At 43.0% G+C, this 144,179-nt stretch overlaps 2 protein-coding genes across 2 annotated transcripts; both read right to left on the bottom strand.

Annotated features, from left to right (window-relative positions):
- Positions 1 to 33,603: 33,603 nt before the first annotated feature.
- Positions 33,604 to 60,671, bottom strand: EDEM1 (ER degradation enhancing alpha-mannosidase like protein 1). Its single transcript, XM_043442383.1, has 12 exons — positions 60,019 to 60,671; positions 54,570 to 54,642; positions 51,342 to 51,445; positions 49,997 to 50,168; positions 48,782 to 48,965; positions 47,529 to 47,703; positions 45,464 to 45,584; positions 44,840 to 45,010; positions 42,764 to 42,837; positions 41,812 to 41,908; positions 39,494 to 39,697; positions 33,604 to 37,369 (listed from the first exon to the last, which is right to left on the bottom strand). The coding sequence occupies exons 1-12, from the start codon at positions 60,528 to 60,530 to the stop codon at positions 37,280 to 37,282; spliced, it is 1,977 nt and encodes a 658-aa protein (XP_043298318.1). The 5' UTR covers positions 60,531 to 60,671; the 3' UTR covers positions 33,604 to 37,279.
- Positions 60,672 to 68,641: 7,970 nt separating this feature from the next.
- On the bottom strand, positions 68,642 to 122,086 carry ARL8B (ADP ribosylation factor like GTPase 8B). Its single transcript, XM_043442382.1, has 7 exons — positions 121,741 to 122,086; positions 85,741 to 85,821; positions 84,332 to 84,405; positions 83,637 to 83,730; positions 76,018 to 76,085; positions 75,649 to 75,719; positions 68,642 to 70,735 (listed from the first exon to the last, which is right to left on the bottom strand). The coding sequence occupies exons 1-7, from the start codon at positions 121,861 to 121,863 to the stop codon at positions 70,686 to 70,688; spliced, it is 561 nt and encodes a 186-aa protein (XP_043298317.1). The 5' UTR covers positions 121,864 to 122,086; the 3' UTR covers positions 68,642 to 70,685.
- Positions 122,087 to 144,179: the final 22,093 nt, after the last annotated feature.

The raw sequence follows: 144,179 nt of genomic DNA, 5'->3' as shown, positions 1-144,179 counted from the left end.
CCATGGGCTGCCCACTCAGTAAACAAACCCAAACAGAGAGGGCTAAGGGGTCTCCTTCAACCTGCAGTTTAGACCAGTGGTTGGGGACTATCCTAAGCGGTCTAGTGGTTAAGACTGTGCTTCCAGTGCAGGGGGTGTGCGTTCAATCCCTGGTCATGGAACTAGAATTTCACACAGCAAGTGGCATGGCCAAAATATTTTTTTAATTAAAATAAAAGCACAAGAAACTGGCGGTAGGTCATGGCTGAGTCTCACAGCAGAAGATTCACTGGAGTCCACAACACACATCAGCCCCTCCCTCTGGCAGGGCCCCCATCTCCTTTTCCCACTGGATTCTAGTCCCTGTAAGCCTTGTTGGGCTTCCCGGAGAGAAAGATTGAGGCTTGAAACCGGGATCTGTGCTTCAGTTATTCTTAGAAGATCACCTTTATCAAGGACTTAGACACACCAACATTGTTGCAAAAATGAATCCCTTTTGATTTTTCACAGCAAACTTCTGAGGTGAGAACCCTTGTTGTTGCAATGTAACAGGTGTGGAAACTGTGGCCTCAATGTGTATGTTTATTTGCCTGAGATCACACAGGCAGAAGTGAGGTCACACAACTTCAAGCAAAGCATCGAGCTCCAAAGCCCGTGTTCTTGGTCCCTACACTTCACTGACTTCCTTAAAAAGCTTACAAAAGTCTGTACAAAGACTAACCGGTACACATCCTTCCAGGCACAGCTCAAGCTTCCTTTTCTGTGATGTCTTTTCTATTGACCCACCTGCATGACTCCACACAGAGTATGGATTAGCAGGGATTTCTATTTGTACTGAATTTTCACTTTCTAACCATCTTCTCTGTTTCCCAACTAAACTGTGAACTCCTTGAGGGTCAAAACACTTCCCTGCACTTCATATGTTTGTCCAAAAAGCATAGAGTTTCTCCAGCGTGGCATCTCAGAGTCACCCAGGGGCCTTGTTCAAATATAGACGACTGACCCCTAGCCCTGGACTACTGCAACATTCTCTCCAGGAAGAGTCCCAGCATCTTTGTAAGTTCTCCTGAGGCAAAGCCAGGCATGGAAACCACTTAACTACGGTATCTGAAACAGGTTTACAGATTACAGTTTTCTCAGGGTGTATACCCAGTAGTGGGATGGCTGGGTCATAAGGTAGCTCTATTTTTCGTTTTTTAAGGCATCTCCATATTGTCATACTGTTCTCCAGAGTGGCTGTATCAATTTACATTCTCAACAGCGTGTATGTGGAATGTTAAAAAAAAAAAAGTACGGATCAACCTGTTTGCAGGGTAGACATAGAGACTTGGACGTAGAGAATGGACATGTGAACACAGGAGGGGAAGGAGAGGATGGGATGAACTGGGAGACTGGGATTGACATATATGTACTGCCATATGTCAAATAGATAGCTACTGAGGCATGCTGTACAGAACTTGGAGCTCAGCCTGATGCTCTGTGACGACCTGGAGGAGAGGGATGGGGGTGGGAGGGAGGTCCAGGAGGGAAGGGATATATGTGCACACATGGCCGATTCGCCTCCTTGTATAGTAGAAACAAAAGAGACCCAGGACAGTACTAGCCCTTGAGTTAAGAGGCAGAGCCTGGCCTGACAGAAGGTCACACTCACACACACATCCCAGGCAAAGCTAAACTGTGCTGAGTGCTGTCACAGAATTGTGTGCACGATGGTCTCTAAAGAAGAGGAAATTGGGAAGGCTGCTCCAAGGAGGTTACCCTGGTGGAAGGATGAATACCTATTATAAAGAGTGGGACTGGGGATGAGTTTGGGAAAACACCCAAGAATATGTATGAAAACAAAAAGAGGCAGTCAAAAATATCTGGGATTTTAAAAAAACCCAAATAACCCTTAAATGCCATTCATAGGGAACTAGTTATAAACAATAAAATAAGCTACATGGTGGAATACTACACAGATGGAAAAATGAATGCAATAGAATTAGATATGCTAATCTAAGACAATCTCCAAGAAACAGTATTTAAAAAAAAAAAAAGCAAAGTACAGAGCCCTGTGAATTGTATAATCCCATTAGTGCTGAAGAAAAAAATCAGGCATGGGAGGTGCGAAGACTGTGCATACACACACATTCACAAAAGCTTTGCCTAAGTAAGAATACTTCTGGAAATAAAAATGAAGTACACTGGAAAGAGTGATTGAGGATAGGAGGCAAAAGAAAGAATGTCTTACAATGTGTTCTTTTCATACCGAGATGCTAATGTGTGTATATTAATTCTTTGTTTAAAAAATGGGTTAAGTATTTTTAATTAATTTTTATTGGAGTATAGTTGATTTACAATGTTGTGCTAGTTTCTGTTGTACAACAAAGTAAATCAGAGCTATACATATACACATGCCCACTCTTTTTAGGTTCTTTTCCCACAGAGCTCAGTACAGAGTAATTGAGTAGAGTCCCCTGTGCTATACAGTATGATCTTATTAATTATCTATTTTAATATAGCAGTGTGTCTATATCAATCCCAAGCTCCCAATTTATCCCTCCTGCCTTCTTCCCTTTTGGTAACCATAAATTTGTTTTCTACATCTGTGACTTGATTTCAAAGTATTTTAAATGTATGCTGTTGGAGATCAAATAAAGGGAAAACAAACGCCATGTAACAAATTGTTCCTTCCTCTTAGAAAGTGTCCCATCACTAGGGGGCCCAAATAGAACCTTGTCAGCTGCCAGGCCAGAGGATGCAGGCAAGGGAATGAGATGGATTCAAGGATTGATGTTAGCTGGATGAGATGCCCTTCTGGGTACCAAAGCGCCCGGAGGCTCCCAGACTCCACATGTGAACATCTGCAGGCAGAGCTTGTATCACCGAATTCAATGAAAGGAGCCCATCATTTAGTACTCCATGAAGTCAGAGTCCAAAACTTATTAAAACGTCTACATTCTGAAAGTCTGCAAATAAATAATGAAGCTGCACTTAACCAAGATTTAAATAAAGTTAAATTTGTGTCAGCAAACACACTATGGATCGGAATCACTACTTTCAACACAGTCAGGCAGCATCTACTACAAATATTTTTTCTCGCATAGGCTGCTCCTTGGTTCTGTTGGAAATGGCTTGCCCATTGCCCCTGACCATCTCCTTCCAGCCCAGGGAGCAGTCATATTCTTCTTATGCTCACCTCCAGAGCAGCACAGCCTTTGTGATATGATCATTTAACTTTCTCAGGAAATTTCCTTCAAGCTCCTCATTATTGGAAAAGAATTTTCTCCACTGCCTGCAACCCACTGGTGGGTGTAATTCAAGGCATTATGCCTCACCACCAGGAGGGTGAATGAGGGCGGGAACGTTAATCAAATTTGGAAACGATAAAGAAACTGTGGGTTCCGAGTGAACTGGTATGTGATTAGCAGCCCACATGATCAGATTTAAAATATGAACACCAGAGCGCCCTGTGGCTAACCTGCAAGGTTAAAGTACCAATCCCAGCACCCCATCCCCAGCCCTGGGCTGTGGCAACAAATACTATCTCCAAAGGCATTATGTCAGTGTCATTGATTTACTGGTTGTATTTCTTGTCTATCATGAACTTCGGTTTTTCAGAAAACTATAAATTGATGAATGTGGGATCATTGACTCAATGGTCATGAATTTGAGCAAACTCCAGGAGATCGTGAAGGACAGGGAAGCCTGGTGTGCTGCAGTCCATGGAGTCCCAAAAAGTCAGACATGACTTAGCAGCTGAACAACAACAACGTGGAAAGTCCCTAATGTGGCACCAAGGGCTTGGGGGTTTCATGAGTACATTTCATGATCAATGAATGTTTCTTGAGTGACTACCATATACAACAGACATTCAGGGACACGTAGTTGACATTTCATCAAAATAAGTCATTGTTCTATGTGATATTTCTCCAACTATGGGCTTCTCACACTTTTTACCCTAGTGGAAATATTCTCCTATCTTTCAAGATTCTCCTCCTCCTTCAAGGCACAGCTGAATCCTGCCTCTTTCAACAGTATCCCTGATTCCCTGATATCTTTCTCCTTTGAGATCTCACAGTGCTTTGTATGCTCTTGAGAGTATATTCCATGAATGTCATGATATAATAGTTCCCTGTATTTATTCCTTTTTCTCCTTCCCAGAGGGGAGGATCCTGATTGCTTGATCAGGATCTCTGCCTATGCAGTGCCCAGCAAAGAGCCTTAGAAACAGCAAGCTCTCAAAATTTTTCAAGTAAAGAAGAGAAATTATCGGACTTCCTTGGTGGTCCAGTGGTTAAGAATCCGTTCGTCAAGGTAGGAGACAAAGGTTCGATCCCTGGTCCAGGAAGATCCCACGTGCTGCGGGGCAACTAAGCCCACGTGTTGCAACTACTGAGCCTGCACTCTGGAGCCCGTGCTCTGCAACAACAGATGCCACTCCTATGAGAAGCCCATGCACCACAGCGATGAGTAGCCCCTGCTCACTTCCCCACTAGACAAAGCCCTTCCACAGCAACAAAAATAAGTTAAAAAAAAAAAAATTAACTGTCAGAAAACTAAAAAAAAAAAAGAAAGAAATTACCATGAGATTTTTGTAGAGAACTTAATAGTGGCCCCCAAAATATATGTCTGCCTAGAACCTGGGAATGTGCTTATTTGAGAGAAGGGTCTTTGCGATTAAGTGAAGGATCTCAAGGCAAAATCACCTTGGATTAACTACATGAGCCCTAATCCAATGACACAAATTCTTCTGACAGGCAGAAATGAAGGCTGAGATGCAGAAAAGGAGGAGGCCCTATGAAGGCCCAAAAGAACACAAAGGCAGGAGCTGGAGTGATACCTAGACAAACCAAAGAATGCTTGGAGTCACCAAAGCTGAATGAGGCCAGCAAGAATCCTTTCCAAGAACTATTTGGAAAGAACGTGACCCTGCCAACACCTTGACCTCTAACTTCAGTCTTAAAAAAAACTGAGAGAATACATTTCTGTTGTTTTAAGACTTCAAGTTTCTGGTAATTTGCTACAATAACAATAGGAAGTGAACACAGAGTTTCTGGCTTTAAAGCAAATAGTTGGAGGGGAAACACTGGCAGATTTTGTAGAAGGATATCCAAACATAAAAAGACAACAGTAAAATCCAGTGTTACTAGGTGCTATGTGAGTTGCACAGATTTCAGATACAGGTATTCATTCATTCTGTAAAAATCAGTTAATCGCCTCTTAGGCTCCAGGCTCTGGGAACACAACAGTGAACAAGGTGGGGCTGCTCCCAGCCTCACAGAGACTGGGAAGAAACTGCAAAGCCCAACAGCCCCGCCAAGCCCAGGTGGGTGATAGAAAGCAATTCAGAGGATTCTGATAAAATGATAACAAAAAAACTCACTCAGTTTCCCACTTATGATAAAACAAGGAAACAGACAAATACTTCTTTACTTAAAAAAAAAAAATAGCAGCACGACCATGATGATAAATTACAGCAACACTCAGGTTTCATTTGGTGACATAGTTGGGGGAAGTGGGGATTGCAGCAAACCAGAGACATACCCCCACTAAAGGACAACTTCCTCTCCAGTCCCAGCTACTGTCATATGGAAATGGCAGCACAGTATTAGGCTTCCTATTTTTAAGAGAAATCAGAAATCTAGGTTTTTGACTGCCTTGTCCTTTGAATGAAGGCTCAAACATTTAAAAAATGACAAAACTGGAAAATAGACTAGTGCACAGAATCAAGCCATTATGCCTCTAGCACCTTTGGCTCAGATATTAAATGAGTTCAAAAGAAGACTAGCTCTCTCTGAATTGTACCAAAGAATACACAGAACCTGGTAGACCTGACATGAACCCTGAGAAGTAGGAATGTTCTTGACAAAGAGAGGAAGAATATTCCAGTCTGGGGGAGTTTCTCATTGAATGTGAACCTATAATCAAAGATCACCAAGGTATTTCCAACCCCCAGCTGGGTCATAAAGATAGGAATGCATGGGAATGTTGCCAGATAAAGAAGACACAGATGAATAAAAGGTTTAAAAAAAAAAAAAAAAAGCTGGTAAAGAGAAATAAAGGAGCCTTCCTCTTTAAACTCTGTGCTTATGTAAATCAGGTGGAATAGAAGAGGTTCCTGAATCTTTTCATGCTCACACATATTCAGAAGAAAAAAAAATTTCTGCTGATCATTTTATGGGAATTCTAAAATTCAGAGACATCTTGGAGAGAGAAGGAAAAAGAGGAAAGTAGTTGACAAAGCTAAAGATCATGTGTATGTTCGTTTATTTATAGTGTGGAGCATCCGCTAAGAGCCAGGAGTTATTTTAGGAGCTGAGGATGGAGCCCTGAATAAAGTAGGCAAACCCCCATCTTAAGGGAGACTCTGAGTCTCCCTTCCAGTGAAGGAAAACAGGTATCAAATAAGCATATAAATACATAATGTGTCAGTTGTGCCAGCCATGGGACTCTCTGGGGAAGAGTTTCAGACAGAGGGAACAGCAAGTACAAAGGTCCTGGGGTGAGACCTACAGCAGCATGTTTGAGGAATCATGTAGGAGGCAGAATTCTCCTCCCTTCCCTGATTACTCCCATGACTGTGCACTGGGATGGCCAAAAAGTTCATTTGGGTTTTTCCATAACATCTTCCTAAAAAAGCCAAATTAAATTTATGGCCAGCCCAATATGTTAAAGTAATTCTGCCACTGACATTAAGATTACTAATCAAAAAAAATTACTAATCAAATTTGGCCTTCACTGAGGATTATCCAAGTGGACCTAACCTAGTCATACGAATATTCCGGGAGCAGAGAGTTTTCTCTGGCTGGATGCGGGAGGGGGAGTCAGAGAGATTCAAAGCATGACAAGGGTCCAAGGCACCCTTGCTGGCTTGGAGATGGAGGAAAGCATGTGGCAAGGAATCTGGGTGGCCTCCGGGAGCTAAGACTGGCTCTCCCTTGACAGCCAGCAAGGAAGCTGGGACCTCAGTCCTCTAACCACAAGGAACTGAATCCTGCCAGTAAGTGGAATGAATTCTGGAGTAAACCTTTCCCCAGAGCCCCCAGACAGAAGTCCAGCACACAAGCTGACTTTAGCCTAAGCTGAAAATGTGGTTGAGCCCACCTGTAGTTCTGATCTACGAAAACATGAGCTAACAACACAGGGCATCGGTGTTGGGGGGTTGAGGTGCTACCATTGTAATCACTGATGATACTTCAACAGAAATCCAACAGAAACAACAAGGGCAGGAGTGGAGTTACCAAACAAGACTGTTGAGAAGATCAAGTCTGAGAGAGAGCTGGAGGCTAGAAAATCCAAAGCTTTGTGGGCCTTGGTCAGTCCACTACATTTCAGGCAAATAAGATAGGGCACAGCTTGGAGGGTTTAAGCAGAGGAAACATGACCTTGACTTGATCCTGAGAGTTCAGTACTGCTTGATGAACAGATACCCAGAGAAAGAACTCCACTGATAGAGTTCCCGAGGAGCTCCAGAGGCACTGGTACATACTTGATTATAAAATATTCAGAAGAAGCTAGCAAAACAAATGGAGAATAGGCGGAGAGTTTGGAAGATGAAGCATATCAAAAACAGCATGTAAGATATGCCAGCAACTGAGAAGAGTGAATCCATCAAGAGAGATTACATGAGGCAGCCTGAAATGCAACCATGCTTCCCACTTTCCTCAGTTCCCACATGCACTGGAGAAAATGCTTTTGGTCCACACATTTCTCTAACAGACATATCTGTGCTGTATAGATTCAGCCTCAGGAATATCTCAAGTTTGCCCCTATGCCTCTCTGGTAAATGATTAATGTATGATTAAACCTGATGATTAGCCATGGCCAGGAATTGGAGAGCGAATAGTCAGAGACTCGGGGGAGGGCACCTTTTATTAGCAGTCGAGTGCTTGACGGCAACTGCCTCCCAGAGGGAACTGGGGGATTGGAAAGATGACTAAGGAGCCCCGTGGTGGGAAAAATTAAACCATAGACCCATGAGATAATAACAGCAATAGAGAAACAGGGAAAGCTTCCCACGCACACGTACCAAGTCAGAAATACCTCAGGTATAATTAAACCCTTCTCCAGAATTTAGCACCTTTTTGTTAGAAGAATCTTTCTTGCAGTCCTCAGCATTCTGTTGCCTGGGCAGAAACCCTATCTCTTGACATTTGAGAGGTTTCTGTACCCTTTTTCAAATAACAGCACTGGCGAGCATGCTTTTGAAAATATGGTTTGTAGCCATGGATGACTTTACCATTGAGTGTGTATACTCCCATCCCATCTGACCCCAGGCACAATCTGTTCATTCCCTCTATCTGCCTTATCTACTTTTGCATCCCCATTTCACCACAATCCTGGGACTGATCAGGTCTTCGGGACCTGATTGTACAGGGTGCTGTGAGATCTTCATGTCTCATGGAGCTGGGGGAGGATACCTTTGTGTTTCCACTGTCAGGACTGGCAACTTGTCCTCAACCCTGGCTCCTGGGAAGCGTGGTTTCTTAAAGCAGGCTTAGCTTCCTCAATTTGGGGATGGCGACTTATGCTGTCTTGACTCATGTCTGATCAGTTTTATCCCCACTGCCAATTTACCCTGCATTTCTATTCTTGCCTGTATTTGCTTTCTCCTGGCTACCTGCTCTCCCTGTTCAAGATCCATGTGTCAGCTACAAACTGGCACTTGCCAAGAGCATTTGCCAGTGACTGAGCAACAACAAGGGCATTTGCCATCTGCCTCTGAGGAAACCGAACCCTGGGCTGCTGCAGCTGCTGACCTTCAACACCCACTGAGGGGAATTCAGGGTAGACAGTGAGGCACTCTGCTCCAGGAAACTGGTGGAGCAGACATATTCCCAGGAACTGATTTCATGATCCCAATCCTTGCATCTCTTCATAACTAGAAAAGCACTAAGCCCCTTTATGGTAACATCAACTCCCCATGATTAGCAGAAAAACTTTTGCAAAGTAAATGCTTGATTGCATTGAACTCCACCCTCACCAAATTCTTTTTTCTTTTTTACTTGAAGGATAATTGCTTTACAGTATCTTGTGGTTGCCTGTCATACATCAACAAGAATCAGCCATAGGTAAACCCATGTCGCCTCCCTCTTGAACCTCCCTCCCATCTCTCTCCCCATCCCACCCTCTGGATAGTCACAGAGCCCCTGTTTGAGTTCCTGAGTCACAGAACAAATTCCCACATACTGACCTTTGCCACTACCTCTTTGGAGCAGTTTACTGGAGCTATCTGAGGTGCTGTCTCCCGGGCTGTGGTGTTCATTTTGCCCTAAATAAAACTGAACTCACAACTCTCACATTATGCATCTCTTTAGTTGACACACATTGGGTCAGAGCCTAATGCTATTGGAACCAACTATAACTGGGAATTCTCTAAATTACAAAAACTCAACATTCAATCACAAAGGGGGACCGTGATGATTTGGAAGATAACACCTATAAAGCATCATGCAGGGAGTTGGCACATGATACTGGCTGAACAAACATGAGCTGTGTTTAGCAGGAAAGCTGGTAAAGAGGGGAAAAACATAAGGATGAAACTCAGAGACAGTGTTCCGGGAGGACAGGAACCTCAGGCTGTGCAAATAGAATTTCAGAATCCTACTTACATGCATGGGGCTGTCCTGGTGGTTCCGTGGTAAAGAATCTGTCTGCAGTGCAGGAGATGCCGGTTCGATCCCTGGGTTGGGAAGATCCCCTGGAGGAGGACATGGCAACCCACTCCAGTATTCTTGCCTGGAAAATCCCACAAACAGAGGAGTCTGGTGGGCTATAGTCCACTGGATCACTAAAGAGTTGGACAAGACTTAATGACTAAAAAAGAACTGACATACAGAAGGCCATGTGTAGTAGACCCAGTTTCATGAGCATGGGTTCAGTCCTATAGCCACGGAAACAGAGACTGTGGCACTTGGGAGTTTACTGAAAGCTGTACGAGGGTGGGCATTCTCAGTTTGAAAATTCTAGGGATGCAAAGCTCACTTGAATCCTGTTTTAGCTTTCTGTGTCACAGTGATGACAGTTACAATGTCTTCATTCAATGACTACATATTGAGTGTGCCCATGTGGTAGATGCAGAAGGCAGTAGGGAGATAAACAGTTACTATGCACCCATCATAATGAAGTCACTACAGCCAAAAGCATGGTGTGAGTAACTGGAAGGTGTCTTTCAGATACAGTAATCCCATAAGGTCTTCTTGAGAAGGCAGCTTGTGAATGGAGATTTGAGACAAATGAGAATTTATCAAGTAACAACAGGACTTCCCTGGTGGTCCAGTGGCTAAGACTCTGTGCTGCCAATGAAGCGGGTTCAGGTTTGATCCCTGGTCAGGAAACTAGACCTCATATGCCACAAGTAAAGGTCCCACATGCTGCCACAAAGACTGAAGGTCCCATATGCCACAATTAAGACACAGTACAGTCAAATAAATATTTGTTTAAAAAAAAAAAAAAGCAATGGATGGGAGTAAGGGAGAAGGAGGATCTCAGATGGGAAAAATGGTAGTAATCTTTTACTGTGTTCTGAGTTGCTATATGCCAGCCCCAGACACCTCACCACATGTGACCCCGAAACTCAGAGAGAAAGGCACATTTTTCTCGCTAGGAAATAACTGAGGCTCCAAGAGCTGCAGTCCATCACCCAAGGAAAGTGGCAGCATTGACTAATATTGCATCACATTAGCATCTAGCTCTGATGCACAGCCTGGTTTTGGAAACCCTGGTCCAGAGCAAGGCATGGACCAGACTAGTAAGAACAGAAAGATGTGGCTTCCAGGCCAGGGGGAAGGCCAGAGACCACCATGATTGATTTCAAATAATTGTCTTAGAGAGAAGTAATGATAGACATCATGTTCCAAGTGATGGTTTTGTGCCAGATACCATGCTAAACCTTCCACAAGCACCATTCATGGTCTCCTCCCAACACCCCCTAAGAGGAAGCCTAAGAGGAAGCACTGTAATCCCTGCTATGTGGATGAAGAAAGGGAGGTGACACCCACCTCCCTAACTTCTCCCCTTCTCCCTCCTCACCATGTCCCACACAGACCCAAGCAGAAGCTAGGATTTCAACCTGGAAAAAGGGACTGCAGAGATGAGGGATATGGTGGAACTTTCAACCATGTCATATGAGCACTGAATTAAAACTAGGTTAACCTGGAGAAGAAGATGTTTTTCTGAAACTCTCTTGTTTTTTCAATGATCCAATGGACGTTGGAAATTTGATCTCTGGTTCTTCTGCCTTTTTTAAATACAGCTTGAACATCTGGAAGTTCACGGTTCACGTATTGCTGAAGCCTGGCTTGGAGAATTTTGAGCATTACTTTACCAGCGTGTGAGATGAGTGCAATTGTGTGGTAGTGTGAGCATTCTTTAGCACTGCCTTTCTTTGGTTTGGAATGAAAACTGACCTTCTCCAGTCCTGTGGCCACTGCTGAGTTTTCCAAATTTGCTGGCATATTGAGTGCAGCACTTTCACAGCGTCATCTTTTACGATTTGAAATAGCTCAACTGGAATTCCACCACCTCCACTACCTTTGCTTGTAGTGATGCTTCCTAAAGCCCACTTGACTTCGCATTCCAGGATGTCTGGCTCTAGGTGAGCCAGATGTTCACACCATCATGGTTATCTGGGTCATGAAGATCTTTTTTGTATAGTTCCTCTGTGTATTCTTGCCACCTCTTCTTAATGTCTTCTGCCAAAGCCTTTGACTCTGTGGATCACAACAAACTGTGGAAAATTATTAAAGAGATGGGAATATGGACCACCTGACCTGCCTCCTGAGAAATCTGTATGCAGGTCAAGAAGCAACAGTTAGAACTGGACAGGGAACAACAGACTGGTTCCAAATCAGGAAAGGGGTATGCCAAGGCTGCATATTATCACCCTGCTTATTTAACTTATATGCAGAGTACATCATGAGAAAGCTGGGCTGGATGAAGCACAAGCTGGAATCAAGATTGCCAGGAGAAATATCAATAACCTCAGATATGCAGATGACACCACCCTTATGGCAGAAAGTGAAGAACTAAAGAGCCTCTTGATGAAAGTGAAAGAGGAGAGTGAAAAAGTTGGCTTAAAACTCAACATTCAGAAAACTAAGATCATGGCATCTGGTCCCATCACTTCATGGAAAGTAGATGGGGAAACAATGGAAACAGTGACAGGCTTTATTTTGGGGGGCTCCAAAATCACTGCAGATGGTGACTGCAGTCATGAAATTAAAAGATGCTTGCTCCTTGGAAGAAAAGTTATGACCAACCTAGATAACATTTTAAAAAGCAGAGACATTACTTTGCTGACAAAGGTCCATCTAGTCAAAGCTATGGTCTTTCCAGTAGTCATGAATGGATGTGAGATTTGGACTAGAAATAAAGCTGAGCGCCAAAGAATTGATGCTTTTGAACTGTGGTGTTGGAGAAGATTCTTGAGAGTTGCTTGGACAGCAAGAGATTCAAACAGTCCATCCTAAAGGAGATCAGTCCTGGGTGTTCATTGGAAGGACTGATATTGCAGCTGAAACTCCAGTACTTTGGCCACCTGATGCGAAGAGCTGACTCATTTGAAAAGACCCTGATGCTGGGAAAGATTGAGGTCAGGAGGAGAAGAGGATGACAGGATGAGATGGTTGGATGGCATCACCCACTCAATGGACATGAGTTTGAGTAAGTTCCAAGAGTTGGTGATGGACAGGGAAGCCTGGCATGTTGCAGTCCATGGGGTCACAAAGAGTCGGACATGACTGAGTGACTGAACTGAACTGAACCTGGAGAAAAGAAGAATGTAAGAGACACCCACATCATGTATACAAAAGTCTTTCTTTTATGGAAGCTGAACTATATTTGTTGACCCCAGAATGCAGAACTCAAGACATTGGGTGCACTGAAGCTTCTAGTACACCTTCCTGCTCCCCTTACCAGACCCCTCATCTCAAGCCCAGGTGGGTGGACTATTGGCTGCCAGGTTCTCACGGTGGCACCCTTCTGGGGACAATACGCACTGCCGATGGTCCCCAAAGCCATGAGTATATGCTCTGTCCCAGTCACACTATTTGGACCCAAGGTTTTTTTTATTTTTCATTGGAGGATAATCACTTTACAATTTTGTATTGGTTTCTGCCATACATCAACATCAATCAGCCATAGGTATACATATGTCCCCACCCTCTTGAAGCTCACTCCCACCTCCCACCCCATCTCACCCCTCTAGGTCATCACAGAGCACCAATTTGAGCTACCTGCCTCATTCAGCAAATTCCCACTGCCTGTTTTACATACGCTAGTGAGTATGTTTCCATGCTCCTCTCTTCATTCATCCCAGCCTCTCCTCCCCCCACTGTGTCCACAGTGTGTTCTCTAGGTCTACATCTTCTTTCTTGTCCAGCTGGACACCAGTTTTCACACACACAATGACCATCGAAAATCCAGGGCCCCCCCACCCCCCGTACAGTTCTAAATCAGAACTAAAAGTGTCAAAGACTGCAACTTAGAGATAAAACAAATGCCCTAATATCCTGATTTTCTCCAGCAGATAGACACAAAAACCTAAAAAGGACATACCAAATATAACACCTGGGAAATGATGGATCTGGAGTTTCTCCCTGTTGGTAATTTTTACATCCCTGAGGCTTTCCTTCACTTGGATAATTTACAGGTCAATGGTTTCCTTTCTCTTCACACACCTCATGTTTGCCTCCTCACTTTAATCAGGGAAAGATGGAGGCAAAAGCAAAGATGTCTGAGCAAAAAGCAGTGGTGAAAAGCACTAGACCAAGATCAAACATTTATGCTGCGGCAAACTAGCTAACTGATTGTGATATCAAAGGATAATAAATCATTTTTAAAAAGGGAGAAAAAGCAATCAATGTGAACAGTATAATTTGCCTTTCACCAGGCGCTGATTTCTTTTTTCTGGTATTCATCTAACAATGATCGTTTCTGACTTTCTTTTGTCTCATTTAAAAATACATTTCATGTCCCTCCCCCCAGGCAGTCAGATGTGCAGTGTTTTAAACAAGGTATTGTGAAGGAGACATCGAATTTCATATTTTGTACCCTGTGAAAAGGAACACATGTAGTTCTCTGTAGCCCCTGTCTCTTTTTCAGTGGTTCCTGCTGTTGTTACGTGATTGAGAAATTGATTGAACTTGGAGACCAGAGCACTTCAAAGAACAACCATGTTCAAATTACAGATTTCAGCAAATGAGACTTATGCAAAATTAACAGTAGTCAAATAGCCAGTATTTCTCATCTGTAGCTCCCCCTACCCCCTCTACCAAGCCCAAGTGGGCAGCAGGTAATAAATGTAGTTAACAAAAGAAATGTAGAGAACAGGTAATGTAGATTACAAAAGAAAAATGATAATGAATAATCTGACATCTCTGCCATTAATGTTTTCTAAAAATCTGCTCTTTCAGTATTTTAAACAGTACCACCCATCTCGTTGCATTTTTTAAAATTTTTATCACTTCAATTATAAATTCTTCAACAAGGTCATACTTGGAAAATAAATTGCCTGAAGGGCAATTTCCAGTGAAAATGACCTGATTCTTACAGAAAGCGTATTGCATGTGGAATTTGGGTTTTCTGATTTTTTTAATGTATTTATAAAAGCTGTATCAAGATTTAATTCACATACCACACAATTCATCCATTTTAAGTGTACAATTCAATGGTTTTTACTATATTCAGAGTTAATTTATTATTACTATTTTTTTTTTAGTAACCTGTCTTGAGTAATTCTGTTGTTTTTAAATTGGTCTTTTTGGAGAGACTACCCTAAAGAATTTTTAACCTCATGAACTCTGAACTCAAAGAATCAAATACTGTTTTTCTCCTGCCTTGTGGCTTCTTTGTAAATTGTTATTATTACTTTCAGAAGAATTCATTCCACCAGCTGAAGCCCTCTATGCCTAATGTCAGTACAGAAGTAGTTTAATTAGATTATGAAGAGAAGAAGACATCTTCACTCTGAAAAGCATAGTTGGGCTTTGCTACCAGAAAATAAAACCTTTGTTTCCCTCAGCTTCCCTTACACACATTTCTGAGCCCAGCTCACTGCAGGCTGACCTTTGTGACTTCACATTTGCTCAAGGCAGGTGATTTACCAGCAGTAGCACCAACATAAATGAATAAAGGAAAAATCTGTATAAAATATCAATGAACCAAGGTTCACTTTACACACTGTGCTATTATGTGTGTGTGTTTGTGTTTTGCATACACACATCACACACACATGCAGTCATTCAAAGCATGGCTCATAGGTCTGACTGTGTTATGGTTTCCTTTTATAAGAGAGAGAATTAAACTCGAACACTTACTGTTCATTCAATTCCTATACATCATTCCTTCTCACTCTAGGCTTTCTGCACCTCTTAGAGAGGTGGGGCCCATGAACCTGCATTTTACACAAACTTTCCAGGTGACTCTGATGGCCCAACATTGAGAAAGCGAGGCTCCTCTGCCACATGCTGAAGACAAGATATTCAAAGCAAGCAGTGAATGGCTTCATGGCTGATACTCAGGGAGACTGATGCACTGGAGTTGAATCCCAAACTGCTATTGTCTGAATGTTTGTTTCCTACCAAAACTCATATGTTGAAACCCTAACTCTGAAGGCAATGGTATTAGGAGCTGGGGTCTTTGTTGTCAGTTAGGACATGAGGGTGGGGCCCTCGTGAATGGGATTAGTGCCCTTATAAGAGAACCCAGAGAGGGCCCTCACTGCTTCCACCATGTGAGAATGCAGCGAGAAGACACCACCTATGGACCAGGAAAAAAACTCCCACCAGAACCCAACCACACTGGTACCTGATCTCAGATTTCCAGCTGCCAGACCTGTGAGAAATAAGTTTCTGTTGTTTATATGCCATCCAGCTGTGGTAATTTGTGATAGCAACCCCCAAAGACTAAGACACTAACACAACTTCAGGAAATTCAGAGCACCAGCAGGTAACAGGGACACCTGGAAGCTGTCACCCCTCTTTTAGGCTGGCCCTCTGCCACTGGACTTCTAAGAGAGATGAAGAAGTGCATTTGTCAAAGACGACCTGTGACTCTCCAACGTGGAAACCAGGCAGGCTTGCACGTTCTTCAACCACAGAGCAGAGTTGATGCTGATGGCTTTGGAGGCTGGGTCATCACAGGTGAGGGAGCTTCTGCCCCAGGTCTAATGACCCCGAGGTTCCCATGCTTTGAGGAAGCCACACCAGTTCCAGGCACCACACATGTGCAGGAATGAGCCTTCAGCAGAGTCCAGGCCCTGCATTTCCATCACCACCAACCTTTGATTCCTCCCAACTGAGATTCCAACATCCTGGAACACCAACGTGCCATAGAAAGGAGACTATACCTTGTCTACTTTCCTGACCCACAGAATCCATGGGTATAAATCACTATATGTAACAGCAATTTATTACACTTCAGAGGGCCCAGAGCAAAGGAATGGAATACCAAATGACTTACGAACATGATGAGAGCCAACAAATTCTATCAAAGCCTGGAGAACAGGGTGTTGTCAGCCAGGCCAAGCACACTGTCCTAAAATCACCAGATTCGGGCTGCTTTCCTCTCTGGTCTAAACAGTACTTCAAGCCCGTGGGATCACTCCCAGACAGAAACTGCAGCACAGAAAGAATCAGCAAGCAGCAATAATGGCTTTAATCTCTCGTGTTGGCTGCCAGAAGCCCTGTGAGGGTATATCTGGATATGCCCTGCTCCATGGGGAGAGTATGATTTCCTCAGTGGTCTGAACATCAGCAGAACCCAGGGCTTGCTGAACCCACACAGCAAAGAATGGGACCGGAATTCTTGCAGGCACAACTGGGCTCCAAGGAAAAGGGTAACCTGATGCCCTTTACTGTTTTCCCCTGAGAAGAAATTGTGAGGCTGTGGTGCTACCCAGTCACTGCTCTCTGGGGCCTCTTTGGGGGATATAAAACACAAGCTTCTTCCTAATATGTATAGTAACACACTACAATAGTCCTACCAATGAATATTCAAGGTTGATTCCTTTAGGATTGACTACCATCATTTGTGCTTCCCTGGTGGCTCAGAGGGTAAAGTGTCTGCCTGTAAGGCAGGAGACCTGGGTTTGATCCCTGGATCAGGAAGATCCCCTGGAGAAGGAAATGGCAACCCACTCCAGTACTCTTGCCTGGAAAATCCCATGGACTGAGAAGCCTGGTAGACTACAGTCCATGGGATAGCAAAGAGTCGGACATGACTGAGCAATTTCACTTTCACTTTCTTTTTCACCATCATTTAACCCCTGCCAGATGGACTGGGGTAAACCATTCCTCCTTAACAGCCCCCAAAATAGCAAGACTGTTCCCCTCTTTCAAGAAGTAAACAGCTCTGAACAATTATCTACCACTGTTCTGAGAACTGAGTATTGATCTTGCTCCATCTCAGATAAAATACCTGTCCCTAATCTTCCGTGGTGGCTCAGTGCTGAAGAATCAGCCTGCCGATGCAGGAGACTCAAGTTTGATCCCTGGGTTGGGGAGATCTCCAGAAGGAAATGGCAACGCACTCCAGTTATTCTTCCCAGGAAAACCCCGTGGACATAGGAGCCTGGCGAGCTGTCGTCCACAGGGTTGCAAAGGGGTCGGACACAATTTAGCAGCTAAACAACAGCAACAATCTAAGGACAGCAACTACGTTTTCTGAGTTTCTGATCTATTCTCTCCCCTGCAGAATCTGTTGGAATCATAGGGAAAGAATTCTGGGGTAGATTACTGATGTCTGAAAGGGATGGGAGAACAAAAACATAGACCATAGATTTGCTGTCCTGTGTCTAAACTGAAATGAGATAGAAGGCACTATTTTAAAACAGGATTACTACAAAAATCGCCACAAAAGTCAGTCATCAATGAGAAGGGAAAATGTAAACAAATGCTGTTTTTTTAAAATATTGTTCTTTTTACACCACCAATACTCAAGGAAAGAAAAAAAAATGTGCAAACTGAGTCCACTTTAGTACGCTCCCAGATCCTGCTACTGATTCTAGTGGGATTAGAGTTAATAAACCTCTGAGATGGAAGATTGAGTTGAAGTTGCTGGCAATCCCACTTCATTTCATTACAGATAATATGTACTCCCCAAAAGTAACTTTATTATTCTTCTGACATCTTTCATCTAATTCAGTTAGATGGGCAGTTCTAGCCATGAGACATGTATGCTGCATGCCAATATATTCTGAAGCTGGGCAACCCCCTCAGTGCTGGTTGTGCATGAAACAGGATCTGACTTGGCTCTGTTCTGTTTTAGGGGCAACTGCAGGTCAAGAACAACCTAGAGTTGCTGACCTCAGCCCCTGAGCACTGAAGTCTCCAGAATGAGCAACAAACTGGCCGTGCTTTAGGCAAGGAAGTTTAGGAGACCTGGATGTTGTGTATGCATGCTTCCTCACTCGTGAGTGTGTGCATGCTGTCGCCCAGTCGTGTCCAGCTCTTTGTGACCTATGGACTGTAGCCCACCAGGTTCTTCTGTCCATGGGATTCTCCAGGCAAGAATACTGGAGTGGATTGCCATTTCCCTCTCCAAGAGATCCTCCTGACCCAGGGGTTGAACCTGGGTCTCTTGCACTGCAAGCAGATTCATTATCACCTGAGCTACCAGGGAAGCTCTTGACCTGGATGTTAGATGAGAGCTTTCCAGCAACATTTTCTGTGGCAATGACGTTCTATAATCTGCCTATCAAATAGGATATCCCTATATGCTCATGGAGCACTCATTGTGTGGCTAATGCCACTGAAAAATATTAATACATTAAAATTTTATTAATATAAATTTAAGTAGCCACAGGGTGAGTTTGGTCTAGTGATTTAATTTCTCCAGCCCTCAGTTTTACAGACCTCCCAAATCCATCCACATCTCTTTGTCTCTCTGCCAGCCCTCTCCTCCTCTAATGCAAACTATTCTGGCTGTTCCTACCCAGGATAGACACCACGGCCTTCTTACCGAGTCCAAGCTCGCTCTGCTTGCTGTTCAACAGGCCAGTGAATCTGAGAGACGAGGGTTGAGGCAAGGAACACGACTTTATTCAGAAAGCAAGCTGACCAAGAAGATGGCAGGCTAGTGTCAGAAAATAATCATTGGAATCTGGATGCCAGATTCTTTTACAAATCAGAGATGGGGGAGGGATGGGGGAGTGGAGAGAAAGCAAAGTAAAAAGGCCATCAGTCTTGCAAACATCTCCTAGAATGGCAAGCCTCAGGCAGGAGATGTGTTAATTTCTTCCTTCCTGCCATCCACAGGTGGACAGGGTTCTGAACAAAGGCACTTTAGTTTAACAGTCAGGCAAAGGGGCAGGATTCTCTGAGGCAAACCATTCTGTATGATCATAACAACAAAAGCAACGAAAAGCAAGTCAAAGAAACTGTTTCAACATAGAGTCAGAATTGGTTTCCTCCCTGCCACAACAGCCTCCTAATTAACCTCCTTGCTGAGTGTGGATGGTGAGCACTAATAAAAATAAAAATTGAACTAAAAAATATCTGTCAATGGCTTCTCAATGCTTTCCAAATGAAGCACAGTCATCAAACTGGCCAGTTGATAAAGTCCTGTGTGGTTTGCTCTGTCTTACTTTCCCAGCCAAAATCTCATGTTGAGGCCCTTTTCATCTGGGTTTCAGCCAATCTGACCTGTCCTTGTCCCTTAAAACTCTATGCTCCTGCCTGCCCCAGAGCTTTTGTACATTCTTCCTTTCCCATTCCTTGCCCTCCCTCACCTTCCCCCTCGCTCTCTGTCATATTCACCCTTGCACATCCTTTAAAACTCAATTCAAGCAGTACTTCTCCAGGAAAGCCTCCAAGACTTTGGTTTCAGCCATGCCCAGACTTCTGGGATCTTAGTTCCTCTACGAGGGATCAAACCCAGGCTCTTGGCAGTGATAGCGCAGAGTCCTAACCACTAGACCACCATGGAGATCCCCAAGATAGACTTTTTTAAACTTCTGAAAAGAACCCAAGCAACACATACTCAGCAAGGTGATAGCAGGAGACACCGCTGCACCCGCCCAGCCCAGCTCTCCCCTCCTTGGGAGGGCCCCCCTTCCCTGCCGCCCTGCCCCTCCCCACCACCTCACCCCTGAGAGTGTCGACTGCTAGAGACACACCGCTGCCCTTTGTCAGATAATTGCCCTCAGGTGGTAGGAATTAGCTAATAAAGGAGGCCCTCAGAAAAGAGGCTGCTATCTACATAATAAGCTCTAGAGATCATGAATACTTCATGGAAACAAAACCACCAACAGGGCAAAATAGTTCTTGGAGGCAAAAAAGAAAATCTTATTTTTATGCATAAAACACAACTATATCTACAGTACATAAACAGGTATCTAGTCTATCTGTGGCATTAAAATTTCATTGTCGGGGGTTGGAGAGGATTAGGGGAAAATGTCTAAGAGGCACCTTGTGCGCATGTGTGTGCCCAGTCCTGTCTTACTCTTTGTGACCCAATGGACTGTAGCCGGGCCAGGCTTCTCTGTCCATGGGATTCTCCCTGGGGCTGGGGGTGTGGGGGGGGGGGGGGGGGGGGGGACAATAATGCAAAAAAAAAAGAAGTTGAAGAATGCTACCCTCGATGGATGCTAACTATTGTGGTGATGATGTTTACTTGCTAATTCATGTCTGACTCTGCAACCCCATGGACTGCAGACCACCAGGCTCCTGTCCATGGGATTTCCCAGGCAAGAATACTGGAGTGGGTTGTCATTTCCTTCTCCAGGTGATCTTCCTGACCCAGGGATTGAACCTGCATCTTCTACATTGCATGTGGCTTCTTTACAACTGAGCTACCTGGGAAGCCAACTATGGTACCTGTGGCTTCCACATGGCCTCTTCTGTGGCTCTGGCAGATTCCAGTCTAAGGACTGGTCAGTCCAGACTGCTTCTCCAACACCCCCACAGGGGAAGGCAATGCTTCCAGCCTCCTCTTGTTAGCAGCTCATTTACACTTGGACAAGCCTGGTGATTCTTCTCCCCCACCTCCCTCACCCATGCTTTGCATATTATTAAAATCAAATCATCTCAATGTCTGGACTGAGAAACTTTTACTTTTTTCCTCATTGAAATCTATTTTGAAACTGATGGATGTGTGAAGAACATATGCAATGTAGATCAGCCTCAGAATGACTGATTTTTCATAATTCTGAGAAAAAGAGAAATTATTGCCCTTAGAAGGTGTCATCTATCTGCATACAATTTGGGTTAGAAAGAAAACGTCCTTATCAGGACGTTATTATATAGCTCTCAACCGAGCACCAGAAAACAGTGTAATTTGAGACAATGAATATCATCAATGCCATGAATTCCACGTAATTGTATTTCATTGAGAAAAAGAATGTGTCTCCTTGTGCGTCTTCGGGTGGGGGGAGGCGGGGAAGAGAAGGACTGCGCTGTACCATCTGGACTGTCAGAATAGAGATGAAAAATAACACAGCCGCTCACCCGGCCACTGGGAATGCAGTCACATGTTCAGAAATGCAAAATATGAACACAATTAAGCTAAGGTAAAAAGAAATCAGTCTGACAGCTAATTTTTCTCTTCAATCCAGCCTGCCCTGATTGAGCTCCTACTATGGGCCAAGGGTTGTGGCAGCTGCCCGGCAAATTCACTGCCCTCGTTGAATTCCTTCCTCCAGTCCTTGTAACAGAAGTCGAGACTCAACGAGCCTGCAAGTAAGTGACAGAGCCAGGATTTGGACCCTGTCTCCCAAGTTTGATATTATGACTCAAGGGACTGGAAGAGGTTCTAGATGAATTAGTAAAGAACTGGCTCATCGAGCTGAAAAGTCTAAGGGTAAATGCTTCGGGCATGGCGGGATCTAACAACAATGATCAGGCTCAAACGACGGGATCAGGATACTCGCTGCCTCTCAGCTCCACTTCCTCTGTGTGGGCTTTTTTTCTCAGGATAGTTCATCCTATGTTGCAGCCTCTGAAAGTCCCAAGCCTAAAATCCTCACAGCTCAGTAACTTCAGCCATTATTAAAAGTGGTTTTTACATTTCTTTCTCTCTGCACTGCTGCTGCTAAGTCACTTCAGTCGTGTCCGACTCTGTGCGACCCCATAGACGGCAGCCCACCAGGCTCCCCCGTCCCTGGGATTCTCCAGGCAAGAACACTGCAGTGGGCTGCCATTTCCTTCTCCAGTGCATGAAAGGAAAAGTGAAAGTGAAGTCACTCAGTCGTGTCTGACTCTTCTCGACCCCACAGACTGCAGCCTACCAGGCTCCTCCGTCCATGGGATTTTCCAGGCAAGAGTACTGGAGTGAGTGCCATTGCCTTCTCCTCTCTCTGCACTAGTTTCTAGGAAAAGCCTCAAGACTCAGTCTCAGCACAGCTTGGAACCCGTTGCTGAAGCGTTCGCCATTGGGGGCAGGAGCAGGCACATGAATGCTGATTGGCCAGACTTTGGTCATGTGCCCATCCAACCCCCAAACTGTAGGTGAAGAAAGTCGAATCTTTTAAAATGTGTAGCAATGAAGATCATGGTGTCCTTCCCAGAACAAGGATTAAGAGGGCAGCAACGCACAGTCCTCACCTCCCCCACCCAAAATTCTATCCTCTTACCCTACCCTTAAAGCTCCTACCATGCGCTAACACTGTAGTGTAAACTGGCTTATTTCTGCAAAGGCACATTCTTATCAGCATATCCTGGGTACCCAGAGGAGCACCTGGTACAGAGGAGCTGTGGAATATTTGCTCAGTAAAAGAATGAGTGAATCAGAAACACCAAACCTGCCTCTCAACTAAAAGGGCTTATGTGATGGGGCCTCTTCGAGGGGAGGCTAAATGATCAGGACACCCACTAAGTGCTTAACAAATGCTCAGCACCTGTGCATCCAGGCAAGCAGAGGACAAGCCCCCACTCCCATGCCTCCAGCAGGCAGCAGACGATGCGAGCACCTGCCCCAGTGGGTTGGGAGGAAGCCCCACTGGTCCCCCTCCTGCCACTCTCTACACAATCCCTGAGGCTTCATCATTGACCGGAGACATACTGTTACTTGGACATTTTTGACCGATGTATCAATATGTTCTTAGACAGTGATACAATTAAAATCACTGTGCAAAGTTGTTAGAGCTTAAAACTGATCAAGCATTCATTATATGAAACTTATGATTGTCATTATCGTTCACATTTTGCTCTGTTATGCTTTTGTTACAACCTTGCATATATTATACACATGTTTATTGCTATAAAATTTTCAAAAATGACACATCACAAAATTTCTCATTTCTAAAGGAGCCCCCCCCCCACCCCACATGAAGATCCACTTTATCGACTACCAGCTAAAATAAATGAAAATATTCTAGAGGAAATAATACTCACAGAACTTTAAAAAAAAGTGCTGCCTATAAGTGTAGCCTGCTCTTCCACAGACTGGAAAGCACAGTGAAACATGGTATATTTGTAATAGCCTGTTCTGCACACAGGTGCCTGCTATATAGCCTATCACCCTCTAACAAAACCCTGGATGCTTTAGTAAGACAATGTTCCAAATAAACGCATTAGATGCAAAAAAGTTGTTGATATTTATTCCAATGCATTGTTTCCATATTCACTGACATAACAAATCACCAGCCACAGGCATGGTAAAAAAAAAAAAAAAAAGCCACAGTTTTGGTAAAAAATCCCCCGGTCAGCAACTTGTAAAAGCACAGACTGCAGAACCCACCCCCAGGAGACCCTATTCCATAAATCCTTGGGGAGGCCCAAGAATTAGCACTTTCTGTAAGTTCCCAGGTGCTGCTGCTTCTTCAGGAACCAGTTTGAGAACTGAGCTTTTCTGCAGCAAAATTTTAATACTAACATTAATAGTATTTCCAGTGTTTGGTCAGCAGCTACCGAGTGCCCCAGGGGGTTCATGGGGCGGTACAGCAGGGAGTTGGCTAGAGAAGACAAATTTGCTCATTTTAATCAGTCCCTAAAAGGAAGCCTAAGATGCAGGAGAAGCTCCCTCACAGAGATACCCACCCCCCGCAAGCAGAGATGCCCACCCCAGCAGCAGACTTCTAGACTCATTCTCAAACTGTGGTCCTCTGACCACTGACCTCATAACCCCCTGGAGATGACTGTCTCAAAGTAGCTTCTGAATCAGGAATATGTTTAGGAATCATACCAGGAGATATTTTTAAGGTGCACAGAAAGAGATTTACTGTGAGGGATTGGCCTCACCTGGTTATGGAAGCTGAGACATCACAGGACCTGTCGGCCACAAGACAGAGGTGCGGGAGGCCAGTGGGGTAGCTCCAGTCCAAGTTCTAAGGCCCGAGAACCAGGGCAGCCAGTGGTGTACGTCCCTGAAGATGACTTATAAAACCCTAGAAATAGCAGCGCTTAGGTCCAAGGCAGAGGAAGATGGATGACTTTACCCTGCAGAGAGCAAATTTGCAGTCTCTCTGCCCTTTGATGCTAATCGGGCCTGCTGTGGAGTGGATGACGTCTGCCCATATTGGTGAGGGTGACCTGGATGCCTCAGCCAGGAACCAGGGCTGCAGATGACAGGAGGACCCATGGTCCAGCCATGTTCTCCTGAGTGACATCCCCACGGCGGCCTGGCCCGGCATCTCCAAGTTGAACAGGTTCTTATTTAAATAGGAGACCCACTGCGTCAAGGACTGCTGGGTGGTACTTGAATGCAACTAGTCAGTAACAAGAATTTCCCTGAGTTCTCTTAGAATCAAGCCCTACAACTGTAGAAACAGCTGATACACGCAAGAGCGGAAGAAAGGAAAGGATTTGTTAAGCAGAGGCATCCACAGCATGCCAGGCCCTTTACACACACAATTGCTTTAATCCCTGCCAGACCCTATGAGATGTGTATAATCAGCCCCCTTTTACAGATCTGAAGATACTAAGGGTCAGAGACGTTTATAGCTAGCCCAGCTAATAAGCCAGAATCAAACCCACCATATTGATTCCAAATGCTGCCCTCTGTCTGCCATGTGGGATAATGGAGAGAAGGCAGGGCAGTAACAAGCAGGAGGCTCAAGGACTCAGAAGCTTCTAGCATCCAGAGTGAAGACTGTTGGGGAGAGACCGTGAAGAGGGACAGACCGAGGAAGCGGTGGTCTGGGAAACTCCCCGGACACTGAGAAAGCCCCCTCCCAAGCTTTCCGCAGAACAACGTACCTGCCCAATTTCACATTAAGCTGGAAGCAACTTCACGAGATGAAAGTCAGACCACCCACCTGAACCCTGAGGAAGGCCTGGTGTGGAAGTTTGCACCGTTCCGCGGTTCTTACTTCCCCTTGCTCTGAAGTGTCATCCCCTGACTCTGACTCATGGTGTGTCCCCAGTTTCACTGCCTGGAAAACAGCAACCCCAAGACAGGTAGCCCTGTGAGTCTTAACTGAATGATATATGTGAAAAAGCTTGATCCTGAGAGGAAGTCCTACAGAGATGCCCAGTGTCCTCATTGTCATTCATATGTCAATGAGCAGCGCATCCCAAGAATTTGATATAAGATTCCCAAGGACCATGAAATTACATTTTTGCACACTGTGTTTAAAACATGCCAAACACTTTTTTCTTTTTTTTTTTCTGTACTACTGGTGGCTAAGACTCTTTTTTATTTTCCAAGACACCATAAGGAAAAGTGAAGCAAGAGTGGTCTCTTGTGGAAGTAAACAGTATGTACAACAATTTATAGAACATGAATCACAGGGGGTGGTGTTTTAGAAGTGCATTGGTGGGAAATGGCCAGTTTTCAGAGCGGGTGGTTTTTGAAGGTGCAGGCCTGAAACCTGAGGCTACTTGACATTCTTTCCTTGGGGCCATGAAAATTTGGTTCCTCCTGTTGGCCGCCAGCCTTCCCCCCTCCGCCCTCTCCATCAGCCAGGTGAATCTGAAGCAGGTGTTCCAGAGATAGGCTCTGAGATTCAGCCTTCCAGTGAGTTTCACTGGCTTTGTGTGGGGCATACAACTGCATTTTCTTCAAACATCACTGTCGAAGTGGGGCCACGGTACTAAAGGCTTTCCTTCCTGGATACCCACTCAAAACCAGGCTGCACAACACGGATGGACCTAGAAATTGTCATACTGAGTGATGTAAGTCAGACAGAGGAAGTGAAATATTATATACCACTTGTATACAGAATCTAAAAAACAAAATGATACAAATAAACTTACAAAACAGAGACAGGCAGAGAATGAACCTATGGTTACTAGGGAGAAGGGTGGAGCCGGGAGAGAGAGTTTGGGATTGTCATGTACACTCATGTTTTTAACATGGACAGGAGCCTGCTGCATAGCAGAGGGGCTCAGCTCCCTGTTCTGTGATGACCTGGATGTGTGGGATGCGGGGGGAGAGGGTCAAGAGCGAGGGAATGTGTGTGTACTGAAAGCTGATTCACTTCGTTGCACCGCAGAAACACAACACTGTAAATCAATGAGCTCCAATAAAATAAATAAACACATTACACACATACCTCATATAGTTTTTCTTTAAATGATCATCAACAAGGACCTACTGTATAGCACAGGGAACTCTGTTCAATAGCATGTACAACCTAAATGGGAAAAGAATTTGAAAAACAATGGCGACATGTATAACTGAATTATTTTGTTGTAAACCTGAAATGGACACTACACTGTAAATCAGCTATATTCTAATATAAAATCAAAAGTTTTTTTAAAAAAAAACCTGGGCTGCAAGCCATTAACAGCCCCCTCGTCTTGGTTTGTATCCAGAAAAGACAAGGAAGGACTAAGGCTGGCATGGGAGGAACAAAACTCAGAGGCTGGGAGGAGCCCCAAAATACTTGGGAGATTTCTCCACAAAGGATGCACGTTGTTTTATGTCCCCCTATTTTGAAGAACATTTTGCCATTTTTTTAGGCTGTGCCAGAACTGGATGATGACTTGTGTTTCAAGATTTGGGAAGCCAATTTCACATACAATGAGTTTATCTATTACGAAATCCGACATGAACACTGAGATCATCTAAAATATGTCGACCATACAAAGAATAAAAGGTGGGCATTCGTGCAGCCAAGAACGAGCCCAAACTAAGAACGAACATTGCCAGGACCCCCACGTGCCTCTCCAAGCACACCCACTGCAGGGATGAGCCCCAGGCTAACTTTTACAACAATCTTCTTACTTTTCTTTGTAGCTCTCACATGTGTTTGTATTTCTAAGCATACATTTATCTTGAGTTGGCCTTGAACCGCATATAAATGGGCCTGTCGTGCCTCGCTTCTCTGCTCTATAATATTCTATTGTACAAATCGACTCCTTTTGATGAACGTTTGGGTTATTTTCCATGTTTTCCATTTTAGCACACAAAACTGCTGAGAACAGTCTCACTGTTGTTGTTTAGTCATCAAGTCTTATCTGACTCTTTCGTGGCCCCATGGACTATAGCCCACCAGGCCCCTCTGTCCATGGGGTTTCCCAGGAAAGATAGTGCAGTGGGTTCCCATTTCTTTCTCTGGGGATCTTCCCGACCTAGGGATGGAACGTGCATCTCCTGCACTGGCAGGCAGGTTCTTCACCACTGAGCCAGCAGGGAAGCCCAAGAGTGCCATACATCGCCTGATTCCCACAGGCAAGGGATCCTCCGGACTGGAAGTTGGGCACACGTTTTCTGTAAGTGGGAAGATAGCAAATATTTGGAACTTTACAAGCCAGACAGTCCCTGTCTCTCCCAGCTGTCCAACTCTGCCATTGTATCATAAAAGCACCCATGGCCAGATGTCAACAAATAACATGACTGTGCTGCAAAACTTGAAACAACAGCAGACGGCAGGCTGGGTGTGGGCTATAGTCCCATAGTTTGCTGACTTCTGCTAAGGATGGCCTGCTGAGGAGCGGAAACACTGGGGCCGTCCCATCCACAGCTCCATGGCAACCAGAGAGCACACGCCGCACATCCTGGGCCAAGGGCGTGGGCACCCACGCACGCTGCTGGGCCAAGGGCGTGGGCACCCACCCGACTCTGCCGCCTGAGGCCAACGCTTTTGCAAGTTTGCATTCCCACCAGCGGAGAAAGATGCCCCCTGCACTCACATTCCCACCATCCTTGGTATCAGCCATTTTTGGTGAATTTACAGGTAATACGGTAGTTTGGGTTTGCATTTCACTAGTGAGTGGCTGAGTCCTAATTTCATGCACTTCTGTTCTGCCAGCCACCTTACTCCTCCGTAAACTGAAGGTAAGTCCTTTTTCCTTGGGCACTTGAGTGACGGAAGTCCTGTGCTGCTCTATCTCCCCTCGTCCCTGTGCCCAAACCAGGCTTACACACTGCAGAGGCAACGATGTCGATAATTCAAATGGCGTCTTAGAAGTTTGAAGCTTTCCTACTGAGGAGAGACAGGTGACCAGGACTGGTGGTTGAGGAACTTCCGTGGTGGTTCAGTGGCTAAGGCTCCCGGCTCCCAGTGCAGGGGGCTTGGGTTTGCTCTCTGGTCAGAGAACCAGATCCTGCCCGCTGCAACTAAGACCTGGCACAGCCAAATAAATTAATTAAAAAAAAAATACAGGTGGTTGAGGCTGAGGCCATTTAGTGGGGGGAAGGGACCAAGACAGATCATATTAGAACCCTGAAACCTACTACTGAAGAAGGCAGCATAAGCAGCTGTCTAAGTGGTTTCCAGGGGACCCTGGATCCTATAAAACTGGCCTGGCTGTGGGACGTGGAAAGTTAGGGTATATGTGCAAGTGGAGAGAGTCCCTATTACCACGCCTCCTTCACCAAAGCTACAAGTTCTGGGTTGTTTGTCTGTATGTGGGTTCATCTGTTTATAAGTTCAATCACTGTATCATATATTATTTTAAAAGAATTTATAAGCTCATGTAAAAGACTATAGACCATTATTCAATATTCGTCAATTTACAGAAAGCCAATCTGAGAAACATCCCCCCAGTGGATACACAGTCATCCCTTGGTATCTGCAGGAGATTGGTTATACAAAACCTGAGGATGCTGAAGTCCCTTCTATAACTATTCATAATGAAGTTGTCCCTCCATATCCGTGGATGCAGAACACCAACTGGTATGATGTAGCTAGGGTTTAAGATCTTGGTGCTGAGACCACCCGCTGGCTGGGTGACCTTGGGCTGATGTTCCACCTCTCTGAAACTATTTCCTAATGTGAAGAATGGGAGCAATGACGGGCCTTCCCTCATTGGCTGAGTCTCAGTGTTAAATGAGATAATACATGGGAAAAGCCAGCTACGTTTCAGGGAAAAAACAAAAGCAGTAAAGGCAGGCTGGTACTGTCTTAGTAGTTTTTTTTAAATGCAATCAGAAATATAGTGGAATATCCCTTAAATAAATCCATGTAAACTCTTCTGCCTCAGGACCACTTGTCTTCTATTGAAGTAGACTTGGCTTGGTTTGATAAGGAGAGGCCAAGAGCCCAGCGACTTGCCCTCTTTGCTCTGGCTGCCAGAAGTTGAGATTCCATAACCAGAGAGTAGAGGGGATGTGTTGAGGGTACTCACATGAATGTAAGCCACAAAATGTGCACATTAAAGTGAAAGTGAAAGTCATTCAGTCATGTCTGACTCTTTGAGACCCCACGGACTATGTAGTCCATGGAATTTTCCAGGCCAGGATCCTGGAGTGGGTAGCCATTCCCTTCTCTAGCGGATCTTCCCGACCCAGGAATCAAACTGGGGTCTTCTACATTGCAGGCGGATTCTTTAACAGCTGAGCTACCAAGCCCCATGCACATTATTAATGTAAGTGTAAATACCAACAGTAGTCAAAGAATATGTAACCAAAATATGTATGAATGAGATGAATCAGGTGACTTTAATTAAAACATTATTTTATGGATTTTGTTATTTATTAGTTTATAATAGTTGTGATTTGCTGTGATGTCTTTCCTCATCCTAAATACATATTCACCTTTAGATTCACTTTTATAATTTTATGTTCTTCTTCTTAAAGGGGTGCCTCTAGAACTTGGATCAAGCCCTGCAGGACATGGAAAAGTTGACAGTGTCCTTCCTACTAGAAGATTCTCCAAGGGACACAGCTGTAGGGAAAGCTCTCAAGCTCTGGTCCCTACATTGGCAGCATCAGTCTTACCTGGAAACTTGTCAGCAATGGAGATTCTCAGGTCTCACCCCAGGCCTACTGAATTCTACACTGAGGTGCAGCCCAGTGACCTGTGTTTTCATAGACACTCCAGGTTAACTGGAGGCACTCTGAAGCCTGCAACCCATTTACTCCAAGGGAATCAATTTCCAGATCCTCAAGGTAAAAACACACATTTGTACTTTTACCTAACATGGATCAGCTTGAGACCTGACCTATTATCTACCAACTCTCAACACCCGCAGTTCCGTCTTCTACCTTATCAGAGGGCAGGCCTCTCACAAACCCAGAATCCACTACTCTGGATGCACAGCCCTTGTGTGTTTTTATTCTGGGGCACCAAAGGGTCCCTTTCTTGGGCTTCCCTGATAGCTCAGTTGCTAAAGTTATCTGCCTGCGATGCAGGAGACCCTGGTTCGATTCCTAGGTCAGGAAGATCTGCTGGAGAAGGGATAGGCTACCCACTCCAGTATTCTTGGGCATTCCTGGTGGCTCAGCTGGCAAAGAATCCCCCTGCCATGCAGGAGACCTGGGTTCGATCCCTGGGTTGGGAAGATCCTCTGGAGAAGGGAAAGGCTACCCAACCCACTCCGGTATTCTGGCCTAGAGAATTCCATGAACTGTATAGTCCATGGGGGTAAGAAAGAGTCGGACATGACTGAGTGACTTTCACTTCAAAGGGTCCAGGTGAAATATTTTTCGTGTAGCAACCTGCCTTTTCCCCTCCTCCTTGTTGGCAAACAATGCCTTGCTCCAGAGGTTGTCTCCATGCATTTCATTCCTGCAGCAAACTAGAGCACAATCTCCTGCCAGCATTTCTCCACCTCAGAACCCGGAGGGGAGACGACTATTACTGGACATGCATTACCACATCTATTAGGACTGAAAAATGAAGTCAGACTTTTCCGGTGAGCAAATAAGCCACAGTGCCAATTAGCTTGAAAACAAGGATCGACTTAGCCAATTAGATTAAATGATGCATATATTTTCCTAAATTGGATGTGTTAAGCCTGCAGCTTCAAGGTTCTGATGCAAACATATTTAAGGCAGGTCATAAGATAAAGGCACTTATTCTTAAAAATGTATTATCAGAGGTATGTTGCATTGAATATTATTTCTAAATTTCCCAGCACTCCTGAGTATTTCAGGTTATACTAAGTGCCTCTAAATTGAAAAATAACAGATACAAAGAATAATCATTTGATAAATCTTGGAAGACCTTTCTGAAATACATACCACAAAGTGCAAAAGTAAATGACTCTTAGCAACTGAACAAAGCTTTTTGCAAGTCAGTGGTTTCCAATTCTCTGCTTACAACAAAACTAAAAGAGAGCCCAATTAATTTGTCCACAAATGGGCTCTTAAAGATAAGCCCTCATCATAAAGTATTGGGTAATTTTTGGGCAATATTGCTAAGTTCAAATAATTAAGATATCTATATCCACAGATATTTATATGTAATAGCTATAAAATTTCTTTGTATTCCTATCCACTTATTTCTGTGAAGGAGGTTACATCTATGAAAATAAGGAAAACAATGATAATTGATACTGAAATTCATCTCATTCTGTGGTGATGTTCCAGTGGTGTTCATCCAGATACATGCAATTCAACTAGAGAAGGGAAAAAAAAAAAAAAATTGTTATGTAATCAAAGGAAATTCTTTCAACAAAATACTACCTTTTCAATAATTATCAAAACACATATTTATGCCATTCATATAGTAATTGTAAAGTTAGCTCAATCCTGAAAAAAAATTTTTTTTAATACTTAAGAGCTTTATGATCACAGAAGATATGCTGAACCTTCTATTTAGCAAACTATATTTTGTGGCACACTTTGTGTGCACAGAAAAACTTATAAAGGACTGAAATATGTTCAATGAGCATAAAATTCTGTGGTGGAAAAGGAATAAAGAAGAACATGTTTGAATGTACTTTTATTTTTATTTATTTTCAAATATTTTGGCCACACAGCACAGCAAGTGGGATCTTAGTTCCCTGACCAGGGATCGAACCTGCATCCCCTGCAGTAGAATGGTAGGTAACAAACTTCAATGGTTTTTAGATTTAAATAAATATATTTAAAAGAATAACTTTCAGTGTTGTTTTAAAACATCCCTAAAAAATCAGTTTACGGTGGCTCAGATAGGCTTTCCAAGGACAGAAGCCAGATCTTGGCTTCCATTTGGTCTTCTCGCTAAGCAGGTGTCAAGCTTTGCAAACAAGCAGGAAGTTTCCTTCAAGAATTTGACCAGCCTGCCATGGAAGCTGCCCTTAGCCCTGCTCCACTCACAGCCGGGTTTCCTCACTGTTTCCCGTGATGCAAGAAACCCTAGCCTTGGAAAGGTGGGTACTTGAGGAACACCAAGCTCTTCCAGGAGGGCATTTCTGTCATGTGGAAGCAGTACAGACCCCGAAGTGGCCACACCACCTCCTCACACATCCCCTGCTCAGGCACAGAGGTTGTTCTGAGCTGTAAGGAAAGACCCTCCAGAGGAAAATGAGGAAAACATACTCCTCCCTGGGATCCCTGTTTAAAGGCTGGAGGACTGATCCTTGGTACCAAGCCTGACTTGGTCACGATTACAATGAACATGCACACAGAGGCTGCCGCGCTCCAGGTGGCGCACCTTGCACGTAATAACCCACTGAGTCCACCCTATGCACATGGATTCTTCTTACCATCCCGTGTCACGGATGGGAAAACCGAAACAAGATGGTATAAACTGCATAACTTGGCACAAACCTCATCAGTGGTAGAGCTAGGACGTACCTCAAATGGTGTGGATCTGAGGTCCAAACCTCACCCTGATGCTCTACAGGGGCATCCACACAGGATGCTCTAGTCCACTCGCCCCGCGGCGGGCCGAGGCGGGATCCACGGCTCTTCGGCTGTCCGCAGGTGTACTAGGCCGGCCTCGGCTTGTCAGGCAGACTAGCCCATGGGACTTCACAAACACCCACCCTGCCTTACAGGGGCATGCGTTCTGGTACCAGCAGGCACTTCCCATCTCGAGACTACCCTTCACCCTGTAGCAATTCATGATTTTTATAAAGGCCCATCAATATTGCCAGCACACAGAACTGGCACGGCAGGATCTCACAGGGGCCAAATCAGCAGACTCCTTCTAGACACGGTCATGACTCGGGCAGCAGTAGGTACGGTGGCCACCCCTCCGAAAGCTTCCTGGCTCGCGCTGCCTCTGGACCGTGAATCCCATGTTAACCTGTAAGAAGCTGGGAGAAAGGAACTGCTCTGCTTAAGATAACAGAGAGAACTGCTTCCAGGCTCTAGAGAGACTTGGATAAATGGCACCAAGAATTGCGAGTGAATCAGTGCCTGGGAGAAAGAGGCCAAGGTGAAGAGGGTAGGGACGGGACAAAGGTCATCAGAAGTGGCTCTGACCCATATGTGAAGGACGGGTAAATCACGGCGTGGCAGACAAACTGCAGTGGTATTACTCAGGGCTGAGCTGTAAAAAAACAACATAAGGTTTTTATTCATCCAGTTTTATGTTTCCCTTAAAGACTGTGCTCCATATAATGTGCATATGTGAGTACATAAAACAGAAACAAAATGACAACTCAAAAAAAAAAAAAAATTCTTTTAATAAAAATTACTCATAAAAATCCTAATAAATTTCCAAGAGCAAGATATTTCTTAGTACATTTATAAAAGAACATTTGCTCCTTTTACAAAAAGCTCCCTTTTAATTTAAATACATTTCTTATTTACAGGTTACACATAAAATATCATTTATAGTTGCAAAGCATATTGCACATTACAGACAGAAGCATTTGTGTATTTCAATAGGTTTTCCCAGAGTTTCCAACTCTAGATTTTTTTCCTTTTGTAAAAACAGATTTACCTTTCTTGGGCATAATAAATAAGAAATACAGCTTGTGTTTTGCTATTTAAAACTAAAAATATCTTTCAAAATATTATTTCTCTGCCTCTCAGAAAGAGGGAAGGGGGTAATGAATCGGGAAGGTCCACAGGTACTCGACATTCTCGCCAGATTCACATCCAGATTCAAGTTGGGAACGCAACCCTGAGCCCTATAAAACCTGGAGACACAGCCCAGAGACCCCCCCTTCTCACTTTCACAAGAGTCCCTGCCCTGCAGGAACAGGCACTAGAGAAGGAGCTGATGTCTGGGAATGCAAAAGGAAAGAAAGATCAGGATTTTTTTTTCCCCTAAAGTTCCTGCTCAGCCACTGAGGGGCTAGGGCAATCATCCAGCCCGACCTGTTAACCAGCATTAAATTTGAAATCAGCAAAAGAGAAAGACCTCCGGAAAAAAGGAATGTCTGATACTGTGTCTGTGAAACCCAAAGCAAAGGATGACAGTTTGCAATCATTCAATCAAGTGAGCTAAGAAAATGGCTGAGGGGTGTTTTTCTTTGGTGGGGGGACACAGCGTGGAGGTGAGAGAGGAATTCAGCTGAGACCCTCAGACTGCACCACGGCACTTTCCAGCCAGGGAGTTAGAGACTAACTTCCATCTGCACAGACACCATCCTGGAGCATAAATACCTAGAAAATTACTGAAGTGTGTGCTCTTGCCCTATGACCCAGGACAGCCTCAGAACCTGGGGATGCAGAAGCTCTCAAGGACAGACTTGAACATAGAAGCTGATTTTCACCCAGGCCAGGACAATCAGAGAGCTAGCAAACACTTCCTTCATCACCTCCTCCTCCTCCAGGAAACGGAATCCCTCAGTTACACCATCTCAACCCGCGAAGCCTGCCCTGGAACGATTTAGAACTCTGTGGGGGTAGATTTCAACTAAACCCACAAAGGTAAGGTAGCTTCCCTCAAAGGTTTGGCAAAACCATTTTCATTGGGTCAACTAAAGCGGAGTCTTTAGACACTAGCTGCACATGGGAATGCAAGGATGGTTTGGACTGTTCCAAAGCATGGAATGTTTGGGATCAGGGTGTTCCCAGGGTAAGTCACAGAGCAAGGAACTTCCCCTGACGCTCCTGTCCTCAGCCCTCCCCTCCCTGATCTCTTCCAACACAGAATAGAAAGAACAGGAAAATCCCTACAGGATACATCACAGTTGTCGACATTCTGATCTTCAAAAGAAAGCAAGTTTTGAACGTGGCTCAGAGAACCTTCTCTTGTAACTAGCAAGAGATGGCATTCTGGCATCCAGTCACTGATGGCAATCTGAAAGCTTGGCAACCAGGGTGAAAATGAGCCCCTCACCCTCGGACTCACAACTGGTACAAGTCCAGGGCCTGGATGCTGGGAGGGAACATGTCTCCCATCAACCTGTAGCCCTGAGGTGCTTCTGCAACACTCAGGCCCTGGCCCCTGGTCCAGAGCGGGAAGGGCGATGGGATGCCTGAGCCCACAGGAGGGGGTCTTGGGGGTGTGATCACACAAGAGTGTGATCACGGAGGGCCCACTTTCTTCCCTGAGGTGCCCCATTCTCCCAAGAGGCTCACTGATAGTGCCACCTTGGTTTACCTGGAAAAAAGGTGCAGGGACACTTGTGTATGTGTATGTATTTAAAATGGGATATTTTGGTTTCAATGAAGCAATGAAAACATTGAAAAAATATAGGATATCCTCAAAGAAAATTTCCTATTCAGTAGATGAGACAGTGTTGATAAATAGAATGCTTCTAAAATGAAGGAAAAATGTAAAATAAGAAGCATTTGATGTGTTTTTTCCTTTAAAACAATTTGCACAGTAAATGTTAAAAAGACAGGCATTTATTACTGTGACATTTATTACTGAAAATCCCTTTTCTAGAAATCTCAAAGAACTGAATTATATATCCATTTTAAAAAACAGTAACACAAGTTTTCAAGAAGAATAAAACTCCTCTCTTTTGATAGGAAATGCAATGGCTTATGCAGCACTCTCTTCTGGTTTTAAAAAAACTAAAAATCATTTGAAGTGTGCCAGCAGTAACGGGGGCACCACACACGACCGGTGAAGTTGGAGGTTTTGAAGAGACTTCCTACCCTCTCTGTGGAGATTCATTTCAACCTCCGACGCTACAGGGAAGCCAAGCTCAGGGTTCAAGCCCACCTCTGCTTTCTCTGAGCGCTCTGCACAAGTTCAAAGAGACACAGTCCATTCTCGCTAAGGAAATAATGACAACAAAGAAAAGAGGCGCTTTAGCACGACTTCCTTCCTATATATGCTTGCTTAAAATAGCAGGCTGAAAGGCAAGGACGGGCCAAGAAGTGTTCCCAATCTACCTACCTGATACCCCATCCATCCCCCTTTCACTGTGCTCTCAGCATGGAGCAATGTGAAACCAGCCTGCTGAAACCTCAGCAGCAGCTGTGACACCCAGTGGCCCAGACAAAAACATAAGGCACTGATCGGAAGGCTGCATTACACCCAGACACGGCTCAAGGACGCCAGGGAGTCATCTGGTCATTTCTCTCTCCCGGACTTGGCTAATTGGCACTAGACACAGGAAACGAAAACAAAACAATCCCAACCCAAACACGGTCAGAACTGAGAATCCTTGGTGAGTAGATGCAAGACTCAGATGATCACAGCTATTTTTCTCTCCCTAAAAGGCACCTGGTTCTGAAAGTGGGGGAGATCCTCAGGTAAGCTCATGAGAAACAGAGACCACCGCCTGGAAGACCTACCTGCTAAGCTCTTATCCGGTGATGTGACAACCTAAGAGACTGCCTGTTAGAATTTGGCTCCCTTTGTGAGCAGATAATCTTGTCACTGTGACAATCACACAGGGGGCACAGATGCATAACGGGATTTTTCCCCAGGTGACTGACAGTCACGGGTGGAGACCTGGGAGGGAGCCCAGTGATCCAGAGAGAGGGTAACAAAATACAACAAACAGGGTGGTCAGGGAAGCCACAGGACCTGTTGCACAGACATTCACTCACAGTCCTCTGGTGGAGAGGTGGTCAGGCTGCAGCCACACGCGCGCAGGCAGAGGGGACTTGACTCGACAGACCCCGAAGCAGGAAGCTCTGAGGATCCAGCCAGAGACAGCCCGTCCATGGGGCACGTCGTAAGAGGCCAACTTCTACGTACCTTTCCACTTCAAAGTATATCCTTAAGACAAACCGGGGATTTTATTGAACAGAAGAGAAACACTAAAGTGTGCAAGGATCTACCAGATGTGCACGGGGAGCTGGAAAGAAATTCCTACACCATCGTGGACGGCCAGACTTCCATCCTCCTCCACTTCGGATCGGGTCTTGGCCTGGCCTGGGATTCAGCTGTTTGGGTTTCAGATGAGAACACACGGGGGAGGGCAGATCAAATCAAGCCAACCATCTGGTCAATCTGTCGCATGTAGATGCTCTTTAGGGGCAGGGCGTATCGCCTCTCATCAGGAACCCGATTGCACTGGAAAGAAAATCAATGAGGTGCCATCTGAATGAGTTAAAACCCTGTATGTTAATCCCTCAGAAGGTGTGACCAGATGACCTCCCCTGGGGTTTCTCATCCTGGCACTGTGGACTCTTTGGGCCTATCCTGGGCACTGCCGGATGGTTAACAGCATCCCTGGGCCTCTCCACCTACATGCCCCTCACCCCTAACCCCCAGCTGTGACAACCAATGTCCCCCAACACTGCCTGATGTCCTTTGAGGAGCACAGGTACCTCCAAGTTTAGGACCACTGATGTAATTTACAGATGAAGATGTAGAGACCCAAGGAAACTAAAGACGTGTACCCAGGGACTTCCCTGGAGGTTAGGACTCCACGCTTCCACTGTACGGGGCACTGGTTCGATCCCTGCTCGGGAAACTAAGATCCCTCTCTCTCAGAGGGGACGTAAGTTTAAGAACCAAACGTGTTGTGTGGAAGCAGTTTCCACCTACATTCATGCCCCTCCTCAGAGAAACACGTTCCTGCTGCTCTTACTAGAACTTGCTTGCCCGGGGCCTCATCTCTGCAAGATCCAGACTGACAGGTCCTTCAGGTGGTCCCCACCCTCACTCCCGGCTCCTGCTTTTTGTAGAAGCTGTGCCTTCTGCCTGTCCCTCTGGAACCTCCCCCTGATCATTCCAGTAGCAGCTGAGAAGCACGCTCCCGAGTGAGCCCTCCTTGTCTTGCCAGCAGGCTAATTTTTCCATCTTCCGTGTCCCAACAGCACTTCACATGGCCTCCTACTGATGAGCACTCCGGGGGAGCAGATCTCCGTCCACACGGGACCCTAAGCCCAAGCAGCACCAGGACCACAGGGACTGGCCCACATCCCCGGCGCCTGGCACGATGGGATCTGGTCTGTGAGGTGAGCATCTCCTTCAGTCCAAGTCAGGGCCCCACCATGCGCTCCGCTCTGTGACCGGAACCTTTCAGTGCCTCCCTGCTTCCATCTATGAAGCAGACACACCGACTACCTACCGCTCCCCGGGCTGCTATGAGAACGTCACATACTTAATTTCAGCACTTAGACTGGTGCTCAGCACATGTGAGCTCTATAAATGCTGACTCTGATGGTTACTTTTCCTCTGCTCTTCCCTTTCCTTCTCAGTTGTGTTTTATTCATTTAATCTACACTCCATGGCCTAATGGAAATTTCAAGGACTGTGCTCTGCTCTGGCCTGTCGATTTAGTTCAGAGACTGATAATAAAGACTTTCAATGAGACACGAAGGGAAAAACTACAGTCTGGGACGAGAGGGCAAGCCCTAAGCCAGGTAGCCTGGGGGGAGGTGGCAGGACTCTGGGCAACGGAGGCTTCTCCTGAGGAGGGAGCTGGCGCACAATGCAGCGTGAGATCGTGAGGTTCGCTCTATCACCGGATGCAGCACCCACGTCCAGACCTTCCTGCGGGGCTCGAACCAACACAACTACCCTTGGCTGAGAGGAAGGGCTCTCAGCACTTGTTCCCAAACCTCCCCACTGCTCCCGGGACAATCCAGGCGTGCCCAGTTGAGCCCCCCTTTAAATGGGGCCAGATGTGTCTCACACTTTTAAAATTCTTCGGCTTCACTACACCGTATGGCATGTGGGATCTTAGTTCCCTGACAGCTGATCAAGCATGCACCCCCTGCATTGGGAGAGCAGAGTCTTAACCACTGGACCTCCAGGGACGTCCTGACCCTGTCTCTGCACAGGCTCCCTGGCCCTCGGGCTCCTGGCAGGGCTGGCCCACGAGAAGCTCCAGCAGATGGGAAGCGCTGTGTTCACTTTGCCAGCCCCTTTCCCACACAGTCACAGAAGCCCACCCAGAGCAGCGGCTCCTGCCCAGGGGCCGCCCCCAGCACAGGCTTCTCTGCATCAGGGTTCCCATGACCACCCTGCCCACTGGCCCCTCATCCCGTAGCGCTGACAGGCTGCTGGCCCCATGGTGTCCTTACACCCTGATGGCATCTACAGAAACAGCCCCTTGCTGAAACTCTTCTCAAATTATCCAAGCTGCGGGTGCCAGGAATATTCTGTCAGGAACCCTGGATGACAACGTGATGAGGAGTGTTTTCTCTACCTCCACAGACAAATCACCCCCCGGAGATAGCAACTTACATTGGAGCTGGAGTTGATGACTTTCAGCTCCTGAGGTTTAGGCCTATGCCCAGACTTTCCCACTTGGTCCGGCCCTCCTTCTTCAGAGAAGAACTCCTTCCAGGGTGACTCCCGGAGATGTTCGTCCACAGATATAATGTGTCCCTCAGTTGTAAACATGTATCTGGTTCCAGATTTGTGTACTGGGTTCTCCTCATCAAAGAGCTAGTGGGGTAAAAAAAAATACAGATACAATTGTAGCATGTTTGGAACTAATTCATGTGAGTCCAGACTACTTAGAGATAGGAATTTGCTAAGCTCTCAGACCAACCCAGGCTGTGAGGTGTGCATGCTAAGTGGCTTCAGCCAGTCTGACTCTGTGACCCTATGACTGGTAGCCTGCCCCGCTCCTCTGTCCGTGGAATTTTCCAGCCAAGATTTCTGGGGTAGGTTGCCATGCCCTCCTCCAGGAGATCTTCTTGACCCGGGATCAAACCCACGTCCCTTATGTCTCCTGCATTGGCAGGCAGATTCTTTACCACTAGCAGCACCTGGGAAGCCCGTGGGGCAGAATCAGCAGTTATGTTTAAGTTCAGATGTCTGAACTTCCCTGACCCCACCTAGACCTAGAGGTTAGAAAGCCCAGGGCTAAGACCCCAGTGACACTAGCCTGTATAGGCCCCAGATGGTGCTCCTCGCCCCGCTCCCCTGAGAGTTCAAGTGCTGGGGTTCAGGAACTGGCCCCCACCTCAGCCCTAAACTGTAAAAACTCCAGAGAGAAGGAGGTACATGGCTTATTCTTCACCGGACCCCCAGGGTCTGGCCCTGACACACACTCCTGCATGGGTCTGTGGGAGCAGGGCACCCAAGGCGGTCCCTTCCTTCAGCAGTGGACGTGGGGGTGAAGGGTGCAGCGAGGGCATCTAGAAAGAAGACCTGCCTAGCAGAGTAGGGACAGGTCAGAGTGGGAGAAGGCAGGTGTGCAAAAAATGACAAACAAGGCAAAATGTAGAAACAGGTCTCTTCAAGATGGGAAAAAACCTTACAGGCATCTCAAGTATTTTACAAAGGAGAAAAAAAACACTCAGTGGGGCTGGTCTGTGTTTACACAGCTCGAAGGAGAAGAACATGGCCAGTCCAGATTCTCCCCCTCCCCCATGACCGGATCGAGTTCTTTCTCTTCAAACACCCTGGGGGTCTCCTTCATTCACTCACTCCAGGATTTGCCCCGTGAGCATCCCAGATGCCAAGGCTGTGGGACACGATGTCTGGAAGAACCTCCTGAGCCACTTGGCAGAATGACAGACTCCTGTGCCTGCTTCTGAAGCTTCCAACTCAACATGGCTCTAATCTTAACAGGCTGACTCCAATCCAGCTTCCCCCGGGGCTTGGAAACCACTGAACTAGATACAGCGAACCTATCACCACTGATGGCTATCTCCGGATCTTGGCCTAAACACCCTGCTGTTTCCCCACCAGGAAGTCCCGACCTCTGGAGCCTTGAGAGAAGAAAAGCAGCTTCATGCCCTGGTGCCAATGCCTCACACGTCTACGGCTGAGCAGCCGAGTGGAAAGAGCATTGGACAAGGTATCAGGGCCAGTGCTCAAGCCTCGGCTCTGCCACGTCAACATCCCCGGAACCCAAGGGAAGTGCCCTGACCTCCCTCCAGAGATGGCAGATCCCAAGGGGAAGAATGAACACCGACCAGATGATCCCAAAGGTTTCTTCCAGATCCAAAAGTTCAGTTTCTACCCAAACTGGTGAGCATGTGTGTCTGGATAGGGAGCTGGCCGGGCTGTGGGTCTCACGAGAGCACAGGTGTCAGGGAAAAGGAGATCAGAGACCCTGCTCTTTTCCTCAGAGAAGCCTTCCGACCCCCAGGCTCACAAGGGTCCCCTAGGAACTGCTGTCTGCACTCCACACACTGTGTGACGCTGGTCTCTGTGTGTGTGTGTCCTCGGCGGTACTTCCTCCATGAGGCCAGGAACCACAGGAGACACAGCAACACGCTTTTGTTCTGACAGGGTGGCACCCTGGGCCAGCGAGATGCCCAGCACGGAGCAGTGCCTGCCCGTGTGTGACAGATGGAAGCAAAAGGCACGCTTGCTTGCTGCATAGCACAGGGCCATGCTCTACGATGACCTACAGGCGTGGGATGGGGGTGGGGAGGTGGGAGACTCCAGAGCGAGGGGACATGTGCATACTTATGGCTCATTCATGCTGTCATACGGCAGAAACCAACACAACATTGTAAAGCAATTATCCTCCCACTGAAAAAAAAGGCACGCTTGCTTTCAGCAGAATGAAACGCTCTGGGTGAATCTCACAGCACACGTACCAGATACAGGTATTTACAGGTCTCGCTGAGGAAGAAGCTCTCCATCCGGTCCTCCTTGGACTTGTCGATGACATGATGCAACGTAGCGTAGCCGCACCTAGGAGACAATCGTCCGGTCAGCCCCGCAGTGCTCCCTCCCACCTGCTCGTTCATTTAAGAGGCAGAAGCAATCTATTAACAGAATAACCAAATGATCAAACACCACAGGGAAAACAAAATAGGGTGAGTTTAAAGGCTACCTTTTTTTTTGGCCTCAACTAACTGACTGCAAATTCATTAAAAAGTGGTCTGGCAGCCAAATCACCAGGTGAATGGTTGGGAAAGGGCTATGAGGGTGGTGGAGAATGTTTACCAAAAGCAAGACAAGACACCAAGAAAAATGTCTGGCAGCAAATTCTAAAGGACTGATTTACATTTCATATCCCAATACTTGTAGACTGACTTCTCATTCGGATGGTCTAAAACAGTATTTTGTAAGAAAATATTTTTATTACTACTAGGTTAAGAAAAGCAGATCACAAAATTTAGTTTTTATACATATATACACACATTACAGACATATATAAATGTATAAAAAAGAGTGTAAGACTCTATACTTAAATGCTAATGGTAGTTATCTCTGCATACGGAGATCACAGTGATAATATTCTACCTCTATATTTTCTATACTCCCTAAACTTTTTAGTATATGTATTATTTGTATAACAGGGAATTAAGTTACTTAAAAAGAGCCCATAGAGTCTGCTGGAACTCTACAGGAATAAAGGTGAAAAAAATTTTAATTCACACTATAATGGGCAGGTTCTACTACACAAAAAGTAAGGAATCTCCCTGCAAAATTAACATTAAGGCTCTGTTCTAAAAAGTAAAACACAAAATAGAATATTATTACCCCAGAATGACTCAAAATAAAAGTGGTCAACAGGAAAAGGAAGGAACTTAGGAAACTAACTTGACTTTTGTGTACTTTTCCAGACTCTGCAGAATGTCCATTCCTACATGGAGGTAGAAGGGATTCTTGGTTGCCTAGAGAGAACATGAGAGAATGTGATCCAGCGGGGCCTGGGAGACATGCCATCCATACACACTGCGCTGCCTGCAGGGCTTTCCCAAGGAGGCGTGGTCACTTTACCCTGCAGGGTCTTGAGCGTTAAAGGACTAAGGTGTGCTGTGAATTCTGGTCAAAGTGCACCTCCAACCTGCTTAATGCGAATGTGGGGGTGGGGACGGCAAGAAGGCCTGCTTCCAGGGCAGATTAACCCCGCCTTTGGCTCTCCTGATCCCCATCACGACAGGCCCGCATCTAAGGACAAATCCAGTTTCTGTATTGCCTCAGAACTCTTCAGAAATGTCAGCCGCGAGCACAGGGAAACAGGACTTTGCCTCCATTCCACGCACAGTGCTGGGAAGAATTGCCTGGGGACAAGATTTCTGAAGCATCTGCAGAGGCCTCCACACTCTGTTCTCTAATCGCCCCCAGAACACAGACCTGGGGCTGCTTCCTCTTCTGTCACAGGCTCATAGATGGTTTTGTGAGGGGAAGAAAAATTCTCTGGGAGGGCAAGACTTTCCTCCCAAAACTAGTTTAAAAGTTGGGGATCATCTACAATCCATTCCCAGTGCCAACCCCACAGCAGCAGCAGAAGCAAACGACCACAAAGTCACTGTCTCTGGATTAGGAGAGTGCAGGGAGCGGCTTCAGAGGGCAAGGCGGTAAAGCCGAAGATTTCTTTGCTTCTAAGAAAATAGCCAATGTGAGGAAGAAGCTGCAAGAAGAAAGACGCAGTGACAGAAGCCAAGAGCCTAAACCCAAGGGCAACAGACCTCAGCCTAAGGGGAGGCCTCAGGTGGTGCCCGCATGTACCCTCGGAGTGTGAGTGGCCTGACTCGGCCCTGAGTTCAGGGAGGCAGAATCACAGGCTGGCTCCTCCTGACAGGTTACCTACAGCTCACGAGGTCTCTCTACCTATGAGGTCAATTACCAGCTGCACAGGATTTCTCCCTCTTTTAGAAGCAAATGGCAAGGATTTGGTGGGTTGTTTTTTTTTTTAATTATTGAAAAAATCTAAACTACAACACTGGGAATTCTTCAGTGGTCCAGTGGTTAAGAATCTGCCTTCCAATGCAGGGGACGCGGGTCTGATCCTGGGTCAGGGAACTAAGACCCCACGTGCCGTGGGGTAACTAAGTCCATGTGCCACAAGCACTGAGCCCACACACTCGGGAGTCCGTGCTCTGCAACGAGAGAAGCCCATGCGCCACAAGGAAGACCCAGTGCAGTCAAAATGAAAAAAAATAAAAATAAACTACAGCACTAATCCTGCTAGCAGAGCTCGTAAAATCTCCTTGCAAGGGCCTGCCCACTACACGTCATTATACGGCTGCTGAACGGCCAGCTTCTCAGAAAGTGAGCAGCTCTGGGGCTATATTTGCGAATGGCTGACAGCTCCTGGTGTGTATATATGCATGGCGTGCACAGAGGTATAAATATCTGCCTTAAACTGTGGAGGAAAAGAGTCTTCACAGTTAAAGTGACATTTCCTCTGGCATTCAAGTAATTTCACAAAAGAGAAGACTATTTTTTTTTTAAAGGATTAAACAAAAATAGGTATTCAGATGAACCCCAGGTGATTCCCTTGCCAGCTAAGAAAAAGACTTTGTTCATCTGAATAATTTACACAGCCCAGGGTTCCACAGTGCATGAGGACAGAACTGCGTCCCCCCAGGAGAGTTTTTTGGTCCAATATATTTGGAGAATCACTGTGAGTGCCAAATCTGCCTCTTGACTGTTTTAAGGATGGGAAAAACAAGTCCTGGAGTGAAGCCATGAGCCAGCTTTGCAGAATGTGGGTCACACGTGTGCGTGACCGCAGACGCCTTCCCTGTCCTGTGGAACCACAGCTGACGCTCCGTGCTCACCAGGCTCTGGGCTGGCGGTCACCCCAACAGTCACTGTGAAGGAACTTGGCTCTCCACCTGACAGCAAGCACTCCCTGGGAACCGACTGCCCCTGTCCTCCCGGCAGTACCTGGTAGAGGAGGTACGTGGACTCCACCAGCTCGGGCCTCAGCGGGTAGAAGAGCACGTCGGGGGCCTGCAGCTGCCAGTTGTACCTCTCGGGGAGGGCCCCATAGCGCTTCCAGATGGCGTAGTAGAAGGCATGCAGGCAGATGGCGTCTTCCACGTCCCCTATCAGAACCTGCGGGAGAGACGCGGGTCCCCAGGCTAGGACAGGGCTCTCACAGTGGCAGGACAGGACACACGGGCCCTGGGCTCCCCCTCCACCCACTGGCTATCTGATCCACACACATAGCCGGACACAGACCCAACCAAAGAGCTGCCTGTGGGACAGACGCCACCCCCATCTGGCCACCAGCGCCATATCCCCGAGGACTGCAGAGGACAGAGGCTAGCTCCTCATGAGCAAAGCATCGACGGCTGAGAGATGGACCAGCAACTTCACACCCTCTACTTTTCAGGCAAGGCTTTGCACTGATTCAGTGCGGGGTAATTTTCAAACAGAATAACACACTGTGCCGTGAACTGCCCAATCTGAAGGAGCCAGAGAACGTTCCAGAACCATAAAAAGAAAAGAGGGGACGGAACCCGTTCCAATGACTTCTTTCACTGAGCAAACGGAACTGTGACATACCTGCAGTCCAGGGAAGAAGGCCTGCAGAGAGTCGATCCACGTGTTCATGAGCTGCCCGCTGAACATGTTCACGTTGACGTAGAGGGGCGGGTCCCCTTCCCCCTCGTTACAGGCTTCCCGGCTGAGGAGCAAGCAGAACGGTCAGAGGGGAGAGACACGGCTCTAGCCCTGCTCCTCCGTCAGCCCCCGCAGCTTCACTTCGGTGGAATCAACATCAACCTTTGCTCCCAACACATTCTTTAAACCTTTGGAGACAGACCGCCTCTCCCTGTCAATACAGTACTCTAGCATGAGATGACACCTACTGTAAGACAGAAGTTCTGAAGCTGGCCATCGTAACACGTTGACTTGTCACTGCACTTTGCAGAAAGCACTTTGACATGCAGGTTTGAGTAACATTTCCATGTAATTTGGTATATTTCCCAGCCAATGCAAAAGCATTTCCGTACAGGGCTTCCCTCATAGCTCAGTTGATAAAGAATCTGCCTACAATGCAGGAGACCCCTATTCGATTCCTCGGGCGTGAAGATCCGCTGGAGAACGGATTAGGCTACCCACTCCAGTATTCTTGGGATTCCCTTATGGCTCAGCTCGTAAAGAATCCGCCTGCAATGTGGGAGACCTGGGTTCAATCCCTGGGTTGGGAAGATCCCCTGGAGTAGGGAAAGGTTACCCACTCCAGTATTCTGGCCTGGAGAATTCCATGGATTGTATAGTCCATGGGGACGCAAAGTCGGACACAACTGAGCAACTTTCACTTTCAATTTGGTATAAAGAGTGAGTCAGTTTTGACCTGAGTGGGGAATCCTAGTTCTTTCTGCACAAGAGTCTCATCTCTAATAGAATCCTATACCGTGGGGCCTGGGCCTGGAGGAGCACATCAGAGCAAGGAGCTCACGGATTACCACTCCATTTAGTAAATGTAGGGGCTTTAAAAAGCAAAAAGGACTGAACTCTGGCCAAACAGCCTGTTACCTAAACACAGCACTCGCACGTTCATACAATAGCTAGGGTGGAAATATGTCCAAGAAAATCCTACCAAGCAGGCAACTCAGTAGCTGTCACTTGCACTGGCCACTAATAGACGCCAAGTGCACAGGGGGAAGAGCCAGGAAGAGAGAGGAGGCAGAGGGTAGAAGCTGCTGCAGCTTCAAATGGCACTTCTCTGCCATCCTGAATGCACAGCTGACAAGCAGCCAACAGTATTGTTTTTAACAAATACGTCATTTTGCTGTATAATAAAAACTAATGCAACACTGTAAACCAACTATACTCCAATAAAAATAAATTTTAAAAAATAAAGAATAATTACTACGAAAACAAACACAGAGGGGGGGAAAATGTGGTAACTGTCCTTCCTCTCATCAAGTATAACGACCGAACCTAACTCCTCTGGAAAGTGAACCAGAACAACTGTGCTACAAGACAGCTCTATGTACAATTAAAGCTGGAGAAACCCAGGGACGTGTCACTCCTTGTGGCAGCCACCCCCCGAGGAGCCCCCAGCGACCCCTCTCACACCTCTGTGCTGCCCCTCACACACTACATCAGCCTTGGTGTGCGTGAACAACAGTCCAGCAGAAGTGCTGGTTGTCATTCCCAGATTAGGGCGTGGAAGCACAGGGTGGTTTCTGGCGGTTCTGTCTCTCTCGGATCTCTCATTCTGGGGCAGCCGGCTGCCATGAGCTGCCTATGGACAGGTCCATGTGGCAAGGAACTGAGGCCTCCGGCCACAGCAGGGAGCAACTGAAGCCTGGGAGGGAGCCCTCCTGCCTGGCCCGAGCCGTGACATGGCTGCAGCCCCCACCAAGAGCTTGTGGGCGACCTCGTGAGAATCGGTGAGAGAACACTCGCTGCTGAAGCCACGAGGTTTCAGGGTAATTTGTTACACAGCCGTAAAGAGCCAACATACCTCTTCATCCCCAAATGACCAGCAAACAACTAGGAGGCAGTAAAATGAGGACAGAGACCAGAGACCGTGAATTACGTGGAAAAGAAAATGAACACTTCACTATACATTCTACCTGCTCAATGAAACAAGAAGACAGACGGTGAGGAGACATACCCTCTTCTTAAGTAGTTCTGAATACTCTGATATGCAGCATTAAACATTTCTAGGTCTTCTTTTTCTCCAAAGAGAATGTAAGATTTCAAGAGGTATTCATAGAAGGAGTCCAGTCCGGCACCCAAGCCACTCTGCTTGCCGACCCAGTGGCCCGTCTGGATGTTCACAACATTGCCTGTGAAAATACGTGGAGCTCGTCAGGACCCAGGCTGGGGGGACGGGGCCTCCTACTTCAGCCCAGTGGCCCCTCAGTACCTCCATCCCGCACAGGAAAGAGGAGGCAAGGTGCAAGGCCTCTTGCGTGATTTGACAAATGTAAGCAAGACTGAAAATATCTATATTAGCATTTAAAACTGCTGTATACAAAAGTTTCATGTGACAGGCTGCAAGGGCTTATGGAAAATTTTAAAGTTGACAGTTTGGGGTGACACTGGGTGACAAATGGGGCAATTATTTTATTTCTCCTGTTGTTAAATACAACAAATTTGTGAAAACCTAAGAAATAATTAAAAAAAACACTTTTAAATGTCAGTGCTTTTGCAATGACACTCTAGGCTCCAGGACCCCCAATCCAATTCCCTCCCAGTGGCAAGAAGAAAATATTTCTCAAAACAAGACAATTACAAGAGGCAACAACCTATTTTAAGATAACATCTTGAGGTACTAAAATACTAATAATTATTGAAGATAAATAATGAAGTACATAGGGGCTCATTACTCATGACCCTTTTTCCTACTTCAGTAGGAAATTGAATTTTTCAGTATGTTTGAAATAATTTCTTAATAACGTCTTGACCAAAATTCTGGAGGAAATAAAGAAAAATCTAATACTGGTTTAATCTGGCTTTCAACCTACTATCACATGGCGAGATTTCTTTAAAGGAGAAAGTCACTCTACCAGTTAACTCTAAATTCCTATATTTGGAACCTCGTACTGAAGCAACATCATTTGCCTCCGAGGCAGCTCTTTTTATAGCATTCCCATTAACAATTATTTTCAAGCGGAATATGCCAAGGGATTCAAATCAGAAGGGAGCCCACAGATAGGAGAAGCATGATTCCATGCCATCAAACCTTCCAGCCTCCCTTTAAGAGAAAAGTCACAGGCAGGAACACTGAGGGCCCCCCTCTCTGAGTTGTCAATTTTCAGGTTCCGTGGCACAAGGAAAAAGGAGTGGCGAGGAGGGAGGGCCCCAAAGAGGAAAGGAAAGGGGGTGAGGCTCTCGGCGCCAAGGCCTGACAGGGTCCCACACCTAACAATCCCGTGTCGCTGCTCCGCAAGCTCCAAAGGGCTTTCACGGCGCGCCTGGCCACCCACTCAAACGTGGAATCCCCCAGCAGTCGGCTCAGAATCCCAAATTCCACCAGGAGGGAACCGGCACCGGCCGTGCACGTCTCATTATTGCTGTCTGGAGGAACGCCTGTCTTTAGATTCACCTGGGGATAGGAAGAGACAAAGGATTTGTGGCAACAGTGAAGGAACTCGCGTGGCCAGGAGGCCAAGTCACAGCGACCACACTCCACGAGGCAACCAGGCTCACTGCAGGCGAGTCAGCTCCTGCCTCCCGCTCTACATTGGAGACAAACACGGGGACGAGTTTAAGACACACACACAAGATGATAGCAACACCAGAGCCCTGTGTCATTCACAAGGGCCAGTTGTGGGGGAATCACAATAAAGATATTCACTAATATGCCTCTTTTCAGCAGATGTCCAGGTTCTCTTCATGGTTAGGCAGCACCAGGCTTTGGTACAGGGGACAAAGGCAAGCTGTAGAATCATGCAGAAATTTTAACTGAGCTGTTATGAAGCCAGTCCTGCTCAGCAAACATTAACAAATCTCGGGGGCTGGGAGAGAAAGGGCACCCAGCGAGAACGTGACAGCCTGTTCCATCATGGAGGCTCCTGAGGTCTGGCAGCTCTCCACTGGTTACCCAGAGGCTGACTCAATTCCCAGAGGAGTTCTGGGCTCAGCAAATCAGATGCCACAAAGATAGAATCTTCCCCGATCTTGCATTTAAATCAGCAGCTAACTTACTGGTCTGTACAGGCTTTATTTGAAAGATCCACATGAAATGTTCAAAACAACATACACTGAACTCCTATGGTATACATGTGAGGGTGTCTGGGGAAATGGACCCAGGTCAGAAACGAAGACAAATTCCCCTCACTGTTTTGTTGTAGCACAGGATACAAACCCCACCTGTAAAAGGGGTTAAGAAGACTGAGAGGAGAACGTAACTCCCTTAAGAGGAAGGATAAGTCAGATATGTCCTATGCCCAGCACACAATAGGTGTTCAGTAAATGCTGAGTGAGTTAAAACCTATGTCTATCATATTTAGGGCTAAATTCTCTCAAGGACACGGATTTTCTCTCCCACATCAGCCCCACTCCTCCCCACAAATAAATTCATCAACAAAGAGTGTTCATTCAGGCAGGAAGTGAGTATGGAAACCGTCCACCTACCCGAGGGTAGGGGATCCCAGTCTTGGTGTTTTCAAAGGCAGGGAGGAGCCTTACGGCCAGGTCGTGAGCCATGTGCAACAGTTCGTTGTCGTAATCCTTAATCGTCATGTCGCCAAAGGGCTGCTTGGAGTCGGTTATTATTCTGTGGGCAGAGAGAAGGCTCCCCAGGACCCTAAGGACAGGAAAAACAAAAGAATAATAAAAACCATGTTGGCTGTAAAATCCAGTTCAGAATGACAGCAGCAAACTTGAATCCTCTATGGACTTAGCACTGCCTGAATCAGAGGGGCTGAACTTACTGGCCCCCTGACATTCCTTCTGGCCCGACAGGGAACAATCAATTGCTAGCTAAGCACACTGTTGAAAGGGAGAAGGCGATCCGTCCATCTGAGCCCACTAAGAATAATCCACTTCTAGTGATAACCGTGTTTGGTCATCGTCATCATCTCATCACAAGGGAGCGGCCTCCTCATATCACTTTTTAGTACTAATAAACTACTCTTGGTTTCTCTCACTTGGGGGAGAAAACTTAGCCAAACAAGAAAAGAGAAAAGAGCAAGATAACAAATACCAAGTAACTTTTGTAGCTCTGGCTGCCAAACAACATGAAATTCTCCAACTTCCGGTGCAGAGGCAAGGAGGGGAAGAGGAAGAGAAGAGGAGAGAATGACCCACCAAGAGGCGGGGGCCACCAGCTTACATCCCCAGCCCTCAGGGGCCATGAATTCACATCCTCTCCAGCGAGTTGAAGTGGACTGTGACATCTTTCAGAACTTTAAATAAATGCTACATCTGGAATGTTATGCAATGATATAATTTTCAAAGTTTCAGTGGACTAGGAAAGCCATCACAGTCTATCAAACTAAAAATGTGAGATATAAAACATTAGAGTGAGAGATGGAGGAAGTTAGGCGGGTAGAGAGGAAAGGAGGGAGAGAGAAAGATACACAGGGAGCAAAGTGACCCACAAGGTCAGCAGTGGTTTTCTGCAGGTGGTAGGTGAGATGAGAAACTCTGATTTCTTCAGAAATACACAGGGGTTTTCCTAGGACACAGTGAAAGAAATGAGACCAGACCTAAAGTGAAATCATGAAAAACTCTTTTAAAGGAACACCTATCTAAAATCCACATTAAAGTGTCTTTCTATTTAGCCCCAAATGGAATTACCTTGAAATGGCAATTGTTTCCGTTTGATCCATCCAAAAGAGATGAAAAAGGGACAGTGAGCCCACGAGGTCTACATGGACTCCCTAGCTGGACCCCATGGCCTGTGAACCCTCAGAGTGATATTCCCCTCACTCACACACACAAGAGCGGCTTTCAGTCTGTTTGACAATCCTTTTACCTGATTGTGGCCTCAAAGACTTGGACGGTAGAATCTTTGTCAAAGGAAACTGTGTTGATCACTAACTTGACTGCTTTCTGGAACTCGGATGAATTTCCCATTATCTTTAAAAAGAGGAACACAAGCCATTATGATGGCATGCAATGACGCTGAGGTTACATGATCGGAGGAGCTGGGCCACATCATCTGAACATCTGTACGTGCTATGGTTTTGCCACTCATGGGAGTAGAAACAGAAAAGCCCAGTTATCTCTTAGAACACATTCTGGGACAGACAGCAAGCCCATTTCCACCAAACTCAAGAACCAGACGGCAAAACTTTGACAATAACTCCTCATAAAATCATTAGCATCCCTCATCACCCCTTCCCATCCTCCCTCAGCTTCACTCTGATCTTATTTAGCAAGGCAGGCATTACAGTTCCTGAAGTTCCTGAAATGAGTAAAAACCAATCCCAAAATTAAAAAAACAAAAAACATGATATTCCCTCTGTTCCTCAAATAATTCAACAGCTTGGGCACTTGGCTCCCAGGAGACTAAAACATCTGGGAAATTGACTCCTTGCTTGTTACCCAGATGTCTGAACACGTTGAGAAATAGTGGTATTATCTTTGGGAGGACAGCATAAGGCCAATGGCATTCAAAACCAACACAACACGCAAGTAACCAGCCCTACGTCCTTTGTAAAAAATATTCTAGAATTATGATTCCTATTTTTGGGTGGGTGGATATGGTATCATTCCAAGCTTCTCTCTCTTATGTGAAGTGCAAATTGAGCATAAAATATGATAAATTAACCTGAACTGAAATGTTTTCATGCTGTTCAAAATTTTATGACCATCCTGGGACTATAATGACAACATAAGGACACATCCAAAAGAAAAAGAAAGAAAAAATAAATGATGTCATTGAGACACTACTTTTTCAAGTGTGTCTTATCTCCTAGTATTTATTGATCTAGTGCATCTTTTTTCTCTTTCTCCCCCTCACTGTTATTTTGCTGTTCCATGCAGAAAAAGTACAGTTTCTTTTCTGGCTTTTAGTTTTGTTTTTCGTTTTTTAACAAGATTATGCAATCCTGCTGCAAGTTGCATCAAGTAGTCAAGAGACTGCTATTGTCTGAGTGTTCCCCAAATACACCTGTTACAGTTTGTTTAAAATGTTAGCAAAAGCAAAGGGAAACCTCAACAGAAGTAACATCTGAAAAAGAAGGCTGCAGTGAACATCAAAGACCGGATATTTCTACCTTGAAAACCACAGAAATGGGTCTGTTTCCCTACAGATGTTCACCAGCAGCCGAATCTGTTAGCAGCTGCAGACGCTGATATGAGCTCAGAGCACCAGCAAGACAGAGGAGGAAGGTTTCAGTGACATATTGTAATTTACCATCTTAGAAGCTACAGAACAGAGTAATGATGCTTTGAAATCACTCACTCGGGCTTAAGAAAAGCTGGGTTGGACAGAAGCATTACACAGGCTAGACTGCAGAACTTCTCACAGCCTTGAATAGGCTGCTGTGCACTGTGGCTTTCCAAGAGTGGGCAGACTGGGAGATTTCTCAAGTTCGTCTGGGAACAGAATTCTCCTTTGCGGGAGCACACCCTTGGAATCTGAGTTGGGAAATGTCAAGATTCGTCAAAATTCATTTTCTTAACACCTACTGGTACTCCCACACGTGTCGGACACCATGAGGTGTGGACAGAGCGCAGTGATGAACAGAGGCGAGGTCTCTGTGCTTCACAAGCACGGCAGAGAGAGAAAAGCATACAATGGGACCAAAAGAGAGGGCTCAGGGGCCAAAGGCGGCCTTTCATAAGCTCTATGTATATGCATGTGTCTCGGGATTTTTTTTTTTTTAAAGCAATACTTGTAGGCTGAGTCAGCCTCTGGTATCTTCAACGAGTTAACTCTAATTAGGGTGAACATACTAGTCTGGGCGGCTTCCCGGGTGGGTTCAGCAGTAAAGAATCTGCTTGCCAGTGCAGGAGACGCCAGGTTTGACCCCTGGTTTGGGAAGATCCCCTGGAGAAAAAAATGGCAACCCACTCCAGTATTCTTGCCTGGAGAACCCCAAGGACAGAGGAGCCTGGCGGGCTACAGTCCACGGGGTGGCAAAGAGCTGGACACGACAGAGTGACTAAACAACAACACTAGTCTGGGCCCATTCTGACGAGTGACGGTAGATACTGACAGGCAGCAGCCGTCACTTGAGAAGGAGAAATTAAAGTGAGAAGGGAAACTAAACTGCTGTGTAACTACAGCCTAGCAGCACGCAGCCCTGGACTTCCTGCAGACCGCGAGCCTAGGGGAACACACAAAGACCGCTCAAGCTCTCCCCAAGTTCTGGTAATTCTGCTGCTCGCCAAGACCTAGGACAGCTGTAATGCAAACTTGGCTAGCGTTACCCAATTCTAACTCCTGACACTTTTAAACTCTTTTAAGGACAGTTAAAATGCAGGATTGGGAATCGGCTACAGTAAAAATTTTCTAATGGTAAAAGTGTGCTGAAACAATGAAGAAGAGCCAAGAGGTAGTAAAACCAGGTGTACAAGGAAACTTTTTAACATTCTGCTGGAATACAGGCCCTCGCTGTGAAGCAGAGCATATGCATAGGGCAGCCTGGTGATAAGAACCGTGCACGGGGCCTGCCTGTTCTCCACGTGCGAACGTGTGCAGAGGTCTCCTGCTGAGGGAAACCGATAAGGGCTCAGAAGGTAAAGGCAGTCTCCAAGTTGGCAGCCCAAGTCTGGAGTTGGCAGTGTCCACACGCAACTCAGAAAGCAAAGAACACAAGAGTGTTCAGACAGACGGTCTCTTGCAGAGGCTGGGACAGGGCTTGGACTTGCTCTCAGGGAGTCAGGAGCTGTGGGACCTTTCAGGGGGATCTTATCCCCTGGAGATCTTGACTTTCACTTCAGAAATCTTAACTCCAGTAACTGTAAACTGGTTCCTTTAAGGAATAAAATAGTGGGAAACTGGGACAAAAATAGGTTTCCCCAAAATAATCATACTGCCTTCTTCACATTTTTAGGGGGATCACATTTCCCCTCATTTTACCTTCAGTGTTTTTCTTGCTCTCCATGTTAAGTTCGTTAAAATAAACAATGACTATGAATACATTCTGAGTATCACATTTCCTGCAATTCTCATCCCTGGGGGGAAGCAAAGGTATTAACTCCAAAATATCTTAATTAACTTCAAAAAAAAATAATAAGGCTGAACACTTACTGCAAGGGTGTCCAACGCATCAACCAGAGTAAGGGAATAATTCCCTAGCACATCATTGATGTTCAGATTTGAACTGAAAAAGAAATGAAATGAAAATTACACAAAGGTACTTTAAAAGAGGGGGAAAAAAAAACAATAAAACTAAACACTCATCAGAAACTAAAATTGCTGGAAGCTTTTATTTATTCAGGGACTACTGTGGATGGATCAGTTGGGCAATGGTCCTTCTGCCACACAAGGGACAACCTCTACAGTGTCACAGGCGAGCAGAGATGCATGCATTTATACTACGGTATAAAACAAGGGCATTGAAACAGGAAGCAAGGAAATGGAAAACAAGTCGTTGCTCTCTCTGAGATCCAGTTTTATCACCACAGATGATCTCTCTGTCTAGCTTCAAAAAGCTCTGATTTTGAAATCGTTAGGAATGAAAAGGGAGAGTCCTTGTCACATGACCTGTAACTAAAACTTGAATCCAGAAATCAGACACTGCGCAGATTACACACACAAAGCAGCAAATAAATACCTCAACTATGGTCCCCATCTCACTCACCTGTCCTTTGGGTGGGGGAATAAATTAACTGCTTTCTACATTGTTTCACTAACATGTCACCCAAAGAATCCCACCCCTCCACCCCAACTCCATCAATCTTGAGGAGGTTTAACAGGATGGAACTTTAACAGAAACAAAGGCAGGGCTTCTCGTAAGGAGAGCTGTGTTAATGCTTCTGCCACACACCTCCTGCCCCACAATCAACACCCATCCTGAAATCATCTTCAGGTGCCAACTTCAGGACCGCAGCGAGGTTAACTGACAAGTTCTTTGTAACGCTAAAAAAGCCACCAAGACAACAATAATTTATCTGGGAAAGGTGGGGATGGAAAAAGAGTGAAAGTCATAGAGTTAGTTTGACAAATTCTAGGGGGCTCAGTTATTCCCATCCCATCCCCGCAGACCCAGGAAGTACTAATAACTGCAGAAGCTTGAAAACATTTGGAACTGAGGAGAGAAATGAAAAAGATGTAAGTAAGGAGGGAAACAGGATGACTGTTTAAAGGTTATGAGTATGAAAGACCACAGTGAAAAAGCCATAGTTTTGTTTTCAGCAACGGATGCACCGATATTATGACATCTTCCATCCAATCCCCAGACCACGTTACCGACTCCTTGGGTGTCTCTAAAGGGTCCTGTCCCACAGCCCTGGGGACAGCAAGCATCTCTGTGTTCCTGATGCTTGCTCTGCCTCTCAGAGGCCTCCTGTGTGCCTTAGCTGGGGCGAAGCAGGCCCCATGTGGCGCAGGTGCAAACAGCTCCAACACTTCACATCTTCTCTTACCTGAACGTTAGTTTTATGTTGCTTATGCCACTTAGCCTAAGGCAAAGAACGTATAGCAAAACTTTACCTACATTTTGTGCAGCAGGCTATCTAGAAGGGGCTGTCTAGGAACCTGGGCAAACCCGTGTCTCACAGCCATGAAGCCAGCACACCGCACGGCTGAAAAACCGCACCTGCTGCTTCCAGCTGTTGATTCTTTCTAAACACACGTACACAATCGTAAAAGGTCCTCTCAAGACATGAGCTGTGGGTTCAAATCTGCACTTCCAGGGCAGTGCCAGCCAGAAAGGGTATAGGAAGTATCAAAAGCTGGAGGAGAAGGGCAAAGGAGACAGAGAGAGCCTCAATTCAGCCAACTCCAGATCATTCTCCTGGACTTAAATATTTACCTCCCTTGCTTTGCTGTTCAGAAACAAAAAGCTGGCTCCAAACACCCATCTCAGCAGAAAATGGGGCCCCTCATCACTTAGCCTCCAGGCTAGATGCTGGGTGAACCGCGTGTGACCACCTTCCCAAGCAATACCCTCTTCTGTGGCATTTGTCGCCCTCTCCACTGGCCCTGGCCCCTGGAAGGACTGGTCTGGAGCCCTGTACTCCGTCCCATGTTTTACTGTGCTTTTGCTTTTAGGACATAGCTAAAAGGGACTCAGGTTTAAATACTTCTCAACAGAACACCCTCACAGTCACTGACAAAGAACCGGTACAAGAGCTGTCACAGGAAAAACTGTATTTATGATAACTGGTACTTCCTTCTCTCCATTCAGTCAGACAAATCCACTCAAAAGATCTAAGGCGTTCATTAAAACACCTTTAAATTATTTTCTACCAGATCAGGGTTCGCTGGTGGCTCAGCTGGCAAAGAATCCGCCTGCAATGCAGGAGACCTGGGTTTGATCCCTGGGTTGGGAAGATCCCCTGAAGAAGGGAAAGGCTACCCACTCCAGTATTCTGGCCTGGATAATTCCATGGACTGCATAGTCCATGGGGTCACAAAGAGTCAGACATGACGAGCGACTTTCACTTTCTTTTCACCAGATCACTGATACACACTCTTTTCAAATGTGCCAAGAGAGAAAAATAGAAAAATGGAGAGGGGAAGAAAGGAAAAAATAAACATCACAAAAGCCTCTGGGCCTAACAGCACCAAACTCTCCTGATTCCCTTCAGGCCAGCCCACCGTGCAGTTAAGACTGCAGACCTGTTCTGTAGAGATCTTCTTGATCACCATCCAGCCTGGCCAGGAACTCAAACTTCTGGTACAGGAACGGGTACTCAAGAATTGGTAACAGGCTGGGCTCAAAAGTGCTCGTCTTTCCACATAAGTGGCTGCCAAACCACGATGGCACCCCACTTAATTCATCACGTATGGCTATTCATGACCCTCATCCCACTCTGAATTTTTAAGGTTCTTCTCAACCCAGAACAGAGAAGATGGAGAGAACGTTGGCCTTTCATAGGAAATTTCTGGTAATGTTCACAAAGAGTGTTCAAAATTAAAGGTATGTGTTTAAAAAAAAAAAAAAAATTCCCACATATACTTAACCTGTTCAGAAAGCTACCTGGTGCTGGGGTAGGCACAGAGTGGTGCCTACAAACAAACAGTCCCTGTGTTCCAGGGATTTGATATTCTGGGGAGACAAGACAAAGGTACAGGAAGGTGAACTCACAACAGTATTCAACTGTCATGCGATATTAAAACGTGGAACGGTAGCTTCAAGGAGAGGACCTAAAAGGAGAACTGAGTAGATCAAGGACAGTCATCTTCAAACAGTTCAATGACGTCATGGAAAAAAAGACTTGCGCCTGATTCTGAACAGGCCAGGATTTCAGGAAGGAAGAGGAATGTGGAGGAGCCATCCTAAACAAGAGGTGCCTAGGAACCAGTCCATGTGGGAACCAGTATAGGTTTGGTTTGATTTGCTTTCTTGTTTGAACTGCAATAGCGTTGGGCAGAAAGCAAAGAAGGGTCACATACCCGAGGTCTGAAATAACATTGTTGGTTCATGAGATTGCAAATTTTTAATATCCAGATTGACTTGAAGGAACCTGAATTTGGATCCTCCAACCCAAACTGGGGGTGTGAGAGGAACTGAGCTTGCATAGTGATCTGTAGCTGGACAGAAACAGTTGCTATTTTTAAAGTGTTCCGGTTTTATTTATTTCATGTCAATACTCCTCACCCTATCTCCAGTCAAACAAGACAGGCAAGTTAAGCCTTAAGTAAATGTGACTACAAAGAAAAGACACATATGTTTAGCACTCGCATTTCGTTTCTGTACTTTTTACATATTATTCAAATAGTTACTTTATTTTTAACACGAATCATGAGAATTCACTTGACAACAATTATAAGAATACATCTGCTTAAAATAAATATCTGGAGTATATTTATTACTGGCCATTTATTTCAGAGGTATAAATGTGGCCTACTGCTTCCTCAAAGATACTAAAGTCTGAGAGCAGCTATGTTAAAGGAAAAGGAGGAAGAAAAAATAACCTTTCCCTTTACAAGTGGCCAGGGTCTATTCAAGGCTGCCATAATCCCAGAGCTCTTTCATCTCCTCAAAGACACCAAGGCTGACTAACCAAAAGGTTTATTATTAACCTATGGGCACAACTCTTCTCATACAGTATCCCTTCGATATTTCTAACTCCGTCTTTCCAACAGTAACATATCTATCTGTCTCAAAGCGAGCTGACCCCAACTTATCCAGACTGTCACTGAACAGTCAAATCAAACCACTCATCAGCATATGTCATCAGGAAGCAAAGAAAGTCAGTTAAGCAAAACAACTCAATTTCCCCCAATCTGGAAAAGCCCAGTAATGTTTTTTAAATTTTTTAATTAAAAATTTTCTCCAAAAAAAAATTGAGATAGAAAATACACTTCTGTGTATAAAACCTGATACAGTGAAACGTGAAAAAATAACTCATCAGTTTCCTACAATTCTAGAAAGGCCCGGTCCTTTTCAGTTAATCCAGGATGTGCCCATGGCTTCATGAAAAATCATTCTCTCCAAATGCAATTTAAGACAAGAATTTGTAGATAATCAAACCATTTTTAAAACTCTTCAATCCCCTTTAGTGTATGGGTTCCTTTTTAGGACCTAAGGACTGAACTTGGCTGCTTCTCATCAGGTGAAGGAAATCACAAGCCTCAAATGTCCAAAGGCACCAGCAGCCCAACTCCTCCAGTCCCACCCGAGGGGAGCGAGCCACAGAAAGACAGTCACCTATCCAGTCTAACAGGGTTAGTGTCAAGGCACACTGGTTCCCTCCAACTAGGAGTCCTCAGCTGGGAGTGCTGCCCTCTTGGACTCCGAGGTCAACAGCGGTGACCCTCGAGCTCAGCCTCTGCAAACACGGCTGACAGAAGGGGAGGGCTGGCAGATCTTTCCTCACAGCTCTGCCGCCAGAGTGAGGGAGGTTATGGGACAGACCCTACAGGGCAAGGAAGGTCACCCCGAGTATCAGGACCCTAAATCTGGACCACTCAACCTCTCTCTCCCGCTTCCACCTAACCATCCTCAGCCTAAGGAGCAGCCCCTGTCAATCAAGCAGAAAGAGTGTAGCCCTGTTCTGCCTCAAACTCACTGCATGGCTTTAAAAGTCCCTTCTCAGGATCAACTCCTGAATTTTTATATTTTTATACAGTTAAGTTGAAGTTGGCTAGAAGCGGGGAGGTAAGAGCTGGTCTTGAAGCTGCGTTTCAGTTTCATTTGACGTTCACCTGGAGAAAGGGTTGGAGATGGATGTTCAAGCGCCCCCCTCCACCCCCGGCCCCCAGCCCAAGCCACTCCTCGGCCGTGCCACTGTCCCTTCAGCTCTCTGGGCCTCAGTTTCCCCATCTGTAAAAGGGCTCAGCTGCCCAGTAACTCAGAAATTCCAGGAGAATCAAGACAGAAGACAGCCACGGACCCATCCACGCACCCCCCTGGCCCAGGCCGACCTCAAAGCGGGTGAGCCGAGGCGCCGGGCGCTGCCCCCGGGACACTAAACACCCGGGCACCGCCGGGGGAACCCGGAGGACCTAAGGCTGCACCCGCCCGGAGGACGGAAGGAAGCGCGTGCGGCGCGCGGTCCGGGGCGTCGGGCCGGCGCGGGCTACTCACGGGTCCCCGCGGTCGGGTCCTCGGCCGCGGCAGTGGATGGGGTTGAGCTCGTCCTGAGGAAAGGCGTGCGCCATGTAGTTGTCGTAGCCGAACACGAACATGCCCCGCGCCAGGTCGCGCATCTGGGCGCGCAGCTGCGGTGGGAAGGCGCTGCTGTAGCGCTTCTCATACTCGTCCCGGCCGCGGCCCCGGCCGCCCAGCACGTAGCCCCAGTGGGCCGGACCGCACACGCCCTGCCCGGGCCGCCGCGGAGCCCGCCGCCGCCTCCCCTCTGCCGCCCCGGGGGCCGGCGGCTGCAGCCACGACGGCCCCGACTGCCCCCCGGGCCGGTCCGCTGGCCCCGAGGCGGGAGACGCGGGGCCGTCGGGACCCCTCAGGCGCTGGAAGCCGAAGCTGAGCGGGAAGCGCTGGTAGAAGCCCATGCTGGGCCCCAGCCCGAAAACGAGCCACAGCACTCCGTGGAGGCCAAGCCGAAGGAGTACCAGCCCCAGGACGAGCGCTCGCCATTGCATGGTCGCGAGGGCGCCGCGGGCATTATTTTGAAACGCGGGGGGCCTTCCCCGCCGACCACCGCACCCCACGTCCGCCCCACAGCTCCGCTCACTTCCCCTTTAAGGAACTCCCTCGTGACGCACCAGGAACTGGCCCATTGTCCCCCCACCCCTAGCACCTCGGGCCCGGCCGGCCAGTCCCCGCATTCGCCCGCCCAGTCGCCCGGATTGGCCCGGCCCCGCCCGGCCTCGCAGGGAGCGGCCCGGGACTCCCTACCGCGCCATAGGCCGCCCGGACGTCCTCAGAGCCGCGAGGCCCCGCCCCTCCCTTCCGCCCCGCCCCCGGCCCGGCGTCCGGCCCCGCCCCCTGGGCAGTCGGAGTCGGACCGGCTGGCGTGGCGAGTAGGGGCCGCTCCGGCTCGGGACACGGCAACTTCCAGCCAATGGGAGCGCGGCACGGGAGCAGCCAGCTGCCGGACAAGGACGTGGCCACGGGCCCGCCCGGTTCCGTGTAGAGCCTGCTTCCCGCGGACCTGGGACGGAAGAAAACCACTCCAGCTCTAGGTTAGGGATGGTGACAGATAAAAGACGTAAGGAACGAGGAGGAAAAAGGACATTTCTGTAGGGCAGGGTTTTTCATTTGTCTGTTAAATGGTAGGAGTGATGATCCTACTGTTTAACTGAAGACTGCACAAAACGGTGTCCTGATTTCTTTTTGTTATACATCCTACTTGGTACCTTTAACACTTTATTAAAACACGCTAACTTGTAAGAATCTCTCACAGAGATTGTAAAACCCATATTCCCAGCTCCTGTCCACCGAGCTCCAAAGGTCCCGAGAATGTGTGTATAACAAGCGCTCTTGAGCAATTCTTAGCAACCGGCAATCTCAGGAAATACTGAGGTAGGTTATATTCCCTTTGTCAAGTAAAGAATCTTTCTTAAAGGGATCAGGAGTCGGGGGGAGAAGTCAAGGCTGCTACTGCCAAGACCAAATTATTTTTACCGTATCTATTTGTGGCTCAGCTGGTAAAGAATCCGCCTGAAGTGAGGGAGACCTGGATTCGATCCCTGGGTGGGGAGGATACCCTGGAGAAGGGAAAGGCTACCCACTCCCGTATTCTGGCCTGGAGAATTCCTGGGGTCGGGTCGCAAAGTGTCGGACACGACTGACCTTTCACTTTTCACTTTTTCATTTAACCATGTCGCTTCTTGCCCCTCCCACTGCGACCATCTCTCCCTTACACTGTAGTAGTAACCTAACCTTCCGGGTGTGGGAAAGATTCCAGGTCAAATCTTTACCCTTCTGAATCTGCTTCCCATGGGCTTCTGTGGTGGATCAGCGGTAAAAAAGAGACTGCAGTGCAGGAGATACAGGTTTGATCCCTGGGTGGGGAAGATACCCTGGAGAATGAAAGGCAACCCTCTGCAGTATTCTTGCATGGAGAATCCCATGGACAGAGAAGCCTGGCGGGCTACAGTCCATGAGATCACAAAGAGTCGGACATTACTGAGCAACTACACCACCACCGGGAGAAGGCAATGGCAACCCACTCGAGTACTCTTGCCTGGAAAATCGCACGGGTGGAGGAGCCTGGTAGGCTGCAGTCCATGGGGTTGCGAAGTTGGACAGGACTGAGCGACTTCACTTTCACTTTTCACTTTCATGCATTGGAGAAGGAAATGGCAGCCCACTCCAGTGTTCTTGCCTGGAGAATCCCAGGGACGGGGGAGCCTGGTGGGCTGCCGTCTATGGGGTCGCACAGAGTCGGACACGACTGAAGCGACAGCAGCAGCAGCAGCAGCATACCACCACCACCATCTTTACATAATTAGTAAGGTAGCAAATGTCAGCTTCAGAGTGATGAAGCTTCAAAGTGATGTCAGCTTTCATGTGATGACAACAGTTTAAGGGTTTTTTTTTTTTCTTTTGTTTCCTGCACTGGAAATGTCTGCTAAGTTTGGCCCTCCATAAGTTTAAACCATGTGGCTGTTGTACTGAGGTTCCTGAAAAGTTTGAGAAGCAAGGCCTGATGGTTAGCTCAAATCAGATTGGCCGAGGGACCAGGGGAGTGATTAAGAGGATGACAAAGCTGTCACATGGCATACTCATCACATTCTCAGGGTCAGGGGATTTTTAGGAACACAGAGGAGGTATAATAGGGACTAAGAAGGAACCCAAAGAAACATCTGATTATAATACAAGGTAGCTGGCACATAGTAAGGCCTTTTTTGTTGACTGAGTCTTATTGTTGTCCAAAATCCTGCCTGCCCAAGCGTTGAAAAGAATGTAAAAAGAGTTGGATCCTGGATCTTTTGCCTATAGATTCTTCTCTGTGAAAGGCACCTAGGGACTCTGCTGAAAGTCCAACTTCAGGTCTTGACCCTCTTTCAGGTCTGCCTCCTCCAGAACTTGCAAAGTAAATAAGAATATTAAGGACCATGTCGTATGTTTCCTAACTTATTTTATTGCAAGTTTGAATTCATCATGGTCAACTGCAGACCACATTGGTAATAACTCCTATCTTCACATTAGATACAAGTTCTAACAAAGACCAGGACCCCCCTGGTGGCACAGACAGTAAAGAATCTGCCTGCAATGCAGGAGACTCGGGTTCGATCTCTGGGCCAGGGAAGGTTCCCTGCAGAAGCGAGTGGCTACCTACTCCAGTATTCTTGCCCAGAGAACTCCATTCTTGCCTGGAAATTTTGGATGGGTTCATGGGGTCGCAGAGTTGGGTACAACTGAGCAACTAACAAAAACAAATCTTTTTTTCATAACCAGAGAAAACCCATTTGAATTTTGAAAGACGCTTTTCATGGTCAAACTGACAACTGCCAGTTGTAAATGTTGAGCGAGTTTCAAAATAATTTCACGTGTTCTCATTTAATCTTTGCAGAAAACCTTGTAAGCTCTGTTCCATAAGCCATAAAGGGAAGAAGTCAGGTTGGGGGGCGGGGAGGGGGTCGAATTCTCCAAGCTAGTTGACTCCAGGCAGAAAGAATTATTGCCCTGGTTTCTTACACTTTAGTCCCAGAAAACTCACTGCAACTGGCTGGCCCTCAAAGAAAAAAAAAAAAAAAGAAATCGGTCCTTCCCTACACTAGTGTCCTGCACAGCCTAAGATTTAGGGTCAGACTCACAAAGTGTTTACTTCTCCAATTAAACTGAACAGTAACAACAAAAATCTTGTGCTAGCCTTTTAGACTAGACTCCCCTCAAGGTAAATGTAGCTAAGACTGGAACAACACCCAGATTTAACAAGAAAACCCAATCTTAAAAATCAACTTAAGTAACTGTCTTGTGATAGCTTTTCCCATACATACATAATCTCACAAAAGCATCAGGGGACTGATTTAAGGGACACTGAAATGCACTATGGGAAAAATGGGTCACACTAGAGATAACAGCTAAGAACCCAGACTCAGAAGTCCAACTGCCAGGTCTTCAGATCTTAGCACTGCCCTCTGAGTAACCTTGGGAAGTTATTTTTCAGGACCTGTCCTCTCATCTGTAAAATGAGGGTGGTAAGACAGTACTTACCACATACAGTTTTGAGAATTAGATTTATTGTATATAGTATACCTACAACAGTGTCGCATACATGGTAAGCCCTATCATTGCTATTGTTTAGTTGCCAAGTCATGTCAGAATCTTTTGTGACCCCACGGACTGTAGGCAGGCTCCTCTGTCCATGGAATTTCCCAGGCAAGAATACTGGAGTGGGTAGCCATTTCCTTCTCCAGGAGATCTTCCCAACCCAGGGATCAGACCTGTGTGTCCTGAGTGCAGGCGGATTCTTTACCAATGATCCACCTAGGCAGCTTGAGCTTTATTATTACGACACATGAACTCTGTAAGACCTGCACCTAGTAGAAGTACCTGGAACATAAACAGCTGAGGTCTGTTGGAAGAATTATATAAATAAGCCCCTATTATCAAAGCATTATTTTAGGAGGAAAAAAATGTGTCTAAGGAAACAGAGTATAAAATAGGACAACGGCTAAAACTCACCATCATCTAAGAAACAGTTGAAAAAGCTTTGAATCAAGTCTAATTCCAGCTCTATTTAACTCAACCTGGTCCAGCTTCCACACATCAGGGTCCATTCAATCTCCATCCTACTTTGATAGCTGAAGATGACTGCTTACATCTATTTCAGTTCCTTCAGAGATATCCTCCACTGTAAACAGACATTACAGTTTTGGGGATGTTTTATAAGGCTGCATGGGTGAACCAATGCACTAGCCTCCTAAAACTGCAATGCCAGAAATAAACCTCTGGCCTTTTGATGACCCTAAAGAGTAGTCCCAGAACTTCCTATGTGAAATATCAGGACTAAAACAGTCTATTAAAAGGAAGGATTTTTCTACTCCAAGAAGTTATAAGTGATTACACAAAACAATGTGAAAAAAAGAAGTGATGATGACTTTCAAAATTCTGACTACTGCTTCTTTCTGAAGCAATATATACTTGCTTTATAAAGGTGGGGGTAAGGGAGAATAAACAAACAATAAAGAGTGGGGGGGGGGGGGAAATACCTGTAACCCCATGATTGATTTGGTAAAGATCCAACTTCATAATTCATAATACTGTTTCCTTAGCTAGGTAAGAAAAGCTAAATTTCACATTTAAAACTGGACAGTAGAGAACTAGTCTTCGTACCTGTTTTAAGGGCATTAGTCCCAAAGTCTATCAACACACTAGGTTGGAAAGACACAGGGGACAGAGACTAGTGGAAATAAAAACTAGTACATCCCCTGAGGGGGGCAAAGTGGCAATTCCCAGAGTAAATGCAAAGGCATTTACCTTTTGACCCAGTCATGTTTCTGTGAATTGCTGCACGTGGACATAATGATCCACTGGAGTAATGTTCATAAAAGCAAAACATTTATACTTCTGTTTTTTCAATAAGAAAACAATAAAAGATAAGAAATTGATATTAAGAGTGATGATAGTGGGAGAGTGGTAACTCAGTCATGGGTGAATAATGGAGCTTACATATGAAAAAAATTAAATTATTGGGAAAATAAATGGAATTTAGAAAAAACGTGGTGAGCTTCCTTGCCCACATGTTCTAACTGCTAAACTGCTAAATCAAACACAGCAAGTTTCCAACAAAAATAATTTTCATCACCACCATTCATGCCACAGGCCCCAGCCCTTAAGTTATTGATGCATCCAGAAAAAGTAGGAATGATACAGATTTTTAACTCTTAAGGGTGAGAAGAACTAGCAATTTCATAAATTGGCTACTGGTAAGACTATTTCTTTTTCCTTAGGGGATTATACAAGTAGAAAAAGGAGTCATCTAATTCATGTATTGGTAATAGTAGAAAAGATGGACTCACTTAAAACATAGAAACAAGATAGTACATTATGTAATACAGACTGTACAAAACTGAAGGCTGTAGATTATGTAAGAGCTGGTTGGAGACATACTATAATTAGCAATCTGTTGATGTTCTACTCCCCCCAGCTCAAAAGGGAGCAAAAGTTTCGTTGGGGGAGTTCCCCCTCCCTTACTGTTTTAAAGGAAGTATTTTCTAACTGCCCCAGGTTTCTCCAAGCTCTAAATTCCAGCAGAACCCTAGCAACACAGGAGTTATCAAATATTAAAAATTCACTCTAAACGTGCACCCCCAAATTGGATGGTTTACATTTTTCCACATTGTATACCAGAATATATTTTTTTGCAGTCTGGGAGAAATGCTTGAAAAATTTTAATGGCTTTCAAAGCCCATGTGGCTACAGCATTTCCTTCAAACAAAATGTTATTACGTCATTCTGTAAAATGTGATCTCTAGCCCTTAACTATGTTAAAATTAAAGTTATGAAATGTAAACATTTCTGTGGTTTTAGGATTAAGAGGAACACACAACACTAACATAATCACTGGGACACTAGGACCAGCGGGCATTTTCATCTCTTTCCTGCCTTCTGTCTCACCACCATCCAGATCTCTAGACTGCTAGAACCAGAGCTTGTTGGTGGGAGAAATGATATTAGAAATCCTCTACTCTTCATAAGGGAAAACTGCAGAGCCAAAGGGGGTTCAGCAACTCACCAGTCACACAAAACAAAGAATTCATTCTCTTAAACACCCATCCAGCACATGGAACCAAGCTAAGGAAGCATTTTAAGGTGACAGTTTTTTCCCAGCACAGTCCTTTGATGAATACAAGACCTGCAAGTCCCAGTAAAATGAGGTTAAGGTATCCCCTCCTTCCCAATTCCTTCCCGGAAATCTACATTACCTAAATCACCGGCTACCTTGGGATTTTAAAATAGAATTACCTTACGGAGAGAGCTTGTTAATGAAATGGAATAATAAATGACTTTGGCTGTTGTTCAGATTAAGTAACTTTCCATTGAGTCTGTCTAGTACCTCAATGACTCGTCTTCCTAAGAACATTCAAGAGGCAGCCATTACAAAAGTAACCTATTTTTATTAATAGCTGAATTTTAAACAGAAATTGTATGGAAGATATTTACTAATCAACAGGAAGCACCTGCCATGGGTTGCGTTATTTGTAGAACCGCAAACTGAAGGGAAATCAGGCAAGCCTAGTGTTTGCTTTAACTGTCTTCCTTTTCAAGTATCTTCACTGATGTACATGTTACTGAAGGTACAACCTTTAAAGTTTGGAACAAAATGAAAATATTTCACATACTGAACATAGTGGTTCCCCCAATGACACATTTCTAGAGAAAAGCATTCAGCCAATTGGGCTTCCCAGGTGGTGCTGGTGGTAAAGAACCCACCTGCCAATGCAGGTAGACCTAATAGATGTGGGTTCGATCTCTGGATCCGGAAGATCCCCTGGAGGAGGGCAAGACAACCCACTGCAGTATTCTTGAGTGGAGAATCCCAGGGACAGAGGAGCCTGGTGGACTACAGTCCATAGGATAGCACAGAGTCGGACACGACTGAGGCGACTTAGCACACATGCACACACATTCAGCCAACTGGATGTTACAGATACGGTTCCAACTACAGTAAAATTCATGCTCCAGTTCTCAATCCTCCAGTCCCTGAAAAGGTTGAATAATACCAAAGCAACATTTCAGTGTAACTGGATCCTACAGGAAAAGAATACACAAGGCAATTAGTTCCTTAGTCAAACACAATAAACACAAAAGCAGACACAGTCCAATTCATCCAATTTACTTGACAGAATCAAAGGGACTAATGTTAGAAGTCTCAACTTTTCAAAGCAAATACAGACTTAGAACAGAGGGTAAAGTAAGCTAAATTTATATCCTCTCCCCACCCTGCTCCTAGAACACTCCTCCTTCAAAGTACCACTTTAGTAGGAAGCTGCTGAGGACCAGATTGATAGCTTGACTATGGCTCCACCAATTCAACTGAAAACTTAAAGCTGACAGCCAGTTACTTCTATCCTAGAAATGTAAAAACACACACGTCACTGACCAGCACTGTATGGTTGTACAGAGTGACAGTGTAGATATGGAAGAAAAGCCAAGTTGAACTTCTCTGAAAAAAATACATAAAATCATTTCCCCAATAGCTTTGATGGAATAAATGCTCACATTCACAGTGTGAAAGATAACATACTAAACAAAACAGATCAAATGTTTTACTTTAGAGGTGTGCCTATTTGCGAAAACCACCATGTTTGATACTTTAATTAAATCTTTCCATTCTGGAACTGAAGTCAGTAAGGAGACATGTCGTGTAATTTCAGTTTATTAATAGTTTTGTTACGATTTTAAAAACTGGATTACAAAATGTTTAACTAGCTCTTGCCACTTATTTTCAAAAAGTCCTAAATTTGGTGTATTATGACAGTTTACAAGATCTTCTCGACTTAGGGACCAAACCTAAGTCTCCGCATTGGGAGTGGATTCTTTACCACTGAGCCACCAGGGAAGCCCAGTACAAGTGATATCATTGCCTCCATCCCACCCCACAAATCGCAGTGTCAGTCCTATGAATACTTAAGTGCTTATTTCAATTTTAACTGGCCCACAGACCCACTTCTTTGAAAGCTGAGCTGATTTCCTTCTAGCACATGGTCTATAGACTGTGTTCATGGTACCTTTCCAACCCCTTTCCAATGTGTCAGCACGTTCCATCATGATGCATATTTTAAGTTCAAACTGTCAATACAACCCTCAAAATGCAAGTTTATTGAATAAAGCTGAGAAGAGCAGTAAACAGACAAAAAAATGCATCCACCTAAATTAAAAAAATTCACGTATTTACAAAGTTCAGTAACTGTTAGGTTTCACATGCAGAAGTTAATGCACAGGAAAATGTTGGTAGTAGTGTCTGGATGTCTTGAAATGCTGGAAGCAATGAAGAGACACACAAACACATTACGGTTCAGCTGTAGGTCAATTAAACGAACCTATGCGGTCCCCGCAAAGTCACACAGTCTAGTTCTGGTTCCTCCTTTTAGGCACAAGCAAGTTGCCACATTCTTGGTAATGGTTCACAGTGACCATTAACGGTGTTGAGATACAGTAGCAAGTTTACATATCCCTTTGTTTACAGAACCATCCATCCCATCAGGGAAGTATGCAACATGCATCAAAGAGTAAGAACAGAATTTTAAAAGCTGAGGTTCTACTCATAAAACGTGAGTGGAGGAAAGCAAGTAGTGTCTGTGCAACACGGTGCGGTGTTTTGTACAGAATATTTTTAAGGCCATGGCAGTCTGTAAAGTAAAACTGCTATCATTAAAAGAACTGACGGCTGACTGCACTCTGAGTGCTCAACACGTTTGGAAATGCACTGTCTACATGAGTGCTGCTTAACAAAAGAAACAAAATCACACACAGTGTGAGGCAACACATAAGCAGGTGTACCACAGACTTTTAGCTACTACAGAGGGCTATGTAAGTAACGATTCACAAGTGATCCAGTTTTCATATGTCCCTTTATGTGTTTGGAGATCACTAAGCTACCAAACATGTTCATGGAAGTCTGGACACATCTCTGTAGCACAGAGGCAAACAAGAGACGGCACTGGTTCCTCCGCTCTGTGTGATTATTCAACAACCTGCGGACTGGGCATGGTGACCTCAGAGAGAGCAGGCAGCTCTAGAGTTGTCACAATAGTCAGGATGTCCAAGGGCACCGGACAGAACAGTGACAAAGCTTGTGTCGGTAAGAGAGAAAAATAAGACTTTCTATTTATCTCTAAGTATCTATTGTGCTGAAAGTCAACTTTATGACTGAATATAAAAAGTCAAGAGTTAGAGTGTCATGCAGCAACACTGGTTTAATAACTGGACAGAGAAAGAACAAACAGGTGTGTGAACAGTCTGACATTCTTAACACGTTTTATTATATTGGCTGGAATGCTCTAAATTCATGAAAGCTTTTGAGAAAATCTTCAATTCCCAACCCCTTAAAAAAGTGTGTTGAACCAGGAGAAAAAAAAGGAGAAAAAATACAGAAGTAATGATCTGGACAGATACAAAACAGCATGCCTCAGTTCCTCCCGTACCCCCAACTGCTTTCTGGAGATGAAGAATTCTCACAGAGCAGAATGTGTTTAAAATTCATTGCCTAAGATCTTCCCAGTGTAAAGAACCAATAACAACATTGATCTGGTGCCTCTGCTCACTCTTTGCAGACCATTTTTAAAAATTCCTAAGGTGTAATTATACATTTCACATGCATTTGTGAGATATATAAACATTATGTTTCTATCCCACATGAGTCAAGCTAAAGGTTTGCTAAATACTGTGTGTGGCACTAGAAACATCATGCTGTATCAAGTCAGTATCAGTATTAAGCTACTGGACTCTATAATGAAATATCATAGATAGACATTTACTGAAAACGAATAGAAAAACCTGGCCCAGAAAGACCAGAACAGAAGTATGCAATTTTTCTTGATTTAAGATGGTCAAAAGTGTGTTTGGTTTTTTTTAAAAAAAAAAAAAAAAAGCTCTACACACTGTTAAAGACAAGTATATAGGAAGTCTTTTTGTGTGTGTTGACTTTATCATGACAACTCTAGCTGATTCTTTATGAAGGATTAGGGATATACATCTTCAGCAGTGCACATGAGAAATAAACTCTGAAAAAGGCAATTTCTTGGGTTTAGGAAGGACCGTATTCTGGGAAGTACTTCAGAGGAACGGACAATAATTCTAGGATTAGAGCCAGGAAGGACTGGAAGACTTCAGGAGATGCTTCAGCTTCTTCTAGATTTTGAATGTTGAATAAGCCACTGAAGTGTGATATCTAAAGATGGAGGGGAAAAAAGTGAAGATGTTAAGATATCAAAGTGAAGAAACTAGATATCAGAGATAATATTTAAAATGCGGCTATTTCAAAGCGTATGTCAGGCCTGCCCTCTTCTTTTCTGCCTCTCTACTACTATAATACATAGGTATCTGTACCTGTACTGCCATTCTTCATTACCTGACCTTTGAGAGGTTAATCTGGAAACTCGAGGAACTCAACAGTCTCCAATTTAAAAGTTAAATTGTGTACAGAACAGCATGTGCCTTTCTTTATTCATTCAAAAGTTTAATGATTGCCTGTAAGATCAGGTATTGCATGTGAAGTACCAGAAATGCAAAGAGATGGGAGAACCCCTCTCTACTTTCAAAGGTCTTCAGCATATAATAGTTGGAAAATACGTAAATATCGTTTAGATTTGGAGGATGGCCCTCACAGAATTCCAGGCACAGGAAAGCGCAAAAGAATAAACAAAGGCGGGAAACCGTGTGGAGCTCTAGATGGATGACAGGTGGTAAGAGGTAGCTGAAGCGCAGGGGTGGGGAAGGGATGCCGCCCACTGCTAAGGCGAGAGCAGGGGTCCTCAAGCTCACCCTGACGTTGGGCGCTGGATATTCTTTGCTAGGAAGGTGGAGGGGAGAGTCTTTCCTGTGTATAGCAGAATAGTTCGCAACATCTATAACCCTGACCACAAGATGCCATTACCACCACCCCCCACCCTCAGCTGTGAGAACGAGTCATGTCTCCAGGGACCTCCAAACAGCCCCAGTGGAGCACGGCTGGCTTCAGTTGAGCACCACAGACCTAGAGAGAGCCAGACACCCTTATGTGCCATTCTAAGAGGCTCAGAAGTTGGGACTTTATTCTCAAGTCAATAGGAAGTCATTGGAGAATTTTAAGCAGGGAAGCTATACTGTCTATTGTAAACTGTAAGTTCACTGTAGCAAGGTCAACAATGGCAACGGAGGAGGGCGCCTGGGAGGGCTGCCGGTACAGAGACTGATCATTCACAACGGGAACAGGAAAGGGACGAAGGCCTGAAGCAAATTGGGTGTTGTAAGAACAGAGGAATAAAATGGGAAGCATATTTAAAATACAGAACTAACAGGACTGACCAAATGCAGTGGGTGAGAAAGAATCTTTTCGCCTGAGTAAGTGTGTGTTTATCATGGAGCTGCTGACTAACCCAGTGGCTAAAGGAAGAACAGATCTGGGAAAGAAAAAGACTGAGAATTCGGCAGTGAGCACATGAGGTTTGAGGCACAGAAGGGTAACACGTGGAGACGTTCAGCAGGTACTTTCAGCTGTACAGATCTGAGGAAGAAAGGAGATACCACTGTGGAGGTGGCAACTGAAGCTACAGTGCCTGAGAAGAGTCAGGAAAAGCACTTTTGACAGAAGGCAGCTAAATCAAAACACTGAATTACTATCCCTTGAGTTCTTTAAAATGTGTTACCCACATAAAGGATATGTGAGCATCTACTAGAAGCAGCGCTCTCTTCTATAAGCCTGGAGAATGTTCAACCTCCCAATTTTCCAGCTAACATTCATTACAGAAACTGTAAGCCAAACACTGTATATAAAGAAGAGCCTAGAGCTGAGATCTGAACAGACACAACCTGTTCAGAGTTGGGGAAACAATGTTAAGCAGGTAATTTGCACTTCAAGAGGAGGACAGCAGTGTGTAAAATGAGCAAAGCCGCAATCACTGCAATTGAAAGGGGGGAAAGGGAAATGTGAAAGTGAAATGACTAGGTTTAAATATTTAAGAAGCACACTGTAAAAACAAACAAACCTATGGACACTGGACTTACGTCATACCCTACAGACAGATGAATCCTTAAGACCAGACTAAAAGGCAAAAAGTAAGATATTCAGATGAAGGAGTAGTTACCTCTATGATAAAAAAGGCCGCAAGTATCAACCATCTTCAAAAAGACCATCTTCCCTGAAATAATCTACACTACACGTAGTTTGAGGACATATTACTAATGAAACTAAGGGACCTCATGTTCCCCATTAGAAACCTGCAAGTATAACATACAACCCAACCCATGTGCAATGAATACTCTGGGGAACAATTTAGAAAATTGGTAAATTTGGTACTAAAATATATTACAAAAGCTGAAATTAAGGAGAGTACTCTGAGATTTTTTACTCAAAAAGCTTGACTTGGCTGTTGCACTTCTCACTCCAAATAAACAGGCCTTACAAACTAATTTTGAATCTAGTTAACAGTGCAGGTCAGCTTCCTTAAGCTTGATAATAATATAAAATGAACTGTGAAGATTAGGCTTAAAGAGCATTAAGAAGGTCTCACCAGTTCTCCTGCATTTCCTTCATAAATGAGCAAAGTATCTGACTAGTTTGTCACAGCAGAAAATAAGGGTTTTTTTTCCTACCGCTTCCAACACTTTCCCCTCCCCCATGTCAGAAAACTCCACAGGAAATTTAAGGGAGTCATGGATTTACAGAACAGCACAATGAACTAAAAATCATGGTTAGTATAGAACAGGGTTTCTCAATCTTGCCACTACTGACATTTTAGGCTGAACAACTCAGCTCTGGAGGCGACAGAATGTTTAGGACCACCCTGGTCTCCACCCACCTGATGCCAGCATCGTGCTCCTCACTGAGAGAGAGTCTCCGGGGAAAAATGCCAAATGTCTCTGGGGGAAAAATAATCCCTCCGTGAAAACCTCTGCTGTGTAAGTAAATGCTCTCGTGAGGGCACAACTTAAAACTTAACAAGAGTTCCCCTCAACATAGGAAAAACATTTTAAATAAACTTGAAGTAACCCTAAGTGCTGGAACAGTCTGTTCTCAAATGAGCTAGATGATCCCAAAATAACAAGTCACTTATTCTAATTAATACAGGAGAGTTTGTGTCCATCAGCAATGTAGTGGGCTCAGACTTCTCTGGGTAGTCTTTAAAGGAAGCCCAGAACCAGTGAGAAAAACCATCAGTACTATAAGCTAATTAGAGCAGGTCTGAGGGGAAAAGGGCGGGAGCTAAGATACAGATTGGAAATGACTGGGGGAAAAAAGTTAAGTATGGTGAGAAACAATACATATTGAATAAAAGCTAAAGAAAAAGTGTCAAAAAACTCTTTAAACACACTGTTTTGGCACTACTGATTTATTACATTTTATTCTGATATACTTTGTTAATTGGTGAAATGACTATGGAAGAATGGTGAGCGAGAGAGAATTTGAAGATGGGGAAGGAGCCATGAGCCAAGAGAACAGGCAGTCTCTAGAAGCGGAAAAGGACCAAGTAATGGATTCTCCCCTCTACAGTCTCCAGAAGGAGCTCGCCTGTAATTTTAGTCCTAGACCTTAGCTCAGTGAGGTCAGTGACAGGCTTCTGACTGACAGCAGCAAGAGAAAACGAATATACTCCTGTGATGTCCCCCACAGGTTAAACACTGCAATTCATTTTTTTACTCACTCCTGTAAGAGAGTTTTGAAGTTGCTGCCACCATCCGCATGTTACAGATGAGCACAACGCAGAAATCAGGGAGTTTCAGTGCTCTGTCCAAGGCCAGTGAGAAAGTAACAGGACCAGGTGCTCCACACTGAGGCTGCCTTACTCCAAAGCCCACGCTATTTCTAGCCACTATGCAGCCCTGATGGAGAGCCTCTTTTTCTACAGTGACCCACTGAGAGAAACTTTTTCACCAGTAACCACCAACTGGGAGAAGTGAAGGAGCCATGAAAATCCCTTGGTTCCTACCCATCTGCTTTAAGGCACACGTATCAAACTCTCCTTTCAGACTTCAGTGGAGTCTGTCATGCCAGACAAGACGGCTTGAGAAGCTTGCGTCACAAAGTTATCTTTTACTAGGGAGTATTTTTTATTGCACTGTTACTGGTCTTTTCACTTGAGCAGCTGTCTAACACTGAAAAGCCTTTCATCTTGTCAAACACTTCTCTTTCTTTTCTTTTTTTAACCTTCTGATCTTCTCTATGCCAATACACTTTAATTAAACAATCCCTCACCAAATTAACAGACTGAAGTTGAGTCAGACATATTTATTCTTTACGGATACCGTGCTGGATTAAATGGTGACCCCTAAAAATTCACATCCACCCGGAACCTCAGAATTTATTTGGAAATTGGGTCTTTGCAGACATAGGATGAGGTAATTCTGGATTAGGGTTGGCCCTAATCCAGTAACATGTGTCCTTGGTAAGAAGAGAAAATAGACACTCAGACATACACACAGAGGAGAAAGCCATGCTGAAGCCAGAGGAAGAGGGTGGAGATACAAAGCTACCACCAAGGAAGGTCAAAGACTGCTGGCAGCCACACGCCAGGAAAAGGCAGGGAAAGATCCTCCCCTAGAGCCGTCAGAGAGAGCACGGCCCTGCTGACACCGACACCAAACTTCTACCCTCCTACACCTGAGAGAATAAATTTCTGCTCTTTCTAAGCCACCCCGTTTGTGGTACTTTGCAGTCCTAGGAAATTAATACAGAACATTAAGTAGGTAAAGGGTTATTTTTGGCTTATACTTGCGAGTGCTAACATACTGCAGTAATATACGGGTTTGATAAATGAAAAATCCTTACAGTGCCTGTAAACCAACCTCTGTTAAGTCTTATTTCAAGAACATCATTCTGTTATAAAGCACAGTTAACACACTAGCTCTGCAAAAATACAATAAGCTGATAGCACATAATTAATTTCATGTCTTTATTTCATTTACTTCTTTAAATAGCATAGAGCAGATTCAGGATACTGTATTTGTTGCTAAAAGGTATAATGCCTACTCTTTTTCCTGAGGCAAAAGCAATTGTACTTTATAGGAGAAATCAAGTAAACAGAAATAAAGGTAATAAACAGTAAAAAGAATGAGACATCCCTTCTATTGGTATCAACTTCTCCACAAATATCAGTCATTTCTTACCTATATTATCCTTTTCTTTGCAAGAAATTGAATAGCAGCAAATTTCTCTATCCTGAATAGCAGACAGATTCCTGTAAAAAGCAGAATTAGGAAAGTTAAGTCTGGGCTTTTAAAACAATTGTCATCTTATCAATCTATGCTCAATTTTACTTGTTCTTTTAAATAATTATACTGAAGAAATGTTATTACTAATAAAATTTACGGGTTTACTTCTCTAGTATGTCAAGTTTACCTACCCCAAAATAGGGCTATGATCATTACTAAATAATGGAGCAAAGCTAAACAAAACAGTGGGCAAAACAGTGTATCTTATGGGCAAAATAGAACCAATTTTTTTAAAAAAACCCATCATTCATTCTTAAGACATACATTTTTTCAATTAGCTGTTTCTCATCCAACGCATTAGGAAGATCTCTCTTGTTTCCAAGTACTAGCACCTTTAAAAAGAAAAGTCATTGAGTAAATTTTATGTAAGAAAACATCACAGAAGCATATTCATATGTGTACACAGTAAAATCAGGTTACCTCATGCCATAGTATTAAAAGCATATTTACATGACCAGTGGCCTATCTCATTTCACTTCATAATTCAAATAAGCATTTACTCTAACTTCTATTAATGCCATGCAGATGTCTAATTCAATATGTGGCTACCAACTTCTGTTTAACGCAGAAGCGTGGCCAAGAGGAGCTACCCCTCGCCCAAGGCCAGGGGCGGCGACCAAGAGCACCAGGCTGCAACTGCGCAGGAGCAGCCGAGAGGAGCTACCCCACGCCCAAGGTCAGGGGCAGAGGCCAAGACAAGCTACCCCACGCCGGAGGTCAGGGGCAGAGGCCGAGACAAGCTACCCCACGCCCGAGGTCAGGGGCAGAGGCCGAGACAAGCTACCCCACGCCCGAGGTCAGGGGCAGAGGCCGAGACAAGCTACCCCACGCCCGAGGTCAGGGGCAGAGGCCGAGACAAGCTACCCCACGCCCGAGGTCAGGGGCAGAGGCCGAGACAAGCTACCCCATGCTGGAGGTCAGGGGCAGCAGCCGAGAGGAGCAATCCCATGTCTAAGGAGCGGCTGCTGCGGCAGGCGCAGGAGGGCCGAGAGGAGCTACTCCACGTTCAAGGTCAGCAGGGGCGGCCGTGAGAAGATACCCCTCATCCAAGGTAAGGAGCAGCGGCTGCGCTTTGCTGGAACAGCCCTAAAGAGACACCCCACGTCCAAGGTAAGAGAGACCCAAGTAAGACGGTAGGTGTTGCGAGAGGGCATCAGAGGGCAGACACACTAAAACCATAATCACAGAAAACTAGCCAATCTGATCACAGGACCACAGCCTTGTCTAACTCAATGAAATGAAGCCATGCCTGTCCATCTTGGGTGGCCCAAGATGGACAGGTCATTGTGGAGAGGTCTGACACAACATGGTCCACTGGAGAACGGAATGGCAAATCACTTCAGTACTCTTGCCTTGAGAACCCCATAACAGTATAAAAAGGCAAAATGACAGGATACTGAAAGAGTAACTCCCCAGGTGGTAGGTGCCCAATATGCTACTGGAGATCAGTGGAGAAATAACTCCAGAAAGAATGAAGGGATGGAGCCAAAGCAAAAACAATACCCAGCTGTGGATGTGACTAGTTATAGAAGCAAGGTCCGATGCTGTAAATAGCAATATTTTGCATAGGAACCTGGAATGTTAGGTCCATGAATCAAGGCAAATTGGAACTGGTCAAACAGGAGATGGCAAGAGTGAACGTCAACATTCTAGGAGGACTCAGCGAACTAAAATGGACTGGAATGGGTGAATTTAATTCAGATGACCATTATATCTACTACTGTGGGCACGAATCCCTTAGAAGCAATGGAGTAGCCATCATGGTCAACAAAAGAGTCCAAAATGCAGTACCTGGATGCAATCTCAAAAATGACAGAATGATCTCTATTCATTTCCAAGGCAAACCATTCAGTATCACGGTAATCCAAGCCTATGCCCCAACAAGTAACGCTGAAGAAGCTGAAGCTGAACAGTTCTATGAAGGTCTACAAGACCTTTTAGAACTAACATCCAAAAAAGATGTCCTTTTCATTATAGGGGACTGGAATGCAAAAGTAGCAAGTCAAGAAGCACCTGGAGTAACAGGCAAATTTGGCCTTGGAGTACGGAATGAAGCAGGGCAAAGGCTAACAGAGTTTTGCCAAGAGAATGCACTAGTCATAGCAAATACCCTCTTCCAACAACACAAGAGAAGACTCTACACCTGGACATCACCAGATGGGCAACACCGAAATCAGATTGATTATATTCTTTGCAGCCAAAGATGGAGAAGCTCTACAGAGTCAGCAAAAAACAAGACTGGGAGCTGACTGTGGCTCAGATTATGAACTCCTTATTGCCAAATTCAGACTTAAATTGAAGAAAGTAGGGAAAACCACTAGACCATTCAGGTATGACCTAAATCAAATTCCTTATGACTATACAGTGGAAGTGAGAAATAGATTTAAGGGACTAGATCTGATAGAGTGCCTGATGAACCATGGACGGAGGTTCGTGACATTGTGCAGGAGACAGGGATCAAGACCATCCCCGTGGAAAAGAAATGCAAAAAGGCAAAATGGCTCTCTGAGAGGCCTTACAAATAGCTGTGAAAAGAAGAGAAGCAAAAAGCAAAGGAGAAAAGGAAAGATATACCCATTTGAATGCAGAGTTCCAAAGAATAGCCAGGAGAGATAAGAAAGCCTTCCTCAGTGATCAACGCAAAGAAATAAGAAGAAAACAACAAAATGGGAAAGACTAGAGATCTCTTCAAGAAAATTAGAGATACCAAGGGAACATTTCATTCAAAGATGGTTTCGATAAAGGACAGAAATGGTATGGACCTAACAGAAGCAGAAGATATTAAGAAGAGGTGGCAAGAATATATAGAAGAACTATACAAAAAAGATCTTCACAACTCAGATAATCACGATGGTTTGATCACTCACCTAGAGCCAGACATCCTGGAATGTGACGTCAAGTGGGCCTTAGAAAGCATCACTATGAACAAAGCTAGTGGAGGTGATGGAATTCCAGTTGAGCTATTTCAAATTCTGAAAGACGATGCTGTGAAAGTGCTGCACTCAATATGCCAGGAAATTTGGAAAACTCAGCAGTGGCCACAGGACTGGAAAAGGTCAGTTTTCATTCCAATCCCTAAGAAAGGCAATCCCAAAGAATGCTCAAACTACCGCACAAGTGCACTCATCTCACACGCTAGTAAAGTAATGCTCAAAATTCTCCAAGACAGGCTTCAGCAATACATGAACCATGAACTTCCAGATGTTCAAGCTGGTTTTAGAAAAGGTAGAGGAACCAGAGATCAAATTGCCAACATCCGCTGAATCACTGAAAAAGCAAGAGAGTTCCAGAAAAACATCTATTTCTGCTTTACTGACTATGCCAAAGCCTTTGACTGTGTCGATTACAATAAACTGTGGAAAATTCTTAGAGATGGGAATACCAGACCACCTGACCTTCCTCTTGAGAAACCTATATGCAGGTCAGGAAGCAACAGTTATAACTGGACATGGAACAACAGACTGGTTCCAAATAGGAAAAGGAGTAAGTCACGGCTGTATATTGTCACCATGCTTATTTAACTTCTATGCAGAGTACATCATGAGAAACGCTGGGCTGGAAGAAGCACAAGCTGGAATCAAGATTGCCGGGAGAAATATCAATAACCTCAGATATGCAGATGACATCACCCTTATGGCAGAAAGTGAAGAGGAACCAAAACCCTCTTGATGAAAGTGAAAGAGGAGAGTGAAAAAGCTGGCTTAAAGCTCAACATTCAGAAAACTAAGATCATGGCATCTGTTCCCATCACTTCATGGGAAATAGATGGGGAAACAGTGGAAACAGTGTCAGACTTTATTTTGGGGGGCTCCAAAATCACTGTGGATAGTGACTGCAGCCATGAAATTAAAAGACGCTTACTCCTTGGAAGGAAAGTTATAACCAACCTAGACAGCATATTAAAAAGCAGAGACATTACTTTGCTAACAAAGGTCCATCTAGTCAAGGCTGTGGTTTTCCAGTGGTCCTGTATGGATGTGAGAGTTGGACTATAAAGAAAGTTAAGTGTTGAAAAATTGATGCTTTTGAACTGTGGGGTTGGAGAAGACTCTTGAGAGTCCCTTGGACAGCAAGGAGATCCAACCAGTCCATCCTAAAGGAGATCAGTCCTGGGTGTTCATTTGGAAGGACTGATGCTGAAGCTGAAACACCAATACTTTGGCCACCTCGTGCGAAGAGTTGACTCATTGGAAAAGAACCTGATGCTGGAAGGGATTGGGGGCAGGAGGAGAAGCGGACGACAGAGGATGAGATGGCTGGATGGCATCACCGACTCGATGGACATGCTGCTGCTGCTAAGTCGCTTTAGTCGTGTCCGACTCTGTGCGACCCCATAGATGTCAGCCCACCAGGCTCCCCTGTCCCTGGGATTCTCCAGGCAAGAACACTGGAGTGGGTTGCCATTTCCTTCTCCAATGCATGAAAGTGAAAGTGAAGTCGCTCAGTTGTGTACGACTCTTAGCGACCCCATGGACTGCAGCCTAACAGGCTCCTCCTTCCATGGGGTTTTCCAGGCAAGACTACTGGAGCAGGCTGCCTTGAGCTTGAGTAATCTCCAGGAGTTGGTAATGGACAGGGAGGCCTGGCGTGCTGAGATTCGTGGGGTTGCAAAGAGTCGGACACGACTGAGTGACTGAACTGAACTGAACTGATGTCTATGGTATGCATTCTGTTATTTCTTAAAAAATCTTTACCAAAATGTGAGTATGATCTTAACTGCCGAGGGTGGAGGCATGATTTTCAACCACTGCTATCTGTTAGGCATTAATCTAACAGTAAACATGTAAATAACACTTTAAAATTCTACATCCATCCTATAAAGTATCATGTATAAATATTAAGACAATGGGTAAGTTTGCGAATCAGGATAAATACAGTAGCCATCAACTCTGAGAACAAACGTGTCATGTGATTACTCAATGTGCTTTGAAAAAAGAGCAAAGTGGAGAGGGGCATCCCAAAACCATTCTGTCTTTCCCAGGTATCTCCTTTCTGCCTTACAAAAAGCAAAAACTATGAGTACACATAATGTATTTGATAACATCCTTACTCCGAGTCAATGTTCTCCAAGAACTTGTATCTTTGACCAAGCCTAAGAAAGTGCACACCATGTCTACCTGGCCGGCTCATCAAACACGTGTCAAACCTACGTCTTTCACTTAATACAAGTCCCACCCCCACCCTCAACGCCAGACACTGTGACTGATTCTCCTCACAGGCCCTAGACTCATTCTCAGAAAGAGGAAAGAGCCAAGAATAGACCCACAGAATGCAAGGAGCACCACGAGCTCTCCAAAGAATGCTAAAATCGTAGGGGTCAGAGAGTCAAAAGCCAAATCTCAGCACCCTTGGGCAGCCTGTCCGCCCTTCTCTCATTCTTACCCCTCTCCAAACTCTGGTGGCTCAGAAGGTAAAGAATCCATCTGCAATGCAAGTACCAGGTTTTGATCCCTATGTTGGGAAGACCTCCTGGAGAAGGGAATGGCAACCCACTCCAGTATTCTGGTCTGGAGAATCCTGTGGACAGAGGAGCCTCGCAGCTACAGTCCATGGGGTCACAAAGAGTCAGACACGACTGAGTGACTAACCCTTTCACTAGGTCTTACTAAGTCACCCAGGTTCTCAACCCGGATCTATGTGAGTTTAAATAAAAAAATACATCCTGGTCATTTGTGATCAGTTCTCAGTTTTGGGATTGCCTGGCATCTTAGTCCTCTTCCTACATTAAGTAGTCTTTCAAAGAAAAAAACAAAGAAATCTTCCACCTTATGACTCTGCCTCCCAATAAAGCTACTTGCTTCTGTAGATAATTTCTTTTCCAGCCTTCTTTTCTGCTAGAGAATGGACATACAATCTACGATCAACCAAAACTCTGAATGCAGAGCCAGTTTTTCAAGAAAGCAGGAATACTGAACCCATTCTGCTATGGAAGGGGTATCAACTAAATGACCTTCCAACTGGAGCAATTCAGTCTGGTGTTCACAAACTGCATGGGGTCACCAGACTGACTACATGATGTCAATGTGGATGTGATCCTGGCAGCTGCTCAGCTTTCCCTTGTTCCAGTGTTTTCTCAACACAGTTAAGGGCAGCCTTCTCAAGACTCTGTAAACTACCCAATATTGTTTCAATGAATTCCTCTCTACTTAAACAGCTTTCTATTGTTTGCTACTAAGAACTCTCATGGGGAACAAGATTTTTTTTTTTTTTTTTACTTATGGTATGCAATATTTTGGTCATCTGATGCGAACATCTGACTCACTGGAGAAGTCCCTGATGCTGGGAAAGATTAAGGGCAGAAGGAAAAGAGGGTGTCAGAGGATGAGATGGCTGGATGGCATCACCAATGCAATGGATATGAATTTGGGCAAACTTCAGGAGATGGTGAGGGACAGAGAGGCCTGGCATGCTGCAGTCCATGGGGTCACAAAAAGTCAGACATGACTAGGCGACTGAACAACAACACATGCAGGACTAGTTAATACAAAAGAAAAAGGACAGGCCTTGAAGTCACAAATAAATAGATTCAAAACCTGGTTGTGCAATGCACTAGTCGCCATGTGATCCTGCGCAAATAACAAGTGTCACCAGGAGGGATCACACCATCACCCTCAGCACACTGTAATGATCACCTGAGATAACATACTTCAGGGATCTGACACACACTACCTCGTCATGAGGGTAAAGCCGGGGCCTTTTCCAGCTTCTTTCACTCCACAAATGGCACCATCTTCCATCCAACCACATTAGCCAGGAACTAGGAATTGTCCTGTTTATCTTCCTTTCTGAGTCTGGTGGACGGTCGTCCTAAACAGCCTCCACATCTATTTCCTTCTCACAACCTTGTCTCTGACCACCCCAATCCATGGTACTCTATTTTGCCAAGAAAAGTTCAAAACTGTCTTGAATTTGAAAACTGTTTCAGCAGCTTCCTAAAACTGTCCTCCTTATGCTAAGCTGCTTCAGTCGTGTCTGACTCTTTCCCACTTCATGGACTGTAGCCCGCCAAGCTCCTCTGTCCATGGGATTCTCCAGGCAAGAATACTGGAGTGGGTAGCCATGCCCTTCTCCAGGGGATCTTCTCAACCCAGGGATCGAACCGCGTGTCTCCTACGTCTTCTGCACTGACAGGTGGGTTCTTTACCACTAGCGCCACCTGGGAATAGTCCCCATGCAATCCATTTTTAAACTGAAATAACAATGATTTAGATAATAAGTCTGAGCACTTAAAATACCCAGTCCCCCCCAGCACAGCCTCCTGAAGTACCCCTGCTGTCAGAGGCTGACAATGCTCTACCCGCCCAGTGGGCTCCGCGCTCTAGAGACACCAGCCTCCTCCCAAACCCTACTTCCTCCTACCTAAGAGCCTCTGCCTGCAATTCTCTTTCCCTCCAACTGTCACTTCCCTCACATCTCAGCTCAAGTAGCACTTCTTGGGGAATCTTTCCTTCTTCCCTCAAACTATACCAAATCTGCCCTGTAACTTACAACTCCATAAGCCCCTTGTATCTCTCCTTCATAGCACTTATCAGAGCTGCATTATTCAAGCCATTTTCATATCATCTACCTAGTTTCCTACTAAACCATAAGCTCCATAATGGCAGGAAGCATCTACTTCTATCTACTTCTCTTCACTACTGTTTCCCCAGGACTAAGCACTGCTTCTACTACATACAGTTCACTAACCAGCTTGTTAAGAAATGACTAAATAGCACACTGCCCAGCATGTGATGGATACTCAGTGAATATAAGCTGTCCAGACTTTAAAACAAATAAAGACACTCTACTGATTTCAAACATAATTAACAAAAATGCATAATTAAACTTTTAATAATATAACTACAAATATTATAATCATATAATGTGAAATTAACCATACTTACTGGAATTCCTTGTAACTGCGGTTTATCTAGAAGATTATGTAGTTCATTTCGAGAGGCTTCTATCTTTTCACGATCTGCAGCATCTATCATGTAACTTAAAAAAAAAAAGTGATCTCAAAATGCCTCCACCATATTCTTTGATGATCACAATGAACAAATTTTTAATTTTCTTAATTTATACTACTGAAACTGTTGATCAAAATTAAGTACTAGATTTTAAAAGGCTGTCACCCCAAAATACTTTTTAATAGACTGTCCTACAAACTACTATATACGGAATCAGATAAGCTTCAAGGATATATTATGCAACACAGGAAATTATACCCATTATCTCTCAATAATCCATAATGGAATATAACCTGCAAAAATACTGAATCACTATGCTGCACACCTAAAACTCATACTGTTAATCAACTAAACACCAATAAAATAAGCAGAGAAACAGACTGTTCTAGGGGGTAAAACATGTATATCCATCAGCAACATAGAGAAAAAAACAAAACTCCCATTTGATGATTCATTTTTTAAAGTCTGATGTTAATAGGAAATTATACTAATACCTAAAAAAGATTTTACTGCCAGAAATAAAAATTAAGCCTTTAAAAGTATGAAAAATGCCTTATTTCCTTGAAACCTAAACTGACTATAGGGGGGGTGGGGGACAGGGGGGTGGGGGTGGAAGGGAGGCAGCTTACACAATAGCGTTGACTCCTCTGCAGTACCGTTCCCACATGCTCCGGAAGCGGGGTTGTCCTCCTATGTCCCAAATCTTCAAATCAAGACAGACAAATCTTAATAATAATATTTCAAACAACACAATGAAGAAAAAAGCGGCAGATGGAAGGAAAAAAAGAAGCAGATATGCTCAGCTCCACAATGTTAGAGTCAAACTGCTTTGGAAAAATCCGAGCTCAAACAAGGTCTTGTCCTGGAAGTTCTTGGGGCCATTTCTGAACTTGAAGTTCGTATTTAACACACTTACATTAGATCTAATAGGTGCTGCCTGAGCAAAGATTTCATTTTGGGGCAATACTTTCTTTGCCTATTAACCAATAGATTTCCAATACTGAAAACCTATTTTTAAAAAAATAGTAACTCTTAGAATCTGCATGATCACACATCATCCACATTTGAAGTCCAAGAGAAAAAACAAACTCTTCATTCAGAATCTATTAAAGTTTAATTGTCTGATGGGGTATATATATATTAGAATGTAATCATTTTAAATTATTCTGTATATAACATAGAAAATATTCCTACCTAGGTGCTTTTCTTATATAAAGTTACTTTATCCATATGAAAGCCACCAACTACAGTTATTGCACTATTATGGCTACTCTGTAGGGCTATGTAAAGGTCTTAAGTCATGATGTTTATCTTCAAAAGGCTTCCAATTTAGCTACAGACACTGGACGCATGCATAATGACATACATGAGACATTAGAAGCTTCATTAGAAAAGCTACAGAAAGAATTTAGCAAACAGCTTCTGTGAGCCACAAGAACTGGGTAAAATGGCCATAAGGGTTCAGGCTATAGAAGCAAAACTCCCCACATGAACAAAGGAGCTAAAAATAATAAAAATAAATTAAAAACCGGTCCAACAGTCCACAACGCAAACCTATCAAACTTATTCTAGAAACAAAATTATGTTAAACTAGTTAATTTTTACTGTTTTATAGTTTTAATTTTAGGGCTTAGTAGCAAAGAAAGGGAAAACTGGATTACCGTATTTGCTACCACAAATACAATACTAAATTACCAATATTATAAACAGTTAGTCTCTTTCAACATAAATTATTCATGAAATATATGCAATATTACATTCCAAACACTCTGAAGATGGGATTTTTATTTCCAAGGAACATCTAAATCTCAAATATTACTTCTGTCAACCCATATGCAAAGTTTTTTATGGGACTTAACATTTCAACACTTAAACATTTTTATCTATTAGAGAAAGAAGGAAAAAAATTTACACTCGTTTGGAACATGCCCAATTAAGAACTGCCAATACTCATGTAAAAACCAAAGAAACAAACAGAAAAATTCCTAATTTGTATGTGCTAACAATTTATATCAAGTATGGCAAGCAGCTGACGTACCTTTATTGTGACGTTACCTTTAGTTACTTTTCTCATGTTGAAGCCCACAGTAGGTATCATATCTTCACTGAACTGACCTGACTGAATGAAAGAAAACATTTGAAGTTAGATTAATTGTTACTTATTAAAACTGCAACACTGTATAACCTTTCACATCAACATTACTTCTGTACCCATATTAGCAAATAACTAATTTTTTAGCGATGGTAACCTTAAGAAAATACTCCTGATAGCCATAGATTTTGAAGAGATGCATTTTTTTCATTCACAGACATTCTCCTTTTAAAGATATTTTCAAAACTAATGCAAATTTTATCTATTTTTAAGTTTAAGAAAAATACTGTACAACTACTTAAGAAATCTGTTATGTAAATTTCCTCCACCTATACATACATTTTTGTATACAGGGTAGAAGTAAATCAGAAGTAAATGGTTAAAGTTTTCTATTTGTAGCACTGAAATTATATTGACAATACTGTCAAAATTCACTGTTGCTCTTCTGAGTCAGCTTTTTAATAATGCTTATAAAATGTTTTTTTCATAAAGATGATCCTCCTTTTATGTAGGATTCTATTCTACTCTATTCCATTCTCTTTTTGGTTTATAACCTTGCTGTCAGAGACCAAAATTAAGTATCTTCTAATACTATTTATATTTTAAAATGTTTATCCATCTGGAATTTGATTACACAGTATAACAAAGGTCCATTTTACAAATGGATCTATAAATCCACACTTTCCTGACTAGATTGATGTGAAATGGCAAATTTCACATAGCAGCAGTTCTATATCTGAGTTCTCAATTCTTTTCCATTAGGCTGTTTTTTTCCAACTGGAAATAAATTAGGATTACACAAATTACTGTAGCTTAACCATATATTATTCTAAATAGCAGATCAAGAATTTGGAATGTTTAGAAATGTGGTTGATCTCTCACATCTGAAATAAACTTTAGAAAGTAATTATTTCTGTTACAATTTTGGCTGCCTTTTGTCAACCTGACACTGAACAAAGTCTCTCCACCCAAGCACGTATGTCTGTCTACTCCAACGTTCCTTATATCCTCCAGTGAAGTACACCTAATGAGTCACATTAATACTGATTTTATATATTATGTATTTTGCGAAATGTTTCTCAAATGATCTGACTTGGGACTATGAAATATATCAACATGGGGCTCATTAAACAAATGGGACTATTTTAAAGGCCCTAACATCAGCCAATTGTTAGCCACACATTCACTTCAAAATGTCTACAAGTACTGAGCACAATGAATTCCAATTTCACAAGCTAATTTCTTCTACATAACCCCAAAAATGTTCTACTTCTTTTTCTTTTCCCCTACTGTTCAGTGGCGTTTGGGCTAATCTCAGAAAAAATGTTAACACAACCATAATCACTATTTTATTTATACCTGTCAAACAGTATAATTTTCAGAACTTTCACATATGTGATTTATATGTGAAGATTTAGTTGTGATATTATAACTACATATATCAAAACTAGCCATGACAAAAGAACAAAAAATATAACCTGATTAAAACATGCACAGAGGTAACATCAAAGGCATGCTCTATAAAGGAAATAATAAGCTAACTTCATTAAACACTTCTGCTCTGCAAAAGACAATGTCAAGAGACTCAAAACAAGCCACAGAGTAGGGGGAAAATATCTGCAAAAGACATCTGATAAAAGACTATTACTGTAAATATACAATGAACTGTTAAAACTCAACAATATGAAAACAATCCAATTAAAATATGAGCCAAAGATCTTACCAAAGGAGATATACAGATGGCAAAGAAGCACACGAAAAGACGCACCACATCATACGTTGCCATGAAAATGCAATTCAGAACAATGAGATACCACTGCAAACCATTTAGAGTGGCCCAAACCTGGTATTTTTGATAACACCAAACGCTGATGAGGATGGGGAGTAAGAAGAACTCTCAGTCACTGCTGATAGGTTTGTAGAAAGGTGCAGCCACTTTGGCAGACAGCTGACAGTATTTTACAAATCCAAACACACTCTTACCATGCAACCCAGCAATCACACTCCTTGGTATTTACCAAAAGGGCTTGAAAACTTAAGTCCACACAAAAATCCACACATTAAATGATTACAGCATCATTATTTATAATTGCTAAAACCTAAAACAACCAAGATGCCCTTCAGTAAGTGAACAGATAAGACCGGTACATCCAGACAATACAGTATTATTCAGTACTAAAAAGAAATGAGCAACTAAGTCACAAAGGACATGGAGGAATCTTAAATGTATATTTAATGAAAGACCCCACGTGGCAAGACTACATACTGCATGATTCCAACAATATGATATTATGAAAAAAAGAAAACAGTAAATAAAAAGATCAGTGGTTGTCAGGGGTGGGAGAATGAAAACAACATGGCAGTTCCTCAAAACACTAAAAATAGAATTACCACATGATCCAGCAATTCCAGTTCTGAGTATATACCCAAAATAACTGAAAGTAGGAATTTGAGATATTTGTACAACCATGTTCACAGCATTATTCACAACAACCAAAATGTGGAAGCTACCTAGAGTCCATCTGATGATAAACAAAGTGTGGTCTATCCCCACAATGTAATACTATTCAGCCTTAAAACCTGATTCATGCTCCACCATGGAGGAACTGTGAGGACATTATGTTAAGTGAAACAAGCCAGGCACAAACAAAGATAAATACTTCATGATTCTATTTATAAGAGAAACCTACAGCAGTTAAAATTCATAAAGACAGAAAGTAGAATGGTAGTTGCCAAAGGCTAGAGCGGTGGAAACAGAGAGTTAATGCTTAGTGGGTATGGGATTTCAGGTTGGGTAGATTAAAGGTCCTATCGATGGAGAGTGGTGATGGCTACACAGAAATGTGAATGAACTTATTAGTACTGAATTATACACTTAATAGTTAAGAGGGTAAATTTTACATCTTGTGCATTTTACAATTATAGAAAATTATGTGATGTAAATGAAGGCAATCATCATTATCATTTTTTTTTTTCTTTTTTTTTTTCCCCATAGACTGTAGCCTACCAGGCTCCTCCGTCCATGGGATTTTCCAGGCAAGAATACTGGAGTGGGTTGCCATTTCCTTCTCCCATCATTATCATTTTATGGAACAGGAAATAAATTCCCAAGGTCACACTGCTCGACAATGGTTATTTTTCTTAAAGTTCACCACTGTGAATTATAATAGGCCATAATTAATTAATATCTAAGGAGAGGTCTGAGATAATGCCTCATTTATTTGATATCATTAGGAAAAGAAGCTATACATAATGAGGCAGGCAGAAATCGTCGTACCAAAACTTCTAAAACAGCTTGCACACAAAGCTTTCTAAAGTGCAGTACATACTTGTCTGACTTTTCACAATCCTTGGAATATGACTGAATATGTTCTTGGTGTTTCAGGGTCATTTTACAAATTGTAAAACAAGAAAACTAAACTCCATAATCCTCAAGGGCCCTTCTGGCAGTAAAATTTTGTGATTATGATCATGAGGTAGGGGCTGCAGTATACTCAGCCGACCCTGAACTGTCTTAGTTGTTCATCTCTTTCTTCACTGCTACTTCTCACTGCTGGCAGATGGTAACCATCGTTTTCCCTCATTCACCTGCCACTGATAACCTGCAAAGGCTGAAAATTAGGTAATCATATCTTTGGGTTTTTAATTCCAAATGTCCTGAGTACAGCACAATGTTCAAAAAACATTTGTTGGCTTTGACGAATGGATTTTGTGGTATAACAACTTTACAGAATTGGAAGCATTTTCTACTTCTTTCTTAGTGTCAAATCTTAATTGTCACTTTTCAAAGCTTGTGTTGAATGACTAAACCACTCAGTTGGCAATTGTGCTCTAAATAACAGAATTTATTTCTATGCTGTCAAAATGCCACTAAACTGAGACTAGCAATTTAGGAAACAAGTAGATGTTTGGAAAATACTACTTAATTGTGTATCATGCTCTTTATTTTAACAAATACTTAAATAGCATGAAGCACTGTTCTAAATACTCAGTAAATATTAATCAATATTAACTTACTTAATCCTAATAACAACCCTATGAAGTATGTAGCAATATCCTCATTTTTCAGATGAGAAAACCAAAGCAATGACAGGTTAAGCCATTTGCTCGAAGTCACATTATTTTTAAGATCTGTAAAGAGAAATAAAAATATGCTTTCAAAGCTGTCTTCCTAAATAGCATATCAAATATAAACTGACCTTCACCTAACACAAATTCAAGATCATGAGTGGCACTCACAGTGATTTGTGACAATGGATGAAACTGCAGCTGTTACGCACACCTAGACTCACAAGGTTGTATCTCCGGAATTTGTTTGGTGGGACGAAATAAATTTGAAGCAAAATAAGACGGTAAAAAGAAAAATACCTTCAAGATCAAGGAATCTTATTACGAGTTACACACACAAGTCATCTTACCTTCAGGATTAAGCTATCTTACTAGAAGAAAAGGAAACTGGAAGACTATCTCCAAAGTCACTTACAGCTCTAGCATTTATGGTTTTATGTTTATTCATCAGTTCAATTCAGTTCAGTTGCTCGGTTTTATCCAACTCTTTGCGACCCCATGGAATGCAGCACGCCAGACTGCCCTGACCATCACCAACTCCCACAGCTTGCTCAAACTCATGTCCATCAAGTTGGTGATGCCATCCAACCATCTGATCCTCTGTCGTCCCCTTCTTCTGCCTTCAATCTTTGCCAGCATCAGTCTTTTCCAATCAATCAGTTCTTTGCATCAGGTGGCCAAAGTGCTGGAGCTTCAGCTTAAGCATCAGTCCCTCCAATGAATATCCAGGGTTGATAACCTTGAGGGTTAACTGGTTTGATCTCCTTGCAGTCCAAGGGACTCCAAAGAGTCTTCTCCAGCACCACAGTTCTAAAGTATCGATTTTTTGGCACTCAGCCTTCTTTATGGTCCAACTCTCACATCCATACATGACTAGTGGAAAAACCGTAGCTTTGACTAGAAGGACCTCTGTCGGCAAAGTAATGTCTTTGCTTCCTATTTTATGCTTCTTCACAGGCCTCTCATTTAAAATACACTGCTATATTTAAAGTGGATAGCCAACAAAGACCTATTGTATAGCACACGGATCTCTCCTCAGTGTCATGTACCAGCCTGGACTGGAGGGGTTTTGAAGGAGAATGGATACATGTACATAGTCCCTTCACTGTTCAACTGAAGCTACTACAACACTGTGAATCAGTTATAACCCAATACAAAATGTTCTTGGTGTTAAAAAAAATAATTAAAATTGAATAAAATATAGTTAAGTGATGAATGCCATCAAGAGTAGGAAAAATGTGACTCCCCACCACAAATCATTAGTATACCAAAGGCTAAAAGCAGACCATGTCCCATAAAGTTCTATCTGTGTCAACTCTAGTACACAGAGCTTACCTAAGTTTATTACTGCGGATCACAGGAGCAAGGCAAAATGAAAAAGGAAAGGAAAGAGAAGAGCCACGGTTAACCCCAGGAAGGCAGAAAACCCGAGGGAGAGGACCTATACTAGTGAAAGGACACCCCACTGACCACACTCAGTAAGAATGGGGAAGATGCTCATTCCTTGTAACCAGACTACGGTAGAAATGCACCACGCAAGCACCGGCTGCTCATACACAATGGTATCTGACACGTGTGAGAACACAGTGAGATACCCATACATTTCAGTGCTGTAAAATAGATTCCAAACACAACAGATCAGATTTTACAATTGCTCTCATAAATGAACCAAGGCAGAAATCAAGCTATGAACAACATGGGAGAAGTTTCTCTTTGCTTGATCTGTTTCTCTTTAGTAGCAGTCCGATCCAATTCAATAAACTTTAAACACAAGTGGAAAAATACCTGCTTTGACAAATCTCTCACAGGTTTTGCTCTAAGAATCTTTTTATTTTTTAAGGCTTTAGTTATCAAGATACTTTGTAGACCGGATGAAATAAGGAGCAAAAACAAGACTCAGACTGCATTTCTCCTCTCAGCGAGAAGAAATTACTTTCCCATGCTAAGCAGAGCTGTCTTCTCTCATTTTAAACAACATACACTATGACTCAAATCGTTTAAATCGCCAAAATTTACACATTTGACAAGTGAGAAGATAAAGCAAATAAATATACAAGTAATTCACTTTTCTTTCCAAGAACGTTTAATTCAATCAGAAAACTCTTATTACTAATACCCATTTTTACTATGGTTCTTATATTTCACTAATAAGTGAAATTACTGCTAATAATATTACTCTTACATTTCAAATTACAATAGTTAAAAAAAAAAAGGATGGCAACCTACTTTTGCTGGAATTATTTAAAATGAAAGGTAGATCTAGGAGAAAATTTTGATGAGGAATAAGGTATTTCCATTCCTTAAATGGTCTTAAAGTACACCTCACAAACCACTCATCAGCTGCAGAGGGAAAAGCAAGTAATTATACAATGAAGAAATCAAGACAAAATCTTGACTTCATGTGGAATTCTCAAATGGACCTCATGTGCCCACAGAAGTATTACCAAGAGAACACGACATCCCTCCGTGTATTTCAATTGTGAAGGCGTAAACTAAATCTAATCATGAAGAAACATCAGACTGACCCAAAACAGAGGAATAGTCTATTTAAAAGGCAGGTGGAGAGGAGGAGTTTCAAAGATGCCAATGTCATAAAAGATCAAAACTCTAAAAGGTTTCAGACTAGACAGAAGATGCTAAAGAGACATGATGTCTAAATGCGGTACCTGACCCTAGGCTGGATCCTCTACTGGGGAGCAAGAAACTATCAACATTATTGGGTCAACTGAATAGATAACATCTATGAGATATCAAGTTTTCTAAACATAATAAAGTTGGCAACTAAATTAGTCAGATAAGAGAATATTCCTAAACTCAGAAAATACAAATGTAAACATTTAGAAACAACGGGCATGGCACACAGATCTTACTTATATAGGGTGACATACACAGTACATGAATGATACAGCAAATGAGGTACAATGTCTGACCTCAACAAAGGGTATATAAATGTTTTTTGGAGTGCTTTCATTCCTGCAAATTTTCTGTAAATTTGAAATTGTTTCCAAAGAAAGATTTCTTAAACAAGATAATCAAATACCACCTTCTTGTGTATCGTATCTAGGACACATCTAGAATTAAAAAAATAAATTTTCTACTATAATATTCGTGAAACTCATGAAGAGATTCAATCTTAAGAAATTATGACAACTAGCTCAGGAACAAATCATTGCTAATCTAGTTCGGTCCTTCAATGTTCAAAAAGGATATTAACTTACAAATGTCTTCTAATAGAAAAATCCATATTTTATCATTTCTGTATAAAGGAAAAGCCTCTAGGCTTTGAAACTGGCATTTTAAAACCTACTCTGATTTTCTATATCTTAATATTTATGTATAAGCTGGGAAATGAATTAAACACAGTGTGCTCTCCCAAGTCTAAGTTCCTCTTAGTCTGGGTGAAAACTATCCCACTTAATACATACTCTTCTTCTCTTCTTTCTCAGCACTTCATAGAGTAGTTTCCACTGTGAACACATATATCATATCTGAGGCTCTCTTTTTTTTAAAGGGCTAGAAAAGGTATAATCATTCACTACAGCAGTATTTCAAAGATCATATCATGTTCATTTTCTATTTTAGAAATCTTTGGATAATTTTCCTTAATTTCCAAAAAAACTGTAATTTGTTATCAGTTTTAAGTGCAAACCCAGAATTACTTCCAACTATACACATAATTCCTCCCCACAGGACATCAGTTTAAAAGACATATTTTAAGCTTCGTTTGAGAGTTAAATCTTACTAACCAAAAAATAACATCTCTCAAAATCCCAGTGGGTTTCGACTTTAGTTTGTTTTAAGATGGAGGGATTCTCTTCAGTCCTTACCAAACAAAATTAAGTAGCACGCAAAATCTTCAAATTTCAGGCTTCTTAGAGGCATGGTCAATTAAGGCCTCTCATCTTCAAATGGCCCAAATTCTGAAAAACAGCTATCACTCCAAATAAACTAAACTCCTAAGTTATTTTTCTGAAGCAAATCAAGTAATAAAAACCTTCAGCAAAATCATAAATTTTTAATATTATCCTTCAAAAAGGGACAAAATTTGCACTAACAGTCAAAAAAGTTTCTAACTTTTCAAAAACACTAGCCAAAAAGATAAACGCATCCTCAGGATCTGGCATGGACAGGCCCCCTGGGTAAACTCTGCTCTAGAAGTCAATATTTTCCATCTGCTCCGCCAACTCCACCTGACTGGCAGCGGCGTGCCCCTGGGCACAGTGAGCGCGGCGCCCTTCCTTCATCCGTCTCACCCACGCAGAGGAGGCACGTATGAACTCTGGTCTGGATGTTCTGATGGAGGCAGGCCAGTTCTAAAACTCTGCTGCAGAGATGAGCCAATCAGCAGCCGCAGACACAGATGATGAATCTGGGTTGTACTGATTCACAAACACCTGTGACTGCTCACTCCCTTCTTCATGGTCCAGTGGGAGTTTTGTTGCTGTGGTTTAGTTGCTCAGTCATGACCAATTCTTTGTGACCTCATGGACTGTAACCCACCAGGACTTTCTGTCCGTGGGATTTCCCAGGCAGCAATACTGGAGCGGGCTGCCATGCCCTCCTGCAGGGGATCTTCCCGACTCCTGGATTAAACCCACGTCTCATGATTCCTGTATCGGCAGGCGGGTCCTCTCCACCAGCACTGCTAATACCGAGACAGCACCTCTGCAGCAATCTCCTCTACAAAGACGACTCCTGAGGAGTAAATGTCCTCAAACCCACAACTTCTATCAGGAGCCTGAAAACCTTCATTCCTGCAAACCTCTATTTCCGAAGAAAATTCACTTTGAAAAGTCTCTAATTACTATTTCATATACCCATCACAATTTTCATCATAACTTGCATTAACAGCACATTAGTAATGGTTTTACACATCTACTGGATTGGCCAAAATGTTCATTCAGGGTCTTGTACCATCTTACGGAAAAAGTGAAAAGAACTTTTGTGCCAACACAGTATCTCTAAAGAACTGCTGAACAAATCTCAAACTGTTTGTAGAACAATTTGATAGTGAGCATCCTAGTCAACCACTGGGCAACCACATCACAGTGCAGCATTTTCACTCAGTCAGAAATTCTGATGATATAATAACAATGTGAAAAAAGGGCTCCCAAAGAAATCAGTGCTGGAGAGCTTCAGCACATACAGTATTTGCTAACGTGTCAAGTCATTAATGTCTGGATGTATTTCCCATGAACATCAAGAGTTCACTATACATCTGTAAAATACACTTGTATCTTTACATTAAAAAAAGATTATCCTACATAATCTTCACATGTGGGATCAAGCAGATTCTAAAGTCAGAAGCATGAGGGTAGCGGGGAATTAGCATCAGTTCAGTTCACTTCAGTCGCACCCAACTCTTTGCAACCCCATGGACTGCACCACACAAAGGTTCCCTGTCCATCACCAATTCTGGAGCTTGCTAAACTCATATCCATCAAGTCAGTGATGCCGTCCAACCATCTCATCCTCTGTTGTCCCCTTCTCCTTCTGCCTTCAATCCTCCCCAGTAGCAGGGTCTTTGACAATGAGTCAGCTCTTGGCCTCAGGTGGCCAAAGTATTGGAGCTTCAGCTTCAGCATCAGTCCTTCCAATGAATATTCAGGATTGATTTCCTTTAGGATTGACTGGTTTGATCTCCCTGCTGTCCAAGGGACTCTCAAGCATCTTCTCCAACACCACAACTCAAAAGCATCAGTTCTCTGATGCTCAGCTTTCTTTATGGTCCAACTCTCACATCCATACATGACTACTGAAAAAACTATAGCTTTGACTAGATGAACCTTTGTCGGCAAAGTAATGTCTCTGTTTTTTAATATGCTGTCTAGGTTGGTCATAGCTTTTCTTCCAAGAAGCAAGTGTCTTTTAATTTCATGGCTGCAGTCACCATCTGAGGTGATTTTGGAGCCCAAGAAACTAAAGTCTGTCACTGTTTCCATTGTTTACCCATCTATTTGCCATGAAGTGATGGGACCAGATGACATGATCTTCGTTTTTTTTGAAGCCAGCTTTTTCACTCTCCTGTTTCATTTTCAAGAGGCTCTTCAGTTCCTCTTTGCTTTCTGCCATAAGGGTGATGTCATCTGCTTATCTGAGGTTATTGATATTTCTCCTGGAAATCTTGATTCCAGCCTGTGCTTCATCAAATCCAGCATTTCACATGATGTACTCTGCATATAAGTTACATAAGCAGGGTGACAATATACAGCTTGATGTACTCATTTCCCAATTTGGAAGCAGTCTGTTGTTCCATGTTCAGTTCTAACTGTTGCTTCTTGACCTGCATAAAGATGTCTCAGAGACAGGTAAGGTAGTCTGGTACTTCCATCTCTTGAAGAATTTTCCACAGTTTGCTGTGATCCACATAGTCAAAGGCTTTGGCGTAGTCAGTGAAGCAGAAGTAGATGTTTTTTTTTGGAACTCTCTTGCTTTTTTTATGATCCAACAGATGTTGGGAATTTGATCTCTAGTTCCTCTGCCTTTTCTAAATCCAGCTTGAACATTTGGAAGTTCTCAGTTCACGTACTATTGAAACCGAGCTTGGAGAATTCTGAGCATTATTTCGCTAGTGTGTGAGATGAGTGCAACTGTGTGGCAGTTTGAGCATTCTTTGGGTTTGGAATGAAAACTGACCTTTTCCAATCCTGTGGCCACTGCTGAATTTTCCAAATTTGCTGGCATATTGAGTGCAGCAGTTTCACAGCATCATCTTTCAGGATTTGAAATAGCTCAGCTGCAATTCCACATTTCAGGCCTTCATACTATCATACTGGTTAAGTCTCTAGACAATTTACCTACTGTTTTCATTTTTACCTTCCTTTTTAACAAATACCTTTTCATTAAGAAAGTGACAAGAAAAAAGAAATAGAAGGAATCCAAATTGGAAAGTAAAATTGTCACTGTTTCATATAACATGATACTATATATAAAACAATCCTAGACACCACCAAAAAACTCATCAAGAATTCAGTACAGGTGAAAGATACAAAGTTAATATACAGATATCTATTGTGTTTTTACACACTAACAATGAACTCTCAGAAAGAGAAAGCAAAAAAAAAAAAAATCCCATTTACAACTGCATCAAAAAGAATAAAATATCTAGGAATAAGTCTGCCTAAGGAGGTAAAAGACCTTTACTCAGAAAACTATTAGACACTGGTTAAAGAAATGGAATATTTGCTGTCCACCTAAAACTATGACAACAGTGTTAACTGTCTACACCCCAATACAAAATAAAAAGCTTAGTTAAATAAAAAAACTGAAGATGACACAAGATGGAAGATGACATACCGTGGTCGTGAACTGGAAGAGTAAATGTTAGAATAACTATACTACCCAAGATTATCTACATATTCAATGCAATCTCTATCAAAATACCAATGACATTTTTCACAGAATTAGAACAAGTAATTCTAAAATCTATATGAAAACACAAAAGACCCCAAGGAGCCAAAACAATATTGAAATGAAGAACAAAGCTTGAGATGTCACACTACCTGATTTCAAGCTACTCCACAAAGCTACAGCAACCAAAACACTATGGTGCTGGCACAAAAATCAATGGACAGAACAGAGAGCCCAGAGATGAACCCACACTTGAAACTTACCAAGTTTATGATTACTCTCTCTATCCAAAACCTTATTCCCTTTCATGTAACCTCTGACCTCAATCCTATGCTAACTGAACACTAATCAACCAGAGTTGGATGACTAAAACTGCTATTGTTGATAACATCATCAATGTCCTAAAACTACTACTACACATATCATCACTAACATATAAACTCAGATTGTTCTCCAGGCAAAATGAGCTAACAGGCCCCCAAGCCATGGACCATTTGACCAAATAGTCATAAACCAGACTCCCAAATCTACAATTAAGAAATGTCACAGAAATGTCACATGACAATGATTAATCCCAGCCTCTTTGTTCTTCCTCCTTTAGAAATCTGAAAATAAAACCTAACAACACTGAGTGGAGTGGATCTGAGGCCTGCCTCCTACTCCCTTGCGTGGCATCCTGTAACTCTGCTGCGAACTACCACTGTCAAGAGTTTGACTTTCTGCACCGTGGGTACATGTGCCCTAAGCAAATAAGTAATTTCCTATATTTAAAAGTTTCTCTCCCTCTTTTGGTGAAGAATTGGGTATTTAGGCAACTAAAATGAGAGGCTTATCTTCCACTGTATGCCCTTCTATGTGTGCACATAGAGCCTGTTTCAAAAAAAGAAAAGTATAAAAACAAAAATTTTTCCTTCAAATCCTGAAATAGACTTCCATGATTAAACTTAAAAGGAAGATTCCTAGAACCAACCAAAAGCTACAAAATCAATGAGTTACGTATGTAACAAGAGTCCCTAGTCTTAAGCAAAACACTGGTGGAAATCACAACAAATATGCAATCCACAAATGGTAAAATGAATTTTGAACTCTTTAAAACAAAATAAGAAAGACAAGTCTTTATTGATCTATTGAAGATCTATTACAGTAAGCCAGAATCAAAAGAATAAAAAAAAAGAGTATTTTGAATGTAATTAAAAAGGCCCATCACAGAAAAGTAAAGCCAGGTAACTGATTAACAATCTTTTGAGAATAGTTTAAGTTACCCCAGTGGCTGTAGATTGACTGTAAGAAGTTTTGCTTGTTTTCTCAGGTAATGGATGTTTATGCTAGTCTTCTGGTTATGCCTGTGACTCTGGAGAGAATCATACTGGGTTATTACCCTGGTCTTACCACTTGCCTAGCTGTAGGTCCTTCTTGCATGTTCCTTACCTTTGCAATGTCCCTCTTTCTCCCAATGTAAAATGAAGATAACAAGTCTCTATCTCAAGTTAAATAAATTAAAATATATACACCATTTAGAACAATGCCCGCTTCAGGCATTGGTTACAGGTACAATGGAAGCGTTGAATATTTGCTACCATCAACAAACATCACACAGGGTCCATGAAATGTGATGTTAGAAAGTAGTTCACAGTGTTCTGGTTAAGTTTAGGTAAACAGGCTCCACCCTGGCTCTTTGACTGAATGTAACTAAAAACCAAGGCCTGAATACACGCAGCAGCTAACTGGGAACTCTGAAAGGAAGCGTAGCAGATAGATCAGACAAGGAAATCAGAACTCAAAACACAAGCAATCTGACGCTATTTCCTAGCTGCTTTTTCCCTCCCTCTCAATCTCCCAGAGCCTGGACCAAAGGCAGCCCCATTGCCAGAAAAGTGTACCAAGCATGAACAGAAAAAGCTCAAGGAGGAGGCTTCTGATTTTGGTATGAGGACTGTGTATGGGTGCTTGTGCGTGCGTGTGTGTTCCTGGGGGAGAGGGTGGATAACAGGACAGAGAAAGTGGAAATCCTCTGGGTTTTTTCCTTTCTTCTGCCATAGTCCCCAGACAAGTCAAGTCTGGAAGCCATGAGCACCTAAGAGCAGCTATGCCCAGGCAAGTACCTTGAGAGAAGGGAATCTTCTCTAACCAAAGGAACTGTGGTCCAAATAGTACTTGGGAGTGGGATGGACAGGGAGGTGGTGGGAGAAATAGAAGGAGAAATCCCTGTTGCGGTTTTTGAGCAGGGTCTTCATTCTCTCTTCTACCACTTAGTCCTTGAGAACAGATTCAGCTGAGGGAAGGGCATAACAAGGCATAGAGACTGAACCCATCCATCCCCCTCCAACTTTCTGACAGCAGGGGATAGGGAGTGGGAGGGGGTGGGGGTGGGGATGGGGGTAGAGTCAGAGAGTATCAGAGATTCATAAAGGAAAGGACTAGGTAAATGGACCCCATAAAGTTGTATACAAACTCCTGAGCTCATCCGCAAACTGTGATATGTGAATCTAACCCTGAACAACTTATCAAAGGCCTTGAGAACTAAACTATGAGGTAGACCACTAGCCAGATTTCCAGCTAACCCCTCAGCAGTGTACAGGCAGGAATGATCCCAAAAGTGCTACTGCAAACTGCACTGACGTGAGAACCAAAGCCCACAGAAGAAGGCAAATCAGAGCCTGTGGCCTGAATCTAACTGGGTCAACTGCCTGCTAAAACAAAACAACAAAAAACATTCTCCAAAGAAGTTTTTAAAAACCCAGAGTCTCATTTCTAAGTATCCAGAGTAAGTAAATATGTGAAGAATTAAGAAAAATTTCAACAAGCAAGGGAAAAAGACAATGAACAGATGCCAACATCAAGATGACCAACATATTGGAAATAACAATAGCTATCATAACCATACTCCAAGAAGGGTACATACTCTTGAAATGAACGGAATAGAAAGTTTCAACAGGTAAACAAAAGCCATAAAATAGAACCAAATGGAAATCTTAGAAATGAAAAATACAATAACCAAAATTTTAAAAAACTACCTCACTGGATGGGCTAATAGAAGAATGGAGGTAAAAAGAGAAAAAACTCAAGGAATTTGAAGATAGAACAAGAGAAATTGGCTGAACTAACAAAAGACTGGGGGAGAGGGGAGTCAACAGAGTCTCAAGGATCTTTAAAATAATATAAAAATCTCTAACATTCATGTCACTGAAATCCCAGGATAAGAGAAAAAGAATGGTACCACACAAGATTTCAAATAGCCAAAATCATCTTGAGAAAAAAGAACAAAGCTAGAGGCTTCATGCTTCCTGATTCCTAACTCTGTTACAAACCTGCAGTAATCAAAACAGAATGGTATGCACATAAAAAACAAAGATCAATGGAACAGAATACAGAACTCAGAGATAAACCCATGCATGGTCAAGACGAATTTACAACAAAGGAGCTAAGGATATACAATAAAAAAGACAGTCACTCCAGCATCAATGGCACTGGGAAAACTGGACAACCATAAAACCAGATAGTGGTCCAGTCTCACTGACCAAAGAACGAAAGTGGACCACCATCTTACACCATACTGAAAACATTAATTCAAAGTGGATTAAGGACTTTAACGTAAGACCTAAAACTGTAGGGCTCCTGGAAGACACAAGCAGTAAGCTCCCTGACAGGTCTTGCTGACATTTTTTTAAAATTTAACACGAAAAGCAACAAATGCAAAAATAAACAAGTGTGAACTGTATCAAACTAAAAAGCCTTTGCAAAGCAAAAGAAACCATCAACAAAATGAAAAAGCAATGTAGCAAACAGGAGAAAATATGTACATATCATATAACTGGTAAGGGGTAATAGTCAAAATGTAAGAATTCATACAACTCAACAGCTAGCAAAAAAGCAACTGGTTAAAAAACAGACAGAAGATCTGAAGACATTGTTCCAAAGACATACAGATAGCCAATAGGCAGATGAAGAAGTGCTCAGTATCATTAATCATCAAGGAAATGCAAATCAAAATTACAATTAAAAAAATCACCACACTTGTTAGAATGGCTATTATCAAAAAGACAACAAATAACAAGTGTTGGCAAGGATCTGGAGAAAAGGAACCTCTTGCTTTGGTGGTAATGTAAATTGGCACTATTGGCCACTTTGAAAAATGATATGGAGGTCCCTCAAAAAATTAAAAACAGAACTACCATATGACCCATTAGTTCCACTTCTGGGTACTTACCTGAAGAAAATGAAGACTTTAACTCAAGAAGATACATGCATCCCCATGTTCAGTGCAGCATTATTTACAAAAGCCAAGATATGGAAACAACCTAAGTATCAGTGACAAATGAAAAGATCTTTAAAATGTGATAGACAGTTACATACACGTGTGCTGCGCACACACACACACAAACAATGGAACATTATTCAGTCTTTAAAAAGAATGAGACCCTGCCATTTGGAACAACACAGGTGGACCTCAAGAGTAATGCTAAGTGAAAAAAGTCAGACACAGACAAATACTAAATGATCTCACTTATATGTGGAATCTAAAAACAAAACAGCAAAAAATATAAGCTTATAGATACAGAAAACAGACAAGTGGTTGCCAGAAATGGGTGAAAGGGTCAAAAGTTACAAAATTCCAATTATAAAATAAGTAAGTCATAGGGATATAATGTACAGCATGGTGACAAAAGTTAATAGTATTGTATTAAATATTTGAAAGTTGCCCAGAGTAAATTTTCAAAGTTCTCATCACAAGAAAAAAAGTTTCTTGGCAACTATGAAAGGTGATAGAGGTTAACTACACTTATTGTGGTTATCATTTTGCAAGGCATATGAATATTTAATCATTTTGCTTCAGATCACACAACTAACCATTGTATGCCAACTACACAATAAAGAAAAAGAGAAGAATGGCTGACAATGTTCAAAATCTGGTGAAAAAACAAACTTAGAGATTCAAGAAGTGCAACCAACCCAAAACAGGGTAAGCTCGAAGAAATCCATACCCAGATACATCATAACTGAACTGCTGAAATCGGACTGAAAAATCTTGAAAGTAGCCCCAGAGAGAAATGATGAAAATAGCAATTAGAACATTTATGTGTAACAATTGGAATGATTACGAATTTCTCATCACAAGTAATAAAAGTCTATTCAAAAGTGCTGTAGGAGGGGGGAGAACTATCAACCTAGAACTGTATATTAAGTGAAAATGTCCTTCAGGAATGAAGATAATAACGACATTCTCAAAGAAAGGAAAACAAAAAGAATTCCTGCACCTGGCAGACATGCTCTAAAAGAAATACTGAAGGAAATTCTTCAGCTATAAAAGAAACTAACAGAGGAAACCTAGAGTTTAGTAATTAAAAGAAAGCAACAGAAATAGTAATATTTGGATAAATGTAATAAACTATTCACTTTCTCTTTACTATAAAATATTTGATAGTTGAAAGAAAAAATTATAACATTGGTATGATTCTCAACGTATATAGATACGATATGACACATATACAGGGAAGAAAGTAAACAGATCTATATGGTCGTTAAGTGTCTACTTTCCACATGAAATGATAATTTTAAGTAAATTAGGTAAAGTATATGTATGTTAATCCCAAGGATAACCACTAAAGGGGCTATACAAAGATAACAGTCAAAACCTCAATAAATTAAAATTCTAAAAAAGTCCAAATGAACAGAAAACAGGGAAGAGGAAAAAGAATAAAAAACAGAGACAAATAAACAAAATGGTAGAACTAAATTCAAGCATACCAATAATGACAGTAAAAGTAGTCTAAACACACCAACTAAACAACAGATTGTCAGATATTTATTTTTTAAGAAGATTCGACCATACGCTATCTTCAAGAAATCCACTTCAAATAAAATGACAAAGGTAGGTTAAAAGAAAAAGGACAGAAAGAGTTTCACCATGCAACCATTAACCAGAAGAAAGCTGGAGTAAATATATTAATATCAAACAAAACAGACTTCAGAGCAAGAAAAATTACCAAGGATAAACAGGAACACTAAGTAATGATAAAAGAATCAACCCACCAAGAGCATATAACATCCCCCCATGTGTATGCACCTAACAAAGCTTCAAAATACATAAATTTAAAACCTTATATGCACGACAGAAAAAGAGACACAGATGTACAGAACAGACTTTTGGACTCTATGGGAGAAGGCGAGGGTGAGATGATCTGAGAGAACAGCATCGAAACATGTATATTATCAAGCATGAAACAGATCACCAGCCCAGGTTGGATGCATGAGACAAGTGCTCGGGGCCGGTGCACTGGGATGACCCAGAGGGATTGGATGGGGAGGGAGGCGGGAGGGGGGATCGGGATGGGGAACACATGTAAATCCATGGCTGATTCATGTCAATGTATGGCAAAAGCCACTACAATAGTGTAAAGTAATTAGCCTCCAACTAATAAAAATAAATGGAAAAAAAAAATAAAACTAATGAAAGTAATGGAGAAATAAACCCACAATCATAGTGACTTTGGAATTACTCTCAAGTTAACTGAGAAAACAAACAGCAAGAAAACCAGCAAGGATGCAGTTAAATAACCGACAACAAACGAGGTGTGACTGACGTTTACAGAATACTCAAAAAGAGCACAATACACATTCTTTTTAAGTAAACATATAACATTCAAGATAAACCAAATACTGGCCATCAAACGACACTGGGGAAATGGTAAAAGGTTCAAGTCATAGAAGCTATGTTCTCTGACTACAATAGAATTAAACTAGAAATAATTCATACAAAAGTATCAGGAAATAACCAAATATAGACTATGGGGCAAGGAGGAAGTCTCAAGGAAAATTACAAAATATTTTAAACTAACTAAAAAACATATCCAAATTTGTAGGATGCAGCTAAAGCAATGCTTAGAAGGAAGACTCAAATGTTTATATACTTCTCTAATAAGAAGAGTCTCAAATTAGCAATGTGAGAAATTAAAAAAAAGAACAAATCTGTACAACACGATGACTACAGTTAACACTGCTGGACGGTGTATTTGAAGGCTGCTAAGAGAGTAAAAGCCTAAGAGTTAATCATCACAAGAAAAAAACAACTTTCCCTCTTTTTTTTGTATCTAACTGAGATGATGGGTATTAACTAAACTTGTGATAATCATTTCACAATATATGAAAGTTAAGCCATTATGCTGTATACCTGAAATATACCCAGTGCTTACGTCAATTCTGTCTCAATGAAATCAGGAAGGCAGGGCGGGAGAGAAAAAAACACCCAAAACAAGGAGAAGGAAACAGTAAGAGCAGTAGTTAATAACACTGATCGGAAAATCCTCTGACGCAAATTAAAGGAACCAAGGGCTGATTCTCTGAAGATAAATAAAACTGATGAACAACTGACCAAAGGAAAAAAGAGGAGATAAAAATTACAAACATCAACAATGGAGATATTACTAAACTCAGTAGATAGTAGATAGTTAAGGGATAATAAGGAAATACTATGAACTCTATGCACACAAATTCAACAACTCCAGTGAAATGGACCAATTCCTTAAAAGTCACCATCTACCAAAACTTACCCAGGAAGAAAACCTTTTTACCAGTCCTCTACTTACTAAAGAGGGCTTCCCTGGTGGCTCAGTGGTAAAGAAGTTGCCTGCAAATGCAGGAGACACGGGGTTCAATCTCTGGGTAGGGACGATCCCCTGGAGAAGGCAATGGCAACTCACTCCAGTATCCTTGCCTGGAGAATTCTGACAAAAGAGCCTGGCGGGCTATAGTCCACAGGGTCGCAAAACAGTCGGACACGACTTAGTGACTAAACAACAGCAGTGATTTATTAAAGAAATAGAATTATTAATTTTAAATCTTCTTAAAAAGAAATCTCTGGACCCAGACAGTTTCACTGGGGAACTCTACCAAAACAATACCAACTCTACAAAATCTCTTCCCTAAAAATAAGAGATAGGAATATTTTCCAGCTCATTTTATAAGTCCATGATACCAAAAAATAGTTTACAACATACACAAAGGTTGATACTCTGTCCGAAAAGAAATATAAAATGTAAGACAGGAACAAGAAGGAAGAGGAATGGCTCACCAGTATGATATGCTCAATGGTCTACATGTCAAAACTGTCAGTTCTGTTGAACCAAATGCTGGTGGAGGGGGGCGGGGAGCGGGAGCATGCCAAGCCCCTTGGCTTCTGGTGGTAACATCTCTGAAATTAATTCTAATTTTCAAAATACAGCAAATCACAGTTCCACATATAGAGCTGCTTCTCTGAGAGTGTCTTTTCTCTTCTGACTGTACCCATGCTTCAGTTTTAAGCAGTGTTAAAATCTGTTCCAACATTCACTACATAGAGAATTAAAGACAAGATTAATCTGTGTTGGAAATGATCCATGAGGTTTAGTTCCTGAGGCACCATGAGAGCATTATTTTTAAAACTGCACAAAAAATAAATAAATAAATAAAACTGCCACACACACATGGTCCCCAAAGTGAAGAAAACAACTAATCACGCCCTGTATAGGAAGACGATGCCGTGACCACCGCCACCTCTGACAGAACATGACTGGGAAGGCCACTGGGGGCCCCACGAGCTGGGTCGCAAACCGCCCTAATTTCTCTCAGACAAAACACCCGTGAGGAATTGAACTGACTCATTCAGAACCCCCAGGTCCAGTAATATCCATTAACTACTTTTGCTTCCTGTTCATCTCCATTTCTTTAAGGGAAGTTATATGGGTGTTGTTCTGAGCCATGTAACTGTTGACAACATTTAACACAATTTCTGAGTCTGCCTCATTCTATTTCTAGGGAAACAAATTTCACTGTTCACTGAAACTGTAATAACCATTAGCAGCTTTTTAGATCTGCAATTAAACAAATGCCAATTATTGAGAAAGTACCAAGAAATTGTCTCCTAGTTTACAATTTAACCCATGACTCTTACTGCTACTTGGAACCCTTAAATGTTAGAATGAAAAATTCTCTAAATATAACCAAGGATTACAGCATATCATGACAGATGACAGCACATGCATGATCTCTTATCAGTTTCCTTTTCCATCTGGAAGTATAAATGAAGCTACTGAAATCCTGCTCCACAGGTTTTTATTTCAAAAAACGGGCAAGACTCCTTTATCTTTTATTCTTCACAGCAGTAGTGGAGGCAAGAAAATGTTTCTAAACACAATTGTGATGTCAGACTCTGAGAAAAGAAACTGTGAGACCTATCCTTAGGATACATTAAAACATGGATTTAAATTCACTAGCCCTTTTTGCCTACTTGTAAAATTTTCCAGCCTGTGGATTTACAACCTTATCTCACCTGCTGATAACATGGGGATTGCTTTGTCTTCCCCCACTGTAGAATGTTTAGCAGCACTGTTTACCTTTTAAAAAATTAAAGTCAGTAATTCAGCCTCAATGTTTTAAACTAGAGTGTATCGATTCTTTTAGCTATCTGTTTATCTGCGTTATCAGTAGAGACATCTCTGATTCAACGTTTATCAGTCTGGCAGTATAGTGGCATGGCTGCACAAACGCCTGGTCTGAATACATTCTCTCTCACTGGTCATTCTTCACCCTCTGGCTCTCGGGGTCCCCAGAGAAACATTACACACTGTGAAGTTATTCCGCTAGCCCGGTCAGTATTATCAGGATTGCTTCGTCCTGAAATGCAGCTCTTAGACGGCGGCCAGCCATGAAACACTGAGTCACTGCACGCTGCTCAGGCCCACCTGCAGCGCCTTCTGGACGCTGGCATCACGGTTTACTCGGTAGCCGTCCACAGCCCCGCTTACCGCCATCCCGCGGGGAGTGCGGCAGGGAGCCGCAAGTGCAGAGAGGGACTGAAGTAACGAGACTATTCTCCAGTTATATGTGTCTACTGCATCAAGAAAACATTAGTTATTAGCTAGGATACATGCTGTTGGCTTACCCTATTAATAACAATAAAAATAACAATAGTGGCACAACATCTTTCATTTTACAGCAAAGGAAATCGGAAGTCAAGGTCTCAAAATCACATACTCAGCTAAAGAGGGGCAAAACTGGCATCTGAACCCAGATCTAAATTTCAAAGCCATAATGTTACTCTCTATCCCAGTATAATACTTCGAGTGCGGCAACTACACTCCAGTTAAAACAAAAGTACTTTGGGCATTTGAAGGTTATTTGATAGACAAGGGTCATTATTTGTACAGAAGCTTGAAACCAGTGTTAGGGTGTTCAACAACAGCAATAACAAAATACACACTTAGTGGTCAACTGAGAGGTTGTAAACATCAATAGATACTATGTTAGTAATCTACTAGCATGTGCAATAAAATAGCGACTTAGAGCAATCAGAAGCTCTTCCACCAAGCCAAAATTAGTGACCACAAAGTTACAAACAGGAAGACAAACCAAACAAACTAGCAAATTTTTCAAAGGGTTACTCCAAACATCCTAGCACATCTATAGTGGATTATGGCAAAGGATAGTCTGTTATTTTCTCTCTCACAATAATGGAAAACTGACATCAACATTCAGAAACTGGTCCTCTGAGGCCACTACACCTCTACCCTAAAGCTCAGGAGTCACTGAAACAGGATCCCTACTCAGGGCTCAGGTAAGGAGTGAGGGGTTTCCATTTCACCTACCATTTAACTGGAGCACATGCCCCTGTCCGAATCCCCAAATGTCACATCAACCACAGTGATAATTACCAACCGTGGGGCACTCTATGCCAGAGACCGCGCTGATTATCTTACCTCATACCATGAGTGTACGGAATACCTAGGGTCACTCCCAAATTGCCAATGAGCTAACTGAAGCTCTGAGGGGGTCACAGAACTTGGGCAGAGCAAGAATTCAAATTTAGGCAGGTCTGATCCAACATATTTAAACATGACCCAACACTGCTTCACTCTGTTAAGTCAATAATTATGAAGTACCTACTGAGTCAGGCCCAGAGCTACACAGAGGGGCCAAAATAATAATAAAAAGGAAGCTTACAGTCTGCAAAGAGGAACAGATAACGGGCACAAAGACAGTTCTGAACAAAGTACTCTGAGAACAGAGCGAGAAACAATTACCCCCCCGGGAGAAGAGCTGGGGCAAGCACTCACAAACGTGGGCCCTAAGCAACACATAAGACAGAGTCATCTAAGGGAAAGGAACGCTGGGAGATAAAGACTGTATTGTAGTCCAACAAAGAAAGGTGCAGGCCAAAAAAGAACGGGTGTCTCATTCTCCTTCATTACCAGAGTCTAACATGTACTCCAAAGGCCTGATGCCTCCATCCTTCCCCCACATCCACGTTGCTGATTTTCACTGGCAAATTTAAGACCCCTTCCGAAGTCTCACAAAAGCACAACACAACACTAAGACTTAGAAATGCTCTTAGGAACAATAAAACAGGGACCAGTAAAGCAGACTTAAAGCATACAGCAACAAACAGCCAAAGCAAGCTAAAACTGCAAATGGACCACCACAAGATCCATGAAATTTCCAAACTAGTCTCAGCTGCAGGACTTGGAAGAGCAGTACTTATCAGGCGGCAAAGCAAGCCCAAAGGATTTGTCTGGAAACATGGATTCATCACAGCGCACCATTTTTATGGAACAGAACATTCAACCTGAGAGCTGAATCCCAGCTCTACCTAAAACCTGTGTTATTACACCTTTCTTTACCCTACATAATTAATATCCACTCAACAAATGAGCCAAAAAAAAAGTATAGCACCTTGTGTGTGAAAGCACTTCTTAAGTTTCCTTAACTAAATAAATGAAATGAAAAGATTTTTATTGAATGCACTGTGTAATGGAGATAAAGGAAAAGGATGATAAAGAGTAGGATGTTTAGGAACATTCTTCATGTTAACTACCGTTGAGAACAACATGGTGGTGTTGGCACAGCCATTTCCTGTCTTGTTTTATGGTAATGTCCACATGTTCCAAAATGAACTGGTGTCTGCGAACACTGCGAGCACCATAAATCCACGACAGACCACACCAAGTGAGTTTCTAAGTAGACATCAAACAGCCTGAGATATGAGGACTGAGGATTACATTCTGTCTTTGCAACTACACAGTAAAATAACAGAGAAAAAACAATATTCTGAGCCTAATATTATCCACAAGCATACCTGACACCTAAAAAAAAAATCCCAACTTAAATCACAAAAGATCAGATACCCTTTATATGTTTGTTGTTGTTGAGTTGCTCGGTCATGTCCAACTCTTTGCAACCCCATGGACTGCAGCACACCAGGCTTCCCTCTCCTTCACCATCACCCAGAGCTTGCTCAAACTCATGTCCGTTGAATTAGAGATGCCATCGAACCATTGCATTCACAGTCATCCTCTTCTCTTTCTGCCTTCAACCTTTCCCAGCATCAGGGTCTTTTCCAATGAGTTGGCTTTTCACATCAGGTGGCCAAAGTATTGGAGCTTCAGTTTCAGCATCAGTCCTTCTAATATATATTCAGGCTTCCCTGGTGGCTCAGAGGGTAAAGTATCTGCCCGCAATGCGGGAGGCCTGGGTTCGATCCCTGGGTCGGGAAGATCCCCTGGAGAAGGACATGGCAACCCACTCCAGTATTCCTGCCTGGAGAATCCCATGGACAGAGGAGCCTGGTGGGTTATATATATAGTCCATGGGGTCACAGAGAGTCGGACACGATATATTCAGAGTTGATCTCCTTTAGGATGGACTGGTTGGATCTCCTTGCAGTCCAAAGGACTCTCAAGAGTCTTCTCCAACACCACAGTTCAAAAGCACCAATTCTTCAACGTTCAGCCTTCTTTATGGTTCAAATCTCACATCCACTTCTCTGGTGGCTCAGACGGTAAAAGCGTCTGCCTGCAATGCGGGAGACTCGGGTTCAATCCCTGGGTTGGGAAGATCCCCTGACGAAGGAAAGGGCAACCCACTCCAGTATTGTCTGGAAAATTCCACGGATAGAGGAACCTGGTAGACTACAGTCCATGGGGTCGCAAAGAGTCAGACACAACTGAGAGACTTCACTTTCACTTCTCCCTTTCTCACATCCACACATGACTACTGGAAAAGGCATAGCTTTGACTAGACAAAGCTTTGTCAGCAAAGTGATGTCTCTGCTTTTTAATATGCTGTCTAGGTTGGTCATAGCTTTTCTTCCAAGGAGCAAGCATCTTTTAATTTCATAGCTGCAGTCACCATCTGCAGTGATTTGGGAGCCCAAAAAAATAAAGTCTGTCACTGTTTCCACTGTTTCCCCATCTATTTGCCATGAAGAGACGGGACCGGATGCCGTGATCTTAGTTTTTTGAATGTTGAGTTTTAAACCAGCTTCATCACTTTCCTCTTTCACCTTCAAGAGTCTCTTTAGTTCCTCTTCACTTTCTGCCACAAGGGCGGTGTCATCTGCATATCTGAGGTTAGTGATACTTCTCCTGGCAATCTTGATTCCAGCTTGTGCTTCATCCAGCCTGGCATGCTGAAAGCACACAAATAACACATACCGACTTTTCTCTCCAGAAGAAAGACACTAAACCAGATATGTTCCAGGGATAGAAATATCCCCTTCAAATTAAGCAGCAAAAGCTTCCAAGACTATAAAAGAGTCTGAGTCACTGAATTCAGCTGTCTAAAGGACCTGTTATGGACAGCCTGCATTCTGGGCACAGATTAACGTCCCTAAGCACCAAAAATAAGTCAAGATAGTCCAACCGCAATTCAAAGAAGTGGAGATACCCTGCTTGGTCCTTGTGTACAAAATATTGACAAGACATGGAATGAAATTTCAATTTTCAGTTTTAGTTCCACTGTACTTAAACATGGCACTAATTCCCAAACTTCATTCCCTTTGTATCATTAATTATATAATACATTTTATACTCAACGCATCCCTTTCTCTTCACCATACCCTCTCTTCTCTACCCCATATGGGCTACTTGTTCATCACACAATCACATTTCCCACCATTCACTTAAATCCTTAAAAAGGTCTTTGACTACGAATTTCCCCTTGCTCGACCCATCTGATTCAACTGCTTAACTGTACTCACTCCACTTTCACAATAATGCTCACTACTTTCCCTGACTCCCTATCCCCATTTCATTATCTCTCATCTAGATCCTTGTAATAAGCTGATAACTTTTTGATGGTCTCTACACTGCCACCAAGTTAATCCCTTGGAAACGCAGTTCTTCATTCCCTTGAACAAAAATCTTCAATGCCTCCCCATGCCTACAGATTCAAATTTAGTCAAGGCTTTTTGTGAACTAGTTCAGCCTATTTTTCCAGTCTTTTGTTTCTTTCCTTCATGAAGGCAGACTACAGTCCTATGGGGTCGCAAAGAATCAGACACAACTGAGCATACACTCACACAGGTTACAATTAATCTGACAAAAGTTTTTGCCCTCAGATATGTCTCTGCTTCTCCTTCGTTTCTCCTACTGTTCCTTCAGGGCACCGGAAGCTCCAGAAGGAAAGTGAACGTGTCTGTTTTGTTCTTCATTATACACATGCTGCTTAGAACAATGCCTCAAATAACTACTGAATGAATGAAAACTACTCTAATCTAAGCTTAGCTCGACAGCCATTCTCAGCATGGTCCCACCAAAAGCCAGCAAACTGCCTTTCTAGAACTCCTCTGATGTCTTCCATGAGGGTAGGGAGATTTCCAGAGTATTATGAGAAAATTTTAAGACAGTTAATATTTCTAAACTATACAGGACTACTACGAGGCACATATTCTACTATAAATAACCTTGTCTGGTACATTTATAAATCATCTCCTACCACAATACCTTGCACACAGTTTGAGTGTAACAGAACAGACACACTAGTTTACTGTTAAATTCATTCATTCACTCAACATTTAGAAAGCTTATTATGTGCCAGGCACTGTACTTAGCATTGGGATGCAGCATTGAAAAAAGGAAAAAGCCCCTATGGAACTTATATTCAGAAAACAGATGAAGACAAAAAGCAAGATAACTTCTGATGGTGGTGTAAGTGTGGTGAAAATTATGATGGAGGTAATATGATCAATCCTGACTGGGGAAGATGTCCATCCTTGGATTGAGACGGGAAGAGATCAAGAGTTCTGTCTTGAACTAACTGAACTTGAGTCACCTTTCACCATGACAGAAGGTAAATCAAACAGACTAAACTACACGAGACCACTCAGTCTGTATAGCATGATCCCATCACTGTTGTCAAGAAAGCATGTACTGGGCATTACGCTAAGTGAAATAAGTCACACAGAGGAAGACACAGATACAGCGTCTAAAACAAACAGCAAAACAAGCCAAACTTGTAGGCACAGAACAGATGGGATTGGGAACAGACGAAAGGAGATCAAAAGATACAAACTTCCAATTACAAAATACACAGTAAGCCATGAGGTGCCATGTACAGAAATGTGACAATAGTTAAGAATACTGTACTGTATATTTGCAGTTGCTGAGAGTTAATCATCACAAGAAAAAAAACTGTAACGATGTAAGGCTAGTGATGTGAACTGGATTTGCTGTGGTAATTATTCCACAATATGTACACAGAATCATTGTTACACACCGAAAATACATGTTACATGTCAACTATGTCAATTTTTTAAAGTATATATTTGTACATACAAAGGGATGGGGGAAATTGTGATGGATATCCGGCTTAATATTAACAGTAATTAAACCTTAATGGTATTATTATTATTATTATTTCCTATTTGTATCAGCACTATTTAAACAATATGGATTTGGGGTATTTTTTTAAAAACACAAACATTCTAAGGTTTCTTGGTTTTTCAAGTTTTTGATTGGAGATCAATTGTTTTACAATGTTGAATTGGTTTCTGTTGTATAACAATGTGAATCAGCTATAAGTACACATAAATCCCCTCCTTCTTGAATCTCCCTCCCACCCCTCCCCATTGTTTTAAGGTTTTTAATTCAGCCACTGAATAAACAAACAAGATCAAAATAAGGAAACCAACAGCTAGTGGAGTGAAACAGGTAGATTTGGGAAGAGGCAAAAAAGTGAATTTCCTCCACTCAATTTCCTTCTATTCAGAAATGACCAAATCTATACATTTGCTAAACCATTCTCCAGACAAAATGACCTTTCAAGAAAAACATAAAGAAAAAGTAGGCCTAGCGATGAGTGTCTAAACCAGACCTTAAGGCACATTGAGAGAGGAAACTGCCAAAAGCCCTTTCTGGCCCAGTCTGCATGCAGTCTACACAGCCCACTTCTCATCTAGGGGAACAGGCCAACACAGATACAGAACTGTCTGTTGGGACTTGCAAATTTACAGCTGTCAACGGTGATTTAAACCCACCTGACCCTTAAATCCTGGCTTAAAAATTAAAACAAACACATGCAAGAAACAATACTATGGTCTTGTCCAAAATTAAAATAGTCTTCTGTGCATACACTTGCACAGGACACCTATATCCTAGAGGGCAGGTACGACTCAAAAGGGCCACTCGCTTCTTCCTGTTAGGGTCATCTACCTTTCTACCTTTTACATCTCAATTTTTCTTTTGGGAAGAGGCTGAGATCTTATAATTATCTTATATTGGAGCCTTATGCTTTTATTTTATTCTCGGGTTTCTGAGTAAAAGGTCCAATTCCAGATATAAGAAAACACCACTGCACTCTCAAATAATAAGGTTCTCGGTGCTTATTCACTCTTTACAAGCATCAAAATTGAAGAAGAGAAGTTAAATGAGTTGGCCACAGTCCTGCTATCAGTCAGTGGTAGCACAAACAGAAGAACAACTCATATTTCCAATTTCCAGTTTAAACTGTTGTCACAACAAAAACTGCAATTACATACACACACACACACATATACACACACAGAATTATACAAGTAGGTCCATCAAAAATTACTAGCCTATCCAGGAGGCTAAAACATTTTCCTACCAGCCCACTTCAGCTATCAAAAATATTCATCATGATAAAATATAACATGTTCAAGATTTTTCAAACAATTAAACAAAACAAAAGCCTACTTCCTAAACAAAAGCTACAGTTAAATACAATCAAGAGAAATCTAACCAGTAATTTAACCTAAAGCTGACGATTACACCCAACGTTCCTCCGACACACACACGGCAGTCCCGTCTCTTTAGCTACATCTATTGAGTGCTCTCAATGCACAAGGTCAGCGCTTCACAAACACTCATTTAATTCTGAAAGCCACTCCAGGCGGCAGTTCTTTGACTATCTACTTTTTACAGAGAAGGAAAAAATGAAACACAGATGCTAACAAAAGTGATGTAGAGCTAAGTCAGTATTCAAATCCAAATCTGTCAAGACTCCAGAACTCTCATTCCTGACTATGCTACACTTCACACACTGAAATATGCATATGGGTTCATAAAGACATTTGTTCTTAATTTTGTATTTTAAATGCAATATTTGTCCACTGGTAAATACATTTGAGTACCTAGCATGTGCTGGGCACTGTTTAAGGCACTTTTATACTTGAGAGAACAAATAAAGAGAATTTCCAAGGGGATCACATTATATAAACAGTAACCTAGCAGCTAAAACATGCCTTATTCTGATCACTGTTCAAAGTGTTTTACAAGTATTAACCCACAGTAACTCTAAGAAATAACTATTCCCATTTTACAAATAAAGAAGCAGATACTGAATGGTTGAATAGCTTACCAAAAATAACACAAGAGTCAGGATGTGAACCTAGATCGTCTGGCTTTCAACTCCTAACCTCTTTGCCATTTTGACTCAAGTAGCCACTTAATTTAAACGTACTCTAAATAAACTCAACTATACCACATTCATATGCCAACAAATTTAGGCTCAAAATATATTCTTATAGTAATACTATTCTGGCAGATGCTTAACTAATTCCCATCAAGTAAATTGGTACAAAGGACATTTTTAGAATCAGCTTGCCAATCATCATTCAATTTTTCCTTTTTAACAACAAATACTTTTCTAACCCCAGTCTAGGAGAAAAGGCCTCAACTTTCAAGATAGGTATCACTACTTAAGATACCTGAATCCTAAAATTATTTTGCCAGTTATTACAATTTTTTAAAATTACGGTGTTTGTGACGATCATTTCTAAATGAACCCTAAAGCTTTATTACTATTTTAATTTTTTTAAGTTCCTGTCAGGATATGAAATAAGAATGTTACTCTATTAGATAAAACTGGGCAAACTATGAAATCAGATCCAAATAGCAGATCCAATGTCTAATTTAAGAAACAGTGTAACCTCAAAAAAAAAAATAGCACAATATATAAGACCTGTGGTTTTGACTTTGAAGAAAGAAATGAACTCAAATTACTCCATTACAGATTTCAATTTTGATTTGTCCCATCTCAGAAAAACTAAAATCCTTAAATTGTCATTTGTCAGCAAACAGGTTAATACTTTTCCCTTTGTTTTTTACATACAAGAGCTCAAAAGACATGAATCAACTTTTACAAGTATAAATGATACTCAAGTTATAAGTTTAAAAATTTCATATACTATAGTTTCAAAAACTGATCTACCTAGCAAACTTCTCTAGACTCTGGTTTAGAAAAAAATATTTCTAACACCCCTCCCTTCCAAAAGCAGCATCCCACTATAACAGGTCAAGATTAGGTAAGGACTGCATAGAAATACATCATAATTCTGGAATACAAACTCCTAATGCAATCCACCAGTAAGTTTAAAACTAGTGTGATAGCTAAAGGGGATGAGCTGTATTTTTATGGGTTGCCTAAAAGTTCAATTAAAAAAGAAAATTGAAAAAGGAATTATGTTTTCTACAGCCTTAGTCTTAGCAGTTGCTGAAGCATAAATGGTACTTCTTAAAATGTTAAAACAGAGCAATTATCTGATAGGATAGTTTAAAAATACTGCTGGTTAACTTTACAACAAAACTAAGTATGCCCTAAAAATACCATAGGACAGAGTGCTTAAATGAAGTCCAAGTTTACATAGTATATAAAATCTGTCCAGAAGACCTTCTAAGTAGGAGTGCATACTTTCTGGAAAACAATTTTGGCCATTTGACATGAAATATGTTCATGCCCTTGATTCAGTGATGCCAACTCTGGAACCCATCTCCAGGAAATACAGATCAAATTGATGTACAACAGCAAAATCTTGGAAACCACTCAAATGTCCAATAATGAGGAAATGATCAAACACGTTATGGTATGTGCACAAGATACGCTGTAACAGGACAAATTGTGAAGGCATTAACGATGGTTTTAGAACAGAAGAATGTGTACATGATAATTAAAACAAACCAGGATACAAACATTATAAATAGTATCTCAAACTTAAAAAAAAAAAGTGTCTGGATATATACATTTTTTTTTTAAGATGAAAAGGAAATACTTTGATATGCTGACAGTAGTTAACCGTAGATGGTGGGGATAACAAGTGGTTTCTATGTTATAGTATTCTTTCCAAATTTCTACTAATGACTTTGCGATAGTTTGATAATTAGAAAAAAATCTTCTAAAAATAGTAAGTAGCTATTTTTTTATAGTACAATGAATTTTGTATTCATGTTCAGTGACATTCTTTATCTTAAAAGAAACTTAACATTTGAGAAACTTAGTAAGTGCTTTTAAGTTGTGAAATATCCTCTAAGGTAGTAATTTAAAATGCCTTAATGCACTCTTAACAGCTTCTTAACAAGAACATTTTGCTCTGGGATTCTAAGCCTGTACTGGAAAAAATAATGAGTGAGGGGAAGAGGTTAAAGAAGTTTGAAGAAAAGCTCCTTAGCAAGTTGCTTCCTGTTCCACAATTCTGAATCTCTATCTGAAGGCAACCCGGAAGGCCAGCTCCTATAGTCATGGTTCAAATTTGCTAAACTTTACAGGGGAATATAAAAACTATTTTTGGCATTTTTACCCCAGAGTAATTCAATAAGAAACACTCTGATCACAGAATTATTTGTCCTTTTTGAAGACATTAAACATAGGTCAGCTTCTCTGGCGGCTGAGTGGTAAAAAATCCGCTTGCGAATGTAGAAGATGCAAATTTGATTCCTGGGTCAGGAAGATCCCCTGGAGAAGGAAATGGCAAACCTCTCCAGCATTCTTGCCTGGGAAATCCCATGGACAGAGGAGCCTGGCAGGCTACAGTCCATGGAGTTGCAGAGTCTGACAGGACTTGGCAACTAAACATTAACAACAAACATCGTTCAATAACCCAGTGACGCCTGTTAGCCAGTTATTTAAATGTCCAAACATAATAATATTCCACTGTCCCTGTGTGCCTACTTGCCCCTAATTCATGGGCAGATCATTCTTTCCCCTAATTCATGTCTTCAAATACACACACACACACACACGGTGTATGTGTGTGTGCATGCATGTGTAGTCCTCAAATGGTAGTCAATACGCTTAAGATGCTGGATTTAAAATGCCATTCATATTCATAAGAGGAGCATGCTTACATTCAAAACAGATATTTAAGGAATTAAGATCTCCCAATTCACAGCTCTATGATTCTAATCTCAGGTAGATCTACAGAGGCAGTTAAGGAGAAAATGCACTGGCCCTGGGTTCTAATTTTATCTCTGCTACTAATTAGCCTTAGGAATTTCACTTAACCTTTCTGGATCTCTTGGCTACATCTATAAAATGAGGATAAAAGGAGACCACTTAATTTTTTTTAACAAACTTAAAAAAATTATTCTAGGTCCAAATTTCTACAATCTTTCCAAGTATCTCCTTTTCATAATTCTCAGGAGTGATAAACTTTTCCTTTGATTAACCTTTGAGCTATCAACACTTCACAAAAATGTAGAGAAGTTTTTATAATACTACTACTTTCAAAAATACACAATGTCTATAAAACTTTTGGTAAATCCTATCAAACATTTCTTCGTAACTATCCTATAACCCATCTAAGAGTCTCAGTTAATAGTAGAGGTTTCTCAACATAAATTACACATACAAGACACATGATTTATTATGCAATAACTGCCGTAATACTTAGCAATGGGCAGTATTTCATTTTCTAGCATTAATCAAAAAATTGAAAGACTTGGAGGTGTTTTTTCTTAAGGTTCAAAACAAAGAGAACACGATATATATTAAATGTCTCTACATAAAATCACATTTCATGAAGTATCACTTGGGGTTTGAAACCATAAGAATATGACTTTGAGGACTAAGACTCTGTAAGCAAACTGCCTCATTTCAAAGTAGACCAAATCCTACATGTAAGTAATTCAGCTTCACAAACTTCTACAGTAAGTTAAATAACATCTCTCAGTTTTCTTAACTTTTAAGGCAGTAAATATAGCCACATTTTAATGTGATGTTCACAAAAAGTTGATTTTTACCTAAGAAAACCAGTTTCACCTGAAGCTTTTCATATCTGGAAAAAATAAATGGTCATCTTTCTAAAGTGACACATAGTGTTCAACACGTCTGAATCTCTGAATCTATAAATCAAACATTTTATATAAAGAATAATGCAGTTGATTTTTTAAAAATAAAGCTAAATTTACTATTTCAGACATAGTGTTTCTATCTAAAACTCTGTAAATTCACTATAGATTACTAACTTTTTCCTAACCCTTGATATATAAGAACCACAGATTAGGTTAAAGCCTGTGGTTTATAAAAAAGGCATAAAATTTACTGAGGTCTCTTTTTTCCAGGCTTCCCTGGTGGCTCAGCAGTAAGGAATCCACTTGCAAACACAAGAGACGTGAGTTTAATCTCTGGGTCAGGAAGATCCCCTGGAGAAGGAGATGGCAGTTCACTCCAGTATTCTTGCCTGGGAAACCCCATTGACAGAGGAGCCTGGTGGGCGTCCATGGGGTCACAAAAGAGTCAGACAGGACTTAGTAATTGACAACTTTTTTCCAGCATCTTAAAGGCCACAGGCAATCACAGTCACGATTTTTTTCTTAATGAGAGTCTAGTCCTACATTATGGTCTCTCCTGGTGGCTCAGATGGTAAAGAAATCAGTCTGCAATGTGGGAGACCAGGGTTCGATCCCTGGGTTGGGAAGATCCCCTGGAGAAGGGAATGGCTACCACTCCAGTATTCTTGCCTGGAGAATTCCATGGAAAGAGGAACCTGGCAGGCTACAGCCCATGGGATCACAAAGAGTCAGACACAACTGAGTGACTAACACTGCATCTGCAACCCACATTACATCATTCAGAAAGAAGAGTCTAAGTGATTCCTGGGCAGTCCAGTGGTTAGGATGCAGAGCTCTCACTGCCAAGGGTCAGGGTTCAATCCCTGGTCAGGGACCTAAGATCCTCCAAGCTGCACAGCTTGCCCAAAACAAAACAAAAATAAGAGTCTAACGTTAAAAAAAATAGTTCACTTTGAGTTCAACAGCTTTCCAGATGTTAACAGATCGGGGGAGAGGGAGGACACGCTGCAATTACTTGTCGTGATCTATGAATCCACTACAGCAGTCCACATTTGAATACCTACACAAATGCAAAGGAATGACCCCTGCTAATTCCCTTCTAAATATTTTTCAAAATACCGTTTCTGCATTAAATGACTGTATCCACTACAAATAATACAGCATTACCATTTATCTAGCCCCTTCTATGGGCAGGCATGATGCTGATCACTTAACATCTGTCATTTCATGCACTCACAGCAACTCTGTAAGAAACCTATTATTAACTCCTCTTAATAGACAGGAAAGGAAGAACTGAAAGAGGATACAAGGCTGCTAAGTGGCAGAGCCAGATTGCAAATCCAGGGTTGTTTGACTTCAAAGTTCATGCTTATTATGTCAAGCTAAACCGTCTACTAAAAACACAAGCATGAAAATCGAGTTTATGGTTTCAGAAGTTCCTCGAGATTTATTAAAATCTTTCTAGGTTTCCCAACCATAACTACTTCCTGTAACAAATACAATTGATTGTAGTAATAAACCTACAAAACACTGTAAGTAAGTCTTCTCAAAAAGAGAGGATTTAGGAAGAGACACCAATTCTTATCCCAAAACAGTATCAGAAAATTTACAGTTAAATGAGCTCAGCTTGTCTTTTCCACATCATATAAGACTTCAAATATGGATATTTAGCCAAAGTCTGAAGTTTTTTCTTACTAATTTTAGTGGTATTAGATATCCATTCCACTCTTCTAGTCCTGTTGAAAAGACTCAAGCCTCCGGCCCAATAACATTACAAAAGCCAAACAAGTAGGCAAGTTTTCCTTACGCTTACATGCAATATTCCTCAAAGGAAGTTTGATGTCTGCTCATCTCTACTTCTCCTTCCTGTTGCTCTATCACTGCAAGGACTAAGAGTCACAAGTTACACAAGTTGTGTTCTCCAACAAGACAGGCGTGTTTGAATCATTCCAGTAACCAAACCAGTTGGACAGCTGGTCGCCTATAAAATAAGGATTTCACCCATCATCTCAACGGTGGAGAAACTGCTGCCATCTCTCTTTGGAGTAGCTCGAAAGTTCATCCCTGACAAGCTCAAGTCCCTATCAGCTAAGACTGAGTCACAGCAACTCCTGGGCTCTAAATGAAGACTGACGAGAATCGTTCACTCTTATTCCTTCCCCTGCCAACCAAACGAGCAAAATTTAATTATCCTCCTTCCCGCAATCACCGATGAATAAACACCACATTGTATATAGGTTCCCAGGGCAATTTCTTTCCCTCCCAGATACTCATTCCCTGGGCGTGGAATGAGCTATGTTTCTACCCAGTCGCTTCCTTTCTCTTTATGTTAAGAAAAACCATTACAGAAGACCAACACCTCTTTTCCAACTTTATGCTGACTGCAAATCTTATCCCCTAGACGACGACAATTAGCTCTAGAAATAGAGACCCCACCCACTCACCTTCTTCGCTTAATAAAAGCTGTGCACTTGTAAGTCAACTATACTTCAAATAAACAAACTAATTTAAAAAATAAAAGTAGTGCACTATTATGGGCTGGCTGGAAATGCCTGTCTTTAGCTTTACCGGCGAACGCAGCACAATCCACTCGGCCCCTCGGGGGACGGGCGAGAAAGCCAATTAACTGCCCCAAGACAAGCTGCCCCAAGAATTCAGGGATGAACCCACACTGGTCCCCTGCTTTCCTCACAATGGTGCTTTCCGTCCCGAGTGGCTAGTTGAGACAATCTCAATTATTTTAGGCTTTCTCACGGGACACACGAACTCGCCAAATCCCACCCTTCGGCAAAGTGACAAGCTGGTTAACCCCTCCGCGGCCAGCAAAGATCAAACAACGAAGGAAATTCCAGTCCCCCCAAGGGCCTTAAAAATGTGACAAGTCCAATTACATCCTTTCCAAACCCCGGCCGCGACGAGGACACGGTGCTTGGAAGAAGACGACTAAATGGAAATAACTCTTCAACTGCCGACCTCACCGATACACTTGAGCCACCAACACGCGAGAAAGTCCAGGTCCTGACGCTCGGGGAGGCGCCCAGCACAGCTGCCCCCTCCCCCGACACGCACACTCCCCAGAGCCCCGCCGCGCTGAGGGGACCTCCCCCACCACCACCAGCCCGGCCTTCGAGCAGACGCCGGGCCGGACTCGCCGGCTGCGGCGCCCCGGGAGGGCAAGCGGGAGGGCGCTCACCGCGATGACATTGACGAAGGTGGTCTTGCCCGAGTACTGCAGCCCCACGAGCGTCAGCTCCATCTCCTCCTTCCAGAAGAGCGAGCGGAACCAGTCCAGCAGGCGGGAGATGAGCGCCAGCATGATGGCGACCGGGAGGGAGGACAGACGGACGGGCGAGCGGGCGGGCAGCGGCGGCGGCGACCTCCACACGAGCGGGCCTCGGCCCGGACCCCCCCCCAACGGCTCCTCTGGGCCCCGGCGCGACACAGGCGGACACTGGCGGGCGGCGGCGGCCGGAGCCAGGAAGCCGAGCGGGTCATATGACTCGCCCTACCCCCCACGCTCGTCCCCGCGCCGCCGCCGGCGCCCACGGCAAGAGCGGCAAGGCCCGTGGGGCCAGGCGCGCCCGCCGCCTACAGCGCCACCTCGTGGAGCCTCTGCGCAGCACCGTGCACCAGCGTGCCGCCCTTGGGCTCGTTTCCTACTCTACTCCTTGGCTCATTCCTGTTGATTCATTCATCGTTCGTTTTCTCTACGATTGTTCACTGACTGTCGGCTCTGCGCAGAAAGACTTCAAAACTCTGGGGGTTTCATCATGAAAATCCCTGTCCTATGTAACAAAAGATGGAAGCCACACGTGTTTATCAGTAGGGAAGTGATTAAACTATCACATTCCTAAAACTGAATTCTGTTTTTTAAAAAATGAGAAAGTTTTCTGTAAATTGATATGGAATGATGTCTAGGAAGTATTTTCAAGGTAAATAAACCAAGGCGCCAACTATGCATTAAATTATGTTTTCGGTATAATATAGGAAAACAAGAATACATATGTACATATATACAAACACATAGTTGCATAAAGAAATACTGGAAGACTAATAAAAACAGTTTTCTATTGGGGTGAGGTAAACTCGATGGTCAAAGGCAGAAATGGGAATGAGACTTCTCTGAATATCTTTTTATATCATTTTCACTTAAGCCATGTAAATAAGTTGCCTGTTCAAAAGTTTAATTTAATTAAAAGGTACATTAAAATGTCTGCAAGGTTTTCAGATTTTAGAAAACCCTCCCCCTGAGGAGCTTACCTTCCACGAAGGGAGAAACAGGGAGTGGCCCCTGTTCTAGTCAGACTACACCTCTCAGAGGAGGTGGTCCGGCATGTGAAGACCTGGAGGGCATGAGGAGAGCCAGGCACTCATCCAGAGGAAGCGCATTCCAGACCGAAGGGACAGCAAAGACTCTGAAGGGAAAGGGGTTTGGAATGTTCTAGGAACAGTCAGTACGGTCAGCTCAGATTAATAAAACAGGAGTGGGAAGTGATACGGATGGAGGCAGAGGCTGGGAGCAGAAGAAGGAAGGCATGGTGGCTCTAGTTCGATCTCAGTGTGATACGGAACTAGGAAGGTGAACCAATTTATATTTTTAAAAGTTTGCTCTGGCAGCTCCATGCAGCAATGATGGTAGGAAGGCATTATGGATTGAATTGTGTCCCCGCAAAAGATATGTTGGAGTCCGACCTTCCAGTACCTCAGAATGTGATCTTCTTTGCAAACAGGGACCAAAGCAGATATAATCAAGTTAAGATGGTCTTAGCGGACTACAGTAGGGCCTTAATCCAAAGTGACTGGTGTCCTTATAAGAAGAGGAGAAGATACACAGGCATAAAAGGGTAGAAAACCACAGACAACAGAGGCAGAGACTGAAGCGTTGCAGCTGCAAGCCAGGGACCACCAAGAAATGGCCAACAAACCACCACTTTTCCATTTAATAGAAGAGTCACTTCTTACTTCCTGATTCTAGTTTCACGTTAAAAGGAAAAAAAAAAACTTTATATCGGGACTTCCCTGGTGGTCCCATGGTTAGGACTTGGCATTTCCACTGCTGCGACCCAGGTTCAGTCCCTGGTGGGGAACTGAGATCCCGCAAGCTGTGCAGTGGGAGCAAAAACAAAAGAAAACCAAAAAAAAAACTTTATAAATTATGTTTTGTCATAAAAGCACAGTATGATGGTTGTACAACAGTCAACTAGTACAGAGGTATAATAAGAAAAAGGTAATCTGGCTCTGGGCATCCTCACTTCCTCATTTCTGATGTAACCCATTTGAAGAATTTACTTTTTTATTGATCAAATGAACATTTATGGGCTTCCTTGGTGGCTCAGGCTGTAAAGAATCCGCCTGCAATGCTGGAGACCTGGATTCGATCCCTGTGTTGGGAAGATCCCTTGGAGGAGGGCATGTCAACCCACTCCAGTATTCTGGCCTGGAGGATCCCATGGACAGAGGAGACTGGTGGACTATAGTCCATGGGGTGGCAGAGAGTTGGACACGACTGCGTGACTAAGCACCCAGCACCAGCAAACATTTATACACATATATGGGGTAGAGAATTTTCTCTTAAGCACAAAAATGGGAACATGTTGTAGGTATTATTCTGAGCTTCCTTTGTTCACCTACAGTTAAATACATTTCATGAAAAATAAAACCATAAATAGTCAAATATTCAAAACATCATTTCCTAATTAGTTTAATACGGTTTACTATTAGCTATTCTTGAAGCTATGTACATGTATCCACAGAATGGAAATACCACATAACGGAGAACATTTCTTTTCAAAACTCTGGGTTCATTGATGTCTCATTGGAGATTAACTACTGGGGATATTTGCACCACTGAAATTGGAAAACACTACAAATTAGGCTCTTCCCTTCCCCAGTGAGCCAGTTATTAAGACATTTATTGGCACTGATAGTAAGCACATAATTCATAGCATTAAAATGAGAATGAAATAAAATAATTGCGGATTAGATTAAGTAAGGTAATGAAAGGCAAGATGATATACTTACCGTATATAGCGTTTATAGTATAGAAGGAAACTTGTGATACGACCTCATCCACCTATCAGCAGTGTGAACTGTGCAAGTTGCTTAACCTCTCTGTGCCTCTATTCACTGTGAAGTGAGATCATTGTTACCAGCCTCCAAGGGTTATGTGAGGAGCAAATGAATGCGTCCATATGAAGCTGGCGCAGCATTCACATTCACTAAATGCTAGTTATTATTCCTGGGACACAGAGACTCTGGACATCTAGTTAACAATATAGGGACTCATTTTCTCATCTGAAAAATAAGGGGCAAAGATACCACCCTTATCTGATATTTAACCAATATCGTGTACAAAGTCCTATGTGTGTATTAGAATTAAGTTTTAAAAATGGGACTGCCAGATCATGTGCTCAGATACATTCCCAGGTCACATATAAAGGTCAGGAATCCCAATGTCCTGAGAACATGGATGAAGAGAACTAGGCAAGTCAGAATGATCCATGCGCTTGCTATATGACTGTTGTATAAGAAAAGGAAAATTCTATGGCATCAGAGCTAGAGGCATCCTTGAAGACCACTCTAGTTTTAGCTATCAGAAAAAGAATTTGAAAAAGAAGATACATGTATATGTACAAGTAAATCACTTTGCTGTATCCCTGAAACTAACACAACATCGTTAATCCACTCTACTCCGATATAAAATAAAAAGTTAAAAATAAAAACAGAATGAATCGTTCTTGCCAGGTGGTTGAGAAGTTGATTCTTTGGCCACTGAACAAAGCTTGCACTGTGTCAATCTCAAAAATAAATAACCAAGAAGAAAAGAAAAAAGGCAAAAAAGAAAAGTGAGACACAGAGGAGGAAATATCAGAGCTAGGGACATGATTTTAAGTTGTAATCGCCCTAAGAACAAGGACCATTTTGATCTAAACCAATAAAGTCATTCTGAGAAAATGAGTGGTTAGTGTCTCATCTCTTAGCTGTTTTGTCAGCCTCACATTTGTCTAATAGGATAATGGTTTTGGACAAAGAAGAAGATGGGTGTGACACATTCCATATGTTCCCACTGGCCTGACTATCAGCCTCACAGCATCTTAAAATGCCAACACCTGAGCCTTCTCCACAGGACATGGCTGCATCTTGGCGGAGTCAGTCAAGGAGCCAGAATCCTTTCTTAGCCATGGATGTCAGCCCAGGTTATGGAGAGAGTCCTTCGAAATTGACAAGGGGAAGAATGTCAGCTTTGTCTTTTAAAAGGAGGGTAGGCCTTAGGAACAGGAAGCGAGAACCAGTTAGGAGTTCTATTTATTTATTTTTATTTATTTGGCTGCAGCAGGTCTTAGATGGATCACGCAGGATCTTTCATTGCAGCATGTGGACTCTCTAGTTGTGGCACATGGGCCAAGCAATTGTGGCCCAAGGGCTTAGTTGCTTCCTAGCATGTGGGATCTTAGTTCCCCCACTGGGGTCTGAACCGGCATGCCCTGCATTGGCACGCAGATTCTTAACCACTGAACCACCAGGGAAGTCCCAGGGAGTTCTCTTAAGAAGGAACACTCTTCATTATTTTAAAACTGAGCTAGTCAACCTCACTGTAAGAAAAATCAATCATTAGAGAATTTCAAGGCTACTCAACACAGCCTGGGTGATGAAAAGAGCATTCTGATGACAGGAAAAAGCCTTAAATAAAACGTTCTTCTTCTGGCTAAAACTAAATGGTGACCTTGGGCAAGTCATGTCCCCTCTCTGGGCTTTAGTTTCCACTACCTATGAAAGGTACAAAGGGAGGTAAGGAAATGAAATGAAATGCAACAAAGTAGGAAAAAAACAGAAAAAGAAAAGACTATAGGTACAAGATAGAAGCATTAACTTTTTTCAAATGGATCTCTCCTTCACCCAGTTCATCACTGCTTTTTGGTGGAGTTGATTACTGATCATTGTTATGGTTTCGGGGATAAAAGTCTAACCAGATAAGAAAGGGGAGGGGTCCTGGAGAAAGAGAACCAACAAGACTTTCCTGATGTTCAGTTCAGTTCAGTCGCTCAGTCATGTCTAACACTTTCAACCCCATGGACTGCAGCATGCCAGGCTTCCCTGTCCATTACCAACTTCTGGAGCTTGCTCAAACTCATGTCCATCATGTCAGTGATGCCATCTCATCCTCTGTCATCCCCTTCTTCTCCTGCCTTCAATCTTTCCCAGCATCAGGGTCTTTGCCAATGAGTCAGTTCTTTGAATCAGGTGGCCAAAGTATTGGAGCTTCAGCTTCAGCATCAGTGCTTCCAATGAATATTCAGGACTGAATTCCCATAGGATGGACTGGTTGGATCTCCTTGCAGTCCAAGGGACTCTCAAGAGTCTTCTCCAACACCACAGTTCAAAAGCATCGATTCTTTGGTGCTCAGCTTTCTTTATAGTCCAACTCTCACATCTATACATGACTACTGGAAAAACCATAGTTTTGACTAGACGGACTTTGTGAGCAAAGTAATGTCTCTGCTTTTTAATATACTGTTTAGGTTGGTCATAACTTTTCTTCCAAGGAGCAAGTGTCTTTTAATTTCATGGCTGCAGTCACCATCTGCAGTGATTTTGGAGCCCCCAAAAATAAAGTCTTCACAGTTTCCATTGTTTCCCCATCTATTTCCCATGAAGTGATGGGACCGGATGCCATGATCTTCGTTTTTGAATGCTGAGTTTTAAACCAGCTTTTTCACTCTCCTCTTACACTTTCTTCAAGAGGCTCTTTAGTTCCTCTTCACTCTCTGCCATAAGGGTGGTGTCATCTGCATATCTGAGGTTAGTGATATTTCTCCCGGCAATCTTGATTCAAACTTGTGCTTCATCCAGCCCGGCATTTCACATAATGTACACTTCCTGTAAGTTAAATAAGCAGGGTGACCATACACAGCCTTGATGTACTCCTTTCCCAATTTTGAACCAGTCTATTTTCTTTCTTGTGGCAAGAGAAGCCATTCTTTGGCCTAAGTCATTTTGTGATCTAAGCCTGGCCACAATGTTTGTTTTTGAGCAAGTCTCAGTAATGAAGGGTCTTAAGGAAACAAGGGAAGGCAGGAACAAGGGAAAAGCAGTCAAGAAACAATAGTTCAGGGAAAAAACAGAGTCCAGTTCCTCTTCAAGAGCTATACATGACAATCTGACACAAATCTCTGAGTTCTGCAGGAATTAAGGTCCCCACGTGCTAAGACCCCAGACTGGTGGGAACCTAAGGAATGATGATGTTGATCTTTTCTGACTCCTGAGACTTTAATCAACCAAAACGTGGACCCTGGCAACCTTTGCCCCAATTCTAGGCTGAATTCTCTTCTGCTCAAGCCCTTTAATGAATATGCACACACTGTCCAAGCTCCTTCATGATTATGCATGTACTCAACTAAAGTTTTGCTGTTCAAGGAGGCACCGCTTCGAGAAAGATCCCGGTGTTCTCCTTACTTGCTGCAAGTAATAAAACCTCTTTTCTCTGGCTCTTTGGCTTAGTTGTGTCTTTGGGCTCAACACTCACCAAGAGGCAAATCCAGTTGTAAGGTAAGAAAAGCACACATTCAAGAGAAGTGGGTTTGCATCCCAGTTTTCTCCCTTCTGACTTTTGGCAGATTACTGCACCTCTCTGAGCCTAAATGGAAATAATATTTACCTTTCAGGGCTGTTGGACTTCCTAGGTGGCTCAGCAGAAAAGAATCCTCTGCCAATGCAGGAGACAAAATTTCGATCCCTGGGTTGGGAAGATCCCTTGGAGGGGGAAATGGCAACCCACTCCAGCATACTTGCCTGGTGAATTCCACCGGCAGAGGAGCCCGGCAGGTCCATGGGGTCACAAAAGGGCTGGACACAACTTAGAGACTAAACAACAACTTAGGGTTGTCACAAGAGTCGAATGAAACAATGCAACATTGCCTCTCAGCACACAGCTCTGCGCACAGAAGGTGCTCCTTAAATGCCACTGTTGATGCTTCTCACGTCTGAGATCCCAATGCCTAACATGGAAGTTCCCTGTTGTGTGTTCCTGTGACAGGCATGCTACCCAGCAAGTGACCAACACAGTCCCCTCCTAAGGCTTCCCATTCTACAGTCACATGTCCTGGGGATCCTGTCTGTCTGCAGGAACATGTTGGAAGCATTTAGGATACATCTTGTGGTTTCAGTGTCGAAGCCAGAGCTTCTCAACCTCAGCACTGTGGGCATCTGGGGGCCACAGAATTCCAGCTGTGGCCACCTGTTCTGTGTGCTATAGAATCTCTAAAAGTATCCCTGGCCTCCATCTCCTAGGCACTGGTAGCAAACCTTTACCCCAGATACGACAATCAGAAATAGCTCCAGACATCTTTTAGGAACAAGACTGCCCCCAGCTGAAAAACCACTGGATTCAACGTTACTTTTTTGTGTTTGTTTTTTCCTATTTCCCACTGTCCTGTCTTTCAAATCCAACCTGGGGCAATGGTATATTGAGAGGTGGGAGCTGCAGCAGTGGCACCCAGGTAGGAGGACTATTTTATCACCAACCTCGCTCAATACTGCAGCACAGAAATACTAACTTAAAAACAGCTTAATTGCTGTTGGTTTGCTATTGGGTTTGTCTTCTCTCCAGACAACTAGCCCCTTTATGGTGACACCCAGCACCCCCTTGCTACTATGCCATTGGTCTGCATAGTTAGGGTTAGGCTTCTCCCCCAACACCCATCATTCTTACACCATCAAAATAACCTGCACATACTTCAGGTTCAGTAATGAATATATGGAGTTTTAAGAAAACTGGAAAAACAAATTATTTTAGGCAAAATTTCTCCTGCTGCCTAGTTTGAGCTGCAGATTGGACCTTTGGGAAGGGGACAGAGGATGAGATTGGCTGCTTCTGTTTCCTGGTGTTTTCATGTCCCAAGGCTGCTATAAAGAAGGATAGCAGACTGGGAGTTTAGACAACAGAGGTGCTTTGTTTTCCAGTCTGATGGGTAGAAGTCTCAGATCGAGCTGTCGTTGGATTGTTCCTCTGAGAGCTGTAAGGGAGCATGGTCCAGGCCTCTCCCGCAGGAGAGGTAGATTGCTGGTAGATTCTGGTAGGTTGCTGGCAGCCCCTGGTGTTGCCTGGCTTGTACAGGCATCACCTCATCTCTGCCTTCATCCTCATATGGCATCTTCCCCGGGCGCATGCCTGACTCTGTGTCCAAATTCCCTCCTTTTATAAGGACACCAGTCATAGAGGGCCACCTTAATAACCTCACCTTAACTTGATTACCTCATTTCCAAATAAGGTTACAGTCTGAGGCATTGGAGGTTAGACCTGCCTAAGGGGCTACCTCCCATCAATAGGATGAACATGAAATTTCTCATCCAAATGGGACCCTTTTGAGAGTGAAAGGGGGTGCTGTTAATAATTATGCCAGAACTTCGAAAGTAAATCAGAACCACCCTGGTCAACCTGGGGTCTATAGTCACCCTACCCATGAAGCACAGACCCAGTGGAGGCAGGGAGCCAGGCGTGGGGACCAGAAACTGCTGACTTGACTGACACGGCCATGGCGGATTCCGGCCTTCTCCGGGCGTGGGGGTGTTTCAGGCTGATGGTGTCCCTCGTGGTACACTGGAAGTACCTTATTTGCAGTTCACTGGATTCAGGCAAATGCATCTCTGTGTTAGCAGGTGCCTTAAGGATTCCTTCCTTTAGAATCAGAGCACCCAGGAGTCTTATCCTTTTTTTTGCTGAGATCTCCTCACTCCACCAGGAGGTCTCCACGGACAAGACCTAAGGCAGCGCCAGCTCAGTTCTCTCCACTGGGGATCCACATCCGCTCCCCTGGGAACACTCACTGTACTTTGCCTTCACAGACTTTGGGGGTAAGATCATCCCCAGCGTGGTAACATATTTTCCTCTTCAGTCAGAACAGCTAGCCAACCCAGGGCCACATGTTTTAGATTTCCCAGGTGGCCTCTCTAAATGGTCCCTTTAAAGCCCGTTTCCCTCAGTTTTAAGTTAAGAGAGTTAGCCTCACATGCCTCCTCCCTGGATGTAAACTTGGGAGGAGACTCAACTCATCAACAGCTCTGTCTCTGAATACTTTTTCCTTCAGTTTCCCTCTCTGGGTCCCTTTCCTACCCTCAGTAGGGGTGAAGAGTTCAGCACCTCCAAGCCATCCCTTTTTGCAGTCCTGCAGGGCGATCTCACACATATCTCATTGATAAGTGACATGAATTTTGTTTTTGGTGCTTCAGCCAAAAGCGGAACCAAACGGTTTCATCGAAACCATCTTTAACCCTATTATTATTAGGACTGTCTGGGAAGGTGGGTTTGGCCTTACTTGGCATTCCCAGTCCCTGGCTTCAGGTCTGACACTTGATGGGTGGTTTAGTCCCAAAGTCGTGTCTGACTCTTTGTGACCCCGTGGACTGTAGCCCGCCAGGCTCCTCTGTCCATGGGATTTACCAGGCATGAATACTGGAGTGGTTTGCCATTTCCTTCTCCAGGGGATCTTCCCAACCCAGGGATCGAACCGGTGTCCCTGGCAGTGCAGGCAGATTCTTTGCCGATTGAGCTACCAGGCAAGATCCAATCTTCCCTGAGACCTAGCAGGGGAAACTGTAAATGTTTGCCAGTGAATGAAGTAATGGCCAGCTTCCAGTCCTCTCCACATTCGGACCTCTCTCCTTTGACAACGTTCCAGTTCGGTCGTATTAAACCGCTAAAACAACCTGTGATAATGGAATAGACAGGCGTAGAAAAGGGAGATGTAAGTGAACCTCCGTCCAGCTTTGGAAAGGATGCCCTTGGTCCCCGCAGGCGGGGTGCGCGCAGGAAGCCGGGCGGCGGGAGCGGAGGCGCCCCCACCGCGAGGCTCCCCGCGGCCTCCGAGCCGCGCCGCTGCCTTTGAGCTCCAGCTGGCGGCTGCCGCGCGCACTGCAGGGCTCCTTCTGGCAGCTAGAGACGAACACGGCTCCCAAGCGCCGCGGGATCTTCTGGGATGCTCCGGGAGAGTTTCATCGGCTGTCAAGCCAAGTTCAAAGGCGGCCTGGAAGCTTTCAGAATAGACGCGTTAGTCCAAAACACCCCCGGCGTTGACCAGACTCAGGCAGGTGGCCTGCCCTGCGGATGTACTGGGGGAAGACTGATTCTAGGTAGCCAAGGAAAACTTTGTTAATGACTTGGGGTTCCACACACTGCTCTGAGCCAAAAATATGCTGTGGAACAGAAACACTTGAATAGACCTTTCAGATTTTTTTTTTTAAGAGTTCATTATTATTGTAGGGGATGTTTGTGAGGGAAGATAAAAGCTCTTGGGGAAATACATTTTGACATGAGCGGTACTTTTTATAAAATAATTTATATTATATATAATGTAAATTATATAGGACTTCCCTGGTAGCTCAGTTGGTAAAAAATCAGCCTGCAATGCAGGAGACCCCGGTTTCACTCCTGAGTCCGGAAGGTCCCCTGGAGAAGGAATAGGCTACCCACTCCAGTATTCTGGCCTGGAGAATTCCACGGACAGAGGAGCCTGGTGGGCTGCAGTCCATGGGGTCGCAAAGAGTCGGACACAACTGAGCCACTAACACACACACACACACACACACACACACACACACAAGCATAAATTAGAAGCAGCCTTTGATTGGTCTGTGAATCACCTTCGCCCCCTTGCACCCTCAGGTTCACTCCCTCTCAGCAGTGGTAATCGCTGTTGGCAGTTCGGTGAGTTTCACCGACTCAATGGACATGAGTTTGAGTAAACTCCGCGATAGACAGGGAGGCCAGGAGTGCTGCAGTCCGTGGGGTCGGAAAGAGGCAGACACGACTGAGCGACTGAACTGAACTGAGTTCTCTTTAGTAATAGTAGTGATAGTAAAAATAATAATGGCAAAAACGGATCAAGGACTCACTTATGTGTCAGGCACTGTGTTAAATGCTTTATATAGACTGCTTCATTAATCAGTATGACCTTTCCGTGTGATGGATACTGTTACTACACCTGCTTTACAGATGTAAAAACCAAGGCATAGGGAAGGTGGGTAATTTGCGTTCAGTTTGGGCAAATTTCTGCTGATTTTTCTCATGTGTTTATGAAGATATGTGAGTGCATGTGTATGTGTTTATGTACAATTTCTGTTAATGAAATTAAGTATAATATGCTTTTGTGAAATCTGCCTTTTTTCACTAAACACATTAGAGGCACCTTTAAACCAGAAGTAGCCTTATAATTTGGCTACTTTCACAAAAGCATATTATACTTAAAACCTATAAGTAACCTTGTAATTTGGCTTAATTTCACTGAACAAGATAATCTCTCTAAACCTCAGTTTCCATGTTTTCACCAACATGACCGTTCACTTATGGATGTGATATACCTGCCTGGTACATAGTCAGCACTCAAGAAATTACAACTGTTAATATCCTGATTAGCATTCCTAGTTAATGGTCAGGTGTACCACTATTAGAGAAGAGTGTGTGTATGTGTGTGTTTATTTGTTTTCATTTAATGCAATCATCCTAATGCAACTAAAATCTATTGAATTGACAGGGCTTGCCAGTTCTCTCTGGGTATTTTGCTTTGAGGGCTTGATTTTGTGGGCTCAGTAACAGGAGGGAATTAATAGATAGCTGCTAACTAATGTTTAAGCTACTTTCTAATGAGGCTCAGAAAAGCAAACAGAAAATGCAAAACAGGTGAAATGCAAAGAAGAAATCTGACAACAGGAGATCGAGTCCAAAGGCTTTCACCTCAGGGACTTCCTTCGTGGTTCGGTGGTTAAGATTTCATGCTTACAATGTGGAGGGCCCAGGTTTGATCCCTGGTCAGGGAACTATATTCCACATGCCTTAACTGAAAGATCTCATGTGGTGAAACTCAGATCCAGAGAAGCCAAGTAATAAAATTAATAAAATCAAAGAAAAAAAAAAACTGTCACCTCATCCCCAAACAGAAACAGACCCATAGACATAGAAAACGAACTTATGGTTACCAAAGAGGGAAGGGGAGAGGGATGAATCAGGAAGTCGGGATTCACACACACACTACTGTATATAAAATAGATAACCAACAAAGACCTGTTGTATAGTGTGGGGAACGATACTCAGTATTTTGTGATAAGCTATAAGGGAAAAGAATATGAAAAATAATATGTGTGTGTGTGTGTGTGTGTGTGTGTGTATAAAACTTTGCTGCATACCTGAAACTAACAACATTGTCAATCAACTATACTTTAGTTTAAAAAATAATTTAAAATAAATAAAAATTTAAAAGTCTATAAACCTATAGCTGACTCATGTTGATGTTTGACAGAAAACAACGAAATCCTGTAAAGCAATTATCCTTCAACTAAAAAATAAATTAATTAAAAAATAGTCTTTCATCTCATCCATCAATCCCTCTGGCCTCTCGAGCTCGGTTCCTGAGTCTAGATCTGCCCAGAGCCCATCACTGAGTGAGCCTTTACTGAGAGCCTCTCTCACAGAGCTCAAGTACACATCTGGAATAATGAGGACATCCCTATTTTGTTTTTGTTTTTGTCAAGTCTTTAGGGTACCACAGGATTTCCCAGGTAGCCAGGTGGTAAAGACTCCACCTGCCAATGCAGGAGACGCAAGAGAAACGGGTTTGATCCCTAGATTGGGAAGATCCCCTGGAGAAGGAAATGACAACCCACTCCAGTATTCTTGTCTGGGAAATCCCATGGACAGAGAAGCATGGTGGGCTACAGTCCATGGGGTCACAAAGAGTAAGACACGCCTGAGCAGTTGAGCACACATATAGAGTACTACTCTATATAGTAAATTGCAGTTGGCCTCAAAAGCAGAGGTTGCAAGTCAAAGCCATGGATGTTTAAGTTCTCATAGAGGATTCCACAGTTACAGTGGTAGGGATTCTAAATTCTCATATTTCCATCTAGAAAATAGATTTGTTATCTCCTGCTTATTTATTCTTACCTTTGCTGAAACAAAACAACAGAGTATCCTTTGAAATTGTAGTGTCATTCAAAAAACATTTGATGGGCACCTATTGTGTGCCAGGCACTGTCCTAGGCCCTAGGCGATGGGATCTCAGTGAACAAAACAGAAAAAAGAAAACCCTCTTGGAATGTTTGCTCTGCTGGTCTGAACTTCCAATGGGCCATGAAAACCACAGGCTGATGATCTGTTTTCAGTAACCTTTCTGTGACATACATGATAATTTAATAAAAGCAATAATTCCTTATGCTTCTTTAACCTGTATGAATTGCTTCCTGACCCTGGGGTTTGCAGTGACTCTGTCTTTATTTTTAAAATAGAATTAGGAGCTGTTCACAGGCCTATATATCAAGTTTAGAAGGGAGTCTGGTATCTGTCTGTTGGGGGTGCTCTCTTGGCCTTGGCATGCAAGATTCTAGAGGGGACGTTAGAATCCAAGAAGGGGGTCTGCTCAACTTCCAGCAGGAAGCATCCTCACTCCAGAGTTGACCAGAGCTGCAAATGTTCCAAGCTATCACTTGATGTCATTGTCAGAAATTCATCACCCACTACAAATGTGACCCAAAATAATGAACCATCTGGGTAGCATGGCACCAACCCATCAGAAGACAAGCAAGCTGCAGTGCCAGGGCAGGTGCTGGGACCCCCATCATTCCTGAATTTAACCTTTGTTCTTTAGATCATCGATACTGGAGGTGAGGGGGGCAGCCAGGGCAGAGTTGTCAGGATCGAGAGGACACTGGAGGGGACAGGGGATTGAAGCAGTGGCTACGGGAACCACCATTACAGAAGTATTTCAATATGTCAACCACCCATACAGTCCCTAGCCCCACTGATGGCCTGTCTGTCAAGTGGGGCTGGTGACAGCAGAAGTGGATTTTTGCTTGCCCCACTTCATGCCCTAGACAGCACTTCCTTGAAGAAACGTAGATTATGTGTGTTCCTTTCCATGACCCAAGGAGCTGTTCACTGCACTCTACAATATTTGAATGCAGTTCTTACAGACATCCTCCCATGAGATCACCTTTCCTCAAAGGGGCTACCTCTGTGAGGGCTCTGCAATCTGGTGGAAATGACATCACTAGCTTCCTCCTTATTCCCGAAGGGAACTTCTCAGAGAGTCATTTGAACTTTTGGTCAACCTAATAAAATGCTAACTTCACTGTCTTTTCTGGGTAATGATATTGGTCCCACCTTTTCTCAGAATGACCACCACCAAACCCTTGACACACAGGTTGTGCATATATCCCCCCATATACACACACACACACACACACACACACACACACACATACACACACACACACACATACACACACATACACCCTTGAAGAAAGCTACCTGTATTTTGTGCTCAGCATGTCTGACTCTTTACGAATCCATGGACTATAGCTCACCAGCCTCCTGTGTCCATGGAATTTTCAGGCAAGAATACTGGAGTGGTTGCCATTTCCTTCCACAGAGGATCTTTCCAACCCAGGGATTGAATCCATGTACAAGTTCTCAGACTTCAGTGTGCAGAAGGAATATCCCAGGAAGCTGAACACGCAGATTTCCTGGGCTCCATCCTTCTCCCCACTCCTCCCAGAGTCTAGTTAATCAGGTATCCAGTGATACACAGATTTTTGTATTTTAAACACAATGCTTCCCATAAAATAGCTCTGAGGCAGACGATCACATGGAAACAAAACCCACTTCGGTCCTCAACAAGGACTTCGTCTCCACTTTGTGTTTTGCAAAGCAACATCAGGTGTGCTGCCCTCTCCCAAGCCCTAAGGCTCGACCTAGAACTAAATGCTAAACTCTAACTTTGTGGTCACATTCACCCTATTAGTCTATTTCCTGTAACTTGTCCACGGCAAACATGCCCAGAGATTCCTTTGGAGTTTGGAGGGTTTGGAGTTTTTTTGTTTGTTTGTTTTGTTTTTGGCTGTGCACTGCAACATGTAGGGTCTTAGTTCCCTGACTAGAAATGGAATTCATGCCCTGCAAGGGGATGAAAGCACAGAGTCTTAAACAATGGACCACCAGGGAAGTCCCAAGCTGGGATGTTACTATTGGGCTAGCATGGTCCCTTTCTCCAGCCACGCAATCTCTCTATCTCCAGTTGCTTCTGTGATCAATGAGGCACAGGAGACAGCCCAAGTCAAGTACCCATCTTTATGTTTGTTCATTTAGAATATATATTTCCCACAGAGATTGGACAGCTCTTCACCATGCAGAGTGGAATGAAGAATTTCATGCCCCACACAGCCTTAGAGGGTGGAGTTTCTCATGTTCAGAGAGTTTGGGCGCCGTTTCTGATCCAATGAGACATGGCCTGAGATGTGAGTTCATTTTTCAGATTGTATGACAACTCTTGGAAGAAAGCCCCTCATAGGAATATTTTCCTCAGAGGAGATAAAGGCAAGCAGGTTCTTGAAGGTTTGTGGAAAACTCTCAATTTCTCCATGTGTTCTGGTCCTAGGGTTCTCCGTGGGTTCTGACTGGGGGCATGTGGTATATATACACAGTGGAATATTATTCAGCCTTTAAAAAGAAAAAAATTATGCTCTATGTGACAACACAGTGGGCCTGGAGGATATTATACCAAGTGAAAGAGCCAGTCACAGAAAGACAAGTATTGCATGATTACACTTCTGTGAGGTTTCTGAAACAAATTCTTAAAATCCATGACTGAAACAGTAGTTACCAAGGGCCGGGAGGAGGGAGACATGGGGAGGCATAAAGTTTCAGTTAGGAAAGAAGGATTAGTTAAGTAAGAAGAGATCTGTGCTACAACATTGTTCCAACAGTCAACAATAATGTACTGCACACTTAAAATTTGTTAAGAGGATAGATCATGTGCTATGTTCTTACCAAAATAAAGGAGGTTTTTCATACCATAACTTTGCTTTCCATCATGTTGAACATTCACTTCTCCAGAACTTAAAAATTCATTGTGTGTGACTGACCAAAATTTTTTCTTTGTCAGATTATTTCCACTCAGAATTTTTGTTCCATTTTGAAAATGTGTTTGTGTGTGTGTGTGTGTGTGCATTACTTTTTCAAGGCTTCTGGTCAACTGAGGACAGAATTTAGCCTCCCAAGACCTGCTGAGAAGATAAATGAGTTACTTTTTTATATGCTACTGAAACCATAACTATGAGGAAAAACAAAGTAGAAGAACCAGAACCAGAGCTAAAATTGGGGAAGGGAGGTATTCTAAAAGATAGAAGCAAAGTGGAATTTGGTGAAGGGAGAAAATAGAAGAGAGAAAGCAGACAAATAAAGAGTAATCCTTCCCAAGGACAAGAGAAGCTTGAAGGTGGGAATCCATAGGGTAGAACAGCTGGGAGGCCATCATGGGGTGAAGAGCAGTGTTGTGGTCATCTATCGTTGGGCTGCAAATGGCGAAAAACTTAAAACAATAACGACAATTATTTTGCTTACGAATCTGCAATTGAGGCAGACAGAATTCAGTGGGGACAGCTGTGTCTGCTGCTCCCAGCACTGGAGCAGTTCAAATGCTGGGCCTGGACCACAGGGGCTGCTTGCTGTCTCTGTGTGGTGTCTACAGAGGTGGTGGCTTCCGGGCAGCTCAGCTTCTTACATGGCAGCTCAGGGCTCCAAAGGGACATGTCTTAAGAAAGAGCCAGGTAGATACTGAACTGACCCTGTGGCTTAGCTCTGGAAGTCCTATAGCATCACATCCACTGCAGACAGACCGTCTCCAACTCAAGGGAAAGAATACACACTTCGCTTCTTGATGGAACAGTGTCAGCATCACATTTTAAGAAGTATATAGAGATGGAATATTTTTACGTACTTATCTTTGGAAAACATAAGCTGCCACAAATTGTGTTTAGACTAAGTACACCAGATGATTAAGAAAAACAAAAAACAGTGAAGAGAAGGATTAAGAGGAGCAAACACAACTGACCCAAGAAGGAAGAAAAAACATTCAGCAAACACAGATTTAATTTTTAAATAAGAACTAATTAAGACCATTGAAATTGTTTGAGAATATTTTACATCCATAAAATAATATAGGCTGATATGAGAAAGACATAAACAGAATAAAAGAATCTGACCAAAATTAATTATTGAATGGACGGACTGAATAATAGAACAGATAAAGTGAGGTCCAAGACAGCAACCTGGAAGTTAATCTTGAAAAAAATCCCCTACAGTGTAGAGCAAAACAAGAGGTGGAAAATCTATTTCTTTAAAGATTGTATCTACTCAAAGGAGTTAAAAGCTTATGTCTACACAATAGCTTCCATACAGATGTATATAGGAGCTTTATTCACAGTTGCCAAAACTTAGAAGCAACCAAGATGTCCTTCAGTAAGTGAACGGGTAAATAGGCTGTGATAAATCAAGACAATGGATTATTATTCAGCACTAAAAATAAATGAGCTGTCAAGCCATGAAAAGACATGGAGGAAACTTAAATGCATATTCCTAAGTGAAAAAAAAGGCAATCTGAAAAGGTTACATACTGTGTGATTTCAACCATATGACATTCTGCAGAGACAGAATACTGTGGAGACAGTAAAAAGATCAGTGGTCACCAGGGGTTGAGGGAAGGGGGAGAGGGATGAATAGACAGAGCACAGAGGATTTTTAGAGCAGTGAAAATAACTCTGTATGATGTTGTAATGATGGATACATACCTTTATGGGTTTGTTCAAACCCACAGAATATATAACACCAGGAGTGAACAATAACGTAAACTATGGACTGTGGGCGATTATGATGAGTCAGTGTACGGTCACTCTGGTTTTTGCTTTTAAAGTATCATTCTGGTTAGTGATGTTGATAATGGAGGAGGTTATGTAAAAGATTAAACAGTTAAAGAACATAGAAGATAAGTCCACTAGGTCACAACTGTTGTGTACTAGGACTATCAGAAAGAGACGCAGCCACAACAAAGAGGAGAAAGTGATCTCCCTAAAAGAGGAAAATGTCAAGATAAAAAAAGATGGCACCATCTGAGAATCTAAAAAGTCCCTGAGTGCTAAATGGAATAAATAAAAAGTTCATGAATAGAAACACACAATTGAAACTTCAGATTTCTGAGATAAAAGGAAAAAATCCTTCAAGAAATACTCATATTCTTTGCACCAGTACTGTTTATCTACAACGCAGAGACCCATTACTGTCAATGAACTTCTCAGCAAACATGATTCGAAAAGTCAGTGACATCATGTTTTCTAGTTTTGAATGGATTTTTTTTTTTGATCCTAGATTTCTCTATACAGCCAACATGAATCACATGCAGACATATTCATACATGCTAGGATACATATACTCTCAATTGAAAAATAAAATTCTAAAAGAAATATTTAACTATAATGAGATACTACTATACATACACCAGAAAGGCTAAAATAAAAAAAAATTTTTAAAAAAAACTGTCAAGTAAAAAAAACAATGTGTCAAACACATGTGGAGCAACTAGGAACACATACATTGTTGGTGAGAGTATAAAATGCTGCCACCACTATGGCAAAACAATTTGGCACCTTTCTGTAAAGTTCTCTATAAACCCAGCAAAAGGCATTCCTAGGTGTATAAATGAGAGAAACAGAAGCATAAGCGCATGTCAAGACTTAAACACAACTGCCCATAGTAGCTTTTTTCATAATAGCCGAAATTAAGGAAAAATCCAAATGCCCATCAACAAAAGAATGGGGAAAAAAAAGATTTTTGGTATATTCATGAAATGAAATTCATCTGTAGAAAAGAACCAACTACAGATACCCACAACAACATGGATAAATCTCAAAAACATTGTGTTGAGCCAAAGAAATCAGTCACAAAGGACGCCAAAGGTCCAGTTCCATTTAAGTTCTTTCTAGAAGAGGTCAAAATAAACTATGGTGCTAGAAGTCAGAATAGGGGTTACCTTGGAGGAGAGGGAATAGCTGACTAAAGAAGAGCAGAGGAGAACTTTCCAGAGTAAATGAATGTTGTTCGTCCTGAGATTTGTACACTTAAGATTTGGGCATTTTCCTCCACATGAACTATGCCTCCATAAAGGTATCTACAAAGGAAAAAAAAAATCAAGAGATAAAATTCACCAGTTTTAATGATTGGGTGTAAAAAGAGGGAGAGATGGGAGGGCTGATACACAAATACGATTCTCAGGAATCTTCAATGCTGTCAGCTGAGCCTGAGAATAAAGGGTCATGAACAAAAGTTTCAGAGCTGGAGTTCTCAGCCAATAGCACATGATGACAGGATGGACTTTGTTGTAAGTAACTCCATACCATCAACAGCTTCCAAAGTTGCAAATGGTCTGTTTTATATTTTTAAATCAGAACGTGAGGATTTTCGATGCTAGCCATAAGGAGGGCATTCTAACAAATTCATATTCCAATCTCTGATGGAAAATTACAGGGTAAAAATTCAGCCAACAAAATAGGAATGTGCATCACCTATAGTTTACCTATGCCACAGTGACCTCCTGGAGAAATGAAAAGCACTCACGTGCTTACAGGACACGTTTATGATTATCCTGAAATAAAATAAACAGAAGTTCAGAACAACACAGTAGTTTAAAAGGAGACAGTTTAGCAAAACGAGGAAAAGAAAAAAATTCAAGCAAGAACATAGAGTAAGACAAAAAAGCAGCAGTGTGGTTAAGTATGATCCAGAAGAAGAGAGGAAAGTTCAAAAGCAAGGAAGAGAGGTACCCTTGAACACTGATGGTCAAGGCATCTCCCGCCAGGTAGCTGAAGTTTAAGGACACGAGATTATGTTTTCTTCTCTATGGATTCAATCAGATTAATTTAGCTCTTTGGGCTTCCCTGCTGGCTCAGATGGTAAAGAATCTGACTGCAATGCGGGAGGCCTGGGTTCTATCCCTGGGTTAGGAAGATCCCCCAGAGGAGGGCATGATAACCCACTCCAGTATCCTTGCCTGGAGAATCCCCCCGGACACGAGAAGGCTGGCAGGTTACAGTCCATGGGGTCACAAAGAGCCGGACTTGACTGAACGACTAAGCACAGCCCAGCTAGTGATTACTTAATGAAAATATTATAATAGTTGAATTAAACTTGAAATTTAGACTCAATCTTGAGATGGATAAGAAAAGAATTATCATCTTGCCAGGAAAAAAGAAGAAAAAAATTTGAAAGCGTGTGGAGGTGAGAGTTCGATGGAGATGTTTGTGAGCTGACTTCCATTTCTGTCACTAGCGAGTGTCAATAGACAAATGTCTACATTTCAAAAATAAACTGATGTTTGATAATATTATTTTAGGTCACGAAGATCACCATTATAAAAATTAAAGATAACACCTAGAGGGGGAAGGAAGAGTTGCGGATATAAAGGTAGTAGAGAAAATGCACTGAGTTCTTCATAACTCATGGCCTGAAGACAACAGATACTATCTATAGTCGATAAAATAAGACAGGAATATGCAACAGTATTTGAAATAAATATTAACTACCTGTGAAAAAAAGTGAAAGTGTTAGTCACTCAGTCGGGTCCAACTCTGCGACCCTTTAGACTGTAGCCCACCAGGCTCCTCTGTCCATGGGATTCTCCAGGCAAGCATACTGGAGTGGGTTGCCATGCCCTCCTCCAGGGGATCTTCCTGACCTAGGGATCAAACCCACATCTCCTGTGTCTCCTGCATTGGCAGGAGGGTTTTTTACCCACTGAGCCATCAGGTAAGTCCCTAACTATCTGTATAATTTTAAAATAATTAAAAATCATCATCTCTGAGAGTGAGTGATGGATTCAAGACAAGAATGGAAGTTTAAAAATGCGAACTTTTTAGTTCCTTTGGATGGATAAAATTAGGACCATGATGGAGCAGATATTAAATTTATTTATTTTTTTCTTTGAACCTATTTGCAGGGCAGCAATGAAGGTGCAGACATAGAGAACAGAATTATGGAGGGAGGAAGAAGTGGGTGAGATGAATGGAGAGAGTAGAATGGAAGCGTATACACCACCATATGTAAAGTAGATAGCTAATAGAATTTTGCTGGATGACTCAGGGGACGTATTTGCTTTTATTTTTTTGTTTGTTTAGGGTGGCTCTGGTGGGAGAGGCAAAAGCCTCCCCAACTTCCTCTCCACGCTTTCGCTTGGTATCTTCCATGCCTGTCCTCTTCTGCGTTAGCTTTGCGGGAATTTTTGGTCAGAAGTCAAGCCACCAAGGTTCCCATATAACGATTCCGGAGATCACATATAGAAACTACCCGCTGGAGGGGTGAGAAGCCGCTGAAGCAAATCTGAAGGCTGGCTGCCTCACTGTGCTACACTGAACATTTCTCGGGGACACCAGGTAAGGCCAGAATGACACCAACTTGCTCACTATCATTCTAAGGGATTAGTTAAAAAATTTATGGCTAATAGAAAGTAAATGACAACAAAGGGATTAACATAAACAAGACACCTGACCCCTCTCACTCACTCCGCTTCACAGTCACACACAGGCCTCCTGTGTCCATGGAGGAGCTTCCTCTCAAGCAAGGTTCTCAACTCTGAGAGGTAAAGAGGTGCATCTAGAAATGCACGGGCAGTGTTTTGACTGTTAAAGAGCTGAGTCACAAGTCAAGGATGCTAAAGATGGTACCATGTGCAGGGCCCTTCATCCAGAAACTGCCCTACCCGACACGGCGATGGTAACCCTTCAGTAACACCCCGCTAGGGTGACACTCTGGCCTCTCTGCCCACCTCCTTCCCTGCCCTGGGGGAGCAGTGACTTCTCTTAACTGGTGGCTCTGGGAGAAGGAATGAGGAGGGTAGCTCAGGCCATGGTGGGATCAGGCCTGGGCACGTGCCAGCCCGGAAAGGGTGTACGGGGCAGCCTACCCTTCACTGGGCAGTGCACTGCTCAGCAGGCTCTGGTCTCATGGGAAGACCTGGAGTCCTTCCGTATCACAGCCTGGCTGGGAAAATCTGTTAGTTCCAGTGGAGTGTTAGCAAGCCCTTTGGGACACAGATCTGAAGCCATGGTCGACAATCACTTCTGTCAATAATAGAGACAACAGCTTTATCTCCATTTGTCTCTCTGCTATGTCTTATTTTCCAACTGTTTGGAACAGGGAAAGGAATCAAGGAATGTTAAGGTTAAAAATCAAGGTTAAAAAACATGTTTGAGAGACTTAAAATAGTGCAGGATGTAAATGTTCATGGTCTAGTTTTTTAGTGATCGTAAATGTTAAAATACCCATCATTTGGAATGATTTATTTACATCGTATGAATCTCAGGATATTTAAATGGTGTTTTTATTTTTAACATGGCACCTAGCCTGGGCTTCCCTGGTCACTCCGAGGTAAAGAATCCACCTGTCAGTGCAGGAGATTACGGCTTGATCCCTGGTCTGGGAAGATCCCAAATGCCGCGGAGCGACTAAGCTCATGCACCACATCTATTGAGCCTGCGCTCTACAGCCTGGGACCCACAGCTAGTGAGCCCACGTGCCACGACTACTGAAGCCCATGCGCGCTGAAGCCCACGCTCTGCAACAAGAGAAGACGTTGCGATAAGCCGGCACACCACAACTACAAAATAGGCCTGCTTACCGCAACTAGAGAAAGCCCATGCTCAGCAACCAAGACTCAGCACCGTCAAAAATAAATAAATAAACATTTTTAAACATAAAATTGCACCTAGTCTAACTCTAAACATACTTGCTGCTGCTGCTAAGTCACTTCAGTCGTATCTGACCCT

Source organism: Cervus canadensis, chromosome 22, assembly GCF_019320065.1.
Source record: "Cervus canadensis isolate Bull #8, Minnesota chromosome 22, ASM1932006v1, whole genome shotgun sequence".
Classification (NCBI taxonomy): Eukaryota; Metazoa; Chordata; class Mammalia; order Artiodactyla; family Cervidae; genus Cervus; species Cervus canadensis.
The sequence above is the reverse complement of the archived record's forward strand: the minus strand, read 5'-3'. Positions and strand labels throughout refer to the sequence as shown.

Coding starts and splice junctions, on each gene's coding strand:
- EDEM1 (XM_043442383.1), bottom strand. CDS start 60,530: ATGCAATGGCGAGCGCTCGTCCTGGGGCTGGTACTCCTTCGGCTTGGC. Junction 51,446..54,569: donor ATGCGTTGGACACCCTTGCA/GTAAGTGTTCAG, acceptor CTCTTTTTAAAG/ATAATGGGAAATTCATCCGA. Junction 37,370..39,493: donor TCATCAACTCCAGCTCCAAT/GTAAGTTGCTAT, acceptor TTTTCTTTCCAG/TGCAATCGGGTTCCTGATGA.
- ARL8B (XM_043442382.1), bottom strand. CDS start 121,863: ATGCTGGCGCTCATCTCCCGCCTGCTGGACTGGTTCCGCTCGCTCTTC. Junction 83,731..84,331: donor AGAGGAGTCAACGCTATTGT/GTAAGCTGCCTC, acceptor TTTTTTTTTAAG/TTACATGATAGATGCTGCAG. Junction 76,086..83,636: donor CGCAGTTACAAGGAATTCCA/GTAAGTATGGTT, acceptor TTCTTTTTAAAG/GTGCTAGTACTTGGAAACAA.